Raw genomic sequence first — 144,179 nt, forward strand, 5'->3', positions numbered from 1 at the left:
CTCAAAAGCCTCTTAAATGTTGAAATCTAAAAAGGCTAAAAATCTTGAAAATTTATTTCTAGAACACATAAATTTAAATAATTCTTTAATAGGCATATTTTAAGTAAGGAGGTATTTGACATGGGTATGACACAACTCTTTATACAACAAATTAGACAACAGCATACATGTCCTTGCAAATATACATGTGAGCTGAGAATGGTCCCAGAGTATAACAATTATATGAATTATATTCATAAAATCTAAAAGCAAAGTACAAAAATGTGTATTACGATGGGTATTAATCATGTGCACCTTGCTTTATAACTTCCCCCATCTGAAATGTCCTTCCGTACAGCCTATCTGTAGATGACCAACCCCAAACTGTAGTGGGTCACCAATGTCCATTCAGTTTGTCCAAAGAATTGAAACTGCATTTCAGGACATTTTTATCTTGAAATGCACATGTGCCACATATGTAGAAAGAACATGTCTTCTTTTGGGGGGGGGTAATTTTGGTGCTTTTGCATACATGCTCAACAAATCAGCATGTGAGCTGGGCATGGGGGCGTGTGCTTCAAATCCCAGCCCCCAGGAGGCTGAGGCAGGAAGAGTGACATTTGAGGACATCCTATATTACATAGCAGTTTCAGGCCATCCTGAGCTATGAGATCCTGTCTCTACACAGCCAAGAGTCACCACTGTAGTACTACACTGCATCAAATTTCCAAAAAATATGAACCAAATTGAAATTCTCCAAGAATTTTACTGTATGTATAGACCTACTATATTAGGAATCCTGTGAAGGTGAAATACATAGCATGGCAAATTATGCAAAAATAGTGCTGACAATTTTAAATAGTGAAGGGTAAATTTGGGGGTGAGGCCTGAAAAAAATCTCAAAAGTCAGTTGTCCTATGAAAAAGTATGTTATAGGGATATTAAAGAATTGTGATTCCGTGGAGGCAGTCCAGTGGTTAGAGGGAATGTGATACAGATACATTTCTTACCTGAAACTTTCATTGTTGTCATATTGTGTGGCTAATCCCTTCCCTGGAATTTATCTCCACCCCTCTTATATGTGCCTCAGTGGGATTTTTGGCTTTTAATATTTCAGTGTTGAGGACTTTTGTTGTTCAAAGTTGTGACTTTCTAGAACCCATCCTAGACTTGCAAGGCCTTAGCCTTTACTGAATTTAGACCTTTAACAGCAGGAACTGTATTGCTTTGGACTGGGCGTTTTTTTGGCTGTTTGATAGGCAAGACTTTCAAGAGGTTATTGAGGCCACCAGAGTGGCTCTATGTGATTACTACCCTTAGAAGAAAAGGAGATCGGGACACAGTCACCCTAAGAGAGGCCACGTGAGGGTTCAGGAAGAAGGCAGACTATCCACTGAGGAGGGAGGCTCGGGAGACATCAGCCCTGCTCATACCTACAGTTTGGATCACTAACCTCCTCAAGTGTGAGGAAACACATTTCTGTTTTATGTGATACTTTATGACAGCCACAGCAGATCAATGCAGCACCGTCCTGCCACCTGATCTCCGGAGTGTGGAGACAAGGGCACCGGGTTTGGTAAACACACACAAAGGTTGGAGTCGACCCACATCGAGCCGGAACTCCTGCTTCTTGTTTCTACAATCCTCTTCCGTCTCGCTTGTTCTGTATCCCTCGGGCGCACGGCCTCCCCTGTTCTGTATCCTGAAGGAAGGGAGTGTGGTAGTGAGGCGTGTCTCCTCACTGCCATGTTCTCTGAAGCTCCCAAATGCTCTGCAGAGCTCTATTCTTAGTTGGAGGATCCCCCTTCTCCAGAGTGGGGTGTCCCTCTTTGTTCTTCCATCAGCCTGGTCTCCAGGGCCTAATTCCTGACTGCTCATCTTTTTTTTTTTTTTTTTTCCTGTCGAGACAGAGTTTCTCTGTGTTGCTGTGGAGCCTGTCCTGGAACTCGCTTTGTAGAGCAGTCTATCCAGCCTGTGCCTAGTGCTGGGATTAAAGGTATGGACCACCACTGCTCCGTTCATCTTCTTTTATATGTCCTCCCCCACTTTGAAATGTGTACAATTTGCACAATTTTAGGGTTCAACTTTTCCTTTTCTTTTTTACAGTCTACCCATTTGAAAAAAATGGAGTAGCTTACACAAGTCGTAAAATGCAGGGAAACCCATAGTTTCAGCATAGGAGAGAAAGGAAAGCAATGGCAAAGCTATAGAGGGAAGGCGGCTTGGGAAGAAACTGCTGGAAGCTGTTCCTGCTGTACATTTGGCTCACTCAAAGGAGCCCTCTGAGAAGGGAGACTTCGCAGTTCCGAGGCTCACACTGTGTACAGGATGGAAACAGACCGATTGCTCAGGAGAAGGATAATTGTCCTTGGGACTGCCAAAGAAATGTGTCTTTCCCGAGAGTTCTGGAACCACTTAACATAAGGAAGAGTGCTGTCATTGCCCCACCGGTAATGAGATTCGATGTATGTTCTCACAGTTAAATGAAAGTCTAATTCAGCAAGGGACACTGCACAGGTGTTGTTTAGTTACCTTGTCATTGCTGTGCCAAACACCTGAGGGAAACACTGTGAAAGGAGGAACAGTATAGTTTGCTTCGTGGTGTCAGGTTTCAGGCCATTTTTTGGTGACACCATTTTTTTTCCGGGCGTATAGTGGGGAAACACAGTGTGATAACTGGAGAATGGCGGACAGAGCATCTACTGGAGGCTGGGAGGAGACAGAGGACAAGGAGCGAGCTTTCACTATGACTTGGGTCTGAATCTTCCAAACAGTCAGACAGCAAGAGCACCAAGGCCCTTTTATTCCATGCAATGGGAAAATAATCGAAAGCCTCAAAAGTCTTAGGGCAAATCTTTATCCTGGGCAGAATCCATCTTCAAAACTGATACTGACATGTTAATCCTGGAGCTGAGTCATCTGGTCCTACGGCAAAGATTGTGTTGTGTGTGAACATCCCTTCATGCCTCCTGTTACTCAATTAAAAAAAGAAAGATTGTTTACAAAACACAGGATGATGGCCAGTGATGGCTTGGTGGGTAAAGGCACTTGCTGAGTTCTCTCCCTTGAATCCAAATGGTAGAAGGAGAGACCAGCTTCCACAAGGTGTTCTCTGACTTCCTGTGCTCACTCGAGAGCACACACACACCTCAAAAAGAAAAAAACCTCCTTAGTTTCGCATGAACTGTTACTTAAAAACAACCATCACTGCAGCACTGTAGAAACGATCCTATCACTATCTAACTAATGTTATTCCCCCTATTTATTCTAGGTTTTATATGTACACTTTAAAGGCTGCTTTAATCATATTGCAACATCCAATTTTACTTTGTGCTGTTCTACTTTATATCCATGCTTTTATTGTAACTGTAGAATCATTTTAATGTCTTCTCTCCCTCTTTATTGAAAATGGATTTTTTTAAGATAGTATATTCTTATTATGGTTCCTCTCCCCCAACTCCTCCTACATGTTCCCCACCTCCCCACTCATTCAAATCCACACCCTTTCTTGCTCTCACTCACTAAAAGCAGGCATCTAAAAATAAACAAAAATAAGGTAAAATATAGGCAAACAAACAAACAAATCAGAACAGGACAAAACAAACACAGGGGTAAAAAAGAATCAAAGAAAAGACAGAAAAAACACATGTAAGTACAGAAAGTCACAGAGTGGCACACGCAGAAAGCCCATGACAACACAAAACCAAAAGCCATAACACATGCAAAAGACCTGTAAGGCTAAAAACATGTTCAGATAAAGTATTATGAGACAAAAAAAAAACCCAAACCTCAAACCACCATTGAGTTTACTTTATGTTGGCCATCTACTGCTGGGCCTGGGGCCTCCCCTTAAGTATGGTTTCTTAGTGCCTTTTTTTTAAATGGCCATATGAAATCTTGTATCAGTTTTCCATTTCAGTTGTACTTCTCATAGGAATATGATGTTTTCTGGCTTATAGGATTCCTTTTTGCTTTATGCTCACTTTTCTTTCAGCTAGAAAATTGTGAGATTTTCCTCATCATTCTTGGCCTTTGGAAGTTAATTCCAGATCATGGATAAATCTATTTTATCTTTCGATAATATCATCTAAAATTTATGAGATGGCTTTTGGCACAAAACTTCAGATCCCTTTCAAGGTGAGTTTTGCTTTTGTTTCTGGCCATTTCTTTCCCCTTGTCTTTTCTTTTTCTTGTGGGGTTGACGTTAGGTCATGGGCTGTCTATGCTCCTTTTCTGTGGGCTAACTGCTCTGTGTTTCCTCATTTGATGTTTCAGTTTCTCAGGCCAGAGGGGTTGAGGTTGGGTATCAACAATGATCGCCTCCTCAACTTTATCTACTAATTGTTTTCAAATTAAATGTTTCTAGGGATGTCTTTTGTCTTGTGCTCAGCATGAATCTTCTTTGGCTTTTTGATCATTGCTTGTAGTCCCTCTGGTCACAATTGCACACTTAGGCCCTCTGGTCCATAATTGTACATTTAATCCCTCTGGTTACACATTTAGCCTCTGTGGTCCACAATTGGACACTCATAGTTTTAGTTACCCAAGGTCATTTGTGGTACCAAAATCTTGAATGGACATCTCTAATATGAAAATTCATATATTTAAAATAAAATTTGCTTGTTAAAATCTAGATTTTTCCTTTTTTATATTGAGCAATATATTTTTTTCCACTCCTCTTCCCTCCTCTCCTCTTCCCTTCTACCCTCTCCCTTGCCCGCCATGTTCCCAATTTACTAAGGAGATCTTGTCTTTTTTGCTTTCCTAGGTGGATCCATGTATGCCCTCCTACAGTTCTCTTGGTTATCTAGGTTATCTGGGGTTGTGGCCTGTAGTCTGGTTGTTCTTTGCTTTATGTCTAATATCTGCTTATGAGTGAGTACATATTATATTTGTCTTTGTGGGTCTATTTTACCTCACTCAAAATGGCTTTTTCTAGTTCTGTCCATTTGCCTGCAAATTTAAAGATGTCATTGCTTTTTATAGATGAGTAGTACTTCATGGTGTAAATGAACCATACTTTCCTTATCCATTATTTGGTTGAGGGGCATCTAGGTTGTTTCCAGGTTCTGGCTATTATGAAGAATGCTGCTATGAAAATAGTTGAACAAATGCCTATGTGGTGTAGGTGTGCATCCTTTGGGTATATGCCCAAAAATTATATTTCTGGATCTTGAGGTAGGTTGATTCTCAATTTTCTGAGAAACTGCTTTACTGATTTCCAAAGCAGCTGTGCAACTTTTCACTCCCACCAGCAGTGAAGGAGTATTTCCCTTACTCCACATCCTCTCCAGCATAAGCTGTCGTTGGTGTTTTTTATTTTAACCATTCTGACAGATGTAAGATGGCATCTTGGAGTTGTTTTGATTTGCATTTCTCTGATGACTAAGGATGTTAAGCATTTCCTTAAATGACTTGTGACCATTTGAGTCCCTCTGTTGAGAGTTCTCTATTTAGATCTGTCCCCCATTTTTTAAATTGGATTATTTTGTCTTTTGATGTCTAGTTTTTTGAGTTCTTTGTATATTTTGGAGATCAGTCCTCTATCAGATGTGGGGTTGGTAAAGATCTTTTCCCATTCTGTAGGCTGCTGTTTTGTCTTGTTGACTGTGTCCTTTGCTTTACAGAAACTTCTCAGTTTCAGGAAGTTCCATTTGTTCATTGTTGTTCTCAGTGTCTGTGATACTAGTGTTATATTTGGGAGGTGGTCTCTTGTGCCAATGCATTCAAGGATAGTTTCCATTTTCTTGTCTGTGAAGTTTAGTGTGGTTGGTTTTATTTTGAGGTCTTTGATCCATTTGGACTTGAGTTTTGTGCATGGTGGTAGATATGGATCTATTTGCATTCTTCTACATGTCAACGTCCAGTTATGCCAACACTATTTGTTGAAAATGCTTTCTTTTTCCATTTTATAGTTTTAGCTTCTTTGTCAATAGTTAGGTGTTCATAGGTGTGTGAATCCATATCAAGGTCTTCAATTTTATTTCATTGGTCCACCTGTCTGTTTTTATGCCAATACCAAGCTTTCACTACTAGCTTTCATTACTGTATCTCTATAGTAGATAGTCAAGTATGGTGATGCCTCCAGTAGTTCCTTTATCATCCAGAATTGTTTTGTCTATCCTGGGTTTTTGGTATTTCCGTGTGAAGTTGAGTACTGTTCTTTCAAGGTCTATGAAGAATTTTGCTGGGATTTTGCTGGGTATTGCATTCAATCTGTAGATTGCTTTTGGTAAGATTGCTATTTTACTATGTTAATCCTACCTATCCAAGAGAATGGGAGATATTTCCATTTTCTTATGTCTTCTTTAATTTCTTTCATCAAAGACTTAAAATTCTTGTCATACAGGTCTTTCACTTGTTTGGCTAGAGGTTCCCCAAGATATTTTATGTTATTTGTGGCTATAGTAAAGGGTGATATTTCCCTGATTTCTTTCTCATCCCATTTATCTTTTGTATATAGGGAGGGCAATAAAATTTGTTTTAGGACATTGTCAAAGGAGACATCTGGGCTTATGGATCAGGGGTAGAACACTTGTTTAGATGCATAACACATCAGCAACACAAATAATGTATCATAACTGTATTATATATTAACAATTATTATCAATATCTTGTTATACCTAATTTCAAAACTGAATCTGTCATTACACACACACACACACACACACACACACACACACACATGTGAATATGTGTACATAGGATTGATGTATCCGTGGTTTCAGGTGTTTAAGGATTGTTTTGGGACATATTAACTCTAGATAAGAGGGACTGCTGTTTATTTTTTTTATAAGTTGATCTTACCTGCTCTAGTCAGCTTCCCTTCACCAGGAACCTGCCCCAATCCTTGTTTATTCTTATTTGTTGTGATCAGCCGGCCCCTCTGGGATCTGGTTATTTTCCTTGAGCCCATTAGAGTTCAGCCCCTTTGCTCATATAAAGTGGAGTAGGGTGGTGAGGGTGACAGATGTGGGGTGATCCTGAGAGCTGGATGGGCTATTGTGGGAAGTTATAAATTTCCTATGATCATCAGGGAGCAAAAAGAACAAAGTGTGTTCACTCAGCCTCAGGCAAGTCCTCATTCAGCTTTTCCTGCTTCCATTGTTCCCTTGGCATTAGACCCTGGCTAAGATTTAGAAATACTCTGGCTATTTCCAATCAGCTTTCCCTCTGAGACCCAGAGAGTCTATTAGATTAGGGTCTTCCCAAAACCTTCAGATCCTTGCCCACAACTATGTTCAGATATCTGCTTCCCTCTTACCTCTCCAGCTTCTTCCTGGCCTAAGGATTAAGTACTGAAATGGTTAGAATGAGCTATATCCCATATTCTCTGGTATTTGAATACCCCATTCCTAGTTGGTGATGCTTTGGGAAAGGGTTAGGAGGTGTGGCCTTGCTGGAGGAAGTCTATCACTGGGCCAGACTTTGAGATTTAAAAGCCTACTCCCACCCCATGTACACATTCTCTGCTCTCTGGTTTCCATTAGAGATGTGAGCTCTCAGCTTCTGCTACAGCAGCCATGTCTGCTGCTTGCTGCCATACTTCCCACCATGACGGACTCTTACCCCTTGGAACAGTAAGCAAAATAAACCCTTCCTTCTATCAGTCACCTTGCTCATGGTGTTTTACCACAGTAACAGAAAAGTAACAAATACAGGTTTCATACTAGTAAGCCGTTTGTCTGGCGTCTGAACTGGAGCTAAGCCTAGGGTCAGTGAGGTAAGACAGGCTGTGTGTATAGGAAAGGCAGGATGTGTTAGTATGCTGCTTCCCTTCTGCCATGTTTTCACCACCTACTTTTTATATTTTACCCAGAGTATTCACTCCTGCAATGTGAAAGTAAAACTAAAAGAAATTCCATGAGAATTTGGGGGGTGATGGGGTGAAGTAGGGAGGGGGTACACTGTCAGCCTTCAGACTCTCAGTTGCTGATACATTGCTCCATGTTCACTCAAGACTTCTTTTAAGTTACAGTGGTCTCCTTACGACATTGATTCTCAACCTGTGGGTCGTGGCCCTTTTCACAGAGATTACCTATCAGATACCCTGCATATCAGATATTTGCATTATGACTCATAGCAGTAGCAAAATTACAGTTATGAAGTAGCAATAAAATAATTTTACAGTTGGGGGTCACCACAGCAAGAGGAACAGTGTGAAAGGGTCACAATATCAGGAAGGTTGAGAACCATTGCTTTAAGTCCACTTTTTGTTTTTGGGTTTTTAGAGACAAGGTTTCCCTGTCTAGCGTTGGAAACTATCCTGGAACTTGCTCTGTAGACAAGGTTGGCCTCAAACTCACAGAGATCTGCCTACCTCTGCCTCTCAAGTGCTGGGATGAAAGGCGTGTGCCACCACAACCTGGCCTTAAGGTCACTTTTTCAGGACCATGAAGTACTGAGTTGCTATGTAAAACAAGAAGTTGTTACATATTTGTATCTCTTTATTGGAAGGAAGAATGGCATTCAACATTCTATTTTTTGTATACTTCAAGACATAGGTTTTTTTTTAAACTTGGTTATAAAATAACAAAAATACCTGGCACATGCTTATCTAACTCCTGACTCTTGACACTCTCCAGGATGGTGTTGGGAAAGATGTGCCAGGAACACAATACCACATCAGGACACATTAATTCTTATCCCAAGCAGACAGCTTAGAGGTTGATTGCATTATTAATTAAAACAATTTTAGAAAACAATTAATGAATAAATTATTCATGTTCTTAAATTAGGTAATGTTTGCCCATTATACAAAACTCAGAAAAGCGCCATAGTCTAGAAGGTAAGACACAAGTCTTCTTGCCTTGTCTTCATCTTCCTGTGCCCTCCCTTGAGGAAACTGCAGTTATTCACTGTTGTATGTGCTCCTCTTTCAATGATCTGTGACCTTGTTTTGTAGAGGGCCACATGATAGATCTGTTACTGTCTGTAGACTGCTAAATCTTTATCACAGCCCTTCAGCTCAACCAAAGATGCCTGGAAGTAGCTAAACAATGTGGAGTATGTCTGTGTTCTGAGAAAACTTATAGACAATGGAATTGGAATCCCATGAACTTTTGTGAACTTGTGTTAGTCCTTTGAGCTTGTTCTATTGATTTTTCCTCAACCACTAGATGATTTAATGGTAGAAGTAGATGGGCACAAAGCACATCAAGGTGGCCATACCTGCGAGAGTCCTGCATGTTTTCCAACAACTAAGATTGAAGGAATGTAAAATACTTCAGATGGTAAATCCCTGAGGAAATGATAAATATTTGAGATGATCAACAAGTTAATTGCCCTGATTTGGTCATTCTACAATGTATACGTCTATCAAAACATGTATGTATATGACAGATTGTCAAAAATGTAAGACTTTAAAAAGTAAAGAGAAAATGAGCTAAACATGTTATGTAGTTAGCAGTACAGTTGTTAACTTCAAAATAAAAGATGCTAACATAGAACACATGTTTCAATATTAATAAATATATAGATACTACTATAAGTAATGTCTATTATACATGCACTCACACATGTACATATATATGTAATCTGTTTATCCATCTACCTGTAGATAGATATGTATTTGTAGATGGGTAGGTGATTACACACACACACAATATTTATGATATATAAAAACAAATGCTGGATTGAATTTGACACTTAGGCTGAAGTTTGCTGACCCTAGCTAAAGATCTTTGCATATTCAATCACATTTCAATGTTTATTCCTTCTATTTCTTTTCTTAAAGGTTTATTTTATTTTATTTTGGCCTTTTAAGACAGGGTTTCTTGGTGTGTTCCTGACTGTTCTGAAGCTCACTGTGTAGACAAGGTTGTCTTTAAGCTCACAGAGATCTGCCTCCCTCTGTCTCCAGAGTACTGGGATTAAAGGCATGCACCACCATGCCAGGCAGCTTTTTATTTTTTAGTATGCGTTTGTATGTGTGTGATAGTTTGAATGTAAATGGGCCTCATAAGTTCATAGGGAGGGGCCTTGCTGAAGTAGGTGTGGTCTTGTTGAAGGAAGTGTGTCGCTGTGGGGCAGGCTTTGAGGTCTCGTTTGCTTAAGGTTCTCCCAGTGTCTGAGACTATTTCCTGTTGCCTTCTGATCAAGATGCAGCCAGAATCACATCTACATTTATGCTGTCATGTCCCGCCATGATGATAATGGAGTGAACCTCTGAAACTGTAAGCGAGCCACCCTAAGCAAATGTTTCCCTTCTAAAATTGTTGTGGTCATGGTGTCTATCCATAGCAATAGAAACCCTAACTAAGACAGTTTGTATAGGTAGGGGTGAGCCCACAATACTGTCCATGTCCAAAAGGTGGGCACAGGTGAGATATTTAAAGAAAGAGAAAGAAAAACCTCTCTCTAGCTCGGAAGCCTGTCACATTTCTGATCACCCAGCTTGTGTGTTAGTTCTTTCTCTGGTAAATAAATATATTAATTTCCATATTGCATTGACCTCCCTCATCAAGTGTGTCTGTGTGAATTACCACTTGTGTGTGTGTGTGCCCACAGAGGGCAGAAGAGGGGTGTTAGATCCCCTGGAGCTGGAGTTCCAGGCAGCTATGAGCCTCCTGATGTGGGTACTGGGAACTGAACTGGGAGGAGACTGAAGTGAATCTTCCAACATAGCATCCCAGACACTAGGGTATATGGCTGCCAGGGGTTATGGTGAATCACAACAAGAGTGACAACACGTTAGACTATATCCACAGCATTTGCCTTGTCCAGATCTCATGAAAGTGCTAAGTGGTTCTGAATCTTTCCAGAAATCACCCACTAATAGAGATCCCAGAGTCTTTAGACAAAACTTGCATGAACAGGCATGTCTTCTTATCTTAGATTTTCTATTTCTGTGATAAAAGCAACTGGGCAGGAAAGGGTTTATTCCAGCTTACAACTGGCAGGTCACAGTCCCTTACCAAAGAAGCTAGGGCAGGAGTTCAATGCAGGAACCTGAGGCAGCAAGTGAAGCAGAAGCCATGGTGCTGATCATCGGGTGGTTCCCCAAGGCTAACTCAGCCTGCTTTCTTTTGCCCCGCCCCCTGGTCTAGTACTACCTGTCCTGGGGCAGTGCCACCTGCAATGTGGGTCCTCCCACATCAGTCACTTATTAAGAAAATGCCCCCCCAGCTTGTCTACAGGCCTGTCTGCTGGGGGCATCTTCCCAATTGAGGATCTTTCTTCCCAAATGACTCTGGCTTTTGTCAAGTTAGAATAAATCACACTTAGTGACTTCAATGTACAACAAGGGGTGAAGATTCTAGCTGCCCCACTGCCATACGGACTGAGGCTCCCTAACCACCCAAAGAGCTGACAGGAAGTGACAAGGTCTGGGGTGGGGTTTAAGAGCAAGACTCTTGAATTTTCATGATTTACAAGTGATCTACTCCAAAAGGGATAATGGACAAATTTTAGAGACATGTTTAACTTAACGCCATCTCAATGAATCCTGCAGAAAACCGCTCTGTAATAGTTCTTTCTAAAAATATCAGACATATTTTCGTTTGGCGTACGACAAGCTCTGTTTATATGCATAAAAATATTTTGTACCTAGAAAAATTAGTGTCACAAAATTGCAAATGACAGGTAATAAAAAACCATCAGGTGTATCCTCTGTCTATCAAATGACTTTGTATTCCAGGATTCTGCCTCATCACTATAAAATGAGAATGTAATATCATTTGATATCTAAGGTTCCTTCTAGCTTTGGAATTATGCAAAATGTGAACAACCAAGAAATGTCCCATATTGGGAGGATAGAGATGGTGTGGTGGTTTGAATAAGAAATGTCCTCCCTCAGGGTCAAGTGTTTGAGTACGTGGTCCTCTGTTGTTTGTACTGTTTGGAGAGTTTATGGGGGAAATTCAGCCTTGAAGAGAAAGTATATCACTGGGGGTAGGCTTTGAGCTTTTGAAGTTTCACACTACTTTTGGTTTGCTCTCTGTGCTTCATTATTGACAGTAAAGATGTGACCTCTCAACTTGCTGCTCCTGCAGCCATGCCTACCCCCTGGGTTCATGCTTTCCCACACCATCACAAATTCTTATTTCTTGGAAACTGAAAGTCAAAATAAACACCTTCTTCTATAAGTCACTTTTGGTTTTGGAATTTTATCACAACCACAGAGGAACAAATACCAACTATTAAAACAGAACGGGACCATGTTGGTTTGGGGGAGAATATGGAAGACCTTGGGAATTTGGACTAGAAAAATAGTCTAATGGTAAAAGCACTGTACACTCTAGTAAGAGCCTGGCAGACAGAAGTGTCCAGACAAATGTAGGTGGTGGAGGTCCAGCTCAAGAGGTTTCAGAGGAGATCACTATAGCAACTGGGACAGAGGCTCTTCTTGTAATGTCTTGACAAAGAATATGCTACCTTCTACCCTTGTCCTAAGAACTTGCTCAAGGCTAAATTTAAAAACCAATGAACTAATTTCTTAGTGTGAGGAAATTTCAAGGCAATATAATATTGAATCTATGGCTTGGTTGTTATTGGTTTCCCTTATGCAGGCCTATAAGGAAAAGGAACAAGTAAAGTGAAAAGAAATACAAAACCTACATTTTGAAGAGAAAAAGAGCACTAGGAAGATCACAGTGTTGCATCCAAGGCATGGGCTGAGAGGGTACAATTGTTAAGGAGATAAATATTATTAAGAATAGGCCTACTTTGCAATGGAACAAAGGGAAGGGTGCCCTCAGAACAAGACTTTACCCAGCTTGTGTAAATGAGCTGAAGGTGTTTTTCTGCTCTGAAAAAGTAACTAAACAAAAGTACTGCTACTAATGTGATTCAAGAGGCGCAAAGTCCCTCAGATGAGGTAGCCAAGCATGGCAGTTCTGTCCACATGGTGCTGGCTTTAGAGTCATGGAGGATTCAAGAATGAAAGGATACTGGAAACTTCCTACGCATTTTTAAGAGAGTCCCTAACACTAAGCAGTATGTGCTAGGGGACTCCCTGTGTGAACACCCTGAGAAAGCTAGAAGACCATAAGAAGTCATTCTGTGAAGTTGTAAAAGTGAATCCTGGGTTGCAATGAAGATCTCAAGATGTTGGAGATATAAGAAGCACCAGATATCTGCCCTGGAGAGCTTCATACGGGAAGTGGAACCAACCCCAGAGTGATTATTGTAGGTAAAGAGCAGAGCTTAAGGCATGAGGCCATCTAAAACTTTGATATCAGACATCTATGGCATTTAGAGTTTGCCCTGCTGGGTTTTGGTTTTGCTCTGGTCAAGTATTTCCTCACTGTGCTCCCATTCCTCTCTTTGAATAGCAATGTATAATCTGTGCCATTATGTGTTAGAAGTATATACCTTAGTTGAAGTTTCTATTGCTATGAAGAGCCACCATGGCTATGGCAATTCTTATAAAGGAAAATATTTAATTGGGGCTGGCTTATATGTCCAGTGGTTTAGTCCATTATTGTCACAGTGGCACACAGGGAGACATGGTGCTGAAGAATGAGCTAAGAGTTCTACATCTGGATAGCCAGACAGCAGGAAGAGAGAGAGGGACACTGGGTCTGGCTTGAGCTTCGGGAACACCAAGCATGCCCCCCCTTCCTGTGACACACTACCTCCAATAAGGCCACACCTACTCCAACAAGGCCACATGTCCTAATACTTTCAAATAATGCCACTCCCTGTGAGCCTATGGGGACCATTTTCATTTGAACTACTATAGTATATAATTTGTTTTTTGAATTTACATGGGATTACAGTTAAGAAATTCTCTGAGTCTCAGAAAAGACTGTGACCTTGCACAGTGCTGAGAATGTGAAAGACTATGAGGATTTTGAAGTTGGACTAAATGCACTTTTCTGAAATGGTCATGATCCTATGGGGGCCAGGGAGTGGAATTTCGTGGTCTGAATAAGAAGTGCCTCTCTCCATTTCCAGGACAGCCAGGGCTACACAGAGAAACCCTGCCTCAAAAAACAAAAACAAACAAACAAACAAAAGGTGTCTCCCAGAGGCTCAGGCATTTGAACACCTGTCTTCCCATTGGTGGAGCTGTTTGGAGATGTTCTCGGAAGGGGTAGTCTGGGACAAGTACATCCCTGGGGTAGACTTTGAGAATTTAAAGCCTCATTCCACTTGCAGTTCATCCTCTCTGTTTTATTCTTGTGATAATGTCACCTCTTAGCTTCCTACCCCTGACACTATGTCTGTTGCTTGCTACTATGCTTGCCTCTTCCCTTTGTGATGGGCCCTTATGGCTTTGAAGCTATAAGTCAAAATAAACTTTTTCATTTGATGTTAATGATCATGGTGTTTTATCACAGCAATAAGAATGTAGCTAATACAGATAGTCTGCTTTTTCTAACTGTGTGTTCTCCTGTGACATGAATAATGAATAGCCCGTAAAACATAGATGGGAAACATTTGTTAGTGTGTAAGAAATCAATGTGTACAGTGACCACATTATAGGAACCATTTGCTTCTCAATAGTTATTTCTCCTTTTTTGCAACATGGATCTGTTACTAAAATATTTAGCTTCTTCTAAGAAACCACCATACTGATTTCCAAAGTAGCTGTACAAGTTTGTACTCCCACCATCAATGGAGGAGTGTTCCCCTTACTCTACATCCTCTCCATCATAAGCTGTCATTGGAGTTTTTGATAGGCCACGTTTTGTTGATGTTCAACAGAAATGGAGGAGGAGTGGATTCAGGGCTGAAACAGAAGGGGGAAGGGGAGAAGGACTGGGAAGAGAGGAGGGAGGGGAAACTGTGGATGGAATGTATAATAAATAAATTTAATAAAAATGCATCTTTATTTTCTGACTATTAAGTCATTAGGGACTATTTAGTTTGTACAGAAAGCAAAGTCAGCCACACTAGTTAGCTATAGAAGCCAGGCAGTGGTGGTATACACTTTTAATCCCAGGACTCAGGAGAAAGGCAGATGGAACTCTGAGTCCAAGACCACCCTGGGCAACCAGAGAGTAAATCAGAGTTTAAGCCTTTAATCCCAGAATTTGAGATGTATAAAAGGTATAGGCATTCAGTCTGAGAATTAGTCTCTAGCCATGTTATGGAGAGCATAGTGGTCTGAGGGAATCTGAGGAGCAGTAAAATTGGGAGCAGTTTGTGGATTGCCCCTTTGGTCTCAGCTGAGGTAGAGGTAAAAATCTACTGGCTGGCTGCTCTACTTTTCTGGTCTTCATCTTGAAGCCTGAACCCTAATATCAATCTCTGGGTCTTTTATTTTTCATGCTACAATGAATAATTTTTAAGAAACAAAAGCTACTACGATAGGGAAGAATGTAGTATTGCTTTTTTTGTGAGGGGTAGATAGGCGTGTCTGTTTCAAATTTTATTAACCATGTTGAAATATCACCCATCTGGGCAGTCTAAAATAATTCATGAAAATGGATATGGTAGAATATTCTATTTTAAAATACAGTAATCTTGAAATTTGTTAAACAGACTTAAATTTGATTCTTTTCTCACCATAAGCAAAACAAACAAACAAAAATGTGTCCCAATTGCATGTAAAAATCCATGGCAAGAACAAAATCTGTCATTAATAAATGAGTCAATAAAAAGCAGGTAAAGTGAATACTTCTGTGTCAGAATCTTTAAAGTAGTGATACGTTGGTTTAGTACCCACTTGGTGTTCACTCCAACAGGAACCTGGGTGCTGAGGGATGCTTGCTAGAGGTTCAGACCTCAACATAATTAACCATCACATGATGGGAGTAAATTATAGGATTAACTGAGGATGAACTATTATTAGACCTGTCAATATTCATTAATTGCTGGATAATACTGTTTCTTACAGTATATCTCTGATTCAGTACAGGATCGCTCTCCAGACCAGAAATACAATATACAACACACATGTGCATGCATGTATGCATGTGTGCACATACTTTGTACTTAGGTAAGCACTTATGCAAAAGACACAGTTAGTTTTCAAGTACACTGAATTTCCTTACATTTCTGATGATAGGTATATGCAACCCTACTTAGATGCTCTAATTCCAGAGCAATATTTGTTTTTATAAGTTATCATAGAACGCTAAGTATAGAGTCCCATACAAAGGAGGCCACAACAGAAAAATAGAGCAAGAGGGTGGTTGTGCTTAAAGGTAAGTTCTCCAACACCTGATTGACAGGTGCCACCATTAGTAGCAAAAGAGCCTTTCCATTGTATTATGGGCTCATGATGGTCTTAGTTACAAGCCATCTTTGGTTTCTATTCATAACTATTATTATCTATTTGATTTTTCTTTTTTCTCCCTATTATCTCCTTTCCACCCATTGGCACTCCAGCTATTTCTTGTAGGTATGACAGGTAGACATTTCATATTATGAGTACAAAAGTGAACTTGCAGTTTTCTGCAGCAACAAGACCTTTATAAATTGTAAAGGTGCTGGTTAGAGGTAGCATGTGTGATATACTCCATTTTCAAGGTCCAGAATCTTTTTAAGGGAGGTTGAATGTCATGGGGTTAATTGCATGCTTCATACACAATGTTGAGTTTGGACCCATACGATAGAAGACTGGTGTGGCCGGGCGGTGGTGGCGCATGCCTTTAATCCCAGCACTCGGGAGGCAGAGGCAAGCAGATCTCTGTGAGTTCGAGGCAAGGCTGGACCAACTGCCTCCAAAACAATACAGAGAAACCCTGTCTCGTAAAACCAAAAACAGAAAAAAGAAGAAGACTGGTGTGATGCAAAGAGAATGGAGTTTATATTCAAGGTAACCCAAGTTCACCAAGAATTTCTGACATTAATAATCACATTTCAAAGGTAAGATCATTATTCAATAGAAGATAAGCCTTAATTTCTTTATGTGAAAATCGAGAGAAGACACAGGAAATGGGGTAACATATGTTCATTCTACAAGCATCTATTGAGTATTACTCTGAGATGGTAGGGCAGAAAGTTAAAAGTCAAACATGACACAGTACCTGATCCAAAGGAGCAATTAATGACTGCAGATGAGAAGCACAAGGGGAGGAGGGCGTAATGGTGGCCTAGTGCCAGAGGACAGACTAAAGTCCTTAATAGTGATGTTCCCGTGTTTGAAAAATTAGAACAAAAGGAACTTATGACAAGGGCAGTTCATACCGAAGAAAAAATGCATACAAATGCCAGTGGATTTTACCATAGTGTGGGTGGTGACCTCAGAGGCTGTGCTGCTTAGCTGAACAGAGTGAAGGCAGAAGTGATGGGGACAGAAACAGAAGCTAAGATCCCTGTATATCAAGATGAAGTTTGAATGTATATAAGCCATTTGGTCACACAGGCTGTAAGTAACAGATAGTTCTATAGTGAAACACAAGTTACTTAACAAAGAGCAAGGCCAGGACATATTACATTGTCATTATCTCATTCTGTATACAATGGTGGACACAGCAATGACCCTCAACCTCAGTGCTGCTTTGGTTGCCCTCAGTAGTGCAGTTTGGATTATAGAATCTGGAAGCTGCAGCCAAGGGCCATGTCTGGATCCATGGCCCTACCACAGCCAGACTCTGTGATGATGTCCATGTCACCACTAAAAGCCGTGCAGATGCCCAGGGTCTGAGTCATCACCTGAAGACATGATGGTGTCTGAGGACCACACTATCACTGGGGCCATACCAATCTGAGTGACCTGTGCAGCTACCTGGGGCCCTGGTCACATCCAGGCATGGTCCTCCTGCAACTGGGTCTACGCTGATGTCTGTGGCCTGTGTTACCACTGGGGGCCATAGAAGAGTTGACCCCAGATGCCTGAGTACTAGAGAGCTGGTCCCTCCCCTTGCCAGCCACCTCAGCAAGAGACTTACTCCCCTATCCCCCCTCTAACTTGCCTCAGTGCTGTGGGCACAGAAGAGCTAGCCCCAATTTTTGGTCATCCTGGGAGAACTGCTTCCCCTTCTCAGGCTGGCCCCACATGAAGGACAGCTGGCCCCACCCTTCACCATGTGCTCAGGAGAGCTAGTCCTCACCCTTGCCTGAGTGGGGAGGTCTCAGTGGAGACCCAGTGTGAAGGGACTAGTACTGGGGAACCATAATGCAGGACCTGCATGACTCCTGGCAACAGCAAGACATACAAGAGAAATCTGGATGAAAATCCAGTATTGATGATATACCAGAAGCTGGAGGCCTTAAACCAGGTGAACAACTCACTGTAATAAACATTTGCAAGTAAAGCCGTTAAGGCAAAAGGGTATGCTACATGACACTGTAGCTCCCAAGGCCACTATAACAAAAGAATAAATGATAGAGAAATGGGAAAGATGGAGGAGCGACATGTTTTTCCTTTTTTCTCCTTTTCTTTGGGGGTGGGGGAGGCTACAAGGATGGAGGTCGGATATGGAAGGCCTGGGAAATGGGTGGGATTGGGGTGTGTGGTGTGAAATTCCCAAAGAATCAATTTTTTAATGGGGAAAGTAAGTCTATGTCTCCTGTTAGATGGAGAGGTAGAGGCAGACCCACTGAGGTTGTTAACTGGAAGAATCAATGGCTTTCTTGGGCAAGGCATGGGTTGCATATCCCCTTTCCAGTATGCTTGAGACTACCATTTTTTTCTGATTTCTTACTTTCAGATTTGGGGATATTTGCATATATATACATAAATGTACATTTATATGCTTATATAATAAAATTAGGATCCGACTCTAAGTTCTTTTGTATTTTATATGTACATACAAATAGTCTGGAAGCAATTTTATGTATTATTTTTAGTGCATCTGTGTTCTGACTGTGGCCTGTTGCGTGGAATTGTTCACTTACAGGGGCATGCCAGTGTTCTTAAAGTTTTAGGTTTGAGAGCATTTCAGATCATGCACTTTCAGGTTAGGGGTGTTTAACCTATAGCTAGTCTTTAGGTTCAAAATGAGAGAGACAAACAAACAAGAAAAGGTATGAACCCATCCAAAAGTGAGTAAAGACCAGGAAAGCAGGAAGGTGCCTGAGAGTACAGCAACACAGGAGCAGGGTAGGAAGCTAGCGACAAAGACTGTGGGGACAGATGGGGACCCCAGGGTCCTCTTCTTCACTCATGCCTGCAAGTTCTATTACTTAGTGCTGGCTAAGGCAGCATGTGTACACCAGTGACAGTCTTACTGTTCTGTGGCTGTGATAAAACATTATGACCAAGGCAGTCTATAAAAGAAAACTTTTCACTGTGCTTATGGTTGGGGAGTATTAGAGTCCCTGATGGTGGAACCAAGGCGTGTTGGCAGGAAAAGCAGAGGGCTCACAACTCAGCTGCAAGCAGGAGACAGAGCATCCACAGGCAAGCGGCTTCTGAAACCGGAAGCACAGCCTCCAGCTGCACACCTCCTTCTACAGGGTCTGCACCCCTCTTCCTTCCCAAACAGCTACCAGCTGGGACGAAGCAGTCAAACATGTGAGCCTATGGGGGCTATTCTCATTCAGACCACCAGAGCTTGTCTTAGTTAAAAGCACAATGCTGTCCCAAGGAGCGAGGTATAGAACCAGGTCTGTTCAGTGCAACTACGATCACCTTTTCTGAAAGACACCTTCATGCCTGTTGAGTAGTCTTTCTATTGTCCGTCTTGCAGATCTTAGTGAGCGTTGTCCGTTTAGTCCCTCCCAATGGAAAGTGCCATTTGAACATTTACATTAGTAGCATTCTCTTGAGGCTGGTCCAGGCTTTAAACTTAATTTGAATAGTCATTTATGGAAACTCCTGCCTGAGGACATCACACTTACCATCCTAAAGAGCATTACTGTCCTAGAAAAAAAATCAGGCTAAATAGAATTTGTATGAAGGGAAGTTAAGTGGAGTGGATGAAGGGAACACGTACACACACACACACACACACACACACACACACACACACACACACACATACACACACACACAAAGAAAAATAGGAACCAAGAAAATCTCATCCTAGTGGTTCCTGGGTTTCATTGTGGGCAGTGTTGTATTGATAAGTCTGTTTCTGTTTGCTTTACTGCATTTGGTTTCCGGTCAAGTTGGTGGGACATTAGAATACACTGCCTATGCCACTCTGGCAGCCTGGGCTGGCTTTGGGAGAGGGATGAACACTGGTATGTGTCACTGAATGTGACCAGCTCTTTGTTCCTCTTGTCCCCTCTTGTCCAAGTTAGAGAAACACACTTCCTTAAGACGGATTGGCAATGCCAATTTGTAATCTTGATAATCTTGAAATATTTTGAACTGGCAAAACAAAAGCACACCTGTTTGGTTCTCACCGAGTTCTAGCCAGTGCTCTGAAAAGAGCAAGTGATCCCGTACTTAGTTGTACATGGGCCAGCTGGGGCTGAATCCAGCTAGGAATTTCAGTGGATACAAGTTATGGAACCCAGATCCACATCTTTTAGAAAAGCCTGTTTTCAAGGGTGCTGATGTTTCTTAAGTGGCTTCAGAGACAAGAAAGTCTGTGGTTTCTGAACCGTTTACAGATGCAGCCAGCAGTGCACCTGAAAGAGTGCCAAGGAAGTTTTGCATACTTTTTAAATCTGCATATGTGGTAGACTGTACCTTTAAATGAAGCAGCCATCTTTTCCAACCTCAGAGACTTCTGCTGGGAATCCACAGTGGGCTTTGAGCCCCACAGTAAGGTTCTGACCGTCACCTATTGCCCTGTTGGATGACACACAGTGGGCTCTGCCTTCACAAGGTCATGATGAGAGTTTACAGACATCCTCAGAGCTTGCTCTGGAAATGGGACTACCCAAAGTGAGCACTGTCCTGCTCCTTCCTCTTGTCTCTTCCTCCATCCGCTGCTCACCTGTGTTTATTTTTTCCTTCCTGGGGAAGAAAGATCAAATTATCACACATGTCCTTCTGAAGGGTCTAAATCTTTCCAGAAGGGTCACATCTCCACCCATTCATTCAACATACAAGTTGTGTTCTGGAATGACTAATATTATTTAGCTATTTCTGTTCCACAGAAAAGCTTTCTGGGCCTTGGGAAGGTTCTTATAAAGTTGGGTCAAAACAATGAAGTAGAATACGCATACATTTCTTTTGTATACAAATAAATTTATTTTGTTAATTTACATATCCCAGACACTTACGATCAGACACTAAAAATGTCCTCAAAATATTTAAGTGTAATAATGAACGAATAAAGATCCAAATGTATTTGTCATTTATTGAAAAAGGTCTATAGCATATCAGGAGCTACCTGGAAACAATGGTTTTTCTTTCTATTCTTCCCTGATGGACTGAAGAGGTGGGAAGTAGGAGCCAGGGGTGTGGTGAACCCCTATGATGATAGCACTTGGAAGACTGAGGCAGGAAGAGCCAGAGTTCGAGCTAGACTGAGCTATGTAGACTATTGTATCTCAAAACAAACAAATGAAACAACAATAACAATTCAAATAGGTTTGAATTATGGAGTGTGGGTAGAGTTATGAATTGGGGAGGGAGTTGGGGAAAGTTTGCAATTTTTGGAGTATTATATTCAAGGAGAAGCTTAACTGTAAATAAAAATAGTCTAAAGAATTGAAAGCAAGCATAGGCCATACACATGTACACTAAAGTTCTCATCAGTATGATTGAATGCAGCCAAATTATGGAAGCAACCTCAAATTTCTAACAGGTTACAGGATAAAATGAATGTTATGTAGTTACTATAAAACATCACACAGCTTTGAAAAGGAATTAAAGTCTGGATGTGTGCTATGATGTGGTTGAACCTTGAACACATCATGCTTAGTAAGTCACATACAAGTAGACATGTACCCCCTGGTTCTAGTTACATGGGGAAAGTAGAACAGATAAATCCATCAGGGTAGTAAGCAGAACAGAGTTTGCAGGAACTGGAAAGTTATTGTTTCATAGGTATGGTATTCTGTTGTGGGACTCCCACCTGGGTCCCTTGCTGTTTAGCCCCCAAATAACACACGAGAAACTATATTAATTATGAAGCTGTTGGTCATTTGCTATGGTTTCTTAATGGCTAGCTCTGACTTAATTATTAACCCATAATTACTAATACATATTTTTATAAGGTCTTATCTTACCAAGAACGCAGTCTCATGTGTCCTCTCTTCCCCAGGATCACAAGATGACTCTCCACCTTTGATTACATTTCCCAGAATCCCCCTTGGCTCCTAGTCCTACATATCTTGCTTCCCTATTGGCCAACAGTGTTTTATTTATCAACATACACAGAGAAGGACTTCCCCCATCAGGATTCCATGTGAGGTCTTGACAAAGTTCTGAAAATGGATAGTGGTGACAGTTACAATACTGTGAATGCACTTGGTTCCTGTGTTGGTAATTTTTTCCTTGTCAATTTGACACAAGTCTGAGTAATCTAAGATGGAATATCAATTGAGGAATTGCTTCCATCACACTGGCCTATAGGCAAGGCTTTGGGGTATTTTCTTGATTAGTGATTGATAGGAGAAGTCTACTGTGGGTGGGGCCACTCCTGAGCAGGTGGTCCCAGGTGTTATAACAAAGAATGTTGAGCAAGCTATGGTGAGCAAGCCAGTAAGCTGCACTCCTCCTTGGTCTCTACTTCAGTTGCTGCCTCTGGGTTCCTGTCTTGAGTTCCTGCCTCTAGGTTTCTGCCCTGAATCAATTCCTGCCCCAACTTCCTTTCATGATGGGCTATGTACTGTAAAATTAAATAAAAGAAAACCTTTTCTCATCAAGTTGTTTTTAGTCATGATGTTTTATCGTAGCAGTAGAAGCCTAACTAAAGCAGACCCTTTGAATCGCCTGCTTTGAAATGGCTAATATGGTAAACTTTCTGCCATGTGTCCTGCCATAGCTTAAAAGGGTAAGGTACATTCTCAAATCCTGATGATGAGCTCAGGGAATGGAAGGATATGTATGTCTATAAGAGACAAAAGTCTCTGATTCTTTTATTGTGTCATGGCATAAGAGTATGGCTGCATATAGACTTGGCACAAATTGAAGCCCTGCCGTGTACCAGTTGATTCAGAGCCCCAGCTCTTCTTTGAGTAAAATGGACCAATAAGAAGCAATCATTGCAATAATATTACAAATGTAGGATGCTTATCACAGTGGTCAACTCAGGCAGGCACGCAATAGTTAATTCACAGGCCCTCCCACTATCTCCCCAGTACCTATACTCTCTCACCATCCATGCACCCTCTCATCTTTCCCATGTCCATTTCTGCTCTGCAAACATTTGGTCCCCTCATCTGAGACTACATCACTGATAGTGTCCTCCCTGGTTGGCTCAGGGAGCAGATACTATAAAGATAAGGGTCCATGGATCAGGTGTGTGTTTATAAAGCTGTGCAGCTGTATAAATTGGAGCTCAGGGTCCTTTCTTTTTGTCTCTGGTATTGCAGATGTAGCCCACACATTCCTCCATCATAGCAGAGTTAAATCCAGTCAATTTCTTAGAATGTCAGTTTTACCTTATACTAAAGGACAAAGGAGCCTCCTCTCTCCTGAGTGCCTGTGGCTTTCTTTTTTAAAGTTACTATTTTTAGAGCAGGCAGTTTTAAACGTCAAAAGGTTCTATAGCAATTATAATGAAACCCAGCATTTTCTCTCTTACTCATCCCTCCTCCTGAATCTAGCTATGCAGAGACAAGTATCATCAATTCTTACTGCTTCTATTGTTAATATTTATCATATTCCATTTTCCAAATTATATAATTTTACTGTTCTAGTTAGATATTATCAACTGCCTTACAACTAAATATAAGAATTGTCTCACTTAAAATTTCTCCCTGCTCTCTAGACTGCATTCTTCCTCTTTATACTTTTTTAATTAAGCAACATTGGGTTATATTAATAGCTGATATTTACATTTTTATAACAATGTAAGTCTTGTTCTCAACTGAATCATGCATGTTTTAATTTTTGCATAATAACTTTTAATGTCCTTCATAATCTTCTAACTTTGAATTTTTCTCATAAATATTTCTAAGATATTATATCTGAAAATGTGTTCCTGTCTCCCCTTCCATTTGATTGATAGCTTGATGGGGCATAGAATTCTTTAGGGTTTACGAGTACTAAATCTTAGGGCAGTTACTGTGTTACTCAATTTCTGGTAGTATGTTTGAGAAGTCCAATGGCTTCCTGTAGCTTTGTCTACTATTTGTTCTGACTAGGTTTGTTTTTCTGAGTGTTGAGATAATCAGCCTTGTCACTGTCTGGGTGTCAGTAGTCCCTGGCCATCTGGGTCTTTTGACTCTTACCCCAGTAAACTCACATCATCCCTTTGATGATGCCCTTAACTCTTTCTGGAGGTCTCCTAGACCAGTCTTCTGCTTGTTATGCATTTTTTCCTTGTTTTCTTCCTTCCCATTTCTCTTTTTTCTTTTCTTTTTTAAGAATTAAAGGGTGTCCAGAGATACAGCTAACCTGAGCTCCTGGGAGCTCACAGACTCTAGACTGACAGCTAGGGAGCCTGCATGAGACTGACCTAAGCCCTCTGCATGTGGGTGACCGTTGTATAGCTTGGTCTGTTTGTCGGACCCTAACAGTGGGGCCAGGATCTATCCCTCGTGCATGAGATGGATTTCTTTTAGACCATTCACTATGATGGGATGCCTTGCTCAGCCTTGATGCAGGGAGAGGAGCTTGGTCCTGCCTCAACTTGATGTGCCAGGTTTGGTTGACTCCCATGGGAGGCCTTACCTTTTCTGTGGAATGGATGGGGGAGGAGGCATAGAAGGGAGGGGAGAGTAGGTGGAGGGAAGGGAGGGGAAAACTATGGTTGGTATGTAAAACTTAAAAAAATAAGAAAAAAAGAATTAAAGGGTGTCTAATTTTTTTAACTGACCTGTTTTAGTTCTGTATTTTTTATATTTATACTTGATTTTGTAATTTTAACTTTCAAGAATTTTTTGCTCTTTGAAAGCTCTTTTTTTCAGAGTATCCAGTTGTTTTTTTAAACAGGTAATATTTTATATCTAAAAGATATGAACTATATAGAGTGATATAGTGCTTTATTTTGTTTTTGCTTTTCATTTTCTTTTCTTTCTTCTACTGACATGGTTTCTTTTGAAGTTCTCTTTATTAAACTCACTTTGAAATTCATTTTAGAATACTTTAGAATTCTAAAATACTTGAAATATTTGATATACTGTTCATGTTTAAGAGTGAGAACTAAAATAATGGCTAAAACTCTGTATGGGCAGAGCTGTGGACTGGAAGTTTTCCTTATTCATGGTTAATTCAGGACCTGCCAATTTACCATTTTAGCATTTTAGAGAGACTTTCATGACTCATGACTACACATTCTTCTTCTTCTTCTTCTTCTTCTTCTTCTTCTTCTTCTTCTTCTTCTTCTTCTTCTTCTTCTTCTTCTTCTTCTGCTTCTGCTTCTGCTTCTGCTTCTTCTGCTTCTGCTTCTTCTGCTTCTTCTGCTTCTTCTTCTTCTTCTTCTTCTTCTTCTTCTTCTTCTTCTTCTTCTTCTTCTTCTTCCTCTTTCTCTTCCTGTTCTTCTTCCTCCTCCTCCTCCTCCTCTTCTTCCTCCTCCTCACTCTTTCCTCCATCTTCTTTTTTGATCTTTTGAGACAGAGTTTCTATCTGTAACAGTCCTGGCTATCCTAAAACTAGCTCTTGTAGAGCAGTCTGGCCAAGAACTCACAGAGATCTGCCTGCCTCCCCAGTGCCACCACCACCTGACTCATCTTCTTAGTCTATAAAAATTCTGGACCTCTGTGATATACATTTGTATTGGGGGAGTGATCAGGAATATACATTTTGGCTGAAATATTCTGGTTAAAATTGACTTTCTGGGAGCTAAAGAGGTGGTTCAACAGTTACAAACACTTGTTGATCTTATAGAGGACCTGGGTTGAATTCCCAGCACTCACTTGGTTGGTGTGCAATTGCCTGGAAATCTAGTTCCAGGAGATCTGACACCTTCTTCTGGCCTCCATAAGGACCCAGGGACCTACACACTCATGGTACACACACACACACACACACACACACACACACACACACACACACACATACACACACATCTTTGAAAACAAGATTGATGAGACCATGATGGGGAAACCCACAAAAACAGCTGAACCAAGCAAGTGGGAGCTCACTGACTTTGGAATGACAGCTAGGGAACCTGCATGAGACCAAACTAGAACCTCTGAATGTGAGTGACAGTTGGATGGCTTGGGCAGGTTGTGGGGCCACTAGCAGTGGAACCAGTATTTATCTCTAGTGCATGACCTGGCTTCTTGGACCCCATTCCCTATGCAAGGATACCTTGCTCAGCCTAGATATAGGGAAAAGGGCCTTGGTCCTGTCTCAAGTGAAAGTGACAGTCTTTATTGATTCCCCATGGAAGGCCTCACCCTCTCAGAGGACTAGATGGAGGATGGGGTAAGTAGAAGGTAGGGTAAGTGGGAAGACAGGAGGGAGAGGGAACTGGGATTGGATGCAAAATAAGATTGTCCTAAATTTTTTTTAAAAAAGATTGATTTACAGTGTTGATTCCCAGCTTGATCATACTACTTCTATAGAAAGTCTCTGGTTTGTCTCTTTAAGGATGTAGAGCTGAAGACTCCTCCTGAGATTAGGGAATGATCTGTGTTATGAAAGACATCTAAGGGATTTTCAGTTTGCTGTGTGAATGAGAGAAGGTCAAAGTAGCCCTTTAAAATGCAATATTATATTTAGGAAAACTGGAAACAAAATGCAGGGTCAACTGTAGGGACAAAATCAAGTAGATCTTGGTGCAACCTTGACCTAATAGTTAGATGATAAAATAATCATTAAAAACCTGATACATAGGAAAATTTTCATAATCAAAAGTTTATATGATTTATATATAACCATCCTGGCTTCCCTGGAACTTACTCTGTAGACCAGGCTGGCTTCAAACTCAGACTCACAGAAATGAATCTGTCTCTGCCTCCTCAGTGCAAACGCCACCACCACCTGACAATATATTAAAAAATATTAACTGTGCAATTGTTATCATGATTACATATTTTGATTTATAAGACAAAAGCTGTATTGGCAAGATAAATGAGATAATATGGCTCTTTAAATATAAAACTAAAGAGTTATCCTTTCCAAACCTTTCTCCATTTATGTGATGATGTATAAGGTTTTATTCTTAGTTGCTCTGGCTTTTTTCCTACCTCTTGTCAGCTGTGTGACTCACAGATATTTGGCGTTGACTCTTTGGCCAAAATAGGAGGTGAATATAGCATAAACTCTGTGGCACCAAGTGACCCAGCTTGTTGACTCTTAAGATTGTGTGTTCTCTCCGTGGTTCTCTCTCCTTCCCATCTTAATGAAGTTTCCTTCCAATCTTGAATTTCAAAGGGCTTTATTTAAACCTGTCAGTTGAATTTTTACAGAATGTCTGCTATAAGCTTTTTCTTACTTGATCCATTGATATGTCATTAGATTGCTTAATATTTAATATTTTCCACTTATCTTGAGAAGTATGGTTTGGTCGTGGCAGATTTTGCACTTTATCATATCTTCAAATTTGACTTACTAGCATTTTCTTTGGATTTTTTTAATTTGCCTTCGTAAATGATAATGATCTATAGGTTAGTGGGCTTGTATAAATTTATGTGACGGTGGTTATGTAGGCGTGCATGCAAGCTATCTGTGTTAGGGGCAGAGAAGGATCATTTTCACCTTAAGTAAAATTCAGTAGATAATTTATATTTATAATAAGAGATTTCAATGTTTTTCTTAATAATTAAATCAGTAGACATGTATATCTGAAGAATTTTTGTGTCTTTGATCATGGGATGCATTGACCTATTTTCTTGTAATATTTCATCTGGTTTTGTATCAAAATAATGTTTATATCTCGAAATAACTTGAGAAATAGTCTATGACCTTCAGTTTTCCAGAAGATATTAGATAAGCACAGTGCCATGATTTTCTTTAATCCATGGTGGGGAGGGATTTGAACATCAGTCTCATGAGTGTACTGGTGATATAAAAAAAGATGTCTACACAGTTTGCTCGAGAAACTAAATCTGGCAGTTATAGGGAGGGAGAGGGCTTAGACACAAGCACCGAGAAAAACATATTCTGATTACCAACATTCCAGACGATAAAAACTTCTGGTTACTTTTGGAAGGCTCGGGGAGATTTGTTAACACAGGAGACTCTGATGAAAACTGCAAGAAATGTTTTCTTCATGGGAAGGCTAGAAGAAGGCTGTAACCATGGCCACTGAAGAGTGACACCTCTTGCCTGGAACTTCTCATTTAGCTAAACAAATCCAGCCTGGCTTCACACATGCTTTACGAAAGCTCCAGGAATGAAATTAGACAGATCTTTTTTAAGTGACCGGGTTTTCAATATTTTGGATTTCCTCTTCTTGTATGTTTAAACATTCAAAAAGAAACCATTCATAATAGCACTCCGTAAAGTTGCTGGCTGCCCACAACTCTGAAGATTTGTCATATGAACAAGTACAATCTGGACTTGACCTTCTATTGTGCACCTGGTGTCCAGGGTATTTCCTTCTATACTGTTCATTGTGTTTGAGAGAACAATATTGCAATGTGGTTGGATTGCCAGAGCTGCTCACACTGAGTTGCCCTACATTGCATCAGCTACCAGGATAGGACAGGGCCAAATAAAAACTTAGTAAACTCAACTGTAAGAATAGTGATGTAAGCTTATTTGAAGGTCAAAACCACTGCATCTTGCAAATCTGTTACAGCTCATGAAAATATTTCCTAAGATACAAGTTTTCTAAGAGTATCTTTTGGGGTCTCCTGCCTTTTAAGTCCAACAAAACCTGCAAGTTAGTAAAGCATGCATACCTTGCTAATGTCAAGAACTGTTAACAGTGGGAAGTCACAGTCAAGGTCTCTGGAAGAGTTAATAGATGAGGGAGTAGGGCTCACTGGCTTCATTGTGAATGACTTGGCTTTGTTAATGTGGGTGGCACTATTTTTAACCACGGAGCACCTGCACAGTGATTGTTACTTTAAACCCAAAGTCTGTGGATGTGAACCTGCCTAATGTGCACATGGTAAATATCTTTTATTCAAACAGCTCTGGGGGGAGAGAGAACTCATATTTGAATGGTGTGCATCTGTTTTCCCATCTGGCCCTCATAAGAACTGTGTGAGGTGACTAATTCAGAGTTTATCATTGACTTGCAAGGGGGATTTGCCAGGATTATAAAACAAGTAGGAAACAACCAAGATCAGGACCCACACATCCAACCTGGGCTCTCATGGTTTTACCATTGTGGAACTTTCTCCAGAGTGAAAACATGGGTGTTATGTATAGTTAAGTGTCCAGTGTGAAAGATCAAAACACACCCTTATCCCCAATCCAAAGTGAAAGTCAACATTGCGCCCCTGGGGTTGGGTTATTAAATTTCCCTTGCCAGCCATAGGCATTGGGATAGGTTTATTAGAGCAGGAATGTATTCCCTCCTGTGGAGTGGGCCTTAAATCCAATCAGAAATTAGTTGGTTACCTCTCCTCCAACCCTCATTCACAGAACAGTCATACTACCATTGCACAAGTAGGCACATCTTGCCTGGTAGGTTGATGGCATAACATAAATGGTTCACAGCTGGGTAAGGCCATTGGTGACAATTTTCCCCCAGCAGCCCCTCCTAGCACCTTCTGGCTCTCTGTACAATGACCAGCAGGGAGGATGTCTATAGCTCCACTCTGGATTGATTTTTCTGTGTCCCCTAACCAAAGCATGTTGCCTGCAGTGCAGAAATAGGTGTTGTGCGAAATTTTGAATTGTTACAATTGTATATAGGACACCTATATTTTGCTTTTATGTAAGATACTAATTCTGTGGTTGGCTTTGTTTATTTTGGTGGATTCTCAGGACTTAAATATTGGGTCTTAGGAATAAGGAAACAATAATTGAAAATTTGGAGTTATTGAGATGTATGAATTGGAAATTCTAGTCTGAGTTGTACATGTCTTTAGACTTCAGAGTAGGCAGCAGGAGATCCCGGGTCATTGACATTAAAGGTGAGAATTGCATTTTAGTCATCCCTTTGTATCCATCAGGGATATATCCCAGGACCCCTGTCAATACAAGTTTTCTTGGGTGGAAGAGTTTCTTGTAGGTTCCTTAGATGGTAGTACTTGCATACAACCTATACCCATCCTTCCATGTACTTTAAGTCATGTCAAGATTACAGGTTGTGTATTCATAGCCCCTAAACACCAAGTAGAAATGTTCTGAGCTCTGACATGAGACCAGAAGAAGAAAACTTCACATCATGAGCCTTGTTTCATATGCAAAACAACTAAACTCTTTATAGTAAAGGTCACCCTCAAGCCATGAGTATTCAAGCCATTGAACCACAAATGATCAAACTTCCCTGGAGGTGCTTCTTGAGTGAGTAAGTCCCCTCACTGTTCTGTTAACATGTCTGCTCAGGTCTAGGACTGTGGCCTTGCTATGGTTTTCATCAAAAGCCATTCAAGTAAATTTCACTGTAGGATTGTGGAGGTATGGAGATAGAAGGATTCATCTAACACACACACACACACACACACACACACACACACACACACACACACACAGAGTAATCCAAAATTGTGTGTATTTCACATTGCTCTTGTCTGTTTACTCAGGGCACAAACGTCCATTCCCTACACTTTGGTTCCACCCTTTTCCCAGCCTTATCTGATTTTTTATAGAATTTGTATCTGTAGATAAGCCCACTCCCCAGTCTCAGCTCAGAGACCTTCTCCAGTAAATATAAAGATTTCCCATCCCTACAGCAATATGGAAATCGCCTTTCCCAGGGACATTATGTTCCCAGGCCTTCTGCCAAGGCAAAAGCAGATACCGTTCCACCTCAGTTTCATTGAGTTTCCAAGAGCCTGAGATTGCAGGCAAACTAGCTTGCCACTTCTGGTGAATTGATGCTATTAATTAGGCCCATTGAAATCGTTATCTATTTCCTAATGGAGACAGTTCATAGAGTGTTGGGAACGTTGTGTCTGCTGCTGGAGAAGAACTTCGAGGAGAACTGCACGTAGTCTCTATTCTAAGTACTGTCCTTCCTGGAGGTTACCAGATCCAGAGATAGCATGAGGCAGGCTTGCTTTTCTGAGCAGAAACAGGTACTGGAGCTAATGTGTGGGAAGTAGCTTTCTGTTTTCATGCAGTATTTGTTAACTTTTGGATTCTAATCTGTGGCATGCAGGTGGCAGTTTGGAAACTTAGTTCATGTCTTAGCACATTTAAATAAAATCCTTCAAACTTTAGATTCTAGGGAGACTTGATTTTCCTAGACAATTATCCTTTCTTCTTTCTTTCTTTCCTTCTTCCTTCCTTCCTTTCTTTCTTCTTTCTTTCCTTCCTTCTTTCCTTTCTTTCTTATTTTTTAATTTATTTTTCCTTCCCTTCCTCTTTCTTCCTTTCTTATTTTTTCTTTGTTAATATCAGAAGGTCATGAGCCGTCACGGAAATTGTGACTTGTGGTAAAAATTGTCACACTCCTTGAAGACAGTCTTAAGAATGGGTTCTTTCCTCCACCAAGGCTGTCATGTCTTCCACCACTGAGCATCAGGCTCAGTGCCTTAGGATCTCCCTTAACTCAGAAATGCCAGGATTCTAGCATTTCCTAGAGAAAGCAGTTTGGATGGCTCTCTAAAGCTCTTAAGAGCCAATGGCTAGCAGGCACACAAGAAGCAGCTGGGTAAACAGAAACCACTGTCTAAAGCCACTATGTCATAAAAGAGGAAACATCAACCCACAGAAAACAGGCCTCCAGAGGTGAGTGTTTGAGAGCTGGCCTGGGGGGTCTGTCCTCCAATGACCCCATCCAAATGTGTCCCTAGAAGGACTTCAGCTGGAAGATAGAAAAGGACTGGCTGATGTGTTGAAGTGCCTGTGCTGCTGGTAACAATTTGTGCTTCAGATGCTACTAGATTCTTCTAGATTCTAACTCCCTTTGGCTTGGGAGCAGCACCATTAACTTTCTTCCCACAATGCACACAGAATTGTCAGGTTTCTCTGTTTATGTGGTTTGTGCCTGTCACCCTTTGTCAGTTAGGGGTCTTCTAGTTAGTATCTTCAGGTAGAGAACACAGGTGAGATAGGAGCTTGAATGAAGGCATTTGTGTCACACCACATTATCCATTCAGGGAGGCATCCTTTACACATACCTTCCTCATGTAATAAGTGTGAAGTGTAGCTTTCTGCCCAAGCTAAGGACATCTTGTAGAACTACTGTCATTATCCTCTAACTTACACCCTGGTTTTGTGCTTGTGTCTCTGCAATCTACTCCAAGCAAAGCATCCTGAGCAAACATTTTAAAATTGGGTGTGTTTCTGCTATCTCACCTCCTCTAATATCATATCCCTTAGAGATTCTTGAGTTCTAACCATTGTTCTTGAAGTTGACCACATTTGGTTCTTGCTGCTTTCATTCCTCCCACTCTACCTTTGCCTCCTGTAGCTACAAAGTTACCTTGCTTTGTCTATGATGAGTCACACATGCTTTCCCTCAGGACCTTGCTCATCCCCTGATGGCCCTGCACCATACTTCAGCTGGGTTTTCTGCTCCAATCACCTTCCTGGAGAGTGTCCTTGACATGTTATCTAAACTATAGCTATCAGTCTGTATTCCATGGTTTGTTTCATTTTCTCTCAAAGTTCTTGTCTCTACCTGGCTTAATGTCTGTTCAGTTCCTGGCTCCCATCTAAAATGAGCATCCATGAAGAGTGTGGCTTTGTCTTCCATGGTCTTACTGGCTCCCTGACAGCAAGAACAGTGCTTGACCCATGGGGCATGCTAAGCAAATGAAATAAGGATAATACATGTGATGTGATGTGATGTGATGTGTGTGTGTGTATGTGTGTATGTGTGTGTATGTGCATGAGGAAAAGTAACATGAAACATAGCTCCATATATCCCAGCTTAATTTCATTAAAAGAGTTTTGCATTTTTCCCTAATTGATGTTCCATCTAGCCATCTTGAAACTGCTGTAAAACTTCCATGAAACTGTCACCACTATTTGTCCAAGGCCCAAAGGAAGAACACTATGCTATCAACCTTACAGGATCCTCCACTGAGAAGTTTCTCTTAGAAAGCCACAGGCCTATTCATTTGGGATAAGGCTGAGATGAAGATTTCCTTTCAATGTTAAGGAACTGATCCTCAGAAAATGTCACATATGAATGGATGAAAATAAATATAGGGGCTAGAGTGATGCCTCAGCAATTAAAAAGTATTCTTTATTTAATAGCTTTTGAATTCTTTAATAGCAATTAAACTGCTATTGCAGAGGACCTGAGTTTGGTTCCCATCATCCATGTTGGGTGGCTCCCAACTCCCTGTAACTCTAGCTCCAGTGTAATCCAACACCATTGGCTTTGATGGGCACCTGCACTCATGTGAACGTACCCACACAAGACACACACACCTACACATAGTTAAAATTCATCTTTTTAATTAAAGGAAATGAATATAATGACTAAAGGCTTAAAACATACATTCTGCTCCACTCTACTCTGGGCTAGTTATTCAGACCTGAACTCTATATGTCTTAGATTATAGACAAGGCCTGTCTACTGAGCACAGTTAATCCAGGGGTATGTTAGCCTCACCCTCCTGAGTGGTGTGATATGTAGCCTGCCTTCCCCAACTGATGAAAAAGACCTCACTGTACAACTGGTGAACCCTAGGCAACCACTTGCATTCTTTAATCAGCAGGAAGTCACATGTGAGGCTTTCTGCAAAGCCAGTAAGTGCAGGACAATTAATCTTGTTCTTTAGGAATGCAGAAAAGGTCACCAAGGCTAGTGTTCAGGGAGAGAATTAAGAAGGAACACTTGTAAATGGGAGATTAATACAAAATTTTAGACTAGAAACCAGATCCCTAGGTGAACACAAGTACAAGATCTTAACTTTACTGAAAAAAAAAATAGTGACGGGCAGGAGGGATGACTCATCAGTTAAGAGTACTGGTTGCTCTTCCAGAGGACCCGAGTTCAAATCCCAGCACCCACATGGCAGCTCACCACTGTCTGTAACTCCAGTTCCAGGAGATCTGACACCCTCATACCATTGCACATAAAATAATATTTTAAAAATTCTATGTGGAAAAAGTCATGGTTATGATTTAGGGATGGTGCAAGAATAGCAGTAGTTGTCATCTGAATGATCTACTGGGCATGTGCCGCCTCTTTCTGAGACACCTACGGAGGTGCGTGTGGTAGATTTCAGGAACGTGTACATGGGCAGCAGGTCTGTGAGCACAGCTAGTCAAGGGGGGGGCAGTCCTGTGTGTTGTGCCTCTCTCCATTCAAATTAAGGACTCGCTAGAGTGAGTGACCAATTTTTCCAGGATTCCTTCCCTCCCCTGCCACCTCTTCCCTCCCCTTCCTTCTCTCTTTCCCTCCCCTTCTTCCCCCTTCCTGTCTTCCTTTTTTTTAAATTTCTCTATCTTCCAATTTACTTATCTCCTCCCAGAGTCAGTTTCAAGATTTTGCAGCCAATATAATTCAAGCACTAGAGGCCCATTTCTTAGAAAAGGTTCATGTGAAATGACTCTAAGGCTCATGAAGATTCATCCTTACCACAAATCTATTTCGACAGACCTTGGAAGAGCCGATGAGGCAGGAAACGCAGAGCTGCCTTTCCCTGCTTGTCAATGCCTGTTTTATCTGCCATCCTGGAGCATCATCCCTTCAGTCAGGTTCAGCCTTCCTCAGGAGGAAGGACTGCTCCAAGAGGCTTCTGGAACTTGGCTTTGACTTTGTTTCTTTCATGGGAAGAAGGACAGGGATGAGGATGTGGGGAGGTAACTAATACACTGTCACTTGTAGTGAGGCCCTACTGTCCTTCTCAGTGTAGCAAGAGAGGGGTCATCTTAGCCTGACCAGTTCAGGTCTGGATGATTCTTAGTGTTTTCTTTAAAGGGCAATTAAATCATTCTTAGTTATTCAGCCAAGAAGGAAGATTTGAGAAAATGTTTTCCCAAAAGGTTCCTAGAAGAAGTAGACTTGCAACAGTTATCTCAAAAATAAATTTTTATTTAGATAAATGTACAGTTCATTTAGAGAAAAATAATTATCTACAGGTCAGCAGGACTGGATGTGTTCCAACATGTGCCTTTACAACAGTGACAATCCTAAGGCAATGGTCAGGTTGTGTGCCTCCAAGGCATTACATGCTCTTAAATCGTATTGTTAGTATCAAATGTGACGTTTAGAAGAGGCAAGACAGTTTTGTGAGAACCAGTCATTTTGTTAAAAAACATTCTTTCCTCCCCAAGTGTATGTATAAACTGAGAAACAGCCGGGTGTTAGGCAGATTCTAGAACATTGAGATCAGGTTTGAAGTCACAGCACCAACATTCCGTGAACTGCCTTGGAAACTGAGAATTGCTGTATGGTAGCATGCTTTCTCCTGCTATGCTCTGCTAGGGGATGACATCATATCTCCAAGTTCCTGTGCCAAATTTCTGTCTTTTTGTTTAAAGCTATCCCTTGATGGCTACCAAGTCCAGCACCTTGAAGGCATGGCGTAAGCGAATTATATTGTGTTGTTCTGGTACCATGCCGGCCCTCTAGTTGCATGCACCATCGTGCTAGACGTACAATCTAAAACAACTGAGAAACTGCAGACATGCTCTACAATTTGTGGGAAAGGAGACTCAGCAAACATACATTGTGATATCCAGTTTAACGTTTGCACAGGACAGCACCCTCTTCTGAGACCATGGCAGTCTTTTTAGTTTGGAATCTCACATGGTTTATACCCTTAGCTTTCACATATGTAGAATGAAGATGCTTGCCTATTGTGGTTACTGTGAGGATCTAAGAAGATGGGAGAACGCTCACAGCACAACATTAAGCATATGTTAAGAACTGAAGGGTCATTAAAAACACTTAGACAGCCATTGAAAGCCACTCTGCAGGTGCCAATCCATGTTTTCATGTCCTAGTAGAAGCAGTCAAAGACCAAGGCAGATACATAGATACCAGCTATGATTCTGAGGTTTAAACCATATCGTCCTTTAAGGCTTTTCACCTGCGTGAGGTCAAATCCTTCCTGAACTTCAGACTTTGGTGTGATGGGGAAAAACTATTTAATGTGAAAGGCTCTTGTTACTCAGTGAGTGAGGCTGCCTGCAATGCTCACTGGGAAAGCCCCTTACCAGTTCTCGGGCTGTGTAACAACACATACTGACAGTGATAGTCAGTACGGTGCCTCATACACACCAGATGCCAGACACTGTGCTGAGCTCTTGGACTCCACTCTTGTATCCATCCCATTGCTCCAGTGCATCCCTGTCCTCCCCATACTTCAGCGATGGTTCCTGACTTGCCCAAGCTGGCACACCTGGGTCAGAAATACATGCTACTGTCATGATATGAAGAACTCCAAACACTCCCGTCCAGCTGCCCATCTGTCTTTGCCCCCAAGCACAGCCAAGAAGAAAGCCATTCTTGAGATATCCCAGAGTTCCTGCCGAGCCCATGCTCCCCACATTCTCCCTGTCTTATACGTGTTCCAGGGTCTACACATACACATACAGGGAGACTTAAATGCACTCTGGGTCTGTGGTCCCGCTTCATTCCTGTTTCTTGGATGAACCAGGTTCAGAAACACTAAACAGACTGAAGTGATCCTGTAAAGAGATGGGACATGTGATCACAAACCTCGATTTAGGGCTCCCTACTAACTTGCATTCTGCTTTTTATTGGTGAAGGGAGATGGGAATGAGATTCCTACAAAAATGGTGGTTATTATCCTTTCTATGAAGCTCTTGTGAGCTAGACCCTCTGTGAATGAACAAACAACAATAAAACCCCAACAACAACTGTCTCATCCTCTAAGTCATCTCCTCTCTCCTTGGCAACAAGACACCTTCCCAAACTTTTTTTCCTATTTCTGAAATTGCCTAGTTGAAGGGGTCTAGGATATGGCTGAAATAGGGACACAATTCTCAGTCTCTCCAAAGAAGATCAAACATGGACTTAGAAGCAAAAGGCTCAAAGTTCTGGATCAGGAGTAGAGTTTTGGTTTGTTCTTGAATCTAGTAAGCAGAGGGTCTGTGATTTGTTTTAATATGTTTGTTTACCACAAGAGAAAGAAGAAGCATGGTGCTCATTGTTCATTTGGGTTTAAGGGAATATACTGTTGCAGTAGGAAAGACTTTACTAGGTAAGAATGCTAGGAAATCAATTCCGTTTAACTAGGTGATGCATGGAAAGTCCACCAGTATCTTTGGGTTGGGGTGATGTTAAAAGCTAGACAGTAGGTGGGTCTCAGGTTTCTGTCCTGTTCCTGACTGAACAGCAACCCCTTTAACTGGTCAGCTACCATGCTGTTTAAAACCTGCCTACTTGTTTAAGAGAAAGGATGTCTGGGATCTAGGCAAGTGCACAAGTTGAGGCCTCAAAGAATTATTTTGCCCCATTTGTCCAGATCCAAAGGCTCCAAGATGGTGCCAAATCTTCAAAGTAGCTGTCAGAATATTATGAGGGAACTGGTGAGCTACTAGGCCTACTTCTTGCCAAGGAGAGTATAGCTTGCAACAGCTTCTTAAACTTTTGGTCTCAGAGACTTGACTGGATTTCTTCACCAGGGTCTACAAATCTGTACATTTGTCTACACCCTGAAGATATTCCTCAAGTCCCTTGAGGTTCCTCTTACTGTTGCCTCATGTGACAGGCTGGTCTAATTATAACTATCCTTTCTAAGAATTTAATGTTTCATATTTCAGCTCTTAATGAATTATCCACTCTATTAAACTCTAGAGATACAGCCAAGTTACATCAACCCATCTCACATATAGTTCTTAAGATCTTGTTTGGGTGATAAAGGTCAGGGCTCTCATCCCTGTGAACTATTCAGTAGCAGTGTCACCAGATAACTACACTCTAGCAAAACTTAACAATGCTCTATCAATATTTAAGCACACATTTAAAAAATGACTTTGTACCTTTTAAAATACAGTAAGTTCTATCTAATTATTGGGTTTTTACAGAAGAGACAAGATTTATAAAGACAAAATGACCTTGTCTGTTTTAGATGCTGCCTTAGCCATTTCATCCCAAAGGAATCAGTGCCCACCTCACAGTGGAGTTACCAGAGCATCTTGTCTGTGCTTTAAGTCTTGCATCTTTCTTCACTTGTAGGCATCTTGAGACTCCAGAGTAAGGGTGTGATGGTCAATGTGATGGAAAACTCACAAAACTCCCCTCTTGGCACAGTATCACTTTCCGTATCCAACTCCTTATCTGTTCTCCACACAAAGTTCCACAAATTCCCCATAGGCAAAACATGTCTACATGTCCAATACTATAGACTGACAATATGTCAAATACACTACAATTATAGTCTCCATGAAGCCATATTAGAATTTTTTTGTCAAACTTTAGGTTATATCAGAACTACATGAAAAGTTCCTGGTCCCCATTACTGGGGTTTCTGATTAAGTAGGTTTGGGGTGAGACCCAAGAATCTTCATCTCTGTTAAGTGCCTAGCAGCTGATATTGCTGTTCCTGGGGCATTCTGAGAGCCACAACTTTGATTGTTCAACACCGATGCTGCCTACCATCCTTCCTACCCATCTTCATGGTAAGACAAGTCAGGCTGTCATAAGAATAACCCTTTCACCATGCCGTAGAAGGCACTTGTCTTTGACCTACAATGATGACAGAACATGGACACAAAGCATGAGAACTTATGAGAATCTTAGCAAGTGTTTCTAGATCACTGTGAAAAAATAGGAAAAAGGAACCTTCTGTGAGCAAAAGGAATTCTTGGTAGACAGTGTCTTTTATAAAATAAGAAATATGTGGGCTGGGTGTCATGGTGCAGACATGTAATCCCAGAAGTTAGGAAGTTGAAGCAGGAGCATTGCAAACTTGAGGCCAGGAAAGAAGGAAGGAAGGAAGGAAGGAAGGAAGGAAGGAAGGAAGGAAGGAAGGAAGGAAGGAAAGGAAGGTGATAAATTTGGGGGAACAAATATTAAATGGTACCCATTTCTTTAATTAGTACTTGGTTGTAAAAGATACTAGCCAATTATGGGCTAGGTATATAACACCAAGAGCTATAGCTCAGATGTTTAGAACATTTGGTGATACACAGGCTGTTCCCAGTCCATCTTAGAGGAATAATCAAAACCATAGTTAAGCTGTGTGTTTTAATTTTTTAGCACTTGAAAAAAAATGTACAGTAGTTTGAAGTCAGTCTTTGCAAACCTCCACAGAGGTCAAAGATTTCATTTATACGTACAAAACTAGTTTACAAATTTTTTTTGGCAATTTCATCTTAGTAACCCGTTTTATCCTATTGCCATTGTCCCAACCATTGAAAAAGTTTACAATAATTTACATAGAAATATCTTCAAAGTGCTTAAGAATAGTGATTGTTCTCTGGGATATGTACAGGTGGCCTATACAATGTATGTACAGGTGGGGGTCACTATAGCACAAGGTTCATTGCTGGAATATGGCTTTCTAGGGAAAGTGCATATTTGGCCAGAGATGGCAATACTGTCTAGAGATTCAAGGGTTACAGATACTTGGTAACCACATCCAAAGCTGAAGTAGAGTGTGGCCAAGAATATTTACAAAAGTGATATAAAAATGTTCAAGCACACAAACTTGATCCACGGAAAGATATCTCGATGTTCTTCCAGATGGGCAGAAGAAAGGAGACTTCAGCGCTGGCTCGGTTACCGTTCCGGAGTGGGGTGCTACTGGTTCAGACTTGTACAGAGGTCAAGCCAGATCATCATCTGTGCTGACAACTGATATCTGCAGAGAAGAAAAGGTTCCCATGAGCTTGGTGGTTACTCGCTGTTAGTAGCTCAAAGCGGACTTTGAGTTGGCCATTCACAAACCCAGCAAATGGGAGGCCAGACACATGAATTGTATTTGTGTCCTCAGCCAGAAAATCTGAAACCCAAAAGGGTTCTTAAATCTGAAGTTTTCTGAGTAGCATCATGACACTCTAAGTAGAAAATTCCATGTTTTACCTTGTGCTATTGGTTGTGGTCAAAATGAATATATAATAAAATATCAGGTAAAGTATCTTAGGCTATATATATAAGAATACATGAAACAAATGGATTTTGGGTTCAGACTTTTTATGTATGCAAAAACTCTAAAATCCATGCTCCCTAAAAGAAAAAAATTCCCTAACCCTGAACACTCCTGGCACCAAGTATTTTAAATAAGGGATACATAATCTGTACCTGCTTGTTAGAACAAACAGACAAACAGCATGACTGGTTCTGTTTAAGAAGTGTAAATCTTGGAAACAAATGTGAAGACATATAACATGAACTGAACACTGCTCCATGTTTCCTTGGAGAACTTGCAATGACAATGTTAAGCATATTTCATTCACCATGGTCCTGAAATGGAGGCCAAATATGCACTTGTGTTTTGAGGGGAAGAACAAGGGATTCCTGTTGCTGCTCCTGTGGAAAGCTGGCTCTCCTGGGTGGGATGGAGCACCTCTCTAAGGAAAGCATTTAATACTTTAGGCTAATTGAATCTCACTCAAGCTATTGACTTTCTGTCAACTCTCCTATACACAATCCTCATATGCCCACCCTGATTTACCTTTAGCTACCCGGTATGGAAGGAGTTGAAGTTTAAAAACAAGCTAGTTGGTTTGTACTGCTATTCACATGTCATTTTTATAATCTAAAATAATGACAAATAGGACTTACCTGCCTTCCTCTGTGGGTGAGATGCTTATCAACTGACTGTTTCAGTGGGCTACACAGTTAGCATCTAACATGTAGCCAGTGGATAAAGTATCTCGGGACTTCATGATCCTTCCCAGCCCAGGTACCCATAGCTAGAGGTTCTGGTCTCCTTTGAAGAGACTCATGCCAAGTCACAGTGAATACAGACAAAGCAGACTTACGGCTGGGTACGTGTGTCCGACAGAAGCACTGTGTCTACCAATGTCTATTGAGAGGTCCTCTTCAGTGGTCTTTAAGTACACAGGATTGTCAAAGTTCATGCTTTTCATGTTTTTATGTTGCCAATTACGCCACATCAAGTACCCACCTACTGCTGCCATAACCAAGAGCACTGAAAAAGAAATCACAAGTGAAGTCTAATATTCATGGATCTATGGTAATTAACATTAATAAATGTTTCATGTTTTAGGGAGCTTGGATAGATGGAAGTTGGAATACAAATGAGATGAAATTTTGAAAATGAGTTCAGGCTGTGTGAATATTTGCACTGGAGCTTTACACACCCACGGGAGTACAGAGTCCTGAGTCCCAACCCTAGGCCAACTTCATGAACATTACAGAAGCCTTTGGAGTGCCAGTCAAGTGGTTCTGGTGTGTTAAGTAAACCAGTAAGTTAGGCCAAAGGAGCTTTTAAATCAAAGTGCCTTAGAATTAGTGTGCCCAAAAGTGGCTTTGGAGATCCTTTCCCCTGAGTTTGAAAATCTTTAATTACTTTAAATTTACCTTTTATGGCTGGGCAGTGGTGGTGCACACTAATTCTAGCACTCAGAAGCAAAGGCAGGTGGGTCTCTGTGAGTTTGAGGCCAGCCTGTTCTCGAAAAACCAAAAAACAAAACAGACAACACGCCCCCCCAATGTATCCTTTATGAATTTTTCAACTATTTCAAAAAGTCATTTGACCCTTTGTTTACGTCTTTGCGAATCATAATATACAACAAATGGGACTAGAACTCTTGCTAAAGGGGCTTCCTCCACGTAGGATAAGCAAGGCTAACAAGCTTGACACAGAAAGCAGTAAGACCTGTAGGCAATTGGTGAGTATTCACTGGTGTCCATTGTCATGTGATAGATGCCATTGAAGAGTAGGTACCAGAGAGTTGAGGGAGTGAATGTAATTCAGTGTCTCATGTGTTATGATAGCATAGGAGATCACAGGAAGGAGCTGTATACAAACTAGAACTGTCTGTGAGGTATGCATGGGAAGTGAATTTACTTACAGAGAGGAAGGATAGCCCAAGCAGCTGAAGTTCCTTTTGGGGGAACACTGACCTCTGATACTGCTGTGGTCACATTGATCCCTGCAAGGACATACAAGGAATCAGTCTATTAGAATTTGAGTTAAGACTTAGAAATCTACCCATTTTGGTAGAGATCCTCACACCTTTGTACCTGTTATTTTTCTCTAGTAGACACTATAATTTCATACCAGAATTTAGGATTAGAATTATTTGAGTTACATGGCCATTTTGCCAACAGGTTTAAATAAGTCAGAAAAATCCAGGATATGCAGGTTCCAAAGTCTTTGGACTTTAGGCACAAGTAGCCTGTTGGGGCAGTGCCAGTAGTTAAAGGCTGCATTAATTATTTAAGCGACAGTTAGTTGAGATTAACTGTTTGCAGTACTGGACCCAATACCTCCAGGAACCAGTCCACTAGTACGTAGAATGTCTGTTGTGTTGATATCTTTGGTCTCACTGTAAGTCACAGGAGTTGAAGTACCTGGATTATAAAAACCAAGAACCTGGTTAAAGCTAAGGTTCCTGAGTGGCTGGCCACATAGTCCAGAGAAGTCATGATGAAAGGTTATTTAAGTCCAGGTAAAAGAGTCAACCCACTGCAGAACTAGGCCATAAAGTGGATGTATCTGAATGGAGAGAAACAGCCAGTTTCAAGCAAAAGCTAGAAACCCATGAGACTTTAGGCACCTTGCTTATAGTCAGCAAGTTCAACTTGCTGCTTAATCAAAAGCTGGTAACAAAATACTAAAACTCAAGTCCAGACTATGTAAGAGCTTAACCTTGCATCATCTACTGAGGTCAGTAAAGATTCTACAACCACGGTCTCCTTCCTCAGATGTCTTCAGAGGATTCATTATGCCCTCTGTGGAGGACTTTACCTGAAAATTGGCTAGATAAAGGTGTTACAGAGCAATCAGTACAAACTAATGTGTGGCACACTGGCACTTTAGTCACTGATAAACTCATTTGATGTTGAAATGGACACATGTCAGCTCCAAAATCGTGATATAAACACCTGCCATAAAACAATAACACTAATAACTATAATATTCTAAAACTGATTTCAAAGCTAACTACAACAGAATTTCTGAAATCAAAACAAGCTGTCGTAGCCACTGCATTACAGTGCTTGCTACATGTCTTGTTTGTGGTTGAAATGTAGAAAGCCTTACTTTGACACTCTCGTCCATTTTCCTCAAGATTGTACCCATTGGGACAGGAACAGGTATATTTCGGAGAATGGTCACTAATCTGTGGTGCTGGTAGGCAGAGGTATTCACATCCTCCATTCTGCGTATCTTCTTCACACCAGTTTTTACCTAGTTGGGGGCAAAAGGTCCTTTAAAACAGGCATTGCAATGTTAACTATCTGTAGTCTCCATGGAGCTTAGTTTTGTCTACTCTGCCAATCCTTCAAGTGAGACTAACAGTCATGAAGAATGTACATCACTAATGTTGAATGGGTATCAATCAATGTATTGGAAGCACACACTAAAAGATAACCAGATTTAGAGGTTTCTTGGAAGTAGAGTAAGAGTTATATCTTCCATAGGTTGGTGTGAAGGGAGGTGAGGGGCCAGGCCTGGCTCAAAAAGCTTGTTCAAAAATTAGAGTGAAGGCTCAGAAGAAGGGGACAAGTCACACTTTCTTGGCTTTATACTGACTAATCCCTACAAAGTAGAAGGAAACTCAGTCACAGGGAGGTGTGAGGGTCTCCTTAGGTAGGTGAGTCAGTATTCTGGGCAGGAGCTATGCCATGGGGGAGAATAGGTGTTACTGGCTGTGTCTCTATAAAATTTGCACACTGAATTCTTTTTTTGTTTTGTTTTGTTTTTGTTTGTTTTACGAGACAGGGTTTCTCTATATTGTTTTGGAGGCTGTCGGTCCAGCCCGGCCTCGAACTCACAGAGATCCGCCTGCCTCTGCCTCCCGAGTGCTGGGATTAAAGGCGTGTGCCACCACCACCCCGCACACACTGAATTCTTAACTGCCAATATCTTAGAATGAGACCTTATTTGCAGATATGGTATTGACAGAGGTAATCAAGTTGAGATGGGGTCTTTATGGCAGGTGTTAACCCCAAATGTCCAGTGTCCTCAGAAGATGAAATATGAGCATAAGCACATAAAAAATGGGGGAAATGGACATCTTTAAGCCAAGAAGAGAGGTATGGGATAGAGTCTTCCCTCAAGTTCCCAAAAACCAACTTACCAAAACCTTGACCTTGGATTTTTAGTTTCTAGAATTGTGAGATAGTAAATTTCTGTTGTTTAAGGCACCCAGTTTGTGGTACTTTGCTACAGTAAACCTAGAAAACTAATCCTGAGGAGTATCCATGATCTGAAGCCTACTGTGGAAGCTGGTACAGTAGGCTTAGCAATGGAGACCCAGAAGAAATCAAGAAGAAAGCTATGCCACTGAGGGTTGAAAAGAGCTAAGAGTTGACCATGAAGTCTTTTCTCCAAGATGGCTGGAATGAGATATCAAATGTGGAGTTTGGCCTAGAGTTCAAGAGGACAAAGGTTCCCTTTTAAAGGAAGTTGAGAAGCTAAGGAGCTAGTAGGTAGTGGTTTGTAGATCACACTATTCCTTTAGCATGGTCATTAAGGAGTGGGTTTCTTCACATTACCTAAGGGCTGAACAAGTTCGTGGTAGACAATGATGTCTTGGGCATCATTGAGGTTGTTGACTAGAGTAGCCAGCTCTGATCCAGTGAATTTATTGGCACCATACACTGCTTCATTTTCTCCATCTATCCAGTAGACACGATCCTAAAACAGAATTCTGAAAATTAGCATGTACATCTGAAATTGTCACAAATGAAGTCCTATATGATTTATTCACCATGTAATAGGGTAAGGTTATTGAATGATTCTCTGGGATATTGAGTATAAAGGGTAAGGGAAGCAAGTTCCGGTTTCTTGAAGTTCTTTGAGGAAGTGTCTAGTATGTACCAGTCTTTAGGTAAATTTTTTTCAGTTGTGCATTGTTCCTTCCTCTTCCCACACACCTGTTCTAAAAGTGTCCACTTAGATGTGAGTTCCACGTCTTACCTCAAATATTGTGAGTGCAAGCGGATGAGCTAGGAACTCCAGAGACTTGAGCACTATTCTCCGATCTTGACCATCTAAGTCCACACTAGACAGCATGTGCAGCTTGGAATCGAGCCAGTAGAGGCGGCTTTTGACAAGGTCTAGGCAAGAAAATAATTGACACAATATGAACTGTGGCTGCTCTGGCTTCTATTTAAAACTATCTAAAGAATCTATTCTGTTTTACAGTTTCTTCTCTAACAGGAGTTCTTAATGGGACACCATAATTCTTGTGAAGCCAGCAACAGAACCTGTAACTAACTTCATTCTTTCTGCAGGGGCCAATGGGATTTCTAAGATTCTCAAAGTCACTGACTTGGGATCTGTTACATTATAGCTTTTTTAAAAGGCTTGTATTTTGCACTTCTTCCTAGATAATTCAGAAGGAAACAGTCATAAGTTGCCACCTAGGGAAGGCTAAGATACCCATGCCTGTGGCATTCCATTTGAAAAATCCCCAAAATCAAAGATTCACTGAGAGTCCATTGCATATTAGACCAACTAGATGACAAACCAGCCATCCTGGTTCCTGCAATTTGTTAAGTCCACCATGATTCTTGAGCCCCTCTCTCCAGCTATAGATGGAACTAGAAGTATCATCTCAAATGTACAATGGGCATTTGCTTAAACATGGTGAAAGTAATTAACTAGGGAGGGAGGGAGAAGGACATACATACCAAGTGTAATTCCATTAGGCCATTGGATGTCGTCAGTCACCAGTGGGCGCCTGTCAAATCCGTTCATCCCTGCTTTTTCTATTTTAGCTGGCTCGCCCCAGTCAGACCAGTAAACAAAGCTGGGAGAGTTAAATCAGAAATGTGCCTTAGTGGCCAAGAAGAAAGAAAGCTGTGACTTAAATCTGAGGCTTAAAAAGGGCGCAAAACTCTTGAGCTTGAGGCTCTCAAGATAGATCCTGATGCTTAAGGCTCTAATTCTGTTCTGAGTGCATGAAATTGAACAGTGAGGACACAAGGCTTGGAGGCGAACTCAGTGGTAGAGCTCCTGGCTACCATATGTGAGGCTCTGGGTCTACTCCTCAGGACTATAGGAGACAATAATGTAACTTCCGTGTTATAACTGTGTTAGTCTGTGTTGGTAGATGTGTAAGTGTCTACCAAAGTCCCAGGGTTATACATTTCCTGTCTAAAGGCACATTCGCTCAGATCCATGAAGGAGGCATTTTCTGTAAGCTCTATAGGAGGAGTTTGGGGATTATGTTCTAATGATTTCACAGGGGCCAACTGGGATGGCTACAGTTGACTTTTTCTAAGTTGCCTGCCTTAGTGAAATATTTTGACAGAAGTCTGTTCCTTTCCATTGAGCTTTCACACAATTTGTATTTTTAGATGGAAGCCTTGAGGGGACAGGGTTATGCAAATACCAGTATTTTCTGTGAATCCTAGGTCTGACTACGCAGAGTGAGCCAACCCAACAAGGTGTTCGTTCTCTCTCTCTCTCTCTCTCTCTCTCTCTCTCTCTCTCTCTCTCTCTCTCTCTCTCTCTCTCTCACACACACACACACACATCCCTCCTGGTGTATGACACACATGAACTCTAAAGCATCACTAATGCCATCACACAGCCATACAATCAGGAGTGAGACTGGGAGGCACGTCACGCACAAGGGTTGCCCCAGGATTGCTCTGTATCTTGTCACTCATGACATTTTTCTTTTTATTAGTATACCTTCATTATGTGTTGTGATTGGTTTCAAGTAGATATTTCATTCAAGTGCATCATATACACAAGGGAGTTTTATTTAACCATACAGAAGGAAATTATGTCATTTTCATGAAAACGGAGATAACCGGAGGTGATCAAATTAGGCACAGTAAGACTCCAAGAAATATCACATCTTTTTTCTTACTTGTAGATCCTAGATTTTATAGATAAATTTGTGTGTGAGAGAGAGAGCGAGAGAGACAGAGAGACAGAGAGGGAGAGAGAGAAGGAGAGAGGAGGGAGAGAGAGAGGAGAGGGAGAGAGAGGGAGGGAGAGAGAGAGAGAGAGAGAGAGAGAGAGAGAGAGAGAGAGAGAGAGAGAGAATGAAGTCATGAGACAAGGGAAGAAAGGGAATTAGCTGAAGGAGTAAAGAGAAAAGTGGGAGGGAGGGGCTAGACATTGAACATTGTCATTGATGTCTTGAAACAGATAATTCTGCTCCTGGCACTCTTAGGATGCATGAGAAAAGCTCCCAACCTATGTGGCTAGCACCCAAAAGGCTAAGTGAAGGAAAACAAAGACTACAAACCCAGACAATGGGTCCACAGCTATGGAGGCAGGCTCTCGCAAGTCAGAGTTAAACAGGAACTTCCTCTTGGCTCCGTCTAGAGTAGCTACTGAAATAGTCTTAGAAGCCGCATCAGTCCAGTAGATGGTCTTGTACACCCAATCAACAGCAATGGCTGCAGGATTATAGACATTGTCGATCATTTTAAAATGTCTACCAACCTTGTCATCAATTGAGGCACTGAAACAGAATAGGTCACAAGAAATTTAAAAATTGTCACCATTGGACCATGGAGAATGGACTTTCTGCTTATAAAATGGTCAAGGACTTTACCCATCAAGAGTATAGGAACCTACAGCTTAGCACTGAAATTATTCAGCCATGATGTTTGGGGATGGGAAATTAGCAATATTGTAGCATGTCTAATTGTGGTTATGTATTCTAGATGCAAGAAAAACATTTGACTCAGCAGCCATTGTCCTAGGTCTACAGTTTAAACTGAGGAAAAGCTACTACCATCATTTCTATTTGTAGCAAGAGAAGACAGCTCACAATTATAGAAGGGGAGAAAATATGAGGAGTTCAGATGTCATCTGAAGGCATAGTCACATTTACTTCATGGTCAATGATTTATTCCTAAGTAACAGCTGATGACAATTTAATAGTGTTGGATTTAATACTTCCAACTAACTAGCTGGTATACTGGAACTAGAAACAAGAGACGCCCCACCCCCTACCCCAGTCCTTTCTACAGGCCCGATGACAGTGGTGTATATATCCAGGAATGCAAGTGAAAGTTACCTGAAGATGGCCTTTTGGCTGAGATCAGCCCAAAACAGCTTCTGAGCTGCAATGTCAGCATCCAGAGCCACTGTGTTTCTTAGCTGTTCTACAAGTTGGATGTATTCTTTCCTCTCTAGGCCAATCTTCCTGATGTCTCTTCGATTAGTGAAGATCAGACTTGGCTCTTTGCCTATAAGATATAAGCCAGGCTGATTTAGTCTTGCTTTAAAGCAAGGTCTTCTACGGCACCTCCTTTCCACAGAGAAACACTTCTAAAGATACTGCTGAACATCTCAGTGGTACCCAGCCTGGAGTTCAAGCCCCTTGGTCCTGTAAGTACTTCTACTCTATTTAGGAAGGCAGTCCTGAGATTATAGCACTCGACAGGAGGGTGGCTGATAAACAAGTTATTTTTTGGTTTTTTTTCTTTGTGCTCAGTTTCAGAAGCAGAAAGGAAGCAAACATGGCGACTATTGCTAGTACCCTATACAAAAGGAACGACCAAGGCAGAAGCATAGGAAGCTGATCTGCTTTAAGCTACCCTGCTGCACTGGGAGTTTAGTACATTGCTCTGGGGTATTACTTTATGTGTAGGTTAACTGCTGCCGTAACCGACTGTATCTTTTAGAACCACTAACTCAGTAGGGTACCAGAGCCACACCGCCCAAGTCCATTTACCTACTGCCTTGCACACGCCAGTGGCAAGGTCCATTTGATAGCCACGGCTACATTCACACTTGTAACCGCCTTTTAAGTTGATACAAATTTGACTGCAGATCCCCGGATTTTGGCATTCATCAATATCTAGGAGGGAAATTAGAATTAATCTTGCTGTGTCTCTGCCTCACTAGATGCGTGTTGCCCTTTCCCATGTCCTCCAGGGGCCAGGCTCCTTGCTTCAACTCACCTCCACAGGTTTTCTTATCTATCAGTTCAAACCCAGCTGCACAATCACATTCATAGCCTATAACTAGGTCTTTGCAGATATGGGAGCAGCCACCGTTATTGACCAAGCACTCATTGATATCTGGAATAAAAGCATAGCAAAAGTTACTGGTAGCTTATTCTTTGTTTTTAATACACTGTTTCAGATTTATCCTATGAGACTTTTACAAAGAAATACAAAATGTATTTTGATCAAATATATCGCCCCACTCCCCATCCAACTTTCTGAAGATGCTACACAGACATATGTCCCTCCCAACTTCAAGTGCTCATTTTGTTTCCTGTTTTATAACCCAGGGTCCAAATTAGTATGACATCTTATTCTTAATTGATAGCTGTCTTATTCACATTTAGACTTAGGCTGCTGAAGACCTTGCTAAGATCTGATTATTTGTTTTGTAGATAAATATTTCAGGCTGAATGATAGGCTACCTGCCAGTTATACAGTATTTACTCGTTTTGCTATTATTTTTAGTTATTTTAAGGAGTTCCTAAACTCAGGGTTAATTTGTTACTGGGTAGAATCTCATGTCATAATGCTGTATCATCAAGCTTATATTACATTTTAGTTCATTCTGAGTTCAATGGACCATCAAGCAAGGTCTAAACAGCATTAGCACCGATGGACTGCATGGAACCTCCCAGCCTTGGCCTCAAGCAAGCCCCTCACTTACTGCATTCCTTCAGGGGCTCATCACTCCAGTCCCTGCAGTCCTGCTCCTGGTCACACACTTTGCTCATGTCTATGCATTCCCCGCTTCTGCACTTGAACTTTCCAGGGCCCAAGCACTGATTGACTACAAAACCAAACACAGGGGAGAAGTTCCATTGTTGGTCTGACCAGAGAAACCAATGGTCCATGCGAACACGATGGCGAGAACCTCACCATTTTTGCAGTTGACTTCATCAGAGCCGTCCACACAGTCTCGGATGCCATTGCATTGCCTGCTGCCGTGGATGCAGCTACCATCTTCACATTCAAATTGGTCAGGTCTGCAGGTCCGAGAAGCTGTGAAAGGGGGCAACACAAAGGAATGAAGCCAGCCAGGCGGTCCCCAGCCAAGACGTGGCCGAGGACTGGAAAGTTACTTACGGCAGTTGACCTCGTCACTGCCATCTTTGCAGTCCGGATCTCCGTCACACCGCCATTTTTTGTGAATGCACTCGCCAGAGCCACACTGGATCTCACTGGCAGGACATTTCATGTGTATGACCGGCTGGCGGCCACACTGTTCAAGAGACTCATCTGATTGGTCGGAACAGTCTGCATCGTCGTCACACACCCAGCTGAGGGGGATGCAGGAAGAGGTGCTGCACTGGAACTCGTGGGCACCACAGGTTGGTGGTGCACAGTCCAGCTCATCACTGCCATCATCACAGTCATCCTGGCCATTGCACACAAAGTTCCTGGAGACGCAGCGGCCGCTGGAGCACGTGAACTCATCAGCACTGCATGTGATGTTGCCTGTTAGAGGGAAGATGTTCCATTGAAGGTGCATCAGCATTTTTTTAAATATAAGACTCTTATCACCAAATCAAATATATTGATCTTTGATGATTGATTTTAGCCTTCTAACTTAAAAGCTATAGTGCTGTTATATTGAGAGCAAGTGTCTGAAATATGACAAAACAGTTTCACAGTATAAAATAAGATGCAGCCATACTATGTATAAGAGCAGAAATAAAGGACCAAGAAAACAGTATACGGCTAGAAACTAATTTGAGATGAGAACCACAACTGACACTTAAAGGGACAGTGATCAATAGCGTAAGCTGGTATCAGCGACTTCATTTTGGAAGGCAGAGTTATACCTAGACCAACCTATTGTATGTCAGCCCAAATCACATCACTAGCTGAGAATATGCATCAGCTATACGTGGGCAAGGTATAGTGGGTATTAAGGCACTATCCAAAAAGAAACAAACCATAGAACAGTCTACATGGTTCCTTTCTTTTGGGTCCTTTAAATAAATATTAGGAATACCATCTTAATAATTTTCAGTGTTTTATTTTTAATCACTGCTAGGACCAGAATCACAGCCTAGCAACTCTGCATGCTAATAATGACAAGGTAGTCACAGTAGTGAGTTTAGGTTTTGATTTAAATTCCTGCCAAACAGACCAAAGTCACAATTTGGTGATAATTGGTAAAAAGGAGACCACGACTCTCTTGGGAAGCAAAGTGTAGATTTGCAAGGGAAATGTTTTGCAGCTCCAGGGCTTGCCATGGCAATGTATGAAGCTCAGTTCTATGACTGAGCATGAAACTCATTGGACTAGGTGCAGTGGTATTGCCTCCACTAACTGACTTGTACAGACCAGACTAGTGTTTCACCTGCAAGGACCCTGAGCTCCAGACTAGTGTTTTACCTACAAGGACCCTGAGTTCCAGGTTAGCATTTCATCTGCAAGGACCCTGAACTCCCTTGGCTACTACTACAGCTTGACATTAGGCTCCTCAGACTCAGATTTAGATACACTCAAAGCAATGTTTTTCAACCTTCAGATTTCACCTTTTACATGGAACGCTTCATTATAGACACTCCAAGAATATAAGTATGAAAGAGTAGGAAACAGAGCTAGCATTCAGAGATAGGAATCATAGGACACAAAGGTTAGATAGGCCTTAGGTATCTGCTGACCATGTTTCTATGCTAACGTAACTATAAATTCTAGTTGGCAGAAACACTTTGTCACACTCAAGTAAACTTATTCCAAGAAACTAATCTAACTAAATCTTTGAATGTGTCTGCTGGCCCCATCACCTTCTAGTTCTATTGAGCCAAATGTAAGGAAGGCCCACGAATCACTGTCATAAAAGAAAAAAGCCCACATAGCCGCTGCCTTACTAAGCTATGCTAAATATACTACGCTGAATATAAGCACCAAGATGACTTGCCTGCTTGCTTCTATCTGCCTAGAGGATACACCAGGCAAGTGGCCAATTACCAGGAAAAGGTGGTTCACAGTTTTACGGTGGCTAGGAGGACCAATATTGAGCAGACAGCAAAGCTACTGAAAACCGACTCAGTGGCCGTCTGCTTTCTGGCTTAAGTTAGCATCCCTTGCCCACCTTTCTTTAGGAAAAGGGTCTTTGGGGTATGCCACTTCACACCAGTCTTCTTACCACAGTTTTCTTCATCTTCTCCATTGTCACAATCACTTTCACCATCGCATCTCCAGGACACTGGGATACACTGAGTAGAACGGGCGCCACAGCTGATTTCATTTATGCGGCATGTTCTCATATCTGTTGATGACATACAGTCTCAAAAGAGCCTCCAAACTGGTCAGTGCAAAGTTGCTGCTCCCGTGCTGCCTGGAAGTGCAACACCTGGGACTCAGTGGTCAGGTACATGGGGCACACTGACTAGTGGAAGCCAGGCAGATCCTTCGCCAGCTCCGTCCTTAGAAGTTATGCCAAACAAGGCCACCTGGCAGGGTACCCGAGAACCTTGACCATGTCACTCCTTCAAGGTTCTGCGGCATGCTCAGTTCTGGCTTTTGTTTTACTTGGCACAGTTGATTGGTTGGCCTGCTCCTAGTCCATTACTTATGTTTGGCTATCAGTGGGCACACCAAATATTGTCACCTAATTCTGACTCCATTAAAGGTCAGATGGGCTAATACCTATAAGACCTTCCATGAAATAGTAGCCTTCCTAGGCATCCATTCACATTTTTCTTTATATATGCAAAGCATGAATAGTGACATAATTTTACCATGTCACTAACTGATGAAACATGGGGCTGAATCTGTGTAGATCCTGTCTAGGACCCTCAGGTTTCTAATTCCCTGACAAAATCGCTCACTTCATTCTAGAAAAATGCAAGTTCCACCTTGGTCATTTGAATAATTATATCCTTAATGTAAACTTGGTTTGTGTCAGTACTATTTCTTCTGTGTCAGCAGGCCTCTACTGAATGAATCTCCAGACTTTTCTGCACCTTAGCACACAAATGATCCCAATTTATTAGATTCCATCACTCCTTTCTCTGTGGTTTTGGGACTTTCCCCTGCAAACTAGCCTACAGGCAGAGAGATATATTTGTGCCTTTATGGAGCTTTTCTTATTCATTAGCAAACTCTATGGCCCCTGCATTAGGTTACAAATTTGTTAAAAATCCCCAAATGACCCTATTACTCATCATCTTGCTGTTTTTATAATAGCATGTTTTCATGATATGAACATCTGTGCATTTCAAAGCTTATGTGTAACCTTTAGGAAACTCTCACATCTTGACTTAAATTCCAGGATCAGGGGACCATGTACTTAGGTATTGTCAAACAGTTGAAATCTATGCACCTAGTCAAGGAGTTCTTAATTGAATGTGCTAGTATCAGTCTTAAGTATTCAATGGCGAAGCTACCCAAGAGAATGTCAGTCTTGTTAGACTAGAGAGAGCAGTCTTTAAAGGAGATGGAATAACTGTTAATAGCTTAAATGACCTTCAAGTCAGTTGGCCTCAGGTTCAAGGCAGGCAAAGAAAAATGAATGCCAAGCAATCGATAAAGCATCACTTAGAACAGAGATAGAACAGCATGAAAGAGATCAAGTCCAAAGCAAGTGAGGCACACTCACGGCACTGTTCTGGGCTTTCATCAGAACCATCTTCACAGTCAGGGTCCCCATCGCACTGCCATCTGTTAGGAACACACTGGCCGTTTTTGCACACGAAGTCAGACTCAGCACATGTCTTCTTCACTACAAGAATTTAATTCTCCAAGTTAGAATTGAAGTCAATTACCCCAGACTCCAACTTTCAAATTAGGGTAAGAACTATATTTTGGTATGTTTTCCTTTAAAACTAATGCAGAATCAGTTGACTGATAATCAACTGTCAGCATGTAGGGAGACTTTAGAAAGCTCATTTTTTCCCCTTTAAGTTTCAGAGCAGGGGTGTATACATTGGAGAGACTTGAAGGAAAATAAAGTCAAGGGAAGACAAATGCTAAGAACATCTTAAAATGAACTTGTCGGTTTACAGTGTTAACACCGTGGACTTCTTCCAACTCATTCACAAACTCTGAGGTGTTTTTCTCCAAGTCCATTTTCTGTCCCTAAAATGGAACTCTCAAGAGTGGGCAATTTATAAAGGAAAGAACTTCTTTCACCTCAAGGTTCTGAATTCTGGGAATCCTAAGGGCACACCACTAGCACCTGCTTAGTTTTAGGTAAGGGCCTCATGCCTTGCTTCCTAGCCCACTCTCTTAGTAATTGATCCTGTCCAGGAGAAAGGATTTATTCCCTCTCACTGATCTAATCACTTGGCAAGTGCCCTGCCACCTCTCAACACCATACTATTCAAAATCACACTTCATCACGAGCTCCAGAGGAGACAAACCACAGAAAAGATTTTAACAACCAAACACCCCATCCTATGATGGCCCTTAGGATAACTGTTTGCAGTGGAGTGAATGTGTGTCTTAGTAAACTTCATATCCTGAAATCCCTTCAGCGATGTACTAGGAGGGAGAACTTTGGGAGGTGATTAGGCCGTGAGAATGAAGCCTTCACAGGTGGGATTGGTACCCGTTAGAAACATTAGTGCTTATTTGTCCTTGCTTTCTCTTCCTCTCCCCCTCTCTTCTTCTCACTCCCTCTCCTTTCTCCCTCTCCTTTCTCCCTCTCCTTTGCGCTCCCTCCTTTGTCCCCTCTCCCCCTCTTTCTCTCTCTTCCTCCCTCTGTCCCTCTCTCTAGCTCCCTCTCTCTTTCCCCCTCATCCCTCTCCTGTCCTCCCTCACTCTCGTCTACCATGGAGGACCCGGGAAGAAAGCAGCCACCTGAAACTCAGAAGTAGGGCTTTTGTCAGACACTGGGTCTACCACTTCTTAGTTTGGGGACTTCCTAACACCCAGAACCCTAAAATAAGATCTCCATCATTTAAGACCCCTCCCTATGGTACTTTTGTCACAGGGGTCTAAACCAAGACTGTTGCAGGGACATTCTTCACAATACATGCACTTAGTACAGAGGTGTGCTGAGGCTTCTGAACTAAATACTGCCACTCTGATGGGTCTGCCAGGGCAGAGGAACTCATCCACTAGACAAACTTAATGACAATTATAACACTTACAACAAGAGGCAGAACTTGGAATTCAAAGAGATTTCAGGCCTTCGGCCAAGGTTTGGTTTAACATAAACCAACTTAAAGTCACTGAAGCTGCCAGTGCTAAGGTCCATAATTCACAACTCCCATTCAAATAGCCTAAGGCAAAATATCAATTCCACTACTAATTCTTCCTAGGGCAGGACTTCGAGTCACAATACATCGAGTCATCCATTCATTAGACTAGGAAAGTAAAGACAAACAAACCAGGCAGCTTGGTTACAGTACCCTTGAAGGAGTCCCAGAATCTGGATGTTTTGCCAAAGTAGCCAGAGAAGACACCCACATCCTGTGATTATCTTTTTAAAATTCCTCCATACCTCTATGTCTATACTTTCTGCTTAAACTTTCATTTTAAAGCATCCTTCTAATCAATAGTCTGTGTTTGTAAATCACCTAAAGCCTGAAGTGTGCTGCAAATTTAAAAGAGATCCCTTGGCATATGGGGTTCAAAAATAGGTAGAGGTCTCTTGGAGGCTAGGGCTTACTCTTAAGCTACTCTCATTTAACCTTTAAACTGGGGAGATAGTTTGTAAAATTCAGCATGGATTGATGAATTATGATGCCCCCTAAGGGATTATTCATATCCTTGAACTATATAGCTAAGGAACCATAGAAAGCCATGCCAGCTCGTAAATTCACCCCATTTCTAAATCTCCATTATACAGTGCTAACACAGAAAGTGCTATACAAGGCTGGTGTTCTCCTGGGCCCATATGGAAACAGAGACCAGGCTATAGGGCTTCTTGTAGTAATTCAACCCATGATCATCTCTGTACGCTGCAAAAGAGAGAACAGGGAAATGGCCATAGAGAAAGAAGATGGTTTTGCAAAGTGAAAAATACCATGATGATATGAAAGATCAGCTATGGCACAGAGAGTCTGAGCAAGGATAAAAAGGACACATCTTCACAGAGTTCATCTTTCTCACTTCTGAATGTACACTATAAGGGCAAAGAAAAGATATTCAAACCACACACATACATGCAGATAGAAAGTGTTGCACAAGGGAGGGAAGCCATAAGATACTTACTTTGGGAACTCACAGAAGCAAGTGACAAATGGAATGTACAATTAAATTGATTATACTAGTTGTCAAGCTCAAAAGTGAGTCATCCCCAAAATTATAATCGACTATGGGTCGAAGGTTAGATGGGGAAGTTGGAAGAACGCTTTGGAAGTTTTGAGTAAAAATGTAGTTTTTCCTCCCTTTCAAACACTCTTTTTTTTTTTTGGAGACAGGGTTTCGCTGTGTAGCTTTATAGACCAGGCTGGCCTCGACTCACAGAGATCCGAATGCCCCTGCCTTCCGAGTGCTGGGATTAGAGGTGTGCACCACCACTGCCCTCAAATACTGGGCTGAGATTGCTTTGGCTATGCTTGCACTTTCCCTGTTTGCCTCCACACCTAGGATCCAGCAAGGACTCTGTCCATCGATGTGTTCAATTTAAGCCACCTCAGGTGATCTTGATGCACTGTGCTGTTCATCTGCCTCTTTCCCTTGCCCAGGCCCTTCTACCGTGGAGCTGGTAAACAGTATTTATGCAGAAAGGATTTAAGAAAATCCAGTCATTGCTCCTACAATGACTCCGGTGTCTCTGCTGAGTTAGATAATAAAATCTTCTGTAACAGGTAGTATAAAAATAGGTGGGGATTGGGGCTGGCTTTGGTCTGATACATGATTTCTTGGTAGCCTTGCCACTTAAAACGAAATAACAACTGAAAAAAGGTCTTCCCTCTCCAAACCTTGCCCCCTCAGAAAGACCGCCAAAAGTCTAGGCTCCTCCTGCAAAGCTCAAGACCACACCAACAGGGAAGCCATGTGATTTCTCTCCTGCTCCCTTGCCCCCCCCCAGAGTCACCCAGAAGTGCTCTGCTCAGGTTAAACCTAGTTCTTTATTTTTAATCCAGCTAGATTTGGCTTACTGCATCAGCAGAGAAACTTAATAAACATCGGGGTATGGAAACCTTTCAATTGCGTCATGTCAAATATTCAGTATATGCCTCCTGATCAGTATAGATTCATGGGACTCTGATTCACAGCAATACTTTTAAGTGGATTTTATTTACAGATTCTCAATACATTTGTAGAAACTAAAAGACCATCTGCACTTTTCAATAAAATGCGTAAGTCCAATCACAAATCAAAGAGTGGTAACCAGTGAGACTGCTGAAGTCTTTACTTACCACAGTTCTTTTCATCACTGCCATCAACACAGTCTTCATCTCCATCACATTTCCACAGCAGAGTAATGCAGCGGCCATTTGTGCACTGGAATTGGGAATTATCACATTTGGCTTTTTTCCCTAGGATGAGGAAGGAACATTGAGCAATGTATGCAAAGAAGGTAAGTTAGAGATATACGTTCCCCAAAGCCCAAGGATATGGACAGCTGCAGATTGTAATATTTTAGGGGGCAGTGAACAACAGTAGCCGAGTCCTTCACTGGTCAACAAACTAAAACTGAACACTAGATTTCCAGCCTTTCTTCCAGAGAGGCACAGCTGAGATACCAGGTTCCAGGTAGTAGAATACAAAGAGAAAAGGATTATATAGCTTCTAAGAAATCCAATCACATGCTGGCCAGTAATGTTTTAGTCAGTTTGTCAACATGTACCTCATCCCCAAAGGTGACCATAAAATTATAATGGAGCTAGATAATTCCCAGCATCTAGAAAACATACAGCTGACTAACCAGCAAAAGAAAACTGCAGAAGAAAAAGAAACACCTCTAAGAAAATTGGCGGTGTTAGGTTTAGGAGAAGATTTCAGACTTCAAGTAGTTCAGGAATGCACTGGAGAACATGGACACCCAATACCAAGATGTCCTCACTGACAGAGAGGGGTGTTCACAGAGAAATATCTGATTGAAAAGAAGAAACAGAGCAGCTAAGCCACCATGGGCATATTTCTGAAAAGTATGAAGGAAGGAAGAACCTGACCCAGAGAAAGCTCCAGTCTCCTCCTTCAGAAGAGAATCCAGAAGGCCTTACTGTTGCAGAGGATAGCTGCATGCACATTAGTGCCCATAGGGTAAAATAGTGATGGGCCTGACCCTCTATAGACCCAGGAGAAGGTGTGAGTTTATGTGTTAGTTCTTAGGAAACACACACACACACACACACACACACACACACGAGAAAAGTGTATAGAGTAAGCATATAAAGAAAATATTTTTGTGTAGCTATACAGCATGTGCTTTAAGTTCTTATCAGAGTTTACATGTTTAAAAATGAGCCATCCACAGATGGCTCAGTGGATAACAGGTACTTCTACCAAGTTGACCTCCTGGGTTCAAGCCCTGAAACCCATGGTGAAAGGAAACACACAAAAAATTTTAATGTTTAAAAAAAATAAGGATAATTCATCATTGAAGACAAATATTTTAATAAACTTTTTCTAAATCAAGGGTTCAATAATATACAGTGTTTCTAAAGGGACAGCAATGTACTAGGCCTTAGCCTTCACTTATCATTTACTTACAAGCTTACTCAGCAACTTCTAATCCTGAAAATCCATCCATAATAATCATCCTATATAGAGGCATCATTTTAATCTTTTACAGGTATATTTTTCTGCACCTTTTCCATGTTTAGATACATTTGGATACATACATACTTGCCATTGTGTTATAGCTTCCTACAGTATTTAGTGAAAGTACCATGCTGTATAAAGGTAGCCTAGAATCAACAGGCTAGCTCACATAGCACAGGCATGAAGTCCGCTAAACCACTGTGGTGGTTTAAATGGGAATGACTCCCATAGGCTCATAAAATTTTAATGTTTGGTCCCCAGTTAGTGGAACTGTGTGGGAAGGATTAGGAAGTTTCAAAAGCCCACACCAAGCCCGGTGGCAGTCTCTTCCACCCCCTCTCTAACTGGTGTCTGCACGTGGACTAGGACGGAAGCTCTCAGCTGTTGGCTCAGTGCCTTCCTCTCTGTCAGATGCCATGCTCCCCACAGTGACCATCATAGAATACCCCCTGAAACTGTAAGCAAGCCCCCATTGAGAACTGCCTTTTATAAGTTGCTCTGGCCATGGTATCTCATTACAGCAACAGGACAGTAACTAAGACAACGTCGCTGTGTGCTTTAAGTAAATGAGCAATGGATTGCTCAACACTGCAGTTCTTAGGACTTCTCTATCATCATGTGATGCATGGCTATATCTCTAAAATAACAGGAAACTCATTTTCCTTCCCTTTAATCCCTTCTACTTCTTGGCCCCAGAGGTGAGATGGTTCAGCAGGAAATGACACTTGCTGACAACCTTGAGACGTAAGTTTTATTTCTGGAACCTATAGGGTAGGAAAGAACTATAAATTGTCCTCTGACCTCCTAAGCATGCTATGGCACATGTATGTACACATATACATGCATAAATATATAAGTAAATAAATGCAATTAAATCCTTCTTATGTCTAAAAAAAATTTTGGACATGGTGGCTGGAATTGTGATCTTGGGTCAATGGAATCAGTCCAGGATTAATGAACCTAGCTAGGTCAGAAGCACAAGGGGCAGGCCTCTGGACTTTTTTTTGCATATTGCCAACAATATTCAGACAACCCTAATTGTGTAATAACATCTCCTGATCACATTTACAGCTTTACCCAAGGGTGACACTGCTATCACAAAGAGCAAGTGGCTTGACAAGGAGAGAGCAGAAAGGAAGGACTGATAATGGTTCCAAGTCTTAACAACGATGCTTCCTTTGGAAAATGGGTGTTTGCAAACCAGCTCCAAAGACAAGTCAAAGGCATCAAGAAAGCTTGGTTAGGAGGCAACGGAGTGCCATTTTTAATTCAGTGATGGGACCAGAGGAGAGCAAGCTAGAGCCACAGACCTGACTCTGCCTTCCTGAGTTCAGTTGCTTCACTTCATTATGAGCACACTGTTTACAGAGGTGTGAACTAAGGCTCCACGGAGGCCCTCCATGGCCAGGACAGTCCAGGTGCTTCCATCTTTAGCATGTCTATCCTTCTGCAGGACCAGATTGCTTTGTGAAAAAAAGTTCAGCTCTTGTCCCTTCAAGGCCTCCCTTAAACACACTGCATAGACTTGCAAAACCCAGCATGAGGCCTGGGGTGCATGCAGATTGGCTGGGGGAGGGTGGTTGCAAGCAGAAAGCCTTCAGATTTCCTGCTACCTCTCAGTACTTGCAGCTGGGGCAAGCTGGCACAGGAACAGTCAGGGCAGAGGCAAGCACAGACTGGAACTCTTGTGTGAAACACACAGTGCTCTAGTTGGTCTCCCTAGTGTCAACTGCACCCTTCTGTCTGGGAGAATTCTGCACTTTGTGGCTAATTCCCAAAGAGATTAAAATTTGACCCAAGTCAAGATTGCCACACTGTGTGGTTACCTTCAGGTACTATGTATATTGCTTTTAAAACTCTATGAGGCTTCCTGCTCTTAAACATTTAGCAAGCTAGAACTTAGCTACAAAGCAATACAATTCGATGATATTTCCTACCAACATTTCATAATGTTTATTCATTCTACAAATATTTTATTGAATAAAAAATACTAGGAAGTTACAAAGAGAACAAGAGGTGAGCATCAGTTGTTTTTTTTTTTAAATACCAATAAGCCAAGGGTGAGGTACATGGCTGCCTCCTCCCTCTCTCCCATTGCCGCTGTGTTCGCAGAATGTTCTCTGTATTCTCTAAGCTGGAGGTAATTGTTCCAGGGGCCATTTGCTATGGCTCTATACCCTTCAGCTTTGAGGATGATGGGAATGGCAGGGCTTGGTTAGAAAAAGGATATAAAATGAAACACACAGAGAAAGTTCGTTGCAGTTAGGATATGGTAAAGGCTGAGAGACTGTCACTTTAAGGGCTTTCATTCTGAAGGGTAAGTCAAAGTGAGCCCAAAGCATCACCACTGAACTCTATATAGTGAGGGTGATAAGCCTGCAGTCAGATTTGGAGAGACATTTAGAAGAAAGAAAGAAAGGAAAGAAGGAAGGAAGAAAGGAAGGAAGGAAGGAAGAAAGAAAGAAAGAAAGAAAGAAAGAAAGAAAGAAAGAAAGAAAGAAAGAAAGGCAGAAGGCAGGCAGGCAGAGAGCAAGCTGCAGAATTAAGTCTGTGGGAGAGAACCTCCTCAGAAATGATTCTGGTGTGATAGATTTTATAGACACTCAAGCTTCCTTGGGGATAAAGCCAGGATATAACATGCTAAGGCTAATAAACAGTTCATAGTCATTCCAGACTCTGGATTTAGTTGTAATACACAAGCCATCAGCAGTAATAGGTTATGTTAAAATCCTGGAGGTTTGGCTCAGGACATGGATGAGGACAGACATAAGCATTTTTATCTGCTCACTTCAGTATCCCAAAGCAGAAAGGAGTTTAGCTTCTACCTTTTCATATCTTACATGTGTCCATGTTGCCCAGGACTCAGAAGGCTATATGTCACCACAACACACATGACCCTCCATTAACAAAGACAAAGAATTTACACAAGGAAGACAATGGGTACCAAGATGTCCCTGCTTGTCTAAAAGATACTGGAGAGAAAGATGGGTGAGGAGCCAGACAGTTTGACAAAGGATCCTCTAAAGATAAACAAAGACCCTAAGCTTTCTGGCCATGCCTCTCAGATTCTTAGCTTCCTAAGCACTTTGAGAGGCTACGACTAGGCAGAAAGTGCTCCCTGGTTCTGTTTAGTTCTCCGTCTCACACACAACCAGAAGAGCTCAGCCACTAAGGTGATTGAATGAAGAGCCCTCAGCCACCCACCTGGGACATCGTGGGTTTTCCCTACAGGTCCCAAAGAGTTTACCTCCCATCTGAGGTTTCCACTGAGATCACTGTTGCTCAGAGGTTCAGGACTGAAAGCACTGCATGAATTAAGAAGCTTTTGGCTCTCAAAGCTTTGGGGATTAGAGGATTGTAGACCCATAGTCTATTTTCATCCATGAACCTTAAATCTCAAATTCACTATTACAGTTCATACGGGGAACAGAATGGGCATGGAGGCATCCACAACCATGTTGCTTTTCATAGTTAAGCTGAGCTAAAGCCACAATGAGGCATAAGTAGTGTTGGCAGAGGAAATGCTAGGGACTCTATATCCCTGGATCTGTCTTCTCTGAAAGCTGGAGTAAAATACTGTTTACAGTGGACTCCTTAAAACTGCAGTGTTCACAGAAAATAGTGTGGGGCTACAGGGATGGGGGAGGGGAACAGAGTGGAGAGGCGTGCAGCCTGGAGTTTTACCTCCATCACAAACCAGAAAGACTGTTGGTGTTAGTTTAGGAATATGGAAAGGGTCTTCATCCCTGAAGAGATTAAACTGCCTAAGTTTCCTTCCAGCTCTAATATTAAGCAAGAATACCTTTCTCCTTGTGGGTCAGGAGACTTGCGGTCACTTGTATCCACCCACTTATATGGCTATTAAACTGAGTGATAGATGCCCCAAAATATCAAAGAATGTCCTGTTTTGTTATCACTTGTATATATGGCACCAGAATTGAAGCTTACTCAAAGGCATCCATGTCCCAGGCGCTTTGCTCACCTAAACAGTTAACACTGATTGTGACCACAGCCAGCCGTTCACTGGCTTCAGGAGGCATGGGTGTTAAATGCACAGGGATGTCAGCTTGCTATTATCTAATTGGTTCTGTAATGGTTAACGTGGAAAATCAGCATGTGCACTTCAGTAAAGTCCTGCTTTGGACTTACAGTGAACAGCCTAGCTGGCTTTCAGGATGGGCCACAAATTTCCCCATAGGCTTTGGGTAACCTTTTGGCAGGAGTCTTCTGCTTGGGTATCTGGAATATTGAGATTCTCAGAGTATCAGGCTCAGGGAGAAGTTGAATCTATAAGGGTTTCATGTCGCCACACTCTGCCAGGCCCAGCGTTCACTTCATTTGCCTACACAAAAGGGTGTTATCATCTGTTGGTATTTCTTCAGTCCCTTGCTTTTGGCACTTCTAGGGACACTAAGGGCATTTATTTTTAGTCTACCTCATCTCTACTGCTTGCCTATTTAATGCCAATCCTTCTATTCATAGGCTGAAACTCCTTTTAGGACAGGCAGACTTCTGAGTCAGCAAAAAAAGTTTTCCTACAGGAATAAGAGGCTATCAGTGCAAACAGTGCCGAGTAGTGAAATGTGGAGTAATGAACTATACAGTTCAGTCATCATTAGCTGTTCCGTTTACACCTGATTGAGAGCATTCATAGATATAACCAAATGCTTTTTATTGTCAGTCAGTTGCTGCTCTAAGACCTCTCATATCTTAACTCATTAGTTCCTCTTTACAGTTTAGGAAAAGAAGAAAAACACAGTGACTTGTCCAAGACTACCCTGGACTGACCTAAGATTTGAACCCAGGTATTCTGGCTCTAAATCCTACACTACCAAGCACACAAACTGTGGTAACTAACTCAGGACAAGATAATTCTAGAATATTCCATTTGCTTGGAATATAGCTACTACAGTCTGTTTAAATTGCTCAAGAATGAAATGGTTTCCCTTCTCCCAAGAGAAGACACTCTACAGTAAAGCTTTATGGTTGAGATAGCCCTATTTCTTGTTCTCAGCGTAGCCTTTCAAATATGCTGCTAGAATTCCTATAATGGCTATTTCTGGAAGGACTAAATCTCATGATTTTTTTTACTAGGGTGCATTAGGCCAAGTTATATCTCCATCTTATCTGCCTGGGGCTGGAGAACAACACGGAGGACACTAACATGGAGACCAAAGTTACAGAGGCAACAAATCATGGGAAAGGCTTTGTTTTCAAGGCTGTAACATTGAATATGCTGTTAATCCCCTAAGCCTCATGTCTGTCACTGCATAGAGATGAATGGAAGTGCTTTATAACAGACATGTTGATGACAACCTGAGTATAGCTTTTGGGCACATTATAGGTAACATTCATCTGGATGCCTTAGCAGACACGCAGAGTAAAGCAGTTTGTTCCCAAACCTACCTTCTTCTCTTGTGTCTTGCTTAGCTCTAGTTGGTGAGCCACTTACTCTAAATCAGTAGCCCAGGAGGGAGCCCAGTTTCTTCTCCACTGACACTGAGCCATCAAATCCTGTCCATGTCTAACCACTCATCTCTCACTTGCTCTAAATTTAAGTCGCCCTTCCCTTTGCCTCCAGGCTGTCTCATTCTCTATCCAAATTAAGACAGTGATTTAAGCCCCTTAGGAGCCCCAGAAGGGCCAAGGATAGGATCATTTCCTGGCTCCCCACTGACTCCAGGATTGAGTCTCAGTTCCCCACCAGCTTCCCCTGACTTCTTCCTTTCAGCCATCACCCACCATCTGCTCAGGCCACTGCAGCTGAGCTAACAGCTCAAAAGGCTTTCCCTTACTTCCCCTGCCTTTGACCATCCTCTCCAGTGCTTGCTTTCTGTTTGTCCATCTGGTTCCTGTTGTCTTCCCCACAGGATCGGGTTCAGAGAGCAACCTTCTCAGGGAGACCCTCTGGACACTTAAATATGTCCTCAGAGGCCGGTATGATCTGGCTTCGTTTCCAAAGCTTTTCATACCTGCCCCAATGGCATAGTACACTGAGGGCTTGTCACCTAGCATCCAAAGATTTGCTAACCCTAGTCAATAGTCATGGGTTATTAATTGGCTAATGAATTAACCTACAAATCTGTTCTGCATTATAGACTTTTGTCAAAATATTTTTCCAGCTTTTCTGAACTTGGAAGACAGTGTGGCCTGCTAAATGAAATTTTGCCTGGTAGAGTCCCCTGAAAGATAACATTAGAGAAGTACTGGATTCCTAAGCCGATGAGAGTGTTTTCATTTCATCTGTGTAGCAAGTTATCATTATAAAACAAGATACTTTGCACATCTATCTGCCATAATTAGTGTATCAGCCACATTTCCATGTGAGAGACACTCTAATACATACGGAATATCTGGTACAATGCGGAGGTTGGTGTGTCAGGCCCAGGTCTTACTTTGGACATGCTATGGCTCTTTGGGAATGCTGGCACTAGCCCACTGTGCTGCTGGCATTGGCATACTAAAGTCTAAGTTGCTGGTGATTTTAGGGAACTTGAGCTATAATGAAAGCAGCATGTGGAACTCAAGACATCTTCAGCTGATTCTGTGGCATTCATGATTAAGGAATACCAGCTTGGCTTTCTCCAGTCACAGTTTCTATGCTCAGCTCTTTTTGGATCTTGAATTTCCTGGTCTGACTTAAAAAATAAAAAGGCACAAAGACGCTAGCTCTCTGGTTTCTGCATTGGCCATCAAGCCGTCTTGAGCAGATATAATGTACAAGGGAGACTGGCTTCAATTTATAACTTGCCTGGTAAATCTCTCTGCCTGTTAATAACTTAGATCTTAGGAAAGCATGCCTAGGAAAAGCAAAGATCAGAGGCAGGTCTAAAGAACAGAATAGTATACACGAACAGTCTGTGCAGGAAATGCTCTTATACACATGTGAACTCTCAAATGTCCATCATCATTTCCAGGCAAACTGCACATTCCCCCACCCCCTCACCTCCACTGCCAATGCTATTTCTAGACACACAAAGACTAGTGGCCACCTTGCCAACCCTGATGGCCCAAGTTAGTGGCAAGATTGGCCACTCTAATGAGTGCCTGGCTTTTGCAAGTTGTAGTTTTCTTGCCCTAAATGTACTTCTTAAACGCTGACTCTGGCGCACTCTCTCCCCTCCCCACAGGGCATTTCTGTCACACAAAGCTGGTGAAAAGCCCTCTGAACAAACACTGAAACATTCCTGGAAGACCTCTATTCTTACTCTCCATATACAAAGCAGATTCTCTCTTACATTTTTAATTTGGAGCCCCAAAATGACTGGCAGGCCCAAATTATCTACACATGAAGGCAAAGTGGGCCCAGTTGAAGGTGCCACCTGCTTTCTCACTGAGCTGTACCTCAGTTAGCATGTCTAACTTGTTGGAATCTACCGTTTTCAGGGCCTTGGTTGGAAATGAGCGCTGGAGCTCAGTAGAGAGATACTGATTTATATCGAAAACAAATATAGAGGGTAAAATTGTGCCAGTTTTCACTCACAAAATCAAGTTCTCCAAGAACTGGGTTATATTATGCCTTGGGGACCTCAGAACAAGCTACCAGTCCTCAGATTGTCCCCTCCTCAGTGAGAAGGAAAAACGGCCTTACACACTCCTGTTCAATGTGTACATTTCACTCATAACCTCCAAAGCAGGGCTTTTATTATTCTTGAAAGTCATCTTCTGTGCTATGGTCTGGGTGATTTCTTGAGATTACTTCAAGTCAGAAGAATCTATCTCCTAATATGAGAAGGGCAGTTAGCCTTAGTTTGTTGTGAGACTCGCTCCTGTAGGCCAGATATGTGTGGGACAAGCACAGTTTCGGGCTCATTTCGGCTCTGTAATGTGCTTAATGTCTCATAGGCTAGCATGTGTCAGTGGCTTTCCAAAGCAAGGTCAAGTGAAGCCATTTAGGGTCAGGACCAGAAGCTGCAAAAAGAAATAACTACCGTATCTCCATCCTGTTTCCTCTATTGAGAACAACTTTACACTCTGTGAGGGACCAGGAAATATTGCCTATACATTTTCTCTTTCAATGCTATTTGGTACATGGCAGGGTTTAGGAATCTAACCCTGAAGTCATATGCCTGGGGTCCTATCTGCACTCCTGACCTTAAGGCTGCATTCTAGGGCATTTTGTTTTACTGGACTGACATTGTTCAGGGAACAGAAGGGGTCACAACAGCTCTTTGGCTCCTCCAGAAGCATCACAAACCACTGGAGTGAAATTCTGTCTATGGTTATTTATTTTTACAGAAAGCAGAAACACGATAATCAGACTGGCAATTGTTTGAAAGGTAGAGATGGTCCCCTTTACAAGTACTGCCCAGTGTTTGCAAATGCAGTTTGTTGGCCTGAAGTCTTAACATATACCAGCTGTACTATAGTTGGCCTTCACATACATGCTGTAGGTCTCTGGAGACTCGGGCATAAAGGGTTGAAATTACACAGGACCAGCACTAGAGTTGCTGACAAGAGGATGGTTCTAGGCAAGAAAAAAACAACTGTTCTAGGCTTTAGGAAATGCATATCCCATCAAGTTTGGATTATGACCCTCTCTAATAAAAGAACACCCGTGTCTACATGGCCTTTCTTGGATGTAGATGAGTTTGCTATGGTCCCTCCCTTCTCTTGGTGCTCTGGTAAGTCAGGTATTATTTCTCCTGGTCTTCTAGGTTCTTGCCTGCAGGTATAATGGCATTGCTGGTAAACCACTCCATCCCAGAGCAAGAGAAGTAAATCATTGGGCTTATTGAAAGAGAACTTGCAGAACTCTGGCTTTGAAGACTACACAGCATCTCACATCTTTATACCTACGCTAGAGGAAAGAATCCCAGAGCCCCCATGTATTTTGCCATCTGTCCTTGTAACATCTCCTGTTAGTTTCACTTAAGTTCCTTGCAGAAAATTAGTTCACACCTGCCTGCACTGTGTCAGGTAGTTTGCAGCAGCCTCTGAGTGTGTATGTATATTGGAGGACAGGGAAAAGGGCTGGGTAGAAAGATGGAGCATAGAAGGTCAAGGCCAGAAAATCAATCTACACGTCCTGGTACTTTGAACTTAAGACATGGACAGTCTGGGATGGCTTAGGGTCAATACCTGCTTCAACCAACTTTAGGCAGCTCAGAAAGAACGATTCCCCACTCTGACATTCAGTTTCACACCGGTTTCTCCCCCCCCCTTTTTTTTTGCAGTACAGTCATAATTCACTTGCAGTAAAGGAGGAGCAAAGGACATCCTCACTTTACCCATCCCAACTGAACGGTTTCTGACTTTTGACAGGCCGGGGTGCTTTCCTGGCACCCCCTGAAAAGTAGCACCCAATGGAAAGTTAGCACGTTAGAGATTCTCAGGCCACAAAGGGACTCTAGTTGTAGAGTGACTCTTTCCTCCCACCTCCCTGGATCACAGCCAACAAAGTATTTTATACAATCCTGTTTTGAAATACTACAAAATGCATAACGAAAGTCAAATCACTCTTTCTGAGGGATGGTTTAATAAAGTTAGCATTACTCATCCATTAATGATTAATGTCAGCGTCTGAAAATTTTTGTTAAGCAGGGCTTCTCTGGGATCGTAGGCTTGCCACACATAGTAGTTCAGAGTCACTACAGCACATGGACTCTTTGCAGAGTGCAGCAGGAGAAAGCACCAGAAGGAACAGCCCCTCTGAGCCTCGCTGATCTTAAAGGTAACCCAGCTGGGCCAGCTCAATCAAGTCGGCGAAAACACGTGACCAACCTAAACGCAATCCAGTTGCCAACCAATCGCACGGGGCAGAAAAGCCCTGCCCAGCTTCTCACGCCCGGGACAGCGGAACCAAAGGCTCAGGGACTCTAGGAGACTTAAACACACCAGCATAGGTCCACAGACTGCTTGACCACACACTTGAAAGTTCGCTCGCACTCCAGGACACACGTGACCGCAAGCAGGCGGGCCTTCTAAGCTACTGTGGACTCTTTTAGAGCTGGGACAACGTTCCGCCCTAATTATCTAGAGCTGGTTGACAAGCAAGCTCTTTGGTGTCACCTCTGAAGACCTCTAAGACCTCTTCAGTTGCCTGCTAAGGATCAAACGGGACCTTGTTAGGAAGGCGTCTTATCTCCTGCTCTGGAAAGTTGTGCAACCCAAGATGGGGGACTGAAAACACAGGGATCCTAAGCCAGTGCTCTGACCCCTGGGGACTCGTGATAGTAACCCCCGCCCTCCCCAAGCTACAGTCACACGCCAGCTCTAGCACTACACCTTCGATCTATTGTGTAGAATAGATGCTAATTGAAGTCACTACACTGGGACTCAGTTTCTTCGGGGGGAGGTGTCACCCTAAACGAGGCTCGGCAAAGTAACCTGATTAAGTCTGGTTCCCACTCCCCTCCCCCGTTCAGTTATCTCAGAGGCCCAGAGGTATACAAACGCCGCACTAGCGGCAGAATTCCCGGGGAAAAGAGAAAAGCACTCAGAGGGCAGTCCAGTTGAAAGCCACACTTGGAGCCGGAGAGACGGCCCGGCGCCTGGGGAGTCGTAGTCCCGGTGAGCAGCACTTGTCATGGCTCGGCCTCCAGGCTGCCGCCCACCGAACGTGCGCCTGCTCACGGCTGCGCGAGGACTCCCTGCCCGGCTCGCACCTGGTGCCCGGTGTCCTCGGAGACGCCCACCTTCACCCACTGTGCGCTCTCAACCCTGCTTAAGTCTGAGGGGCGCACCCGGGCTTCCAGGCCCGGTGCTCTGCCACGGTCCTAACAGCCTGCCTGGCAGAGGAGGCAGAACCATTGTTCAGAGGCTCCAAAGCCCACATCCCCAATCCCTTGTCAAGGGGCATGAAAACCATGTAAATCAGAGGTTCTTGGAAGAAAGGGGACACAGGGGAATGACAACAAGTTCAAGGGAAGCTTTAGGACACCCTAAACCCCACCATCCCCTGGGCCCAGCTCCCAGTAGCCTCGGTTCTGACAGCTCAGAGGCGCCACCCGGGCGGGGAGGGGAGGCAGGAGAGGAACGCGGAGAGGCGCCTCCTAGGAGGGGGTGGGCAAGAGGAACCCCAGGGCCCCCCAGAACGCAGCGATCGCGGGCGCCCGGGTTTGTTACCGGCCGGGTGCGGAGGGGCGCGTCCCCACTCACCGCTTACAGAGGCGCCGCTGTCCCGGGGCGCCCAGCACAGCGCGAGCAGCAGCCACAGCGCCCAGCGCGCGGACGTGCCCATGCTGCCCGCCCGGATGGTGCCGCCGCCGCCGTCGTTGTCGCCGTTCGCTCCGCACAACAAGTTACCAGCCCTTCGGAGAGGAGGAAGGAGGTGGGGGCGGGGAGGGAGGAGGCAAAGAGGAGGGGGAAGGAGTGAGGAACCAGGAGCACGGTGAGCACGGAAGGAGCGGGCACCCTTTCCTTGCAACTTGCACGCTCTACTCCCCGCCAGCCAGCCACCCAGCCACCCACCCGGTCACCTCCCCCGCCGAGGCCCCGGTGTGAGCGCGGACCCTGCGGGCGGAAAATAATGCAGGCTTTGCAGAGGAGGGGAAGGAGAGGGGAGGGGACGGCGCGGGAGGAGGGGGCGGGGAGCCCGTTCGCCAGGGACAGCAGAGGCGAGCGTTGGGGGCACCCACTCGGGCGGCGGCTGGAGCACCGGGGAACCGCGGGGGGGACTCCAGCGGGGGAGCTCAGTTCAGCAGCTCCTGCACGCGCGGCTCTCCCGCGCGCGGTGCGGAGTGTGCGGGGGCAAGTGGCAGCGAGCGTGCGTGAGTGGCAGCGGCTGGGGCTGTCGCCGCCACCATCCGGACGGCTCCAGGGGCCCCGCTGCTCCGCAAGTCGGCCCGGGGCTCACGGGGGACCCGGGGCGGCCGCTGGTTGGCTCGCGCACGGTCCTCACCTCCAATCCCGGGTGCCTGTCCTAATTTCCTGATCTAGGGAACCTGCGGCCGCAGCAGCTGTGCGCTCCCTAGCTCCCTACAGTCGCTACTGTACCCTCCTGGCGCCGGGGCCGAGAGCGCTGATGCAACTATTGCTGCTGTTGCCACCGCCTCTGGGCTGATAGGACTGACAATTGAGGGGTCTGGGGGCGGCAAGGAATGCTCTATCTCCCTCTCCTTCGCCCCTAGGAAGGGCTGGTATTGTGAGGTCGGTAGGTAGCATCTTCTTGGGGACTCTTCTTTCCAACCCTCAAGTGATGAAGAGGAGGGGTGCGAATGGTCCTCTTCTGTACCACTGTGGTGTTCAGAGTCCTGTCTCAATGGCATACTGAGATGCCATTTTGTTAAAAGTTAAATGTGTCTTAGAGAGAGACAGAGACAGAGAGAGACAGAGACAGACAGAGAGAGACAGAGACAGACAAAGTCACAGAGAAAGACAGAGAGAGAGAGAGAGAGAGAGAGAGAGAGAGAGAGAGAGAGAGAGAGAGAGAGAGAGAGAGAGAGAGAGAACAAGAGAACTCCTGTGGTTGTGGCTTTCCTCTGTAATAGAACAAGACTAAAATAACCAAGTCTGGGATGGGGAGGAGGAAATTGCCAGCGCAGTTCTGCATTCTCTCATCAACGATTATAGTTAATTGCTAATTGCACAAAATGATAGTTTGAGGGCCTGTAATTAAAAGCTTAACCTTTTTTTATTTTTGGTTGGGGGAAGGGGACACGGGTAGATTTATTCTTGGTATACTTTGTAACCTTCAATTATAAGCGCTGTGGAGGGAAAGAAGGAAGCAAAGTCAACCCTCCCAGAAAGGCTGAACTTCAGGGGTTTCTCCAGACAGGACACGAGTCTAAGATTTGCTCTTCCTGCTCTTCAGTTTTCTTGAACACATTGCCCTGGTTGAGATGCCTTCTCTGCTCTGGCCTAAGCAGAGGAGAGGGATACTCTGAGCTATTTCACCTGTTAATACAGTGTGTACACTCCTCTTTTTATAAGTTACTGTAACTTGAACGAAACAAAGTTGACAGATTCCAGATTTCACATCCTAGCTATCTCCTGGCTTTGTTGTCTCCTCGCCTTGTTTCTCCTGAGCAATTGTCAGTGGCAGGCTTCTAGGAGGGGTGTTTATTTGAGATGGGGGTAATTCTCAACCAGGATGCATTCTGGTTCCTATAATTTATCCTCATCATGACTGGTAAGCCCCCATTCAGATGGGGCCTTAAGTCACTCAATGTGAATGCTGTATAATTGGTCGATAGGAGATGGGCAAAACCTGCACCAGTCACACACATGTTGCATGGGAAACAAAATTCATGGCATTTTACAGTGTGGGTACTCACAGCTATTATTTACCTCACAGACCAAGTTGAGGCGGGTGGTCTAACTTTAGACCCTCAGAATCTTCAGCATCCCTGGGACTTGAAAATCTCATGGTCACTTTCCAGCAGGCAAAATGGGTGGGAACATAGGAGAAATCAATATTAAAAAGCTCAGTATTAATGAGTTGTCACCGCTTATTTTTAGTGTTTTACTTGAGAGAGAAATGTACACAACAAGGGAAACAATGATATGTTACAATAAGACTTATCTTTGACAAACATGCATTCTGCTTTCTAGCATAAATAAACATTGGTAAGTTTATTATTATTAGCTATGGTTCTGTGCTCAATCCTTTAGCGCATTGCTCCTCTGCCTCTGATTGGCTGTGCAACTTCAAACAACAGAACCCAAACCCTTCCTTTTTTCTCTGCCTGCCTTCTGACCTGTAAACTGAAAACACAAACAACCCACATGGTAATCAGAATTTTCTGTGGCCTCAAGAACCAGCTGGCCTTGCCATTCATTATTATCAGAAAGAAGTTACAAGGAGGCATGCATGTGATTAGTACAGAGAGTAACCAGTAACTAAAGGAATAAATTGATCATGAGTAGATGATGTGGGCAAATAGAGATCCAGAAATTCAGGATTCAGGTAACTGTGTCAGTAGTCCTATTTACTCCCACAATCAACCACATGAATTAGTTTGTCCAAACAACACACATTGATCAGTGCTCTGGGAGGGTGGTGCCAGGCAAGGCAACCGCCATAGATACACACTTATCTCGAGAGGCCATGGGAGCTAGTCAGGGTAAGGCAGACATGTTGAAAATTCCAGCATGTTACATACAGCATTGGAATCCAGCATTGTTTGAGATGCTGTAAGATACTGAGATGAGGCCAGGGCTGTTGTCCAGTGGTGGACTGCTTGCCTAGCATGCACAAGGCTGTGCATTCCATCTGAAGCATGGCAAGAATGAACGAATGAATGAGTAGGATTACAGGGGGAAACCAATTGAGCTGGTTGTAGGATGAGGCTCTAAGGAGAGGCTTTCTCAGGTGCTTGTCCTTGGGCTGATGTACTCAGCACATTTCACCCAGGAAGTCCCGCCTCCACCTTTTTATTGTTAGTTGGGTGAAGATACTACCTTTGACTAATTAATGGACAGAAGAAGTTACAGGGCATCACTTCCCGACTGGGCCATGGACCATTTAGTGGCTTGTGTGAAGCTCTCTTTTTGTCTTCCTGGCAACAGGAGGCATTTGGGAGGTGGCTGTGCCATTTGTCCAGGTTTTTGATTGACTGCATGAGTAGCTGGACACACATCTTTGATGATGTCTATGAATGAGAAGGGTTTTTAATACATTTTAAAGGTTTGGAGGCATATACTCGCATGTCATAGACCATGTTACTCACAAAGCCTAAAATATTTATCATTTTTCCTGTTAGGGAAAAGGTTTGCTAATCACTGACATAGAGTGAGGAAACAGTCTATGTTTACTTAACCTACAGAGAGTTTTTACACAATGTAACCTGGAATAAACTCGAGTACTATACTGGGAAGAGGGGAGGAAGGGCTTAGAAAGGAAACCAATGCAGGAGAACAGCATGTGTTCAAGGCAGGGGAGAGAATTCAGAATGGCTCTGTAGTAATACATTATTTATGATTTATTAAAGTCTGATTGAGGATTCAGGAAGACAAAGTCAGTCTCGAGCTACAGACATCCAGGCAGTGGTGATATACACTTTTAAAGCCAGCAGCCAGAAGCTAGCAGGTGGTGGTACATACCTTTAATCCTAGGATTCAAGATTAAGAGGTAGACTGACCTCTGTGAGTCTAAGACTACACAGATCTATCTACACAAGAGTGAATCAGTCTAAAAGAGAATTATAGCTCTCATCTTTAATCCCAGCAATTGAGGAGCACAGAAGACAGGAGCAAGTAGTCAGAAACAGGCACACATTTTCCAGCCACACGGAGGTTACAGTCTGAGTCTTAGTGAGAGCTCATGGAGACAGGGTCAGCACATTCAGTCCCAGGTAGAGGTTAAGAAGCTAGTGACCAGCTGCTTTGCTTTTCTGATATTCAGCTTGAAGTTTGAACCCCAATATCAGTCTCTGGGTCATTTATTTTTTTTTCATGTTACATGGCTCAAGGTTGGAGTCCAAGGGACAGGTGATGGGAAGCAGGGCTGAAGAAGGAGGCAGGGACTGGTTTAGTGGGTCTTGATGAGTCACCTGAAGGCTTTGGAGGTGACTTTGAAGGCTTTTTCTATAAAGCACAGGGAGGCCTTGAGGTAGAATTGATCAGTGGTTTGGCATCCAGTTTCTTTTTGAAAGATGACTCTGCAGTGGTGTGAGACAGGATAAATTAGCATCAGAAAAGGAAATCCTAGAGATGCTGGGTGATGGAGACACTGGGTGATGTATTAAAGGATAGAAAGAGTTGTTGCTCTTAGCGCAGGCTCCCAGGCCTCTTCCTTGGAAATCTGCTTTAATAGTACTCAAAATCTGTATGTGCAATCCTAATCCTGTGATTTGGGAGACAGAGATTATCCTATTTCAACATATACATCTATACGATTCCCCCAAATAAATTGTTTAAAATATAAAGATGTATGAAAGAAGCTGTTTTTATAGAATGACTCCCATGTGGTTTTATTTGGGAAGTAGTAGTTTTTTTTCCTGTGAAAACTATGTAAATTTGTTTGTCCAATTTCTCTGAGGCTTCCATCATGACAGGGCCCAAAGAAAACGCCAAAGTTCATGTTCTTCTCCTATCTCTCTCTCTTCGAAGCCCTGAGATGAACACATAGAGGTCTCAGAAGTCATCTTCAAACCAATTGGCTAATTTGAACTGCTGATCTCAAAAGCCTCTGCAAGTCAGAAGTGAACAGAGCTGACCTCTCTGGTGTATTGAGATGCTTACCCCCTGGCCTTCCTTCTACCCTTCTTAATTGTGTGAGAGGCTAGTGGAACCCACAGGACTCTCCTTCTCTCTAGGCTGCATGGGCAGGGCCTGGTGGTTTAAACTACCACATTTTTAACTTCTGTCAAAGCTGCTTGAAAGGGCGGTCTCAATAGAGTACCTGCCTCCACTCCCAGAGTTTGTGATTGAACAGTGGTCCAAGCCTCCACTCCCAGAGTTTGTGATTGAACAGTGGTCCAAGCCTCCACTCCCAGAGTTTGTGATTGAACAGTGGTCCAAGCCTCCACTCCCAGAGTTTGTGATTGAACAGTGGTCCAAGCCTCCACTCCCAGAGTTTGTGATTGAACAGTGGTCCAGGGTGCTGCCGCAGATTCGGAGTTTTCAACATCTTGCCTGGGAATACTGACGCTGTTAGTCAACGCATGCACTTTGAGAATCACTCCTGAATGCACCTGTGGAACTTCCTATGGCAAGTACACGGTTGGTTCAGGGCCTCAACCAGTTAGCCTGTGGCATTCCCCAGATGCACCATTCAAGCCTTAAGCTTTAAGCAGATTCCCCAAGCTGCCTGTATTGTGGGGAGGGTCAAGAACTTAGAACTTATCTCCAGGCTTTCTCTTGGTTAGAAAGAAGTTTACTTCGGCTGGGTGGTGGTGGCATATACCTTTAATCCCTACTCTCGGGAGGCAGAGGCAGGCGGATCTCTATGAGTTCAAGGCCAACTTGGTCTACTGAGTGAGTTCCAGGACAGGCTCCAAAGCAATACATAGAAGCCCTGTCTCGAGCCGGGCGGTGGTGGCGCAGGCCTTTAATCCTAGCACTCGGGAGGCCGAGGCAGGCGGATCTCTATGAGTTCGAGGCTGGGCTGGACCGATTGCCTCCAAAACAATACAGAGAAACCCTGTCTCGAAAAACCAAAAAAAAAAAAAAAAAAAAAAAAAAAAGAGAAAGATGTTTACTTCTAACTAATGTGCTAGGTGGGCTAAGAAGGTCAGAGTCGTCCTTGTCATTGTGACAGCATGAAGGAAGACGATTTGGAGATGACCTGAAGTGTATACTGTTTCATCATGATGGTTCCGTTTTTGAACTTTGACAAGATTTGCCTGTGAGAAGGAATGATATATATAATGGTCTCTTAGTTGGTTATGTGTGTGGTTTATGTGGCATGACACTTAGCACTCCCTGGAGGAAAAATGTGCTTCTTTCTAAGCTGACTCTTTGGGAGGGTATGGTCCAAACATTATTGTTTTAGAAATATATTTACTGGAGTTCAAACACTGAATACAAGCAGTTTATCTAGTGACAAAAGGAGAGGCCCAGATTTTGAAACTGCTTGTGGTTTGGAATGATAGGAGACTAGATTAACTAAAGGTGAGTGGAGATACCATAGAAACAGATGACTCACGAAAAATATTGGTATCCTCGCTGAGTGTTTATTCCAAGTTTCTAGTACACCATTAAAGATTTATGACCAAAAGGTGCTGAGAGCTGTTTTGCATATTTAGAAATATGATCAAGAAGGTGAATTTTTTTTTTTGCACAGGATCCAGAGAGCACCCACTAGGTACCTGGAAGTCTTTGCCACTGAATGAATATGGAGAGGTAATGTAAATCAGTGGTTAAGAGAAAGGAGGATGGAGGCTGGCTTTGGGGGTTCAAAGCCTGACTCTGATGCTAGTTGTAAGAACTTAACCCAATTATTTAAACTCTTTTTCTATCAGTTTTTCCTCCCAGCCTGGAAGTGGGTTAGCAAGCATACCTACTTCTTACAAGGATCAAATACATTCAAGCAATTATTCCTAACAGCATCCAGCATATAACACGTTATCAATAGAAAACCCCAATAGGTCATAATAGTGATGTTTATTGTTGTGATGTGAGAAGGGAGGCAAAGGGAAGTCAGACCGTGTAAAAGTGTAAGATAATGTTTTTTGATCCATGCAGCACACTAGCCCTTTTGGTTGGTTTATGAGAATGTCAGCACTGGTGCTCTTCTTAAGAATAGCAGTAATTGTTTGGGCAGTGGCAGTGCACACCTTTAATCCCAGTACTCGGGAGGCAGAGGCAGGCGAATCTCCGTGAGTTTGAGATCAGCCTGGTCTACAGAGCAAGTTTCAGGACAGTCAAAGCTACACACAGAGAAACCCTGTCTCGAAAAATCAAAACCAAAACCAAAACAAACAACAAACAAACCAAAGACTAGCAGTAATTGTAAGTGGGGTTTGCCCATTAGCATCTTCAGGCTTTCCTGGTAAGTCTGGTGTATGTTCTAATTCTGACTCACTCCTGTATAGTCTGAAGCTCTGGTCTGGGGAGTGTTGTAGAGGACATCGTGGGGTAAAGTTTGAAGGTGACACCATCCATAGAGAGGATGAGGGTCTTGCTAAAGCAAATCGGCCACCAGAGTTCCAGAACAGCCTTCCAGTCCCCGCTCTGGGCATCCGGCTCTTGGCATCTCACGCTCAGCTAAATTTGTCAGCTGTAAGGGAGCCAAAGACCACAGGAGGTCAAAAGCTGGGCACAGCCAGGCTGTGAGAAACCCAGCTGGCGTCCACCTATCAGGTGATGGATTACATATCACCAGTCGCATGCCTTTCTGAATCAATCTAACAACAAGGACTTGTTGAGTTCCTTCTGTGGGACCAGCAGCGTGCCAGGTGACTGGAGGCAGCAACCAGATAGCCATGTGGCTGCTGCTGGGGAGTAAGTTGCTATTGTTCTGCTTGCTCTTTCAATGGGAGCCAACTCAGGCTTGTTAAGTGGTAACTGACAGTCCTTTCTTCTAAGGAAGTTTCTCTTGGATTTGCTGCCAATAGGAAGTGTATTATTTTGCAGAGCACTATAGCATTCATTTATCGAGTGCCCACTCAATTATGAGGCATGACAGAGTTTGCCATCTGAGAAAGGAAGGACCACTTAAGGATTCTTAGAGTCAGAAGTCTGGAACAAATAGATGAACGGATCAAAGAGTTGGGGGTGGGTTTCATTATAACGAGAGACGCTCTTTTAGCAAGAGCTGGACCTTCCATTGAAGGTTTAAAAGATCTTTCAAATGAGTTCTATAGAAAATAAATTATGACTTGAAGCATAAAGGAATCATGAATTTACCAGACATCATAACAATTTGGTTATTTTGTTAAATCATAAAGAGAACTTAGGTGTGGTGGCTTACCCTTATAACACCAGCCCTTGGGAGGCAGAAGCCTGATCATAAATTCTAGGCAAGCCTGTACTACATAGAAATTTCAAGATTTGTTTTTCTTCCGACACTTACTTTTCATCCTTTCAACCATATTGTACTAACATCATCAGACTATCTTCTTGCAATCAAAGCATACTCCTCGGCTATCTGTGTAAGAAGTATGTACCTCGAGGGCTGAACTTATGGTTTAAATACATGTTTGTAGAACATCAAATGAAAGTATGGGGAGATATCATTCAATCAGATTCTTTTGGTGAATTCCAGAACAGCCCCTTTCAATGGTGTCTATCAGGAGGGTAGACTATTGCTTGGTTTTCTTTGCATTTCTTCTCTTTTTCCCCCTTTGCCAAGAACTGCAAACAAACAAATGAACTGAACAAAACAAATAAAAAGTCAGAGGGAGGGACGGAGCAGGAAGATGGGAACAGAGAGAAGGGAGGAAGAGACGAAGAAGGAGAGAATACTCAAAGTACTCAACAATCTAGGAGGGTCATAGAGGATCTGTCTCTCTTTGTGTAGTGACTTTATAGAGCTGACTTCAAAAGAGGGACAGATTATTTCTACATGCAGAACAGAAATATGATAGTTATGTCTTACATAGCATGAGAAGAATGTCTTCAACTTGAGGGCTGCCTTTCTTCTGTGTGGGTTCAAAGTACTCAAAAAACATGACATCATTACTCTCTGGAAGGAGAATGTGGACCAACTCTTAGGAAAATAACTCCCTTTCAGGAGCTTGGGGAGCTCAAGCACAGATAGGTGTCCCTCTTGAGTTTGTGCAAAGTTTCCCCCCCAAAATTTGATCCTAGTCCTCCTTAGAGGAGAATAGTCATTATTACTCATGGTTTCTTGGTAAACTCAATCTTTAAGAAGTCAAACTGTGAAGTTTCATCACTTTTTGCTTATCTCCCTAATGATGAGTCTTTGGGCTTAGAGATATTTATCAAACATCTTTGTTTCAAGCTAGGCAAAAATAAAGTGAGAACAAAACAAGATACCAAGTAGCATAGCTTAATCTCCTGGGATCAAATCTGGAGTCTCAGAGCATTCCCTGAGGAGGAAAGAAAAATATTCTCTGGTGTTCTCTTGCTATCTCTCAGTAAAGCACAGCTGCCAAAATCCTGCTAACAACTTGATGTGGACAGTATTAATGGGAGTTATAGTCTCAGTCATTATAGTTTCTTTTTTTTTTCTGTTCTGTCAGCTACATCTTAGTGAAGTTGCTTATAGTTTTCCTCTCTCGATTCCCCTCTACCCCCAAACCCTCTTCTCTCTTCTTCTTGCCTGTCTGAAAATACCTCAGGAACTCTGGCCATGGAAGAAAGGATATGAAGAAAAATGGAGCTGCTCTGTCTGGATCTAATAACATTTCCTCAAGTCTAGCTGACTTCAGGAGACAGTCATTGGAGAAATTATCGGAACTGTTAGAGCAAGGGCTATTTGAAACTGACAGTGAAAACAGGAACTATTTTTCAGTTCAAATTCTATTCCAGTTTCCTTTGCTTCTGACCTGAGCTGCCTGGAGTTTAGTTTTACAAATGGGTCTGATAGTCTGTCGGACAGGTATTAGTCCATTAGTGTCTTACTTCCCTCTAACTCTTTTCTTTTGTTTCTTTTTAAATAAAATACAATCTTACATTACATTAATATTGTATTTGATAAACAAATCTTGATAGCCCACATTTACGGGATATAATGTGATGTTTTATATAAATGTTGCATGATCAAATCAGGCTAATTGACTTCTCACTTCATTTGCCTATCACTTTTAGTGGTAGAACATTTGAATTGTCCCCAACCAGTTGCATAATATAAATTATATTATTTTGGTTTATGCACAATTGGCTGTGCAATGGATGGCAAAAATATCCCTTCCATCTATACCCCTTAACCAACAGCTTCCATTGTCCCTTCTTCCCCAAGGCTCTTGAGAACTTGTAGAGTCTTTATTTCTTCTTTACCAAGGTACCCTGGGTAGGAAACAATACTGCCCATCTAATTCTCTCTTAGCTATAAAAATGTTCTGTATTTAGACTTGACCCTGTGTATACTGAGCAGCTGGGTGAGAATTGCTTTCTTGTTGCTATCTGGATTTGGTGAGGACTCTGTTTGTATCCCCCAAATACTGGCAATTAAAAGAAAAGAAAAACCTTTGTGAGTCTATGCTGGGGTATTGGGTTTATTTGGACTGAATAAGAAAGTTGTGTTCCCAGACATGTATTTAGAATTGCACCATCAAATTTATCTCCACACCTGTTTTTGCTGTACACATTACTCTTGCTGAGAAATGGTCATGTTTCTCTTTCCAAAGGCTCCCACCCATCATGGTGAGTTCCTACCCCCTCTTCTCACACAGAATCTCACGATACCATCGTGTGTTTTCTCATACTTACCTTTGCTCCTGATGGCCAGCATCATGTGGGAAGAAGGGTTACTGACATTGTTGCCATTGTGGACTTGTCCTAATATTTGGTAATGTCGGGATCACAAAAAGCATTACTCCTTTCTTTTAACCTTTTTTCTGACTGCGTTGATATTCTCATAATATTCAGGGCCCACCCTAGGAGGTTCCCAGCCTGTACTTTATTTAGTATGTTTACAGTGTTCTGTCTGCATGTATCCCTGTAGTCCAGAAGAGGGCATCTCATCACAGATGGTTGTGAGCCATCATGTGGTTGCTGGGAATTGAACTCAGGACTTCTGGAAGAATAGACATGGCTCTTAGCCACTGAGCCATGTCTCCAGCCCCCAGCCTGTACTTTACAGGTCCTTTAATGACAAATGAAGGTAACTTATATCTCAGTTATACTTACTGTACTTTCTTTAGCTGCCTAAATCCCTCCAAAGACCTACACCCATACCCAGTGGATGAAAGAATGCGTCTTACCAATTTCCCTGCGCAACAGCAACATAGTCTTGGGCTCCATACAAGCCACAACTATCTTGAACAAATTCTGTTTCTTGGAAAAAAGTTAACGCTAACATTTCATTGTATGCCATAATTACTGAAACGTATCCTATGTGTGTTCATTGACAGAGACAATGTGAATCAGGCACCAATCTTAAGTTTATACTCTGATGCGTGACATTGGAGTTCCTTTTCTGTCCTATTTCTTCTTCCTGGAGACACTCCAGTAGAGGTAGCAAGCACTGTTTTTTTCTATGTCCCAGAAGTCATTGCCATTCTTCTTGAGGTCTGCAGACCTCAAGCTGTTATATCTGGAGTAACCCTGAGAAATGCTCCTGAGAGCCATCTTACCCAAATCTGCCATGGCCCCCAAGGATTCTGAGATTGTCCTTGAACAGAGTGCTTCGGTGCCCAGTGTCACCGAAGGGAGAAGGGAGAAGGAAGCATGGCCTTGTCAGAGCAATATCAATTTCTTTTGTATGTATGTGTGTACGTGAATGTGTATGTGCATATATATGTACAGATGCTCATGTGTGCATATGCATGTGGAGGTCAGAAGTTGACATTGGGTGATCTCTATAACTCATCACCTTATTATTCTTTTAGGGGAGAAGGGTTCACTTTGTGTTACAGCTCCAAAGCAGACACAGTCTGTCATGGTGAGGACAGCATAACAGTAGGAGCATGAAGCCGATCTGGATGTCAGGAAGCAGAAATGTCCATGTTGTTTCTTTGTCTAAGTTCAGATTTTTCTCTTTGCTTTTAATTTAAATTTTTAATTACTTTGAGAATTTTGTTTATAAGACCTGTATTTACATCACTTATATCCTTCCCTTTCCTCCCTCCAATTCCTTGTATGTCTCCGCCAATTCCCTCTCAAGTTCATGGTCTCCTTGGTAATTAGTATGTATGTATGTATGTATGTATCTACCTATCTATCTATCTATATTTAATCTATGCTCAAGCCCCTTTGGAGTTTCTTTTATTGCATGTGTTGAGAGTACTTGGGGTTGGATAATCTCTAAGGGGTCTAGTTCTTGGAGAAAATTGATTCTTCCATTGATTGTCTATAGCTCTTTATCTAGGGTGGCTCCTTGTGAATTTTCCCCATCCATGTTGGCATGCTGACCGGTGTTGTCATTATTCAGATTTTTTCTAGGCTATTATATTGTTGAGATTTCATGAATTTAGCATCCCTGTCATGTTTAGACATTATCTAACAAAACACATCTTGTTCTCTGGCACTTTCAACCTTTCTACCCCATTTTCCCAGATGCTCTCTGAGCCTTATGTATAGATTTGGTAGACTGGTACATTGTAGATGCATCAGTTGAGGCTGGACAGCCCAGGTCGCTTATTATCTTCCTGTAGTAGCTTTCTGCTACAAAAATAAACATTTTTTGATGAGGGGGCAGTGAGAGTTACACCTACTTGTTCATATTTGAGACTAGGTCTCTCATGCAACTTGGAATTCACTGATTAGACCATCTGGCCAGGGAGCAGCAGGGATCTACCTGAGTCTTCCCTGCCCCACCAATGCAGAGGCACATGACCATGAATAGCTTTTGATGGAAGTTCTGTTGTCCAAACTCGGGTGCTCATGCTTAGAGAGCAGTCCTTTGCCCACTGAGCCATCTCCCCTTATTTGTAATATGAAATTCTAGAGCTACTGGGGCCTTAGTTCTATGATAGTGAGAAAAATCCTATTAATTGCACTCTTGGAACTTCTAGTTTTCCCAGCTTTGCAATACCTTGACATTCTGGAAGTAAGGACCTAATAAACCCTGGTGATTCAGTATTGAAGTTTGTAGCATCTGCATACAAATTCACATCACCTGGACAAGAACCAGTAATGATTGAGCTAATACAAGGAGATTGTGTGCCTTTGTGAGTTTTTGAGTGTGTATTGTAAAGATTTGGGGCCCATATTGATTTGAAAATGTTTTCTGCCATTCTAAGTATTATTGTCTGTTTGTCCAGAGGGTGAGTCTAGTTATTTTGCTTAAGAGGGAAAGAATAAATTTCCAAAGTGTTATGTGTTATAGAAGGGGCTTTTTGACTCTAGAATAATCACCAACTCTTCTATGTTTGGTAGTGATATATTATTTATGATTTACTAAAGCTTGCCTGAGGATTCAGAAAGCAAAGTCAACCACAAGCCATAGAAGTCAGGCATACACCTTTAATCCCAGCAGCCAGGAGCTAGAAGGTAGTGATACACACCTGATGGGAGAAGTCCTTCTGTGTATATGTTTGTCCTATTGGTTGACAAATAAAGCAGTGTTGACCAATAGGGAAGCAAGATAGGTGGGACTAGGAGAGGTTAAGGATTCTGGGAAATGGAGGCATAGTCAGTCACCATGTAGGACATGAGAGAAGTAAGAGGTCTGAACCCTTTCTTCAGTAAGAGAAGACCATGTGGAAATAGTCAAATTATCAGTTATGGGTTAATGATTAAGTCAGAGCTAGCCAGTAAGAAGCCATAGCAAACAGCCAACAGCTTCACAATTAATATAGTGCCTCATGTGTTATTTGGGGCAGAGACAGCAGTAGGACACAGGCAGCTGGCGGGAAAGGGTACATGTTACACACACCTTTAATCCTAGGACTCAGGATTAAGAGGTAGATCTATGTGAGTCCAAGGCCACCCAGATCTACCCAAGATTGATCCAGTCCTAAAGAGAAACAGCTCATACAAAGATGATCTCAGCACTTGGGATCACCCTCTTTTAATTCCAGCATTAGGGATGTATGTAAGACAAGAGCAAGGTCTCAGTATTGAGCATTCATTCTCCAGCCACATTAAGGATAGGAGGCATTCATTCTCCAGCCACCCTGAGGAAAGGTTACAGTCTGAGGCTTGGTGAGACCTCATGGAGACAGGATCAGCCCTGAGGTAGAGGTAAGAAGTTAGTGGCCAGCTGCTTTGCTTTTCTGATCTTCAGCTTGAAGTTTGAACCCCAATATCTATCTCTGGGTTTTTTACTTTTTGTGTTACAGTGTTCATCACCCTTATGTGGTGTGACCTGTGCTGCCATTTGGACTCTAAAGCTAGGGTTTTTATCCAGGCTTTGCCATTTATGAGTTCCATGCCCTTTCAAAAATGTCCTTAACTCCTTCTGGGCCTCACTTTGGTTTAACTGGAAGAGATGACTCTTGTCTCTACATCTGGTGAGGTTTTTGCTGTGACTATGTGTTGATATTCTGATTTCTGAATTCTAGAGAAGGTTGTAAAGTAAGAGTAAGTAAATTTGTACAAGGAATCTAGCAGTTCTCCTTGGGAGAAAGGGACCAAGATCTCAATCTCCAATTGCAAAGGCAGGGCACAGAAATCTGTGGAGAGGGCTATAAAGACACCTGAAGATGTCTGTCACAGAGATAGAGTGTCACAGAGCTAGAGTCTGTGCCCCCATGTGAACAATTGTGCTGGGTCTTATCTTGTGACAAAGAAACAAAAGATTCTGCCTTGAGCTCAGAGCCTGACTTTGACGATTTTGGAGGGACACACACATGCAGACCACTGCAGCAGCTTCATGACACATTAATAAGGAACATTTTATAGTCCCAGACGCATGGCAAGAACCTACTCCACTTAATTGACATTACTGATGACAATGCAGTCATCTTTGAAGCTTGTTGATTTAGTTTACTATTTGTTTGAACAGAGACAAATGTAGCCAAGGCCGTCCTTGAACTTCTGATCCTCCTGTGTCTACCTCCGAGTACTGGAATTGCAGTGTGTACTACACCTGACTCAGGAAGCTTATTCATTTGAAGGAATTCAGTCAAAACAGAGGCTACATAGACTAACTCTGTCACAAGTTGTGGACCCTTTCTAGCACAAAGGGATGGATATATATTTAGCAAAAGAAAAACAAAATAACTCTAGATCATATTGCATGGAATTTTTTAAGCCTAAAAGCATGCATCTCTTATTCATCTTGCTTAGGAGTATCCATTGTTGCTGCAGTTGCTCTTGTTTGGGGGTTGCCTCTCCCTGTACTGGCCTCATTTGAGTGCCTCCAACCTGAGTCTCCTGAGAGCCAGGATTACAGATGTGCCACTACTCCTGGCTTCAAGAGGATTCCCTCTTAGTATTTCAGAGTTCCAACAGAACCTCTAAGTCACTACAGCAGGCAGTAACCTTTACACCAGTGGTTCTCAACCTCCCTAATGCTGCAACCCTTTAATACAGTTCCTCATGTGATGCTGACCCCAATCATTAAATTAATGCATTGCTGCTTCATAACTGTAATTTTGCTACTGTTATGAATCATGATGTAAAATCTGTGTTTCCCAAAGGTCTTAGGCAACCCTTGTGTAAACATCCTTCGACACCCCACCAAAAGGGGTCATGACACCCCAGGTTAAGAACCTCTGCTTTACAAGATGGAGGTTGTCAATATGGCCTTCATGGAGCTCCAGGTTTGCTATTTAATGCTTAGTTCCCCCAGATCAGCAGACTGGAATCTATCACTGTGCTGAGGAAGGCACTTGGAAGAGGAATTCTTCCCTTAAAAAATGAATGAATATTCATGTGTGCTTGTGCTGATGCAAACCAAGCAACCAGACAGCCTTCTACACATGCACGTCTCTGGGACAAAGCACAGAGGAAAGCTCTTTGAATATACTCAATGAAAGTTCAGTTCAGAACTTAGAAAAGAGATCGGGTTTCTCCTGGGCTCTTGGAGAAAACACTGCAGGTGGGACAAACATTCTTTTCTTTCATCAGTGCTGGTCTCCCAAAGAAGATGCAGGCGTTGCCCATTCTGAAGAATGAAGGGAGGCTCTGATCACAGGAGGCTGTCATTCCATAGGTAATTTTCTGTTTCTCTTTCTCTTTGTAATAGTAAAATTTCTCTTGTAACCGGTGCCCTGGTTTCGTTCTGTTGCTGTGATAAACCACTGACCAAAGCAACTCAGAAAGAAAAGGGATGATTTGGCTTACACCCCAGGTCATAATCCATCCTGGAAGGAAACCAGGCCAGGAACTCAAGAGGAAACTGGAGATGAGAGCCATGAAAGAAGGTTACTTACTAGATTGTTCTCTGCTGTTCTTACGTAGCCTAGGTTCACCTTCCTAGGCATGGTGCTATCCATCCACAGTGCGCTGGAGTCTGTCACATCAGTTATTGCTGCGGACAGTTCCTCACCAACATGGCCACAGGCCAGTTTGGTTGAGAATTCTCCAGTTTAGGTTCTCTCTTCCCTGGTGACTCTAAGCTGTATAAGTTTACAAGAAAACCCAGAAGGACACACACATTGTTTTTCTAAAGACTTTAAGGTATGTTTTTTTAAAGCATACAATATAGCTAAGTGTGTTGGTACACATCTATAATCTAAGGACTTGGGAAACTGAAGCAGGAAGAATCAAGTGTTCAGTGCTAAGCTTGGATATCTTAGGTTATACTAGATCCCGTCTTTTTCTCCTCCTTTCTCTCCAAAAGCAGCATGGACTAAAGAAAAAAGGTGAAAGCAATAAGGTGAAGTTAGCTTTAGAAAATCCATTACTGTGGTATAAAAATTTGTCCTTGAGTGTCCTAGTGACCAGAACTAAACGGGAAAGAATCTCATTTGCTGGTTACCTGCTTGAAAAGAAAAATGAAGTTTCTCAGAAACAGCTCCATCCTCCTTCACACACAGAACAGAAGTGAGTTTTCTTAGCTACTTGTAAAAAGGGTGGTTAGAGCTCTGATGATTCAGTTTCTCCATGCCGGCTGCCATCAGATTGTACAGGACTGCTTTGTATAATGGCCTTGATTGGTATCATGCCAAAGTCCAGCTACACCTAGGAAAAGAAATAAGTCCCAGGCAGTCATCCATTCTCATCATTTATTGTCACAGAATGCTTGTGAAGCATGAAGCTTCACAGAGCTAGAGGTCACCTCTGATGAACCACAAGGGCACAGCTCTGCTTAGCTAGTGTCCAAGTGCAAAGCCATAGGCTCCAGACTTAGCTAGGCAAAGACAACATTCTCTTACTCACAGAAAAAGGGAGTCCAAAGTGTGAGGCAGAAGTAAGGCCATCATGTCTCTGCATGAGAAGGAGCAAGCACCCCAAAGAACAGGCAGAAAATTTGAAGGAGGGGAAGAAAAAAATTAATAGTGATTTTATTACCTTAACTGCTTGTCACCCTTTTGCATATTTCTACCTTAAAAAAAAAAGCTTCTCATGGGTAATGTTAACACCATCAGGGTGTGCATACAAATTCATTTCATTTTTCACTTAACTAAGCAGCATAAAATAGGTTATTACAATTTTATATTACCAGAGTGTGCGGGGTGCTATGATATAATCTTCACTGTGCTTCAGACCTTGCATAAAGTATGTCATATGCCACATGCCACAAGTAAGTGATGCCTTAGGAAATTAGGCAACGAGGCTGCTTAACGAGGTTAGAATCAGTACAGGGATGGGGGAATGGTGGTGAAACCAGGGTATGGGGGGAGATTCAGGCAAAATCAGAAGGGGAAGTGTCTGCAGGAATTGACACCAATGGAGAGTTGAGGAGCCTTGGGGTCTGAGGACTCAATTATGTGTGACTCGAGACAGAACAAGTGTGCCTCCTGAGACAATTTTGGAAAGACTAAGTGTGTGTAAGATCTGCCCTTTCATCCAAGGTAGAATTAGGGCAGCCACTGGTAGTGATAATAGGTGATGTGACTTTGTAAGACTTTTTCTCTTTTCAAAGCAGTTTTTTTAAAACCATTTTTGTCGTGGTCAAGAATGTCTCTTATCTATTTCTTTGGAAGGGAGGGGGAAACTCAATTACAGAAGAGATACGGTATTTGCTTTTGCACTAGTTCTCCCATGGAAATGCCTAATAAACTGGTCCTCGATTTGTTCAGTTTTTCTATCCCATCTTCCCAGAAATCGAGAATTTCTAATTCCTTAATATAACAACAAATTTATTGAAAGCATGCCTTTTTTTTTTAAAAAAAAGCTCACTTCATTTTTATTTTTTTATATGTTTGAGTTTGCACCTGTGTGTGTATCTGTGTATACCACACACATGACTGTGGAATCCATAAGGGGACATTGGATCGCCTGGAACTTGAGTTACATATAACTGTGACTCACCTGACATGGATGTTGGGTTATACCTCTTTAGCCCCAGATATCAGAATGATTAGTGTGTGTGTGTGTGTGTGTGTGTGTGTGTGTGTGTGTGCGCGCGCGCGCACATGCGAATGCATACTGGCATTGAACCCAGAACCCAGAATCTTCTGCACACAAGGCAAGCAAACACTACACTGAGTTATGTCCCCAGGCATGAAAGCATGTCTTGAATGACCTCTAGGTTCTGATGCCTCCGCTATGATCTTTCACAGATGGCTTCAGTTTAGTGCTTTGAAATAGGCTATTTCCCCTCTTGCTTCCTTGTGTTACTCCTGTCCCAGGAAGGGGTGGGAGTTGTGTTTTCTTAAATTCTGGCAGTTTTTCACTGGCCAGATGATGAGGCTTGCAGAAATCAGCGTCTTAATACATGAGAAGTTTAAAAATTAAGGGGAGAGGGAACCTGTCACTAACTTGCTTTGAATAATTATTTTGGTATGGGGACCGTTTCCTCAGAAGTAATTCAACCAACGTGACGTTTAACCATCTAAACGTCTTCCTTTCCCAATGAATGGATGTGGGTGTCTGAAAGGACACGATGAAGTTAGGAGCTTTTGGTTGATTGAATTAAGCAGCTGGGATTAATGAGAGGGTGGCTTCTTCCTGCAGTGATGGGGCCTCCTCCATCATCTTGCATTCAGTTAATGAAAGGGAACAATCAATGCACGTTTGGAATGTTTTTCTCTCTCTAGCCAACACTGCAATCCTCAGAACTTGTTAGCTTTACTACTGAATTCTTAAATATGTAATGGTAAATGCCCAACGGAAGTATAAAGCACAGCTCTCTTTGCTCTCCCATTGGGAGGGGATTTTGTGTGTCAAACATAGCAGGTGGTGAGCACCAGGTGCTCAGCTTCTTCAGAGCCCTCATTGGGGTTCAGAAATGTTAAATGCACCCATTGTACAGAACAAACTGTCTATTTCCTGGCAAACTGATTCAGAATTTGGTTGTGGAATAAATTCTCTGTGCACAAAAGCTTTAATTTGAAATTTGGAGAAACATTTGTGTGCTGGCTGATGTGAGTCCATTTGGAGTATCTGATAGGACATTCAGGTGGTTCTGAAAGCCTTGGAATTTACCAGTTGACTCTGATCCTTTGGAGTTCTGATGGTGCTATTCATATGAGTGTCTCTGGGTCTTTTCCTAGATTAAAATTTTTTTCTTTCTCTATTTGTGGTTTTTAGAAACTTTATCTTGTGGTCTGTCTCTACAATTAGGAGCACTTACTACAAAATCAATAATCTGGGGATCCAATGCTGGGCTATAGCCTCAGATCCAAGGTGGGTGGAGACGGGAGAGTCCCTGGGGGCTTGCTGCCTTCTACCTCAGCTGAGAAAACCTGTGTTCCCAGAGAGACCCTGCCTCAAGGTATAGGCAGAGAGTGCTAGAGAAGGGTACCCAATGCCCTTTGCTGACCCTACTCCATCTTTTCCATTTTCCTTTACCCTCTACTCATTTTGGAGCGTCTCATCTTCCTTTTATTTTCATACATTAAAAAATTAGAGCAAATGCATACAGCACTTACAATTAACATTTCAAACTCCTTTTACTTTTTGACTATAAAGTGCTATAAATAAAATCAAAACTTCAAAAAATTATTTTTTTTATCATTACTCTGTGTTGCAGTTTGTACACACACACACATGTTCAGGCATGCACCCATGCATGAGCTCATCCATGTAGTGCTTGAGTACTGAGTACCACATCATGTGTTCAGGTCAACTCTCAAAAGTTTGGAATTAAACTGAAGTTGTCAAACGTGGAGGGTGGGTGTTTTTTCCTTCAGTGACATCTTTCCATCCCAACTGCTTGGATACTTGGATTGTACCCTCTTTCTCTTCTTCCTGGAGGTGACCTCCTATGAAGGCTCTCAGCAGGCTACACAATCATGCATCCCCATCCCGGGCCCCATCTCTTGTTTGTCCACCCAAACATGTTAGCATTTGCTTCACAGAAGGATGTCCTCTTGCTTTGCATCATTAAATCAAGAGATACCTTGAGCACCCCACACCTATGATACTCTGGAACCTGCAATAGCTTTTGCCCCAGCATTTTAGGTAAAGGATATTCAACCCATGTGCTAGGTGGTCCAGAATTAAATGTAATAAATGCTTCTGGTAGAAATATTATGGAAAATAAGTAGCTGCCTGTTGGGTAAACTGGTGAGGAAGATTCATATTTAGGAGACTTAAGTGCTGCAGGCAGAACCTTCCAAGCCTGAATCTGTGTTTCCTGCTGGGGTTCTGTCACTGAGAACTCCTCAGAATGAACACCTAAATTTCTAGTGACTGCTTCTAGTTACCTTTTATTTCCCAGACAAGCTGACTTGGATCTGCAGTGATTCAGGTATCATTTGTTTGTTTGTTTGTTTGTTTGACATCTTTACTGTTGCAGCTTTCCAAAGATTTTAATATCTACAATGGGGTCATTGGTCCCATGGGTGTTTCCTAATTCCCTGACCATGTCATGGTTTGGCTGTCATGTTCTTAAGTTTGTACTATTCCTATCTCTTCTTGTCTAAATGAAGAACCTAAACAGTGACTCCTTTGTGAGCATCTTCTTGCTTTGCTCCCTCCAACTCTTCAGCTTCCTTCCATCACCCCTTTCCCTCTCTTTGCCTTGACTTATGGGTCTGCTGGACTTTCCCATACAGCACCTGGTCAACTTGTTCTCAAAGCTGGTGAATTGTAGGGCTCCATAAATGGAGAAATGGAAAATATCGATCCACCTTGAATAGAGCCTGCCAAAATTGTCTTCAGCTCTTCCCACTTTCATCAAATCAGCAGGGAAATAAACTGGTGAGTCATGGGCTCCAGCAGACACCTGAAAATCAGGACTCACACCCCGCTCTGTGTCTGCTGTCAGTGGGGAGGGTCTCAGCTTCTATAAAAAGGCAATGCTCCCAAAGAACAACTCTATTTTTGCATATTCCATTTTTAGCTTTCTTGGTCTTATGTCCCCCAGTGATTAACTTGCGGTTTGTGAGAAAGAGTAATTGATCCATTTTCTCTCTGTGCCATGGAGCCTTCTTTTCTCAAGGTTAAGTTACAGCATTAGAAGATTCTCCCACCTGTTCACTTTCCAGGCTTCTGAAGGAACATAAACAATATGACATCAAACATCAGACAGAGAAAGACCAAGTGAAATTTCCCACCCTACAAGAAAAAGATCCTCAAAGAGCATACTTTCAACCAGACTTCTCAGTAGGTCAGAAATAGTGGGTCAAATGTCACTGGGGCATCAGCTATGTGGGCTCTTCGTTGACTCCAGAATTTACTAGTTTGGGGACCTTTGGTCATTCATTGAACCCCTTTGAATATTAGGGTTGTCATGTGAAATATGGGGTGTAGAGAGATGAAACACACCTACTGAAGTTTTTGAGATTCATGTAGGAAAGGCATGGCATGTGCTTAGCATAGGAGGGAGTGCAGACTTTGCACACAGGTATAACTGACTACAGTTGCAGTTCTTCTGCATGCCTCTTCCTTTGATGGTAAATCAGAACTTAGCATCCCATAGGGCTACACAGGGCTGCTCTTGTGTCTACCCATTCTTGTATGGGGAAAAGTCTTTCTCCATTCTGAGATTTAATAATGATGGTGGTGGTAGTGATGACACATCCAAGTTCATTTAAAGTGTTTAGCTAAATACAAAAACAAACACACAAAAAGAATGTTAAGCGGTTGTTAGTTATTATACAATGATGGCTAGCAATGTCTCCAAAATAAAAATATTAGGATGTTCCTTAATTCTAGCACATGGGAGGCAGAGGCAGGTATATCTCTGTCAATTCAAGGTAGGCCAGCCAGGTCTACATAGGGAGTTCCAGGACAGCTAGGACCACATAGCAAGACCCTTTCAAACAAACAATAAATAAAGCAAATACAAAACAAGTCATCTTTAAATGATGCTGAATTTCTGGGTTGCTGGCAGAGTTGTGATAAAGTCAAAGTAAAGTGTTTATAAATGTTAGTCATTTATTCAATGTCTTTTCATGGGAGATACTTGTGATTATTGTTTATTTTCATGTAAATGAAATCTTATATACTGGTTCCCTTCCTTCTAGCATAGTCTTACCCCGCAGATGGTAACAGAGGCAATGTCCCCTAGGCTGGTAACTGAGTGATGGAATTACCTTAGGCCTCCTTCAGAAGCTATTACTGCATGGGGTGAGAGGAGGAGGGATGCTGGCATCCTGTAAGGAGGGATGCTGGTTTGGGAGGGGAGATGCTGGTGGAGAGGAGAGATGCTAGTAAGGAGCATGGGTGCTGGTGGAGACCAGGGATGGGGACATCCTGTAAGGAGGGATGCTGCTGGTTCAACGAGACACAAGAAGTTTCTTTGTTCTGGAGTCTGTATATCCACCTCTCTTCTCTCTCCAAAATGTAAGCACATTGAAGAAACATCATCATGTGGAGTGTTACCACACAGCAGCCCTTTGATGGCATTAGAGTTAGTTAGAGGTAGTATTAGAATTATCAAAAATTAGTTGATATTTAGAAGCCCAAGTCTGACCTGGGTTTGGTGCTGAGGCAATGCCAGTGTGTTGAGCAGGGAAGAAGAGTCAGAGACCAGCTGCTTGTTTTATTGGTTTTCCCGAGCTAATTTCCATACAACCCCTCCTAGGTCTGCTTAGGATACAGTCTATATATAGTGCATCATATTTGTCCTTAACAAATTTGGACTGTCTAATCATTCTTGCTCTTGGTTTGGCTTTGCTCACTAATTGGGCTGAATGTAATCTACATAAGTTGCAGTATTCCTCTGAGTGTTCCATGGTAACTACTCTACCTTTCTCGCTGGTGGGCAAAAGCCTCATGACTTGAACAATAAAGTCCCAAGACTGCCTCTCTGAGCTATTGAGCAAGAGCCCCTTTCCTTACCCACAGGTGATAAGTGACCACAGTGGGAGAAGTCACCCTGCAGTGCCAGCGGCCTAACTTCCAGCCAATGAGACAATAGAGCTCTCCTTTTCCATCTTTAGTGCAGTGACTCAGCTTGTACTCATGTCCATACCCCAGAACCACTGTGCATTTTCTGAAAAACGTTAAATTAGGGGTTATACAAGCCATTACTCCTAATCATCTAAGCAACAATTAACTCAATAATCATGACATTAAGCCACTTTCCCTGGGGAATGTAAAATTGAAGACCAATGTTGCAATATGCTTGCGTTAGCCATGAACTGCCATGACATGAAAGTCAATATTGTACGTGTAACTATAAATATAAAAATACTATAGGGCATTGAGATATCATAGTATCTCTCTTTCACAGGGGAATATCCTTAAGATTAAGAGAAATAAGAGAGAGGAAGAGAGTGCTCAGGATGGGACAATGTTTCTACAAATAAATGTTCATGAGTGACTCCCTATGTTGTTATTATACTTGATATAGTTGATATATACTTGATATAGTTAACATATCAAGAAACATTTTTGGGGGGCTGAAGATATGGCTCGGTGGTTAAGAACACTAGATATTCTTCCAAAGGACCTGGGTTCAATTCCCAGCACCCACATGGCAGCTCACAACTGTCTGTAACTCCAGTTCCAGGGGATCTGACACCCTCACACAGATACACATGCAGCCAAAACACCAATTCACATAAAATAAAAACAAATACTGGGAGGTGTAAAGGGAGTGATCACAGTGTAATTCTACCCTGAGCCTGCTACTCACACTCATTAATGGACATCTCTCTTTTCTTACATGTATGCGTTTCTTACATCATGTGAAATTCAACTGTATTAGGTATTCTTATAGCCTACTTTGGCTTAAATGTCATCAGTGCCATCTCAGTTTTGAACTTCCATTAAACATTCCTTAGTGTAAGTGTGTCAGACTATTTAATGATAGTCTTTGATTTTTAAAAAAGCAGCCAATATTTCAGTATGTTAATCTTTGATTTTTGATCTATTTATTTAAGAGAGTCTTAGAAAGGGTGTCAGTTTACTTAGACATCTGACATATTGCCAAATATGTTTAAACAGATGGTCCTAAACTTCATGTATTGGTATTTCTGGGTACCCCAATATATCTTCAGTTAACACTGTGGGTGGCTTTCCTCCTGGGGTATTTCTCAGCTTTGGCTTATATTAGAATCAACACAGAGCACCAAATGTGCCTAGCCTGACCTTTGTCCCAAACCAATTAAGTTGGAATTTCTGAGAAAAGTAGGGGAGCCAAGGTATTAGTTACTCTGAAAGCATTCAAATGAGATTAGCTGGTTAAAATGGCAGTGTCTGGACTCCCAACACTCCAGAGACAGAGGCATGAAGACAGAATAAGTCAGAGGCCAACCTAGGCTATTTTGAAAGTTCCAGACCAGTCAGAACTACATAGTGAGACTATCTCAAAATGAGTAAATAATGAATTAATTGATAAATTTAAAATTAGTTTTTAGTTGTTTTGTGTGTGTGTGTGTGTGAGGACTCCTCCCCATACTTATTTCTATCATGGCTGTTTTCCTCATCCTGGCCACCATTTGAGGTTGGTTGTTTTCTCAATGGCTGCCATTCTGACTAGAGTGAGAAGGGATCTCAATGAGATTTTAATTTGCATTTCCCTGGTGGCTAAGTAGAACCACTCTGTTAATTGAATAAATAAAAAACGCTCTCTTCTAAAGCCCCTATGGTTGCAAGGCAAATTGGAATTTAAGCGTTCATTGTATGTTGGTTATTTTGTTAGCTTGAAAACCATACTATGACGTTAGAATTCTGGCCAAAATATTTTGGCTTTCTACTTTCACATACAGTTGTACCTTGGCTGTTAGGAAGGATTGGTTCTGGGACACATTTTGGGAACTAGAGTCTTTTGCTCAAGCCCTTTAAGTATAGTGTTGGCATATAACATATATCATCTCTGTATTATATACAATACCTAATACCATTCAAATTCTGTGTAAAGACTTGTTACACTATATCACTTAGAGACTAATGACTCCTCAAGTCTATATATACTTATAAAGAATGTTCCCCAAACAGCCCCATCTAAAGTTAATTGAATCCCTTTCTTGCAGCTGGAACCCTCAGATTCAGAGAACATTAGGGTATCCTTTATCTGAGTAGCATTCCTTCCATCTCACCAACTGGTACCTAGAGTGGGGTTAGAGGAGCGTTCCTCATGTCACCTCTAAGCTTTCTGCTTGAAGCTCTTCAGAAATGGTAAATTTCATTTTGTCTTATCTTTTTCATCACTGTCCAATTTGACTGACTGTCAATAATTTTCTTTTTCTTAGCACTGGGACATGAATTATCAAATGCAAGGGTCTTTTCTATATTGTTGTATGTTATCATTTTCCCCATTATCTTAGATGTTGTTTAATAGATAATAGTAAAGAAGGCTAAAATAGCGTACAAGTTGAACCTGCCAGTTCTGATTAGATTCAGTGAGGCACCTATTGTTTCTGAGTCATGCTTCTGATGGTGTCAGTCCAGGGAAGCCTGCTCACTCACTCTGTCAGTGTAAGCTGATGTATAACACTGTTCTTCCTCACCCCTTTAAAAAACTTACCATGATGTAAGTGCTCAAACACCGAGCTAGCTCATCACCAGCCTTTGTGTTTGGTTAGGTTTTGTTTTGAGCTAGAGATACAAGGGTAACTAAAATAGGACAAAGTCCTTGCTCTCAAGGGATTTCCATCATAAACAGGCAGACAAGAAATGAATAATGAAGTTAGATACACGTATAGAGTTGGGCATGGTGGTACATACCTGTAATTAGAGTTTTTGGGGGGCTAAGGCAAGTAAGGGGCCCATGCTGAGCCACATTGCAAGACTATATGACTCACCCCCACTCAACAAACAACAAAACAACTATTAATACAGAAGCCAGGACAGGTTAGAATACAAAAAAAGCACGGAATAAATGTAAGCTGAGTGAATGAATGCCTTTGGTCAGTGTGGAAACTCTAATGCAGCAGCATGGACAGAAGCTGGTGCTTTCTCTGGTTGACACTGGGAAAAAGAAGCATGTCCCTGCATCCCTGGGAAGTGACCAATGCTTTTCCCTAAGAAGGGAAAGCCAGAAGAGAGGCACTGTGGACAAATGATGAATTCATCTCTAAGGCAATCTGTGGCGCATCCAAGTGATAATTCTAAGAAGCAGGTAGATGGGTCAAAAGCATAGAAAGCAAAGCCTGGGCAGCAGTTGTGGATTTTAGTTGATAAGCCATTGAAATAAAGGAGATCACTGGGGATGAGGAACAAACCTTTGGGTACCTACCCAGTGTTGGCGTAGGAAAGATGAATAGTAACGCTTCCTATATGAACAAGAAGATAGATATGATCCTAAGTCCATTTCACTCCAAGCTCATGCTTTCTGTATGAACCCCATTCCTTTCTTAAATCACACAACTTTCCACATCTTTGTTAGGGCTAGAGATGGGTTGAGAAGAATGGCAATAACAGGCAAAACTTGGAAACAAGAAAACCTGGAGAAAGCTAGAAAATGTAGTCACGAACATGGGGACTAAGCCAGAGGGATAAGGAGTAGGAAAGAAAGTCACAATTTGGAAGATTCAAGCTTAACTTTACCATGAAATACAAATAGATGCTCTCTGTTTCCTGACAGTATTAGAACACAAAACAAAAGTACAGCCTAAACAGCTACCAATAGGGTAATCAATCCATTGCTGTCTAGTTAAAGAATGGAATTGTAACTCACTGGAGTAAGTAAATCGGAGTTCCCTGTATCACGAATCTTAAAACTACACTGGGAAAATGAAACATGGTATCCCAGGTTATATGTTTATTTTTTGAAGCTTTCTTTGTTTGCTTGTTTGTTCTGAAGCATTGGGGGATTGAACACTGAACCTTGGTCATAGTAGGCAAGCATTCTACCACCGAGTGCATTAGCAGGAAGAAGTGAGTGCGGGTGTATAGTAACATACATACTTTATCCTTTGCAGGTTTTCTGTGAATCTAAAAATGTCCCCAGTTGGAGGGGGCAGATATGGACTAGAAAGTCTGCAAATCCAGTGTATTCACATATGAATCCTCAAATAATATGTGAAGTTATCCCCCAAATAAAAAATGTATTTAAAAGAGCACAAGCTCAGAACTGGGGGTGTAGCTCATTGGTGTGATTTTATAACTGTATACATGCCCTGGCTTTGATCCTCAGGCCTGTGGCAGGTTGGGAAGAGAGGGGAATGTTGTGAGCAATGTAAGCTCAAGGCAAAACAAGTAAACTGCAAAGGGATTGATGTCACAGGACAACACAGATGAGAAATTAAAGCATGTGAAACAATACTAGATGTTTATAGATACATAGCACATACTTAATGAAGATAAGGAATGATAAATGTTTCATTTAAAATAGTAAAGGGGAAAGTATTATATATTCAATTAAACTGAATATGACAAGCTTTTTAAAAAGGTTAATTTTTTTCTTTTGTGTGAATGTGTTGTGTTGGGGGTGTGCCTGTGCATACTAATTCCCTATGAGCCCGAAGAGTTGGAGTTATAGGCAGTTGTGGGTGCCCAATTTGTATGCTGTGAACCATACTTGGGTCCTCTGCAAAAGCAGCAAATGTTCTTAAATCTGAGCCATTTTTCCAGTCCCAGACTGTCTTTTCCTCAGAGTCCAGCCTTTGAATTTGTAAGACAAGGTCTAACATGCAGTTTAGGCTAGACCTTTTCTCTAACTGTCTTGTCTCTGCCTCTCCAGAGCTGTATTACAGACATGTCTTCACTCCTTCATGCTCTGCTCCTTCTTGAAATATTCCCATTTATTTACAAAAGAAAATATTTCCTTTTTAAATAATTTTACCTCAACGTCTCAGGTCAGCTATTTCTGGACTGCCCCGTTTTCTCACTTTTGTTCTGTTCTTCATCTTGCCGTCCCCAAGAACTGTGCAGCTTTTTCTTAGATTCATTTCCCCAGATTCTCTCACAGCCCAGAGTGGTCACACGATGCAATTCTTCTAGTCTACATGTAAGCTCAATCCTGTAGAGGGCTTGGAGGAAAAAATTATTTTCTGTCACAGTGGATCCTCTTCCCTCCTAGGCTTGGTTCAGGGGGGATACTTGCGCTGTGGTTCTCATCTTGTAAGCACATGCTAACAAACCAGAGACAAAGATGGGCAGAGTTATGGAGACTAGAGTGTCCACTGACTATTGCCCACATTCTTCCACGAAGAAGACTCACCTTTTGTCAGTGTTAGATACCATTGATCTTAGATGAAAGTAGCCCTGCCTTACCTACGTAATGGTCAGCAGTGGAGGCAGCCATTGAATGTGTTTGCTGTTTCTATTGCTGTCGTGTAAGGCCTGGCTTAGAAAGCCCCATCTCCTTCCTCTACTCTTCTCCCTGTGGCAGCAGTCAGACCCGGACAGGACTTGCACTGAGAACTGGAAAAATCCATCACTTCTGCCTATCTATCTATTTTGGTTATATTTTTGTCTTAGACTGAAAGGTAAGCATGCTTCAGACTAAAACTATTTACATTTTTAATTCAATGGGAACAAATGTAGACAATTTTCTGTACCAACTTCTACAAGCCTTTAGATTCGAATTGGGGAAATATCAAACACATATAATAGAAATTATTTGCAAACATCACAGTTTCTTGTGGACTTCTGTCCTTTATAAGCCTGGTAAGGTTGCATGTGATGTCTAAGACAGGCAATCAGTACTTCTTGCCATCTAAGTAGATTATATTATTCAAATTTTGACACATTTTCTGTCACCCTTAATCATTGCTATGGCTTTGGTAATGGATGTAATTGAACTTACATATATTTATTCTGTGCTTACAAATGTTTTGGCCACTGCCTTAATTGGTTTTGATAGAGTGAACTTGAAGCCTTGGGTATACAAAGCAATTAAAACCTTTTGGCATTTTGTAGCAGTCACTGAAGCATCATAAATTTTTGATTGGTTATGTGATGTACATATTTACTGAATGCAAGCAGTTTTGATTTATGTGCGTGCAGCTGGGGGTAGCCAAGAAAATGCAAATCCCTTGAGGTTAAGGGGGAGAAACACATCAGATGTTCAGTCATTGCTCTCACAGCTAAGTGTTGAATCAAGCTGAAAAACGAAGGTAAATTTATCTTCCCCCCTCTGTAATAACCACAAGTTTGCCTATTTTGCATTTTTAGCTGAGAGATTTTAAAATGAGTTTTGTATTATTTTCTGAACATTCACCGATCCCCTTTTGACAGAACTGGTTAGTATGTTGCTGCTACATATAACTTCAAAGCATCTTTTTGCTTTGTTCTAGTCTGTTTTTTTTTTTTTTTTTGATGGTTTTGTGTTTTTGAGTCAGCGTTTCTCTGTCCCTGGCTGTCCGGGAACTCACCCTGTAGTTCAGGCTCAGAGATCCACCTGCCTCTGTCTCCTGACTATTGGGGTTAAAGGTGTGTGCCACTACCTTCCGGCTGCTCCAAAGCATCTTAAGTCTCTGGAGTTAGGATAAAAACAATGTGAAGCTGCAATTTTGACCTTGCACTGAAATGCTAAAGCAAAAATCTAGTAGCACCCAGGAATCCATGAGTTCCTCTTTTTCAGGTGTCATGTGTTCTGGACCTTGAAACACCTGTGAAAAGGAACTTTTTTTGAAGCTACCTCTCATTATGGGTTCATCCGCATCTGCTTTATAGAGCCCTGTGACTATGATTCTAGCTCAGTCTGATCCGGGCAGAGATTAATCATGGTAGGGAAAAGCAAGACGGGTAGAATGTTTCTTAGCAGACTGTACAGGACATGGTCACAAAATAGTGGATTCTTTACAAAGAGCACAGAAGCTTAACCAGTGGCCTTTTCCTGAGAAAGCCGTATGAGGAGGTCAGCATGTCCAGCCAGCTGGTTTTCTTTTGGCTTCCTTTGTGGCAGGGGACTCGGAGGAAGCTTTAGCCTGACACCTTGACAGGAGGATCTATGTGGTTCCTTCTGTATTGTAGGCTTCTTGGGAGGCTACCGAGAGTTCATAGGAGAGAAGTGGCTCAGGTTGCTGAACCAGGAGGACTGGAGAAAATGACCCTTTGCTGACTCTTTCTAGAGGTTCTTGATTCCTTAGTGTCATTCAGAGGTGGAGCCACAAAAGAGAATGAAATCAGGCTTAATTCTGAAAACCATCTATGAAATCTTTAAATCCCCCATGTGTTGGCTGGACAGCAGTGAGGCTCATTGTCAAAGGGCAGCATTCTTCCATGCCAATGCGCTCATGATTGATGTATCCTTTTCCTAATTGTGGCAAACAGATGAAAAATGCTTATCTTCTTCATAGATGGAGGGATAGGCAAAAGAGCCCAGGTTCTCAGTTTTACCAGATGTTATGTGGACCCTCATCTAGTGTTCCCATTTAGGTCCTGGTCTTTATTCTGCTCTTCTTGGTTTACTAGAAGGAAAATGACCAAGACCCATTATCTGGCTGATAGTGAGCTCAGTGCCCCCTTTCCTAGTCTCTCCTTGTTAATTTTCAGTGCAGACAACCTGAGTGTAGTAAAACTCAACAAAACCCTCACAGGCCTCAAGCAATGAAAGAAAGCTTAAAAAATTCCCCGCCATGGAAGCTAATTGTGCTCTTTTAATTAATTGCTCCAATTAGTCCCACTCTTCCCAGCTATGCTACTCTATAACCCTGCCATCTGGGATACTTCTGGAAGTGCAAATGACAGTGATGGTCAGGTACTTGTCAATTAAAACTCTTACTATGTGCAATTAGCCTCTCCTCTGGATTTAATGGCTGCCCTGGAGAGTGTGACAAGTAGCATAGATAAGGCCTGGCACTATTAGGTGGAAGAGTAGCATTTTGTTTTCATTTCTATCATTTTGGAAGCAAAGAAGTTTTATTATAAAGTAAATTATCTGAAATAGTACACTAAGCAATGCTTTACTCTGCATATAACCTGAACAGACTCTTTATTATATTTTTCTTTATTACATTTTAACAAATAACACAAATATCAATAGGCAGTAGACCATTAAGAAAAACTGGTTTTCAAACACCCCAACTAAGCACTTAACACTTGTGATTAGTATATTTATTCATTTAATACATCTAGGATTTCTTAGGATTGTTAGCATTCAGGCATCTGTACTGGCCTGCTCTTGGGGTTCTGACAGGATGCGCCCTCAGCTGCAGTCACCAAGAGCACCACCTGTGCACATTCACTATGTTCCCTTTTAAAAGGGCCCTGCTCACCTCACATCTTTCTCTCTTTCTCTCTCTCTACCTCCCTCCTCCCCTCTCTCTGCTTCTCTGTCTGTCTGTCTGTCTGTCTGTCTGTCTGTCTGTCTTCTCTCTCCCCTTCTTTCCTGCCATTCCTGAAGCTGCTCTCCCCCCTCCCTTCCCTCCTTTTCCTGTACACTTTCCCCCAACCCTCCTCCCCTCTCTCTGCTCTGTCTGCCTGTCTCTCCATCTTCTCTCTCCCCTTCTTTCCTGCCATTCCTGAGGCTAGTCTCCCTCTCTCCTCCCTCCTTTTCCCGTACACTTTCCCCCAATTAAAAAACTCCTCCACCCAAGCTCTGTCACATGGTGTCTTTCTCCCACTCAACGCTTTTTTTAAATTACAGCAAAGATAAAAAAATGAAGATGAGGTTAACTAGCTTTGGGTATAAATTGGGACCCATAAAACTCCTTTGTCTCAAACATATAGCTTTTTCCTTGAATAGCCCAAGATTTTACAATAAAGCTAAGAGAGTGTGGTTATTGAATGATTAGAATTATTTCTATGACACAGTCTTTAAATTTATGTGAATGATTACCAGAATGCAGAAAACCACAAGTATATAACTCAAGCATGTTCACAGAGTCAGGGACAGGTCCAGGAGTAAACCATGGCTGGTGGTCTTGAAGTTTCCCTACATCATCTCCATCCTTCCCTTCCCCAATTAAGGCAGCCATTTTGGTGAAATCATCCATTGGCATCCATCTTTTCATTCGTGTTTCTTGAGAAATGGGTGCTGGCCATCAATGCTTCTTGAAAGTAATTTTATTTTTACTGTGACGCTCTTTAATTTTTTTTTCTCTCAGGAATCTTATTATTGCAGGCTAAAGTAAGGATTTCTTCATTTTACCCAGAGTTCATGGAATGTCTTGAGTCTGAGGATTGTTGCTTTTCATTAATTTAGAATGTCCTCAGCTATCTTGCCTGCATCTGTTGGCTTCATTCTTCCCACCTTTATCTCCCAGATCTCAGAAGTATTTTAAGACCCCTCTCTGCTTCTTCTACCCTCCTACTTTCTTTAAAAATAGATTTCCCAACCTTTTGTGTCCCTATATTTCCACATGAGTTGCATTTGTTCCCCTGGTCATTAGTTTTTCCTCCCTAGGTCACTCTTCATCTTCGTACAGATTACTCTAAACCAGTGGTTCTCAACCTTCCTAGTGCTGCTATCCTTTAATATAAGTCTTTATTTTATGGTGACCCCCAAACCATAAAATTATTTCCATTGCTACTCCATGACTATAATTTTGCTACTGCTATGAATTGTAATATTAATATCTAATATGCAAGGTATTTGTATGCGATCCTGTGAAAGAGTCGTTCAACACCCCAAAGGGGTCTCGGCCCACAGGTCGAGATACCATGTTCATTTGGTTATTAGGTTTTTCAGCCATAGAATTTTTACTCAGATGTTTTTAAATTTGGTATGTCCTTAAAATAATTTCTATTTTGAGCCCAATTCACAAACTAGTTTTTTATTCCATTGTAAAAATAAGAAAAGTCTTGTTACTGCGTTTGTGCTTCCTCGCTATGCATATTTCACCGGAGAAACTTAGAATTACCAAGAAGACAGATGAAATCCTCTTGAAATGCCTCAAGGACTCCTCCTTCTCCCCCACCTCCTCTCCCTGACATCTGCCTATCCCCTCCACCCCAACTTTGTGTGTCCTGTATGTGTATGTGTATGTGTATGTGTATGTGAATATGCCAGTTTGTATGTGCATGCTTGTGGGTGCTAGAAATCAACACTGAATGTTTCTTTCAATTACTTTCTACACTATTTTCTGAGAAGTTCTCTCAGTGGACTTGGAGCTTACCATTTCAACTGGGCTGGCTGGCCAGTGTGCCGAGGGCATCCTCCTGTCCACCTCCCCCAGTGCCGGGGGTACACGTGTGCCCCACTATGCCTTGACTTTTTCCATGGGGTTTGGGATCCAAACACAGGTCCTTAGGTTTGCATGGCAAGCACTTTACCAACCAAGTCATTGTGCGATTCTGACCTTTTTCCTTATAAAAAAATTATAGCGTATGCTGAAATGGAAAGTATACAAACACATAGGACTCTCTCACCTAGTTTTAACAACTCATCATAAAGCCAGTTCATGCCCCTGGGAGAGGTCTGAGGGAGCTGGCTGGTGGGATACTTTGCTCAGCCTTGATACAGGAGGAGGGGCTTGGTCCTGCCTCAACTTGGTATGCTAGGCTTTGTTGACTCCCCAAGGAAAGCCTTATGCATTATGAGGAGTGGATGGGCAGTGGGAGGATGGGGAGGAGGGGGAGGGAGGAGGAACTTGGGTTGGTATGTAAAATGAAAAATAAGTTGTTTTAAATAAAAAAGAGGTTTAAAAAAGAAACCTCATCATTTAGTGACTTTGAAGCTCGTTGCTGGTGAGTTTGGTATCTGAATCAACTACTGATCTTTCTCCATGTCTGACTTTCCTATAGTCTCTTGCTCTTGTCTTCTTGATATTATTTATTGTATTTAGAAATTATGTTGAATAATCCCTTGTAAAGAGAACACAGGCTACTTAGGAGACTTTCTTCCTGTAGGAAGTTTTCCATTTTCTTTAATCACGTGGCAGCTTGAGCATCAGCAGTCATCATAATCTAGTTTCAGGTATGAAGATGGTCCCAGGCTGGGATTCCTACAGGAACTTGTCTGCTTCTGGTTAAACTGTGAAGGTGGCCCAGGTTCTCTTACCAGGCTTGTGCATACAGCATTTGTGACTTGATGCTATCAAAAGTGCTACTTATCCTCTTGGCTGCCTCTTTGTAAGCTGGCAAATGTCCCCAAAGTAAAACCCAGCATTTGATACTATCATGGGCAGGGTACAGCATGGCTGGACTCCATCTTTAGAGCAACACAGTGGTGTCATATCCCAAACACTTCCGATTGCCTCTGGTCTCTCCATAGCAAATACTCTAGGTTTCCCTGGAATTAGTAGCCACTTCTCCAGTGTCCTCTTCGGGGCTTACTTCCCCGCCTCAGTGCTGTCTATCCAGGCTCGAGCTCGATTCCAGGACTAGGCTTATCTTCCCATCACAGTGTTCTGCAAGTGACTACCACATCCCCACTGGACTGCAGTGCTTGGCACCAAACAAGGATGCATCAGATGAGAGGCTTTGCTTTCTGTTTCTGTTATCTTGTTCTCCTGCTGCATCGTGGAGGGAAGTGTACCAAGCTCTCTCATCAGCCATCTTGCTGATAACACTTTCTTAACCCATCACCCCCAGGGTGGAAGAGGCTTTCTTCTACTGCTCCCTTGTGGGGTGTCTTATTCCTGTAGGAGAAAATGCAGGCATGACCTGGAGGCCAGCCCACCTGGCACACTGGACTTCTAAATAAGAAGCATAGCGCACCATGCTCCCAAGTACTTCCAGAAGTCAGAGAGCACTGAACTATGAAGTAGCATGGGTAGCCAATAGCTGGCCTGTTGATGAGTGTGCACTCTGTCTCCTTTTAAATGATAAGGGACCCTGGTGGTGTGAGGGTTCATTGTCCAGCAGGTAATGTGCTAACCAATCACAGTAGATAAGTTTCCACTCTGTAAGTAGTGTTCACATACAATAAAGCAGATGCCATTCCCTGAGCCGTCTCCAGAGCAGTTCATCTCTGTGCCCTTTACTGACCCGCAGGCATTGCAGTCTTGTCTGGGGATGCCCCTGTAACGTCAACATATTCCTTTTGTCTTTTTAATTCTTTGGTCACTATTGATGGGTTCTTCCTATCTTAACCTTACCTTAAAGATCCAGGGTGGTTACTCACCCACCACTTAGATTTTGCATGGGAGAGTCCTTATTATCCTTAAGGAGAGTATTTTCTTGAGGCTGCTTCCTATGAGAAATCACAAAGACATGTTATTTGCCAAACTAAATGATTTAAAGGAGAACATCTAAGTAACTTATTAAGGAAAGACCCCCTGAATTGCTGTGTCTTAGGGTAAAGCTGGGGCAAATCAGACAATGGGGAAAGTGTGGAAGACTAGCTCAGAGAACAGTCATCCTGGGATACAGGTTCACAGAGGATCAGAGATTTGAACTAGGAAGTTTCAGGGGAAAAAAAAAACTTCATTGAGGATCTTCATTTAAAGTTACCCTTTAAATTATTTCCAGTCCAACTAACAATGCGTATGAGTACCTTTGCCACTCTTGTGCATATCCTGGAAAAACTTCAAAGCTTGCAAACACTTTAAAACTATTTGATGTGGTGGCATTTTCAAATTCACTTAGCATGTTTGAGCTTGCTGGTCCATAAGCTTGCGCCTCGTGGGAAATTACCCTGTCATTCATTGTAAACAAGCCTTGTCTGTACCAGCGTGGCTCAGAGACAGCTGATTGAAAGCTGTGCAACGAACAATAGTCAAAAAGCTAGTGAGCTGTTTCATAATTTCTCAGTGAATAAGGACACAAGATGGCTACTATAATACGTTGCTCTTTCTGAGCCAGGGTGTGGCTTGTACTTTAGGGGCGGGAAGACGGATGGCAGAGTGTAGCACTGGTTACTCGGGTATGGATTATTCATGACTAATTACATGGGGTTGGGAGGTTGTTCTCAAGCCTGGTGCTATAGGATCAGCACATTCTTCTGTTCCACGTTTGCCCTCTTCACACGGTAGACGAGAAAGCTCTGAGTCTGGACACAGATCGCTTGTGGCTGCTCAATGTGGAACAAAGAACAAATCTTCTTTTGTTTTACTCCCTCATCTATATGTTAGGAGGAATAATGCAATCTCTCTTACTAGATCATGAGGATGACTTAGGTCTGAGTACTTAGAACTGCGTGACAATTGCAGCTTGTATCTTGCCCAAACAGCTACTAACTGCCCTAAAGTATGTGAGCCACTGTGCTGGGGCAGGTTATAAAATGTTCCTGGAAGAGAGATAGTGGACACGTAACTACGCTTCTAGATAGGAACCCTGTGACAAGAGTCATGCCATTTCCTTCCTTGTTTTTATTTTACTTTTCACTTTCTGATTGCCACTCCTAAAGTTCTGGCACCCGGCCCCTAGAGGATTTGTATTCGTTACACACACATTCCCCACATGACGCCCTTGACTCTGTGCCAGAGGTGGAAGTTGAAATCAGTAAATGCTTCCTTTATTTGCGTTATAACTAAATTTCATTTCCTTCCCTCACTTATGTCCGGGAATCTTTATAATGTATACATTGCATTAAGTGTACATGAAATAACAAGTCATTACTTGCAAATGCATCCCTTCCCTCCTTGGGGCCTTATTAGTAATTGGTAATCTTAAAATTGCCTTTCCTAAGCGGGACTCATCAGGTATTCCTTGAACCCCTTCTGTTACAGGTCCTGGTCTTGAACATTTGCTATAAAATTCATGTAAAAACTGCTGAAAGGGAGGAAGGTCCCCTGTACCCTTCTAACTCCCCTTAGCTACAGCAAATGCAACAAATGCCAAAAACTGCCCAGAAGTCACATTATTTAGTCTGTGAATAATAGTCTTTTGCAGTTTGTCCTTACTGTGTCACTCAGCCCCTGTAATAGTAGGCTTGATGGCCTGCATACTAATTACTTTATTATTCTAAAGGTAGCATTAGCCACAGGATTTCTGTGCTCCCAAATACTCACAAATTCTCAGGAAGGGCTAGCAACTAAAACTATCTTTTTACATATCCCCAAAGACAAGAATCAATGCTATTTATCCCTTTCTGTGGTTTGTTTGTTTGTTTTTGCTTTCTCCAAGCCTTCGTCCCTCTAGGCCTTACCATCCTGCTTTCTTAAAGGGAACTCCTATTTCCTGGAATTGAAGAGTACGTTAAGATCTTTATTTTAATTCAGATGTCAGGGACATTGAAGTCTGATCTCCTTTTACTAAATTCAGGCAAAACAATACAACAGTTTTGACCTGCATGTTCATTCCATTAAACACTTTCAACTGTGTAAAACAAATAATGGCATTGCCAATCTCAAAGTTTATTTGGAGTTTGAATGTAGGCAATGAACATTCAACAGTCAAAGCAAAAGAAACAGTACCACAGCACCAGAGATCATGCTGAATTGTTTAATTTAAGCAAAGTTTGATCAAGCAGGTCATAGCTGACTGGAAGCAATGAATTCCACAAAATTCCACAAGTGGAGCCATGCTTGTCCCATGAGAAGTCAGTTAGGGCTGGCATAACAGATACCAAGGAACAAGTAGTTTTAGCCACAGACATTCACTCTCCACAGTTCCAGAGACTGGAGGCCAATGTCAGGATGCTGGCTGACTTATTTATTGTAAGGAATCAGTTCCTGACTGGCAGCCCACAGCCTTCTTGAATGGCTTTCTTTCATGTATGGACATGGATAGAGAGTGAGCTTTTAGGAGGATGATCTTATGAGAGTCCTAACCTAAGCATGGGGCCGACTTTGTGACCCCACCTAGTCTTAATTACCTTCCAAAGGTCCCATCTCATCTGCAAATGCCATTACTTTGCATTCCAACCCCACTAGGTGGACTTGAAGGTTACACAGCTCAGTCCATCACATCTTAAAAAACCGAAAGACCACCTCACTCAGTCAAAAGAGAAAGTGGTTGCTTGATAGAGAGGGACCTGAGAAAAACTATCCTAATTTTATTTTTAATACTAGCCATTTAGTGCTCAGGTATGTCCCTCTATGAAAGTCAGTAGTTTTTGAGGGTGCCATGATTACTAATATTCATAGTTATAGATCTAAATCTTCCATGCTCTTTGTCTAAGAGTGTAGGAAAAAGTAGAATCAATTTGTAGATTGTTTTATCAGTGTTCTTGAAGTGTTAACATACTTGCTGGTTGCAGTCAATCATTCGAAATATCTACTTAGGTGGATGGTTTGTTTGAAGAATCTTGACAAATCTCATGCATTAGCAGACATTTAATAAGTATTTTCTAGGGTCAGTCAATGGGGTGTTATTGTCAAAGAATAATTTTCTTTAAGGGAATTATGCAAGAGCTAACAAAAATTTAATGTTGATATTTTAGCCATAGAGAACAATCTACTAGGCTCTTTGCTACCCAGAGCCAAGGTTGAAGAAAATTCATTGCAGGCCTTTCTTATCCAAAATTTGGTATGTGACAAGGCTTATTGCCCTTTAATTAAAAAGGGACTAAAAGGGTTTACATTTCCATAGAAGGGAGGACTTGAATTTGACTACAATTCTTGCACCTTGGCAAGGGCCAGTGATTTCCCAATGTGTGTCCTTTTATTCTCAGCTCCTACTCTTCCTATTAATAGCCGTTTGCTTGTGATTGCAGTAGCCAGAGTTTCCTTATGCCTGTGTACTTGCCAAGCAATCAGCATCCATCTCCACAATAAGGTCTATATTGCAAAAGGTCCAGGCTGCTTGAAGTCAATTGGCTCTAATTCCCTTTATCAATCCCTACCATAGTCATAGCCCTGCCAATAGGACCATAATAATTACAATTATTTTGGCAAAGCCTGCTTCCTCTGGGTGGTATTTGGAAAGGAACAATGTAGGAGCTGATGAAGTCCTGATTGGATGTGTATTGTTGACATGAACAAGGCCATATCAAGGTCTCCAATGCCTACGACCCATGTGAATGGTAACGCCTTCCCCAAGACAGGATTGGGGAATTGACAAACCCTTCCTCTAGTCCAAGTGGTGGTGTTGATAGTGTGTGTACAGAGACTATGAACCACAGCTTCCTCTCTGCTGACTATACTCTTTGACTGTTCCCCTACAGAGACCTTCTACTGAGATAGGTTAAACGTGACTCCTTTTTCAGCTGTACACAATAAACCCACATCCTTGATTTAGATATTTAAAATAAACTGAGGTTCTGTATTGTTGCTGTAGTTAGTGCATTTCCATCAGAACACACGGCCCACCAGATCCTAGCTTTACTGGATCTGTGACCTTTCTTCATACTTTCATTGCTCCTGTTAGGTTTCCAGGACCAATGCATTCAGGATGCAGCCAAGCCATGCAGTATGGGACAGAACAGTGAGCTTATATCTTTCTAATTCGTTTTTTTATATATGCCTCCATGTCCGAGAAACCCTCACTTGACTGCTATGTGCCTTCTTTAGGTATGTTAAGATCTTTGAGCTCTTGTCTCAACTGGCTGGTTCCTGACGTTATGTTAAGGTAGCACTGCAGCTTGTGGCTATGAGCCATTTTATCCTGCTTTCAGGCGGTGCCTTGGTGCAGTCATGTTCCCTTAAGTCTGTGTTCTTGAAGGATTTGCTTCTCTCCAGTAACCTCAAGTCAGCACATGCTGGTAACTTCATATACCATGTGTTATACTTCATACATCAATTCTGTTGGGGATCCTAGTACTACATCTAAAATACAGGTCTCAATTTCACCTACTTCTCTAGCCTGTTACTCTATCCCACATCTCCAATTTTATTCATTCCAACACTGTGGTAGTAATTAGAATTCCTTACCCACTCCTAGATATATAGCAAGGCCATTACTAGACTGGGAATAGTCTATTTTTAGAGACTGTTTTTAGGAATGTCCATCCCCGGAGAGATAACAAAATTAGAGGATACTGAATTCCTTACAGGTGTTGTATTCGCATATGACCTAAGCATATTCTCCCTTCTACTTTAAATAGCCTCTTTATAATACCTAATTGAATCTTCATTCTCTATAACTACTTGAAATAATGCATTTTAAGGTAATAATGTCAAGAAAAGGCTGTTGATGCTTAATATAAATGAATTTTTTTCCAAATGCTTTTGATCGGTGGTTGGTTGAAATAGTGGGCTTGGGACCTATTTAGGACCAACAGTATATGTAGTTCAGGTTCAGAGCTGTAGCAGTTAAGGATGAGAGTCAAATAATGAATCACAGAGGGTGGGAGGAGGGAGTTGGGGTGGTGGTGCTGGTGATACAGTCTGTCCGACATTAAGTATTTAATAATTTCATCATCAACATCCTTATCTATCAGTGGTTTGTCGGTCTGCATCAAGAATGCCTGGCTGGTGTTGAACAAGAAAGTCACTGAAGAATAGTCAAGTGCTCACATGTTGCTTTTTGTTGCTGTCTTATTGGCTTTGGCAGAAGTGGAATCACAGCCAGTCTGCCTGGGACAGTTGCTTAACCCTTGAATGTACTCCTGGTAACTATGGCATCAACAGACCTTCCTGTGCTATCTGGCAGTAGATACCCCAGGGGAGTTCATCTGTGAATGGGTAATGCCAATTTGCCTCAGTGTTGGTGCTGTTTGGCTATTGTTTGTATGTAAATGATTCTACTGTTTTAACTTAAATGATTGTTGCTCATAAGAATGTCCAAGCAGCCAGGCATTGGTGACACAAACCTTTAACCCCAGCACTTGGGAGGTAGAGGCAGAGGAAGGAAGAACTCTGTGAGTTGGAGATCAGCCTGGTCCACAGAACAGGTTCCAAGATAGCCAGGGCAGAGAAACCCTGTCTCAATAAAATAAAATAAAATAAAATAAAAAAGCCCTTACTAATAATCTTTAACTACACAAACGTGAAGTACTTTATATCCCAAAGTAGACATTTTTGTTTGTTTGTTTGAGAAAGGGCCTCTGTAGGTAGCTCTGGTGGCCTAGAGAGAACTATCTATGCAGACCAGGCTGGTCTTCAACTCATGGAGATCCACCTATCTCTGCCTCAGTTCTGAGTGAGTGATGGGATTAAGGGCCTGTGCCACCATGCCCAGTCCTAGATGGACATTTTAAATCTTATGCTGGGAACTAGATATTGAATAAGATATAGGAAATCCATGCTCAGTTGGCACATAGCTTGTTTTCAAAAAACTAGTTCTGGTGGCTATTGCAATACTAAGATGGACATCTGAACAGGGCGTCTAGCCTGGTGGGGTGTTGTTCAGTTCTGTGTTCCAGTCACTAGACTCCATTTCCTATTCTTTTCCTCTCATTTTAAATCCTATTTGTCATTGACTTTTCCCAGTGCTTTCATTTTTTTCTAGCTTACTAAATACTGGATTATCAACACAGAGTTTATAGTAGCTCAGCTCAATCCCAGGAAGTCGTTTAGAGAACATGTTTCAGTAAAAGCAACATGGAGTCACCTCTGACCTGCAGTGTTATCATATCTGACTCAGTTCCAGAAGAGAGAACCACCTCCTGTGACCTCTTCCCCTGTATTTCAGGCCATAAATAGGTGCTAGGGCCCTGCCAAGTTGGGTCACTGTGGCTCATAAGGGACTGTCAGTTCCTTACAAACATTGCATGGCTTCAAAATGACTATGCCACCCAAGGTGACTCATAACATCTGCTTCTCTTAAACAGGGAATGTGAGCAGTGTCACCTCTTGGCTATCTTTCATGATAATGCAATTATGAGCTCTTTCTCTTGCTGACTGCCCAGAGAAATCCTCAGCAACCAAAGAGAATGTTTGGAAAACTAATGCTAGCTAACCCCAAGACAAGAGGCAGTGAGAGTGGCATTTCCAAACAGTTTTACTATATCTTATTTTATTTATTTACTTATTTATTGGGGAAGGGATATAGGGTCTTACCATGTGAGTCTGGCTAGCCTGAAACTCAGATATCTTCTTGCCTCTTCCTCTCAAATGCTAGGATTAAGGCATATGCCATAATGTTGATATATATATATATATATATGTATGTATAGAGAGAGAGAAGTCATTTTAATGAATGTACTCATATAATTATGGAGTGTGGGAATATATTATTTATGACTTATTAAAGCTTGCCTAGGGATTTAGAATTCAGAAAGTAAAGCCAGCCTCAAGTTATAGAGATCAGGTAGTGGTGGTACACACCTTTAATCCCAGCAGCCAGAAGCTAGGACTCAGGATTAAGAAGGATAGACAGATCTCTGTGAGTCCAAGGCCACCCAGATCTACACAGGTTTGATCCAGTCCTAAGGAGAAACAGCTCACACAAAGATGATCTCAGCACCTAGGATCACATGCCTTTAAACCCAGCACTAAAGGGGATTATAAAATATGGGAGCAGAGTCTTCAGTAGTCAATAACAGTATCAGGCACTCATTTTCCAGCCACACTAAGGATAGGAAGACATTGAAGTCTCAGGATTCTCCAGCCTTGCTGAAGAGAGGCAACAGTCTGAGGCTTGGTGAGAGCTTGTGGGGACAGAATCAGCCCTTTCAGTATGAGGTAGAGTAAGAGCTGTTTTGCTTTTCTGATCTTCAGCTTGAAGTTTGAGCCCCAATATATTTTTCCTGCTACAATTGAGCCTTGCAAAACCAGATTTCTGCAGGAGAGACTAAAAGTTAGCTCAGGCAACAATTTCATGTGCAGTGTTGAAGCAGAATTCTTTTGTAAGAGACCTCAGCCTCTGATCTTAACACCTCTCATGGATTCTGCAAGACACACCCATGGACCTGCCCAAAGACCCACTCACATAATGGAGAATAACCTGTTTTCCTGGTTATAAATACACCAGCTATGAGTGTTAAACATATCCACAAACGCCATTATAGCAATATTTAGGCTAGTGTCTAAATCAACTGTGGGCTACTGTAGGTTAGGCAAAGCTGACACATAAAGCTATGTCATTCCTAGTGAAGATCACTGGTCACCACCAAAGCCCTCCGAGTTCTGTGTTCATTTTTTGAGTACTCACAGTACTGGGTTTTGGGGTCACATCACAAAGCTGCCTCATGTGTTTCTAGACTACTTTCTTGGCTGACACAATCTTACCTAGTCTCCCTTATTCTAATCTCTTACCCTAGTTTGTTCAAGTGTGTGCATATTTCAACCCTCTGGAATACCCAAATCAGGATGAAAAACGACTCATCTTCAATTATACCTGAAAATTTAGCCTATGACATATTATATTTTGCAAGATTCCCAGCATCGGGTGGGAGGCTCTGTGGTCACACAAGTGTGGGAAACACTGCTTATCAGCCCTTCCTTTGGAAGATTTACCATCAGTCATATTAAAGGCTTTGGCATCCTGTAACAAAAAAGCTAACCAGACTCAGTTTTGACTTCACATTTCCCAGACACCTAACTATGGAAACACTCCCTTTATTTTTCTTTTTACCATGCCACAAATTTGCAATTTAAAGTTTCTACAAAACTCACTGACATCCATCAATCACTGAAATCAATCTCAGCTGTCTGTTCCTCTGGTCCTTGTTTGCTGTAACTGTTTGTTAGTTGTGTTGTAGAGCAACTTCCTCCAGTCCTTAGGGGCTTCAAATCATAGCCATTTATTATAGTTTTTCCAAAGTCTATCGTTCCCTGGGTGATTCTTCTGATGTGTGTTGGTCATGCTTAATCTCAACTATGCTTATTCATGTATCTGTAATCAGCTGGTAAATAGGTGAAGGGTAACTAGTCTGGCCTTTCGACTGTTGAGATGACTCTGCTGTAACCCATATGCCACTCATGTTCTTCTTCTAGAAGGCCACCTGAACAGAATCATGAAGCTGATCTAAGTTTCTGTCATGTTTGTTACAATCAAGTGGCCAGACTAAGTGACTTCAGTGAGCTGAGAATAAGAGTGGGGGGGCATCACAAGTCATGGGGCAAAGTGAGAAGTTATGAGAGACGTTAGTGGAGGCCATTAGTGATTAGCATCTAGTACATCTATTAATTATAAATCTGGGAAATGGTACCCAATTGGCTTCATCAAGTAGTAACAATGCAAATCCTGAGATATTCATCTCCAACAGAGGGCCACAGAAGAGTTGTTACCTATTATCTATCTTCATTACCTTTCTGTTGCTGTGATCAAGGAAAATTATAGCAGGAAGAGTTTATTGGGTATATGGTTCCTGAGGGATAAGAGACCATCGTGGATGGTGGCATGGTGGCATGGCAGCAGGTGGCAGGTGTGTCAGCTGGAGCAGGAAGCTGAAGGATTTCATCTTCCACTGCAAGCATGAAGCGGAGTGAATTGGAAGTAGGATCAGACTACAGATTCTCAACCCTTGTTTCTCATTTCCAGTGATACATTTCTACCAGCAAGGTTTCTCCTCCTATATCTTCCAAATAGTGTACCAACTGGGGACCAAGTGTTCAAACACCTGAGCCTGTGAGGACATTTCTTACTCAAGCTGCCACATGCCACTATCAGGCCTCTATAAGCTCAAGACCACGTCACAATAAAAAAAATGCATTTTAGTCAAACTCCAAATGTCCCTGTGGTGTTTCAGAGTCCCAACACTGTTTACATGTCCAAAGTCTTATCTGAGACTCAAGGTAATTTCTTAATTGCAATCCCTCGTCAAATAAAAAAAATCGAATTTCATACCTCTGATATATAATACAATGGAATATGCATGTTTTTCTATGAAGGAGAAATTGGGACATAGAGAATAAACACTAGACCAAAGTAAGACTCAAGCCTAGAAGGACGACCCCAAATCCGATAGCTGACCACTTGGTGTTAAGCGTTTAGTTGTCTCCACCCCTACAGCTCTGTCACTACAAACACTTCTCTTGCTTGGAGGTGATTACATTCCCCATTCACAACTCTCCTTGACAGATTTCTCCAGCATCTTTAACATCCTGTGGTGTCCACTGCAATCCAGGCTTCACATTCACAGCTTCACACATGGCCTCTCAGGACCTTCCTAGAGAGACTCCTCTGCCATACAATGCTTGGCATCAGTGGCTTTCTAAAGCTGTAGGGAAAAATCTATAACCCTTTAGTCTTGCATCCTCATGACTCTAAAGCCAGGACCATGTGATGACACTACCCAGTGGGGCTGCCAGCTTGAGATGAATCCTGGCCCCCTTGAATCACACTAACAAGCATGCTTTTCTATCCCTTGCTTTCTGGGAGCAGAAAACACCTTATGTTATCTTTCACAAGTTGGAAGCTTAGCTGGGTGGGGTCTTGCCCTGAGGGCACCCTTCCCTTTGTTCTAGTGTGAAGCTGACCCTACTTAGTGTTGCTAATCTCATTAGCAATTGTGTCCTCTCTTCCAGTATATGGCTTAGTTCTAACATTAATCTTCCAGGAGCTCTCTTACTCTCTAGCATGTATATTTTATATTTCTTTCTGCCCCACTTGCTCTCTTCTGCTGTAGGCCTAAAAATGTTATCAGTAACAACCAGGCCACAAATTCAACATTACACTATCTTAAAACTTTTCCTCCAAAGAAATTAGTCTATTACTTTTAAAGTTAGCCTTGGGTAAGCTCTTAGAACAGGGACAGTAGCCAGATTCCTTATAAAAATATCACAAGGATGACCTCTAACCTGGTTGCTGTTAAAGTCCTTGCTTCCCTATGAAATCCAGAACTTTTCCATTTGCATTGTTCTCAGACTACTATCTTCCAAACTCCTATTAGCACAGTCCTTTACAATATCCAACTGCTTTTCTCGTTCTAAGTTCCAAAGTCTTCTATGTTCTTCCAAACAACATGGTCATGTGCTTCACAGCAACAGCCCACCCTCAGTACCAACCTCTGTTGTTTTGATAAAATGTCATGACCATGCCAACTTATGGGTTACCATGCATCTCTCTCTTAGGGTTCTCCCTGTTACCAGCCTTTGTGGCAGTGGGATTGTAGGCTGGTAATCCCCTGCTCCATGTCTAAAATCCATATATGAGTGAGTACATACCATGTTTCTCTTTTTGTTACTGGGTTGCCTCACTCAGGATGATTTCTTCTAGTGCCATCCATTTGCCTGCAAATTTCAAGATTCCATTGTTTTCTACTGAGTAGTACTCCATTGTGTAAATGTACCACATTTTCTCTATCCACTTTTCAGTTGAGGGGCATCTAGGTTGCTTCCAGGTTCTGGCTATTACAAATAATGCTACTATAAACATAGCTGAGCAGATGTTCTTATTGTACGAATGTGCTTCTTTTGGGTGTATGCCTAAGAGTGGAATTTCTGGATTTTGTGGTAGACTGATTTTCCATTTTCCTGAGAAACAGTTCATTTAGACCTTCAGTTCCAAAGAGATAGGAGTCCATCATGGTGACCAGAGCAAGAAGCTGAGCATGATTACATCTTCAACCAATCATATGAGGCAAGGACTGAACTGGAAGTAGAGTCAAGTATATACCCTCAATGCTCTTCTCCAGTGACATAATTTCTCCAGCAATGCCACACCACCTAAATGTCTATAAGCTTTTGGGTGGATCCAATGGGACAGGTATTCTGGCCCTTGGGAGTCACAGAATACTGTTAAATACTGTCAAATGGAAAAGTATCCTGGAGCTCAGGGGCCACAGAATACTGAGTGTTACACAGCTCAGATGGAAAGGTATCCTGGAGCTTGGGAGCCAAGAACTACCATAGGTTGCAGTAAGCTTAGCAGCTTACAGCCCAGCCTCAGGGAAAGGCTTCAGGCAGGAGAGGGTCTTCCAGCTGGGGATGTTTGCCCAGTGCAGCAGTTTGCGCCAGCAGGAGGAGGTCCCAGGCAAAGTTGCTACAGTTTGGCTCTGCTCCCAAGAGTGTGGAGAGCTGAGTGTAACAACTCCGCTCTGCCAAGGGAAGGTCTCCCCAGCAAAAGTGTTATCTGCTCTGCTGCAAGCTTGTGGAAATGGCTTATTAGAAGGAAGCAGCTGGACCAGCCAAGCTGAACATACACAGGGTTTATATAGGGAATCTTGGGGGTAGGGGAAGTTTTTCCAAGGTAGGGATGGGTCAGATTTAAATGTTGAGCTCAGATTGTCTAGAGTTCCTGCTCAAGGATTGGTTAGTTTTCTGCACAGGGTTAGGGTCAGATTTGGCTCTGGTTTCAGGGCCAAAGTGTGATTCTTTCTCTGGTCCTTTTTTAGCCTTTTGGCTCTAGTTTTAGGGCCAGGGTGCATTTCTTTCACTGGCTCTGATTCCAGGGACAAAGTGTGTTTCTTTGACTCTGCTCTGCGTGTGTTTCTTTGGCTGGTCCTTTTTCCTTACAGTGTCTCTTTCTTAGTTAGGGTTTCTATTACTGTGAAGAGACACCATGATCACAGCAACTCCTATAAAGGGAAAACATTTAGGTAGGGTGGCTTACAGTTTAGAGGTTTAGTCCATTATCAAGATGGTGTGACAGGGTAGCCTGCAGGCAGACATGGTGCTGGAGAAGGAGTTGAGAGTCCTACATCTTGACTTGCACGCAACAGCATGTGGTTTGAGACATTGGATAGGGCTTGACATATAGGCAACATCAAAGCCTACCCCCACAGTGACACACTTCCTCCAACAAAGCCACACCTCCTAATAGTGCCACTCCCTATGAGCTTATGGGTATCAATTACATTCAAACCATGCCAATCCCCAAACAGCACCTTGAACTGGGGACCAGGTATTCAAATACTTGAGCTTGTGGGGGGCATTTCTCACATCCATAATCGTAAAACCTCATTAGATGTTACTGATGATGACTCAGGCTAAAAGCTCTAGTTTTAGAGCTTTTAGTAGATAGTTTTTTCATTGATATGGCAAAATGACTGGTCAAGGTAGTAGGTCTGCTATTGAAATAACATGCTAGTCTAGCCTGATAGAAGGATGTGAGAGGCACATTGAGCAGAGCTGCACCATCCCAACCCAGGCCAGGCTCGACCAGCTAGTCCCAGCTTATTCTGCCAGGGGAAACTGTTTATCTTGTCTTTTAAGAGGATACAGTCCATCATCACATGAAAGGCATGGCAAGTTCATGGTGATGGGAGCACAGGACTAGGATTCCTTATACTTTATAGGATCAGGAAGCACAGAAAGCAGGGAATACTGGACTAATCTGGTTTTCTCTCTTTCCCATTTCAGTCCACTCTGGGACCTCAGATGATGGGAAGATACTACCTACAATCAGGGCGAGCCTTTTCTCCTTAATCAAACCTCTCTACAAACACATCAGCAGCATGAGAAGTATGTCTCTTAGGTAATTCCCAATCTAGTTGAGTTGACATTGAAGAGTAAGCATCACCCCCCTCCTTGTGTTCAACAGTGTTAATTATTCTCTTTAATCATAAGGGCCACAAGGAATAGGAGGAGATCTAAGACAGCTATTCTCAAGCTGTGGTTAGAGACTCCTCTGGGGGTCAAATGACCCTTTCACAGGGGTGGCATGTCAGATATCCTGCGTATCAAACATTTGCATTATAATTCATAACTAGCAAAATTGCAGTTATGAAGTAGCGATGGTTGGAGGTCAACACAACATGAAGAACTATATAAAAGGGTCATAGCATTAGGAAGGCTGAGAACCACTGGTCTAAGATGTGAAGCTGTCCCTCCTTCCTGTGATCTTCCAGTTTATAGCAAGCAAGACTGATAATGATAAGTTAGGTAGCAGCAGGTAAGCATGCTTTTAATACTATGACTCTTCCCTGGCTTAAACTCTTTCCTGTCTATGGCTATAACTGGGAGGTTTCCTCTAACAGTGCCTGACACAAGTCATTCTATGAGTGTCATGTCCTCTGTCAAGGAGAAAGCTATAGAAAAGGGTCTTAGGCAGGAAATGTTAATATAATTGGACTCAGAAGAGTCTGTTAAGTAGAAGATTCTTATCTCAAAGATTGTGAATGCCAGGAGCCCTATGGAGATGTAATTGTAGAGGAATTGACTGTGAGAACATATTAGCATTATCTTCAAGCTAAATATGAGATTACTTCCCTTCCACAGATATCAAAAAGTCACATATTATTATAAGTAATATCCTAAAGTAATACTGAATTTCTATGTGTGTGTATTGTTATATATGAATATATATGTATTCATATATAACCACAGTCAACTGTAGTTAATGTACAACAAGTAATTTGAAGACATTCATATATATTTTTTACATTCAAATGTTGGTAACTTCTATTAGTTAGCTGGGGCTGCCATAAAAAAGAACAACAAACAAACAAACAAACAAAAAACAAACCAAAACTGTAGGTTGGGTGACTCCAATGACAGATATTCTTCCTAGCAGTTCTGAAATCTAGAAAGATAAAATTAAGGTAGAGAGTTGGTAATGTGAAGGTTAACATTGCACTCAGACTTAATATGCTTGAGAAACCAAAAAGCGAAAAATGCCTCTAACATCTAAGTCCCTGACTTGTACAGGTTGTACTCTATCAACCCACTTCCTTTTTTTCCCCTAATGTTAAAGACTATTCTTAAAATTGGCTGATTTTGTAAAATTTGCTGTTCAAATGGTCATAAGACTAACTGCTATTTCTGCTTTTATAATCAAACTTGCTTACTCTGCTCAATGACTGGGGCAACTGCAAGATATATACATATTAAAATTAGGCAAAATATGTGTGCCCTAGGATATGGCTAGAAACTGCATCTAGGGAACGATCTGGGTTGCAGTAGTCCTGGTGCCATTACTAACGAGTGCCAGTATTTAATAAAGCCTCTAATTAAATACTGGAACTAAATTAATACTAATTAGTAATACCAAAACACCTAATTTAATAATCTAAATTAATACTAAAACATCTAATACTAAAACCAAAACTTGAGTCAGACTGGTGAATCTCTGAACAACCCCAGTCCCACAACAGTTTCTGCTGAGGCCATCTTCCTAGTTTATGGATGTCTCCCTTAACACACATGTCATTGTATGTGAGGACAGAGAGTAGGCAGGCAGGCAGGGAGGGAGGGAGGGAGGGAAGAGGGAAAGAGAGATTAGGGTGTCTTGCCCTTTATAATTACAGGATTTTATTGAATTTGGGTCCTACCCTAACAACCTCATTTAACCTTAACCATCTCCTTAAAAGGCCCATCTGTGACTACATTAATTGTCCCTCCTTGATGGTAAGGTTGATGACTACCTTATATGCCATCCTAGAACCTTCATCCAGTGGCTGATGGAAGCAGAGACAGAGACCCACAGCTAAATACTGAACTGCACTACTGGAACCTAGTGACAGAGATGGAGGAGTGATGAGCAAAGGGGTCAAGATCATGATGGTGAAACCCACAAAGACAGCTGACCAGATAAGGGGGAGCTCTAGAATCCCAGACTGATGGCTGAGAAGCCAACAGGGGACTGATCCAGACTCCATGAATGTAGTGCCAGTGAGGAGGCCACAGAAATCACTGGGGCCTTGGGTAGTAGATCAGTATTTACCATGGTGTATGGATGATCTTTGGGAGTCCATTCCAAATAGAGGGATGCTCTCTCAGCCTGGACACATGGGGAAGGGCCTAGGTCCTGCCCTGGATGAAATGACAGACTTTGGAGATCCACCCCAAGCAGGGCTTCACCCTCCCTGGGGTGGGGATTGGATGGGGGGCTGGAGAGGCTAGTGGAGGGACTAGGGAGGAGGGGTGGGAAAGGGAGCTGGGATTGACATGTGAAGCATTCATGTTTCTAATTTAAATTTAAAAAATTTTAAAAAGGCCCATCTGTGAATACATTCTGAATGGGGATTAGACCTCCAATTCATGAATCTGGAGAAAACCCAATTCAATCCTTTATAGCAACCAATGCATTAGACCAACGCCAACCATACTTGCTACCACCACTTGATGCTTTGTCCAATCTAGCTGGAACATGTGAGGCCAAGGGATGCTCTGAGCTACTTAGGATGGCTGTAGTATGAAATCGAGAGCCTCTATGCTGAAGGAAGGACACTAAATAAGCATCAACACCACAAAATATGTGGATTGTGTACTTCATTTAACATAATGAGCTTAATGAATTAATGATGTTATATCCTGAAACACTGCAAATGTAAGTTTATACAGTCAAGCAAACCTATCATGCTTACTCTGATTATAAATTATAACTTTAAGGGGGAAAAAGTAAGGAAATCTTTCTCACATCCCTAATAAAAGTGTCGCCATGCAGGTGTGTGTTTTATATCTTTTTTTTAATCAATAAAGGCATAAGTGACTAATATTTAAATCACTTTGTCTTCTTTTATTTTATTCTGTTGATCATATGTATTTCAGTGAATCTCAGAATGAAAATGTTAATTGTGTGGTGGGTAAGCGTTCTAAGTCCTGAATATTAGGGCAATCTGGCTATGCCATCTGTCATCGCTTGGATCGCCAGGGTTGATTTGGCTGACCTGGCTGGCTAGGTGTGTATCCCTCCTGAAGTTGTATCCTCAGTTGAAGAGGGCAATCTTCCATGAATAGAGGAGGATCAGTCTTCAGTCAAGTGTGTATGAGTAGCTGTGCTCCCCTGGTAGAACCTCCAAACAAGCTCTCAAGAGTTCTAAGTCCTGCTAGCTTCCAGTATTTGTAAATAAAGTTTTATTCTAACACAGTTGTGTTCATTTGTTTATGTAATATCTCTGCCTGCTGTAGGGGGTGAGGGGTCCCTCACAGGGGAGTTTAGTAGAGCCCATATGAACAACCAGCACAGTCCCAATTTTACTATGCAATCTTTTACAGAAAACAGTTGCTGACTCCCACCCTCAACTCTAGCAAAGGCTGGCAGATAAGCACTAACTCTGTAGTACCTTGTTGTGTGGTTTTAGATGAGTTATCTAGTTCTCTGTTCCTTAGATTTTCAACTATAGATACATATAGTAGTATCTGTCTCTAAAGTGTCCTGAGGATAAACATGTAAAATCTGTTGCTAAAAGATCCTAAAGATAACAAATGAGCATGTAAAGATCCCAGGATAGGGCAGGAAGTAAACTAAAACTTAGAATTGGTTACTATTCATAACCTGTGACAAACTATCTCCACATTGAAGATGTTAATGTAAGATACATTTATAATTAAGAAAAAAATTAATGGTACTTACAGGCCTGGCGGACTCAAATCCACAGTGATGAGGATCTTTTCTCAACACCATTCCAAAGGCTTTCAAGGATTTCATTTGCATATGAGTGTGCCCAATGGGGTTGAGCAAACTGGCTAGATCTGCCTGGCACTGACTCATTTCAGGAAAAAGGATAAATTCTTGGTAAGCTCTAGCAAAGTTTAGTTTATTAACCACACAGTTAGTAGCTCTTAATAATTCATGTGGGAGACCAGAGAGTGCCAGAGTTCTGTTCCCAGTACCTACATCCAGCAGCATGCTACCACCTGTAACTTTCAGGGGAGCCAATGTCATGTTATGGCCTCTGCAGACCCCTGTATACTTGTAGCATGGGCTCACACAGATACCTACACATAGAGGAAATAAAGCAAAAAATTCAGTTTCACCATAATTATCTTTTGTTGTGCTGTAAGTCAATCAACTTAAACTCTGTTTTTGGTTGTATTTATAGCTGACCAGATCTTAGTTTGCAATGGTCTGATCCTTCCTCTTCTAACTGGATAATGACAGCCGTCCAATTCATTGGTTCCATGGATCCAATTCCTAGCTTTGCTGTGAATGTGATTCTGTCCTGTGGTCACTGGTTGAACCTTTACCTGTGGTCAGTTGTGGCAAACAGGCCTCTGAGGAGGATAAGTGGTAACTACTACAAGTAGTTGAGTCATCATCAAGACTTTGCCCCACTGAAAATTTTGTCTGGGTGATGACTGCTACATAACTCAGCAGCACTATTATAATTACAGTTCTTGATCTGAGAGGAGGTCAGCAGAGGTAGCTCCCAGTCTACCTGGGGTTACACAAGGTTGTTGGCAGCTCCTTCAGTACGTGTCAGCTTCACAGTTATATGGGTAACACTGAAAATAGCAGTCATCAGAGACAACTTACTTGTTGAGTGAGGAGTAGGAAGTGTGAATAGAAAATTCCTTATAGAATCTGGTGGTTGTTTTTTCAGAAGTCTCTTCACAATTTTTCAAAATAAATCTAAATTAATCATTAACCCATGGGCATGGCTGGAAAGGAGCCCTCAAGTGAGGAGACTTGGCCACTTAGAAAGACTCATTTGCCTCAGTAAACTCTAAGTCATTGTATCTTCTTTTGTAAACCTAACAGGTTTATTTGTGTTTGTTTTTGAGACAAGGTGTAGCCATGCTGTAGCCATACTGTAGCCATGCGGGTGTGGAAATCATTATGTACCAAGGTTGGCTGGGAACTTGTAGTGATCCTGCTGCCTTAGCCTCTCAAGTGCTGGGATGATGAGTGTGAGCCACTATCTCCAGCTCCCAGTCAAGTGTTGAGGTAGACTTTGGGTTTTGGAGTTTTATATGCATAGCAATATTGAATGGATGATAGAGATTTGCCATACATCCCCATTCTTACATTTGCATAGCTTCCCTTATTTACCTCCCCACAGGGGTGGTATCATTGCTACAGGTGACAAGATATGACTGGCACATTACTATTATCTACAGTTTATCATGGTTCATTATTGTTGTGTGTTTAGAAAACCATGCAGTAATATGTATTCAGTATCATTATATCTAATAAGAGATGTCTCTTTCCCCCAATCTTGGAAATCTATGATCTTTGGTTGTTTTTCTGTCATTTTACCAGTAGGTCGTAAAGCTGAAGTTATGGTATGTAGTCTGTTCAAACACCCTTTCACTTCCTAATACAAACCTAAGTTTTCTCCTTGTCATTTGAAAGCTTTATGCTTCAGATCATTCTTAGTGTTGAATAATATTCCAATGTCCAGATATATGGCAGCTTATTTTTCAAAGATTTTTAATTATTTTAGTGTGTGAGTGTGTGTGTGTGTGTGTGTGTGTGTGTGTGTGTGTACGCGTGTCTGGGTCTAGGTCTCTGTGTGTGTGACTATATGCTGTTCCTTGAAGAAACCAGAAGTGTTGTACCCCTAGAGATGGTATTGCAGGTGGTTGTGAGCCAGTTGGTGTGGGTGTTGGGAACTGAGCCTGGGATTTTGGAAGAGTAGTATGCACTCTGAGCTACTTTCTTAGTCATCTCTCCAGCTCCCATGATAGCTTATTCACACATCCTCCTGCTAAAAGGTATCTTGGTTCCTTTCTCATTTGGGGTGAAGTTGCTATAAGCATTCATGTGTATATTTATATGTGAACATAAACATTTTTTATTCTTTTGGGTAAATACCAAAAAGTATGATTGCTAAATTTTAAAATAGAAGTACACTTAATTCTGTAGGAAACTACTCAACTGCCTTCCAAAGTAGCTGTACAATTTTACATTCCCACCAGGAGAACTCTCCTGCTCCACACCTGTGGTGAAGCCTTCAGTGTTGTTACGGATTTGGCCTGTTCTAAGACAGGTGTGATGGTAGTGAATTTGAATTCCATGTCTCTAACCATCTTTTCATAAGCTTGTATATCTTCTCCTATGAGGGGTTAATGTGTTTAGATCATATTTTGAGTCAAGTTGTTTTTGTATTGTTGGGTGTATGAATTCCATATATGTTTCAGATGACAAGTTAATCCTTTATCACAAATCTTGCCTGAGCATTTTTCTTTGTGGATTTTCATTTTCTGGTCTTAATATGTCTTATAGAACAGAAGTTTTTAGTTTTAGCAAATTCTGCCTTGTTAACTATTTTCCCTTCACGAATCGTATATTTTGTATTTTATCTAAAACATAATTTTCAAATTCAAAGTCACCCAGACTTGCTCCTCTGACATTCAAGGAGTTTTATAGTTTTGTGTCCATAGTTCTGTGTCTCTCTGAGCAAGTGTATGCTTAGATTCTTTAAAAGGAAAAGGATTTGCCTGTGAAATCATAGTCAATCAAGCATAATTTGTTGAAATCTTTTCTTTTCTACATTGTATTGCCTTTACTTCTTTCGCAAAGGTTGGTTGTCTATTTCATTGATTCGTTTCTTTATTCTTTCACCAAATACCACGTTGTCTTGATTGCTAAAATTTTATAATACACCTTGAAACCTCCGGTATCTGTCTTCCTCTTTTCTGCTGTGCTGATATTACATTGTTTACCATTGATCTTTGTCTCTTCGTATAAACTTCAGAATCAGTTTGTATCCACAATACACTCGTTGGGATTTTGATTTTGGAATGTCCTTTAATGAAGCCATTGTTGCACAGCAAGGATTCAGCACTGTGAAAACATAGCTTGTCGATTAGAGAATACATTGGCCAGCTATACACCAGAAACTATAAAGGACCCCAGAAGCTGAACATTTCTATTTAAGATGCTAATCCTGTATGTGTATGTGAGTGCATGATGTACAGGGACCTATATGGAGGATGAAGAAAAAATATGTCCGGGTCATTTCTCTCCTCCTTTGTGTAACCAGGGAGTAGAACTCAGGTCACCGGGTTTGTGGGACAAGCGCCTTTACCTCCTGAGCCATCTTGCATGCCCAAGAATATTTCTTCAAAGCTAGTTCATTCACAACAGATTCCTCAGTTTTATTTGGGAAAAATACTCATATTTTCTTTATCTCTGAAGAACTGAAATTGGAATGGCTCTGAGATCTAGCTTGCTTGCTCATCTCTCAATGAGAAATACCCACACAACGTTTCTTGTTTGTGTAGATTTTAAAATAGACAATAGATAAAATCCTTATCTTTGCTCTCCTCTATAGAAAAAAGAATTGTATCCCTTAGCTTTTTTCAGTGTTTTAAATATAATTTTCCACATTGAAAGAAATATGTCTATTTGAGGCATCTTTTGTTGTTGATATTGGTGTTTCTGTTTGTTTGCTTGTTTTAATCCTACTTGGTGTTGGTGTTTTTGAGTTTCACAAATCTGTGACTTTGTGTTTGACATAAACTGACAAGAATTTCTCAGCATTATTGTTTTTTGATTTTGTTTTTCAAGACGGGGTTTCTCTGTGTAGCCCTGGCCATCCTGAAATTCTCTCTGTATACCAGACTGGCCTCATACTCAGAGATCTGCCTGCTCTGTCTCCCAAGTTCTGGGATCAAAGTTGTGCACCACCTTGCCTAACCAATCATTATAGTTTGCAATATTTCTTGTGCTTTTCTTTTTCTTCCTCAGCTGAGTTTCTTTATGTACATGTCCATCTTCTATGATTATTTATATATTGTGCTAATTTTGCCACTACCTGCAGATGTCCGTCATCAGCTCCTCCTGGATTATGTTTTATTATTTTTTTATCCATGACTATGGAGACACCTTCTAAACATGCTGTAACTGGCTAGAAATGATCTGCTCTTACGTGCCTGTTCTATTTGTCTGCGGGATAATGATGAGACAATGTATCATTGAAAGGAAAAGATATAAGTAGGCTTGCCATCTTTTTATCTTGACTGGTTTATAAAACATCATGTTTCAAGCTTTATTGTGGGAAATTTAACAAGAAGCCTCATAGAGGGACGATAATGACTGTGACCCCGCTGCCCAGAGGTTACTGCAGTAATACTTGCTGTGATTTTCTCTTGCTTCTTGACACATTTGTTCAGTGTAGAAGCACACCCACAGGAACTTTTTTGTCATTGTTGTCATTGAAACGTTGCATCATAGCCAGGCTGTGGTGGCACATGCCTATAATCCCAGCACTCAGGAGGCAGGAGCAGGCAAATCTTTGAGTTCAATGCCAGCCTGGTCTACATAATAAGTTTCAGGAGAGCCAGGACTATATAGAGAAACTCTGTCTTTGGGGGGGGAAAAGTTGCATTGTGGTGAGAGTCCTTATATGTACATTTACTGGACCTGGTGCTAAGCCCTGCATGTATATTAAATGATTTGATTTTTCTTATAACCCTAGGCGATATGATCTGAATCGGTCGCATGTTAAAACTGATTAAACAGGGTTGAGAGAAGGGAGTGATACACTGGTGAGTTAGGATGACATCCGGGAGACAGAAGGTCACAGTGTTAGTTCTGTGCTAAGTGAGTTTCATCGATACTGAATTTTACTGTTTAAATTGAATGCATCTGTTTGTTTATCAGTTTAAAAATCAAATGAGTTTAGATGGATGCCTTATTCTTCCATTGTCAGAGAAGCTTCTTCCTGAAGCAGTAGGGAACAGAGACACATAGCCAGACATTACACAATTAGATATCTCCATCAGATTCCTCCTCTCATAGCTCAGGGAACCCTGCAGAAGGGGTCAAAAGGAGTTGGGGGGACAGAGGGGACAGATAACCCAAGGAGAACAAGGCTCTCTAAATCAACTGAGCAAAGCTCATATGGCCACACAGAGACTGAAGTAGCGAGCCCAGACCTACACTAGGTAAGTACTATAGCTTTCTGTTTAATGTTTTTATGAGACTCCTGAACGTGTGAACAAGTAGGTCTCTGAGCCTTGTGCCTTCTCTTGGGGCTCTTATTTTTTTCTGCTGGCTTATCTTGCCAAACTTCTATATGGTGGTTTTCATTTTATATTATTATATTTTATTTTGTTATAAATAAATTTTATAGAGATTTGCTATCTCTTAGAAACCTGTTCTGTTCTAATGAGAGATAGAAAGGGAGTGGATCTGGATGGGAGAGGAAGTTAAAAGGAACTGGGAGGACTAGAGGGAGGAAAACTGTAATCAGGATATTTTGTATGAAAAACATCTATGTTTAATAAAAAGGAAAAAACCAAATGAATTATTAGACTTTGATCCAACAATTAAACATATAGTATTTGTGCTTCAAAATGTGTAAGTTTCCATGTTTTTGACAAAAAACAAAACAAAACAAAAAACCCAAAAAACATTTCTTGCCTCCTGGAAATCAAAGCAAAGCAATATTAGCATGTAAGGCAACACAGGACACCACTCCATTCTTGTTACTACCCTCGTTTCTCATTATTTTTCCAAGTGTCCCAATAATCAATGAGTTCGTCATGTGAGGAAGCGAGGAGAAACGATTTCGTTAGCTAGAAGGATTCACATTAACTTCTCCCTCCACCGCCTCTCCTGACATCCTGGCAGAGTGGTTCTAACACTGAGAGGCAGGAACAACATGACTTGTTCCCCATCCCGTTCTTCCTAAGTGACTCAGATGGTATCACTCATCAAATGGGCAGGAATCAAATTTCTTAATGGAGTCAGCAGCATTTGATAAATGAGCATATTTCCTTATCATATAGGGAGGATTTAATATATAAAGTGTTGCACTATTGGTTCTGAATTACGTGTGTATCAGTTCCTAATGGACCTTTTCTTACATTGGTGACTTAAGTCTCTTAAAACAGTGTTCTACTAGATTATTATTGGAAATGCTGAGGCATCTCTATCTAAAAGCAGTAGCAAATGTTAATCTGAGATCCTTATACTTGTGCACTTTGGTCAAGTATCTTGCTTTACACTTTCTGTGTGTCTCGTGATTCACTAACACTGTATAACTCAAGCACATGTTCCTGTCTATCACAACTCTTGTGTTTAGTAACACAAGACAGCACTTCCATGTTCAGTCTGAGGACAGTTTAAACAGCAAAATGACAAAATAAAACACAAAAAATGCACAAAGTTCAGTACTCAATAGACTGTCCAGTAGAAATCTCAAGTTCTGGAGAGATGAAATAAAAAAGCAGAAATGCCTTGTTTAACCTCTGCTGGGAGTGTGCTCTGGGGTGTTCACACTTGTTTGCCACTGAGCACATACCTTCGAATGGTTAACAGAGTGTCGGCTTTGGAGCTATGGATCCATTTTAGTATGTAGTTAAATCCTCACATACTATTATAGTGATAACCATGTATGACAAATAGACAACTCCATTCTCAAAAAGCACATGTGAAGATAATGCTGGACATAGAAAATGGCCAGGCAAGCTCCACAGTGATAATCATTGTAGGTGAACCTACTGACCTATGCTGACCACTGTGGGCAGAAGTTTAAGGAGAAACGAGATTTGTGTAGTCTTAAAGTAGGGCCTGCAAGACCTTTGTTGACTTCAGGAAGAAATAAAAGAAACTGACATTTACTTTAAATCTAACATTACATAATTAATTTACCCAAGTATTTGCATAGTATTAGCAGATGTTGGCAAGCACATGCAGATGTGTGGGTAACGTAACAGAGCTCAAATTCTGGTTGATAGGGGTTACCTATATTTTGTATTCTCCTAAGGGGTAATTAGCTGGTGTTTCATGAGAGCTGTTGATTAATATCTGCCATGTGACACCTGGCACTAGAAACGCTTCCAATTAGGACATGTTTCCAGAAGAAGAGCAGAAACAAGGAGTCAGAGTGATGCCTTGTCTAACCTCTGATAGAAATGTGCTCAGAGATTACTCCCACTTGTTTGCATTTGCTTCCTGGAGAGAGGGGGGGAGGCTCCTAGAACTCGGGGAGCTACTGAGCTTTCCAGTGTGACACAAATATTCAGGTGAGCTTCCTGCTGCAAACAATTGCAGGAGAAAGGATGCTGGCTCGGGAGGAGCTTGACTATCCGGTCTGGGAGCACTAGTGATGTCGAGGTCCTGGCTAGTCATCCATGCCGGGGTTGGCTTTTTAATGAGGTAGGTGCAAAGTCACGCACACTCCTTGAAGGTGTATCTACTGGACATCAGTTTCACACTATAGAACTGACTGTGTACATCTCCACACCAGGGTGTACCCCAGGTCAAGGACTGCTTTGTTCCTGTTTAAATCACCAGTGGCAGCATAATCACTCACAGAATAGACAATAAACCACAGTCAGAAACGGAACTGGGCGGGATGAGATGGGAGATGTGTGTGTGTGTGTGTGTGTGTGTGTGTGTGTGTGTGTGTGTGTGTGTTGGGCAATCCTTGGGCTTATTTTTCTCACAAGCTAGTGGGAAACCGAAACAGGAAACACATTGTTGCTACGGAGCCACATTGTTACACATTGTTATTAAGTCTCCATACCTTACAAGAATAAGTTTCTCTTTTCCAAGCCTAAGGTTTTCAAACTATGCTGAATTTGTAGCCCCATGATGTACGTTTACCTGCCCTTTTGCCTTGTTAAACTCCTGAACACCTGTGATGACACCCCTTCCAATATGATGTATTCTTGTACTTTTCATCCCCACAGGCAACCTTGGGCCCTGAGTCCCCGACTCTAGTCCAAGTGCTAACAGTCAATTAGTTCAACAGCTGTTTTCTATCATCTTTAACCCTTCCCTATAAAAGGGACCTCAAAAGCCTCTGAAATCCAGGCTTAGGGCGAAGCAGCTGTTTGGCCAGTCTAAATAAAGACTGCTTAATCAGACAGTTGTGGAAATGGTATTTTCTCATATCTAACACTAGTTGTTGACCTAGTTGCTGTCTCTAATTGGCAATGCATACAGTAGCAAAAGGCAACCATTTACAGGACATTTGGGGGAAAGGAGGGATGACTCTGCCATTAAGAGCCCTGGCCACTCTTCCAGAGGACCTGGGTTTGATTCCTGGCACCCATATGGCATCTCATAGCCATATCTAACTCCAGCACCAGGTGATCCAATGCCCTCTTCTAGCCTCTACAGGCAACAGGCATGCATGTGGCACCCAGACACACATGACACACATGCAGGCTAAACATTCATATACATAAAATAACAATTTAAAAAGGATAAAGTGCATTTTGTCAAAGGAGTTTACTTATTTCATGTGTACCAGTTCAGATGGTTTTATGCTAGAAATCATGGCTCTGTGGTGTGGTCTCTGGAAGCTTGGTGATAGCATCAGTTGGGAGATGTCATGAAGCAGTTTATCTGAAACAGCTGGCAGTGCTGAGCTAGGTTCTGAGCACGTGTGGCTTCAAGTTGAATCAAATGCATTCACAAGGTTAGCTGAGTGATATAATAAACACCTCCTAAATGTCAAAGGCTTACCGAATCTTTTTCCTTCCTCATGAGCACATGTTACTGGCTGGTGTTTCTGGTCCAGCATCTTTCAACTGATCAGGGTCCTGAAGATGCAGATGGCTTCCATTTTAGGGTTCTGTCTTTCTACAGAACTTCCGTTCTTACCCTTCAGCTGGTAGGGTTTTTTTTAAGTTATTTATATTTTTGTTTTTGTCTTACTCTGTAGCATTGATGGGCCTGGAACTTGCTATGTAGACCAGGGTGGCTTCAAACTCACAGAGATCTGCTTGCCTCCACCTCCTGAGGGCTGAGGTTAAAGGTATGCACTAACATGTCTGGTTGGCTGGTAGTTTTTATGGGTGAGGTCCAAAGTAATTTCCTGCCTCGTATTTCCACATCCTGTGCCTGGCATTAGGTGCCAGGAGAAATAAAGAGACATGGGTCAACAACTAGCCAATCTGTCTCTCCAACACAGCCTTTTGACCTTTGAATCTTTGTGACATTTGCTTTCCTTACTCTTCTTAAGACTTAAGACATTTAAAGATTTCCCCTGTTGTCTTCATCCATTAACACTCAGTGATGGGGCTGAGGAGGTGGCTCAGTCAGTAACTGTCACATAACATGAAGACCTGAGTTCAGATCATTAACACCCCCATAAAAGCCAGGGTAGGCACACATGTCTTTTCCCCTAGTGCTGGATGTTCAGGGTATAAACAGGCAGATCCTAGAAGTGTTTTATTGCTGTGAAGAGACGCCATGACCATGGCAACTCTTATAAAAGGAAGAATTTAATTGGGGCTTGTTTACAGTTTCAGAGTCCGATAGCATCATGGTGAGAAGCATGGTGGCACATGGGTAGACATGGTGTTGAAGGAGTAGCTGAGAGCTAAATCCTGAGCTGTTGGCCCAGAGAGAAACTTGGACTTTTGAAACCTCAAAGCTCACCCCTATTGACATACTTCCTCCAAAAGGCCACACATCCTAATCTTTTCAAATAACGCCACCCACTCTCTGGTGACAGGGCATTCACATCTATGAGCCTATGGGAGTCATTCTTATCCAAACTACCACATCTGGCCTGGCAACAAGCACCTTTACCTGCAAAGCCATCTCTCCTGCTCTCTGACTTTTAATTCTTTTACCAAACAGGAAATAGTATGTCTGCCTGATTATCAATACCCCCAGACAAGTCCATTTAGATACTTAGATTGATAAATTGTATGTATTCCACATATTCATTTGCTACTCTCTCATGTATTACTATAATGTCTATTCATAGACCTTCTTGAAATAATCAGAGGCATGTGTTAAGTTTTAAGGGCAATATACAAAAAAGAGAAAAATTTAAATTTTCTCCTAAAGTTAAGAGTCTTTCAAACTTTGGAGAGAGGTGTTACTCATATTGATTAACAGCCTAGAGGAACTGAAAACCTCTTGCTAGTCCCAGCTATCTGTGGGTGTAGGACTCTTATTAGTATGTAGGCAATTCAAAATTGGAAACCTTGTCTAACACAAGTTCTCTTTAACCCAAACACTCTCCTTGTTCATTTAATTCATATCTTTTAAAATAAAATCTACAATGTATATAACTTTAAATATGCCTATTTTAGAAATGTACAAAGACAAAACTTTAAATCCTCATTGTCTTCCTTTCCATAAACACTCTGTTAAGGTGTGTGTACCCTTGGTCTCCTTTCTGTGCTCAGTTGAATTAAACATACATAGCTAAGTTTTATAAGTACATCTGTTAATGTGTTCTGTTTGCTACACATCTATTCGCTATAATTTCATTTCAAACGTAACGAGAGTAAACAAATCAAGAGATTAAAAAGAACTCCTCTAAATAATTGACTCCTGTGTGTCAATGGTGAAAGGAAGGAAAACAATGGAGTCTTGAGAGGCGTAGATAAGGGCATTTAGGTTTTGTGATAGTTCTGTGCTTAGGCTTAGGTTATGTGCAAAGTGAGCACGATAATAGGTCATTATGTAGATTAACTTTTCTGAGAAAATAGTTATATTTGGGGCAAAAGTAACATATTTATTTGTGAAATAAATACAATTATCAATATTCATTTATCCTAGTTTTATTTTATTTTCTGTGGTCCTGGTGACTCAGGTGTCTTTGTTCATAAGATGTGAATATTAATTCCAAGTGATAGTAATCACAATCGATATTGATCATCTAGGTTTTGTTTAGATAAAGCATCAAAGACTATATCAAATTGTTTATAGACAAATTGGAGAAACATGGGTGCTGAACAAGTTTGAGGGATTAGAGGAACAGTTAGAAAAAAGAAATAAAATGGAGGGGAAAGATGTAACTATAACATTCAGTTTTCTTCAACCATTTTATTCTTTTTATTATTTCTCCACTGATGAATCTTTCAGACTCTGTTTCTCTGATTGTCTCCATCCTCTATGACACATTAATGGCACAAATTGTCCATCTGTTTATATGGTTGGACATGGCTGAGGTTTGGGCACTATACATCACTATGATAGTCAGGTCCAAAAGAAACTCAGGACAAATGACTTGGTGCCTATTAGCATACCGAAGCACATGCTGGCTTCCAGGCTTCCTCAGTATCACAAGTACCTATGGCTCTTCTCAGCCCATTCCCACCCTAAACTTCTCCAGTTCCTGGGCTTGCCTCCCCAGATTTTCATTTGGGCTATGCAAGCTCTTTTGTCTTTCCTTCTCAGGGGGCCCCTCTCTCTTGGTCTCTTTGGTTTGCAGAGAAATAGCTCAGCAGTTAAGAGCACTGGCTGGTCTTGCAAAGGTCCTGGATTCAATTCCCAGCAACCAGATGGTGACTCATAACCATTTATAATGTCATGCAGGCGTACATGCAAATAGAGCACCCATACACATAAATAAATAAATCTTTTTTAAAAAGTGGCATCATAACCTTGTTTTGCATTTGGAATCAAATTGAAACCATAACTGGATGTTCAAAAATCACACTGTTGATTTAAGATGTTCACAAAGATGAATGGCAGTTTACTGAAATCTGAAAATGTAAAAAAAAAAAATCAAATTTGGTTGAGGTGCAAGTACAGGATCAATTGGAGAGGAGATTAAAGTTTTCCTGAGAGACAGGTGATCTGACTGCAACATTGTAAAAAGGAAGCATAAAAGAATTTGAGAATCAATACTATGGCAGGGTAATTTGCTGGATAAGGAAGCTGAAGAAATAATAGGAACTTTTCTTGTTTGTAGGTCAAAGTTTCTACAATAACTAGGTGTTTCACCCACCCCCACCTCTATATGTGTTGTTTGAAAAGTAAAGATTAAACACAGTGAAATCTGCAATGTGGGAAACCCAACACGTCATGCATTGGGGTGGATGGGAAACAGACAGCCTGTAGGCTAATCACCTGGTCATCAAACCACAGCCCTGGAATCTCAGGTCTTTCCTTGACCCAGCCTGTTTAAATCTACTCTCTTTGTTCCTCCGCCTGCCACTTGTTTTATGATGTTTATGAGCCCTCAGTAGACGGCTCCTGTCTGGCCTTATCTTTCACTATAGCATCTCCTTGGAAGCCTCTTCTTCAGGTCAGCTTCCCAGCTTCCCACCAGCTCCTGTGGGTTCCCATTTCCACACATCTATGTGGACTGTCTCCTCTGGGTTTCATTTTTTAACCATGACTTAGAATAATTTCCTATTCTTACTTCACACTGAATGGACTTCATAGGGGAAGATCAGAGAGGTGCATGACTGCCCGTCGAGCGAGACCCCCCTAAGTCACAGAGCTTCTGTGTACTAGAATCCAGGCCCTTACAGGAACTCTGCATGTACAGTCTGGGCTTAACCTAGACCCTTTCCTGGTATGTGTATTTCTTTTCCCCTGCTAACAAATGTATAGATAGATGCCTTTCTGTCTACAGATGGTGAATATTAGTAAATAGAAATACTAAAGTTCTTTGTATTTTATGGTCTGTTTATTGTCATCCAACAGCTACTGGGGACAAAGCTTTAAGTCATTGCCCTTTTCTTTTTTAACTGTTCAAGGTGAGAGTTAATGTTGACTTCAGAGTCAGCGTGAGCATACCACAGATATTTATTTGTCTGCAGTACTCTAGAGTTTTAGGTGGACACTAAAGCTAAGGGATCACATATAGAGAGGTCCAGCTGTTATTATGCTGTGTGTTGCATTTTCTGAAGGTAGAATTTGTCAGTATTGAAATGCTTATTTGTGTGTGTGTGTGTGTGTGTGTGTGTGTGTGTGTGTGTACACCTGGCACACTTGATGTCTGAAGAGGTCAGAGGGTGTTCGATCCCCTCAAAGCTGGAGTTACAAATGGCTGTGAGCCACTTGATGTAGGTGCTAGGAACTGAGAGACCACCAGCTCTCCAGCCCCCAAAGGTAGAATTTTTTGCCCCATGTTTCATATTTATGAGCCTGGCCTGGCCCAGGAACGTGATTATTTCTTGACATATGCTCACTGAAGCAAAGGAGCTATTGTTTCCCTCTTTGTCTGCATGGGCTGTTTGCCAAATTTATAACAATTCTCCTTTCTCCAGAAACTCAGAATTGGTATTGGCTAGTCCTTCCTTGAACTCCTGTACCAACCCACCCCCACTCACACTTCACTGACCAGAGCAGAACCTCCCCTGTATCCAGGTTACCTTTGCTTTGTAAGATTGAAAGACTGAAGGTCGGTTTATGTGGCAAAGCCCAGATCACATAAACACAGGAGCTGTTCTAACCACTTTGTGAGTTAACAGAAGGGGACGGCAGATGAAAGGGGTGAGAATTTAGATCCAGAGGTATTCCAACCCACTTCTGTCTTGGCTGTATTTCTGCAGTATCCACAAGACACCTCTATATTCTTGTAATAAATGCCCTTTAGCATTAAAGCTGATTCAAGTTAGCTTTCCTTATTTGTGGCAGAAAAAAAAATCCTCCATTATATCAAACATCCAGATTCACCGTTCCAATGAAGGAAATTGTACTTTACAGAAAAATAAATACAAGGGGAGTGATCAGATATGTTTTTAAAGTTATGAACATGACTGGAGACTATTATTGTTCAGCGACAGGGAGCTTACCTACCACATACAAGGCCCTAGCTTGCCTCTCAGCACTGAAATAAACACAAAACCCCAAACTTAGTAACAAATCATCTGGGATTCTTACAGCACAAAAAATGGACTTGGATTTCAAAGAATTGGTAAAAACAACCCTTAAGGGTTTTATGCATTTGTTAGTTTTGAAGCAATAGCAAGATTTTCCTTAAGATGAAGAAAGAAAAATAAATACCTGAATAACAACAGACAACGTTAAACAATAAAGCCAAGAACCCAGTAGTTCAAATAGGACACCGTGAGATGCACAGTTGTTTCTTGACTTTTTTGCTGTGCGGTCTTCCCGTTCCACCCATCCCCAAATCCTGTGGGCTCTTCCATCTCACACTCTCGAGTTGGCCTCCGCCCACCTGAATACATGGCGAATTCCAGCAGTGGCTATCTACATACAGCCATACAGCGAGCCTGCTGACAGGCACTCTTGCCACATCGGTGGTTCAGCTCCCTGTGAGGCCAGTGACCTTCTCAACTTCCTAGCTGGCCTGTCACCACTTCCAAGTGGAACTTTTAATGACGGTGTTTACTTTTGCTCTGTCAAGTCCCATCAAGCACACCTGTCCAGCCTCAGCTTGCTCTGCTCCCTCCCTTCCATACCCTGATGTGGGTTCATCTTAGGTCCATGATGTCAGCTTCTTCTCCCCTGGGGTTGTTACACATCTTCTTTCCTCCCCTGGAGTATTCTTTCTGTCACCAGCTTTCCTTGGACCCTGCCACTGGAAGGATTCCTGCTACTTTAGGACTGTGCGCTCATCCTTGCTCAGTTGCTTTGGTCCTAGCAGCTGATGGTGTACCTAACAGTGTCAACACAGTGTCACTGAGTTAATAAACACACAGAAAGGTGAGCCCAGTAAAAACTGAGCAGAGGAACAGAAGGAAGCTGAAACGGCTTAGTTTCTGTTCTCAGACACAGGGGCATAATCTACTAGTGTATAACTTACAGTTTCTTTTAGACAATAGATGACCCATGAACATCAATACTAATACTAATATATCACTTATTATAATTAATAAAATATAATTATAAACACCAATGTTTAATAATTAATATGCCAGCATTACCATCATTAATATTAATAAAATATCTCTTTTACAAGTAAGAATATGAGTAGATGTAAAAGTATGGGTATATAAAACATTACAGTTAGCTTTGCTCCAATCAACCCTGTGAAGTATAACTTACTATCTTGGTGGTGGTGGTAGTAGTGGTAGTGGGTAGTGGTGCATGTGTATTCTGCCCTGTGGGTCAGGGGTCAACACTGTGTGTCCTTCATCAATCTCCCTCCACATTAATCTTTTAAGACAAGGTCTCCCGTTGAACCTGGAGCTCACCGATTTGTTTTGGCTGGTCTGGACAGTGAGATCCAGAGCTCCGCCTGTTTCCATTTTCCCCACGCTGAAGTTCACAGATGTGCATTACTATTGTTAAGGTTTCAAGGTAGAAGGAAGGTACCGTGGCGGATTGAAGCCAAGGAACACCACAAAGTCACACCATGCAATAGGCCTCACTAGGGAGATTTATTGGGGGATGGTAGTATACAGTGGCTGCCTCTGAGTGAGGGTGGAAGGGGAAATGAGTGGGCCATGGAGACACTGGCTTTTTATAGAGGGGTACAGCACATGTGCACTGGGAGAATACACGACTTGTGACAATGGAAAAGTATCACATTTTGGTGGCTGGCAATGATGCCTCGGTCACTGGAATACTGGAGGTGAATTTGGGGTGGGGTGGAGTTTTCCAACAACTATAGTGCCCAGATCTCTTGTGTGGGTGCTGGGGATATGAACTTAAGTCTTCGTGCTTGTGTGGCAGGTACTTTACTAGCTGAGTCATCTCCCTAGGCATTATTGTACTCATATCTTCAACACGGTGATTTAATCCTTGAAGTCTAAGTCCCTGTGACTTGGGAGGGATGCCAGGGATACGGGGGAAAGAGGACTCCGATGGTAAGCAACTCAACAGAGGTGCACAGAGGAAAGAGGCCTTCAGAGCCACTGCTAAGGTCTGCAGTTCTGACAGTCAGCCTGAGCTGGGGCAGGGTGACAGCATATAGAGGAATCATGGGGACCATTGAAGGAACAAGTTGCTCATTAGCTCATTGATATGACTGGCTAGGTCTGTCTTCTTCTCTACGTATGTAACTGAGAGTATGTGAAATTCTATAGAAGACAGCCTACCCTGCTGGGGGAAGACTTCTCTGTGTTCTAGACTACAACAGTAACTGTTCACTTGGCGAAACTTTCTGTAAATACTTCACGATAAGAGGAGGAAGATGAAAGACTCCAGAGATTCAGGATTATTCCAAAGCCTTCTGATAAGAAGAGTAAAGGTGACTCGTGGAGGTGATGACAGACATTGATCACCGACAAGAAAGAAGGTTGTGAGTCTTCAGGCAATAAAGAGAAAGGAAGGGAGAACCTACAGGCTGCCAGCCTGGGACACACACACAAGCTGATTTTGTTGGTCAGGCTGTCTGTCGAATAATCCCAGAGTAGAGCTTGGTAGAATGGCTTCTTGTTTCAGAAAAATCTTGGTAGAGAATTAATTTCCTTTTGGAAACAATAGTCTGTCTAAGAAGTTAAGAAAAGTCTAGCACCCAGAAAATGTGCAATTATACAATTATATTGCAATGGTTCAGTTTTTTATGAAATCAGCCAAGACCATATATCCTGGAAAAAATTTTATTGTTGAAATTCTAATAAAACAAAGGCTGGAGATGTAGTTCAGTTGGCAGAATACTTGACCGGCATGAAAGGAACTCTGGGTTTGAACTGTGGCACTGCTAAACTTGGCATGGCAGTGCATGCCCTGTAATTCTAGCCCCTGCTTTCAGGAGAAAGAGGCAAGAATATCAGAAGTTCAAGACCACCCTCAACTACATAATGAGTTCCAGGCAAGCCTGAGCTACATTAGACACTCTCTGGAAAAACAAATAGCAAAGCTAAAATCTCAATAAAGAGCATTTCCTGAAGTTAAATACAAAAATGTCATCCAAGCAGCAAGAACAGGCATTCTGATGGGAATGTATTTTCAAAGATCCATTGCCACCTTCCCTTTCACTCAGGAGGTGGCCTCTTATTTGCAGCTGTGGGATGGAACCAGTGAACCAAACACTTGAAACCAATTTGCTGGTTTTCGAAGAGGTTATTGATTCTCACAGCATGCATCTGCTTAGGAAATCTCACTGTTTAACTCTCTGTGTGGGTGAGGCTTGCTGCACACAGTTTTCAGTCAGACAGACTGGGTATGTTGTGTGGTTTGTCCTGGCTTTATTGACATCATCAGAGGAGTTGAGAAAGGTTAAGCAGGTCTGAATGTAGCCTTGAGTTAAAAATACCTCTGTGTGCTTTGGTGAAAGGTATTTACTACAAGTATGTGCTTTGCTTTGAGAGAGGATGCTGAGAGAGACAGTTCTGGGCATCTTGTTCAGTGCCCAGAAGACAATGGTAGTGATGGATAAACACACAGTTAAGAAAATACATTGGTGGGTCTTGTTTGAAACTAGAACTGACTGCTTGAGATATTGGTGATTTATAGCTTTTCAGAAGCCCTGTTCTTCGTATAGTAGCCGTAGTTAAGCGACCTGAATCTGTATTCTTCCAGCAGAAGGCAGCTTCCTTTATCACCACTGAAAAGGAGGACAGAAGGTGTCTAGAGACACATACGCTCACTTCAAGATCTCTCGTGGCTTGATTTGTATGTTTTACTATACAGTAAAGGTTCAAGTAAGCAACAGTCAACTATGAGTGGGTGAAAATTAACAAAACTTCAGCATGTTTGAGGTGAGCATCTGCTTTGAGTTTTAGGGAAGGTGGGGGCTGGGCATGTAGCTCAGAGGTAGAGCACCTGTTAGCCTACAGCCCTGGTTTAAACCCCAGTGTTGGGAAAATGGAACAATGAAATAACAAGATAAAACGATTGCATGTAAGATGATAAAGGTACACACTGCTCATGGCTTCCTCTATCACTTGGTAATGTGGGTTTTACCTGACTCTAACTTTCACTTTCCCCTAGAATGCTATTATTACTCCAGGGAAGGCCCCTTCTAGCAGGAAGCCTGACATTTTGAAGCTGAGTAGCATGATTAACAAGAAGAAATTATTTCTTTCCCCAGTGACTGTTGGTAAAATGATCATTATGAGTCAGTTGACTGGGACATCCATAACACACAGGAAGGCTTTAAATGGTGGCAAGGGGAGTTTCTTCCTAAACAGGGAGAACATCTCTGTTCTCTGGCCCTTACTTGTGAGCACTTGTAATGGGAGAAAGTCATTCCCACGGACAAGCACCAACTCAACCTGAGGGGCTATTGCTAATGAAGTATTATTTTTGGAAACTCCAGGGCTTCACATGGGAAGGCAATTAGTGAAGAAAAGAATTGAGGTTTTGTTTTTCTTAAATATCTGTAACACTGACACAACCAAAACCAAAACACAACAACAAAACAGAGTTATTTATGTTTCAGGTCTCATAGTTGGTGGTGGGGGACGGCTACAACAGGGAGAGAGTCAGAGACAGAGATAGAGAGAAGAACATAGTCTAAACTAAACTAGAGAGGAATAGACACCCTGCTCCCTCTTCCAAAAAAATCACTGCAGCATCTCATCCGAGACATGAGCCAGGGATGGGAAGCTGATGTCTCAAGCAGCAGGTCATGGGCAAGGATAAACAAGCTACACAGCAGCCCAGTAGCAAGATGAGGTGTGTAAGTACAAGCAGCGTGTCAAGCCCACAGCCTCAGATTGTGGACCTCACATTATGGTTTCATCAAAGGCTGTCCAGCAGGCCACCAGCTACATAGCTCTATGACAGTTGTGTGTCACATGCTTTGATAATTGAAGCTTAGGATCCTTCTGCTGAATTCCTTAAGGAAACTTCCAGAGAATCACCAGTGATGTGACTCCTGAGGAGGTAAGAGTCTCTGTTTACAGATGTTAAGGTCGCCTTGTCATATTACCTCCAGCGCAGTCTACAGCAGCCAATAAAGAATGACAGGCTGAGACACAAGATCAAGGAGGAGTCATTTATTCCTATGATCGAAGAGGTGGAATGGCATCCCCAAGAGAGAAAGTAAATTTAAATGGGTACACAGGACCTAGTTGCAGGATATTTTTAATATATTACCTGTCACCTCTTCCCCAACAGCTCCTGGCCTCTGCTTCTCTCTCCCCTCAGATCCATTCAGGAATTATTATCCTTTGTGTCAGGAGAAAGGCTTCAGCAGAGACCAGGAAAAACAGACTTTGATTTTAAAGGTGAGGCCCTATGGACAGTTGGTGCAGAAATGGTGAGGGTCCCAACTATAACATGACATGATACTTCCAGAGGCGCTGATGAAGCCGGTGAGGATATAGGGGGAGAACTGGTGCCTGTTGGGGGGGGGGGAAGAGGCATAGGAAGGGAGGTTGTGGGATGAAGGAGAGGCAGAGATCACTCAGATGCTCTAAGGCTCCATATCCTGCTCCCCAGAGGGAACAGTGCTAGGTGACATCATCTGAATGGTTTGGAGTTGCCACTGGTTCCCAAGTAGAACCCAAAATGACTGCAAACCTGAAAAACAAAGTGGGTGAGTGCTGTGTAGGGGACACATGATCTAAGCCAACCTACAGGAGCAATGCCCACTGCAGCACAGCATGCAATTGTCTGACTGAGCCATCTGTGCTCAGAGTATCAGCAGAATGGTGACAAAGAACCTAGAGGGTTTCCTAGAAGTCCCGTGTTATGAAGGCAGGATAATGTGTACCAATAGCCAAGAAAAAATGTGTGAAACATGGAGGAGTCCTGGGCAGGAGGTAGCTCAATGCCAGAGAGGCACCAGCCTGCAGAACATCTCAGCTAAAGTTGTTGCAGCACAGACACAGAGCGACAGGCATTCCTCCACTATCCTGGTACCAAATAAGCCCCCAGGACCAACAGTAAGGATAAGCACTAGACCTGAGTGATGTTAGACTCTCACACTGAAGGTTGGCTATGGGTAGATAAGTCATTGTGGAAAACTATTAAATCTCTTTACAATACAGTTTGGACTGAGATGTAAACTCAGAGGTAAAGTTATTCGATAAATTGATGAGGAATCTGGAGAGATACATCAGCAGTTAAGAGTTAAGAGGACCAAAGTTCTATTCCCAGCACCTATATAGGATGCCTCATAGTCACCTATGACTCCAGCTCCAAGGCATCTCCCAGCCTTTCGGGGCATCTACATACACATGGCATTTACTCACACAGACATACACATATACAAGTAAATGAAAGTATGTCTTAAATAGTCTTTTACAGACTGCTGGCTATGCAGCCCTCACCACCTCAGGAGCTTTCTCTGTTTCTGGTCATTTAGGCCTTGGGAAACAACCATCAGATCACGTTTTCTTCCTGTTTCACTGACAGATAAATGTAGGCTCACTGAAATGAAACTGGGGGAGCCCTTGTAACCATGCAGCTTCGCCTCATGCTGGTTACACCCTCTCTTCCGTGCACCCTTCATTCCTCCATTTCAAGTTCCTCTGTCTTGTGTGTCCCCTTTGCTGACCCATCTTTTTGCTTTTCCCCAGACCACTCCTAATTTGCATATTGCCCCTTCCTTCTGTGCTTCTGCCATCCTTTCCATTATCCAGGCATTGTTCAAATTCACCTGCTCATAGACATGTTTCCTAGCTACCCCACCCACTCCCATACACTGAGCACTTCGTACATCCATTATGTCACTTTGTCTAAGACAGCTGAGCAGCCTTTATGCTTGGTTAAGTTCATGTCAATTGCTGGGCTGGGAACCCCAGATGTGATGTGATTTGTGTATCCATGGCACCATAGCATCCTGACCTGGCAGACGGTGTGGTCCTTTGTATGTGTGTGACAAACTAGTTTGAACCCAAAGGTCTGAAACATGGAGTTGGCAGGGTGTGAATCAGTGCTCAGCCCAGTGTTTTTATGTATGTGTGTGATTCCACGCTGCTTTTCTTTTTCTCCAACTTCTTTCTCTTCCTTCCTTCCTTCCTTTTGTTCTTTTGGTTTCTCAAACATGCAAAATAGTAGTCTGGTCTACAGAGTGAGTTCCAGGACTGCCAAAGTGACACAGATAAGCCCTATGGAAAAACACAACAAAAAGTTGCCAAATGAAGAATAACTAAGCTACATGATCACCTAGCTTCTATAATATCTACTTTCTTCTACTTGTCATTTCTATCCTTATGTCAACCCAGTCATCCAGCATCACTGAAAAACTAGAGAAGTCAAACTCTTTCAGTGCCTGGGAGCCCTTTGGAACCAGAAGCGGGATTAATTTCCTCACTCAATCCATCTATATGTGGCTTTGCTGTTTTTTTTATATTTTCTCTCTCTTAACCTGTATGTGTCTCTCCCTTTATAAATTGGGGATGGCATCATTGCCTGATTTGTAGAATATGGTGAAAATAAAGGGTCTGGTACCCAGAGTGTGTTCAGCTAATGGGTGTGCGGGGCACAATTTCTAAAAATTTGGAACCTGGTCTGTTCTTCCTTCCAATCCCTATTTTGGGTCTGGAAGAAAAAGGAATGCATGGAGACCATCAATCTTGGACTCTTCCTTGGCTATTAGGAAGAATTTCTCATTCTATATGGAAAGCAGAAGTGACCTGCCTTAGGCTGGGCAACCAAATTAGAACTCTCTGCAAAAAGAAAGTCACAGAACTTGCAATAATCTGCTTAAACCCAGACTAGACTGGGGGCAGAGGCAATGCTTGTGGAAAATGTAGGACTTTGCTGGAACTTGAGATGATTAAGGGAGAATGTCAGAACTCTCCCCAGCCATAAACCCAGCTCTTGAGCCCCTTTATGCTGGGATTTGCATATTTCTGCAAAGTATAAGCCCTCATTAGGACAGTCCTCAAAGGAATGTCCCTATTATGGAACCATCTTTTAATTAGGCTTCAGATCATTTTGCCCCTGAAACAGCCCTGCTGAGTGATGGCTGGAGAACACAGGATAATATCACATTCTCTGGAGCTTTGGACCAGAAGGTGGTTGGGACACTGGAGGGTTGGTAAAAGAAACCCTCATCCGTTTCCTGCCTATATCACCACTGTGCCCAACCTCAGGCAGGGCCATCATAGCTTCCAGCATGCCCTTTAGTCAATTGCATGTGAACATTCATGCTTTGAATGCAGTTGTGGTCCACCCAAATGAAGTTTTCTCTGGCACACTAAGAATCAGGCCTCTCAGTTTCAAATTTGTGTTAGTGTGTTACAGGAGAATTGTCTCCAGATAAACTGGAAAATGTTTCACATTCTTCTGTTCCTGATGGTCTGGAACCTAAATGGAATGACTTCTTAGTCTGTGCAACTCTGGAAAATACATATTCTTACTTCTTCCTGGACCCACACCCTTCAACCTCAGGACCTGTGTTGCTGGGTATAAGGATACCCAGTAGGATCTACACTTAAAAAATGCCCTACAGATTATTTCAGCAGGGTCCATAGCTGCCTCTTAGCTGGGCATAGTGACACACACCTTTAATCCCACTCAGGGAACAGAGGCAGGTGATTACTGTGAGTTCAAGGCCAGCCTGGTCTACATAGAGAGTTCCAGGCCAACCAGGGCTACACAGAGAGGGCCTGTCTCAAAAATAAATAGATAAATAAGTACCTTTTTACTCTAAATATGTATAATTCTTTTTAATAAAATCAATGAGTAATACAGCAT

The 144,179-nt window shown here is 42.0% G+C and overlaps 1 protein-coding gene and 1 long non-coding RNA gene across 7 annotated transcripts; one reads left to right on the plus strand and one right to left on the minus strand.

The window, feature by feature from the left end:
- Positions 1 to 34,876: 34,876 nt before the first annotated feature.
- Vldlr (very low density lipoprotein receptor) lies at positions 34,877 to 69,921 on the minus strand. Of its 4 annotated transcripts, XM_040746018.1 has the most exons (19): positions 69,630 to 69,920; positions 57,182 to 57,301; positions 53,467 to 53,589; positions 52,012 to 52,134; positions 49,977 to 50,348; positions 49,770 to 49,892; positions 49,558 to 49,680; positions 48,846 to 48,965; positions 48,617 to 48,742; positions 47,957 to 48,128; positions 47,177 to 47,395; positions 45,603 to 45,721; positions 44,887 to 45,026; positions 44,463 to 44,604; positions 43,006 to 43,152; positions 42,231 to 42,314; positions 41,813 to 41,893; positions 40,757 to 40,926; positions 34,877 to 39,633 (listed from the first exon to the last, which is right to left on the minus strand). In XM_040746018.1, the coding sequence occupies exons 1-19, from the start codon at positions 69,709 to 69,711 to the stop codon at positions 39,598 to 39,600; spliced, it is 2,622 nt and encodes an 873-aa protein (XP_040601952.1). In that variant the 5' UTR covers positions 69,712 to 69,920; the 3' UTR covers positions 34,877 to 39,597. The 4 variants fall into 4 exon arrangements, with proteins under 4 accessions (XP_040601952.1, XP_040601960.1, XP_040601955.1 ...); XM_040746026.1 differs by lacking the exon at positions 52,012 to 52,134 and having other exon boundaries at positions 69,630 to 69,921; XM_040746021.1 differs by lacking the exon at positions 42,231 to 42,314 and having other exon boundaries at positions 69,630 to 69,917.
- On the plus strand, positions 69,716 to 119,787 carry LOC121140482. Of its 3 annotated transcripts, XR_005877335.1 has the most exons (5): positions 69,735 to 69,801; positions 76,198 to 76,256; positions 85,497 to 85,581; positions 117,713 to 117,827; positions 119,733 to 119,787. It is a non-coding gene; the product is annotated as an uncharacterized LOC121140482 (long non-coding RNA). The 3 variants fall into 3 exon arrangements; XR_005877334.1 differs by lacking the exon at positions 119,733 to 119,787 and having other exon boundaries at positions 117,713 to 119,528; XR_005877336.1 differs by lacking the exons at positions 76,198 to 76,256; positions 119,733 to 119,787 and having other exon boundaries at positions 69,716 to 69,801; positions 117,713 to 119,528.
- The last annotated feature ends 24,392 nt before the right edge of the window (positions 119,788 to 144,179 follow it).

The sequence above is a fragment of the Mesocricetus auratus genome, unplaced genomic scaffold (genome assembly GCF_017639785.1).
Source record: "Mesocricetus auratus isolate SY011 unplaced genomic scaffold, BCM_Maur_2.0 Super-Scaffold_4256, whole genome shotgun sequence".
Classification (NCBI taxonomy): domain Eukaryota; kingdom Metazoa; phylum Chordata; class Mammalia; order Rodentia; family Cricetidae; genus Mesocricetus; species Mesocricetus auratus.

What these genes read in the sequence shown, in the direction of transcription:
- Vldlr (XM_040746018.1), bottom strand. Translation starts at nt 69,711, where the DNA reads ATGGGCACGTCCGCGCGCTGGGCGCTGTGGCTGCTGCTCGCGCTGTGC. An exon ending in TGGCGTGTGCAAGGCAGTAG is followed by an intron (nt 48,129 to 48,616) that starts GTAAATGGACTT and finishes TATATCTTATAG; the next exon opens with GCAAAGAGCCAAGTCTGATC. An exon ending in TAGTGGACTGGTTCCTGGAG is followed by an intron (nt 41,894 to 42,230) that starts GTATTGGGTCCA and finishes ATGTCCTTGCAG; the next exon opens with GGATCAATGTGACCACAGCA.